Genomic DNA, 122,938 nt, shown 5'->3' with positions numbered 1-122,938 from the left:
ATAAATGTTATTTGTTTATTTTTATTTTAATTATTTTGTTATCATTATTATAAGTTGTTTAATTGTATTTACTTTTCTGTTTCTGCGTGCCATTATTTCCTTCTGGATGTTTTTGTAGCTGTTTATCAGACGGACTGATCTGCTCACTGGAATATTTATTTTATTTTATCTAACCTTTATTTAACCAGGATTTATTCCCATTGAGATGCAAAAATCTCTTTTACAAAAAGTAGAACATTACACGACATGTTGACAAATATGAGGCTGTTTAAAACTATTTCTTTATTTATGTTGGTTTTTTTTTTTTTTTGCATTTGTATTTGTTAACAGTGTGCATGTCTAAAATCACACAGAAAATCACAAATGTGTCAATTAACTTCCTCTTAACAATTTTTAAAATGTGCTTTTATTTGTTTTTACTCATGTTTTAGTTTTTTGTTACTTCAAGATGTCTTTTAAAATTTATGTTGTTTCATTTTTATAGTTTTTTATATATGTATTTTGTTTTGTAGCACTTTGTAACTGAAGTTTTGAACAGTGCTACATAAATAAAAAACAATTATTATTATCATTATTATTTTAGTTATTAATATCGTTTTTATTATTGTTAATGTTATCATTGTTAGATAATAATAATATACTAGATAAATAAATTAAGACATAGATAGATGAATAAATAAATAAATAATGACATCGTCAGGTGATGATGATGATGATGATGATGATGATGTCATGCTTGCTCAGAGAGACAGTCTTGTCGTCTGTACTCCTTCTATATGTGTGTGTGTGTGTGTCTGTTGTTTGCCTGATGTGTTTCCATTAGTTACAGTGGACTGATCAACCCCACTCACCTTTGTTGACACAGGATGGAGGCGTGAGGTTTACCCAAAAGCACCTTGGTGGTTTTTGTCACACCACACACACCCAGCCGCCCCGTGTGTGTATGTTTGTAGGAAAGCTATTTATAGAAACCTGATAGAGATGTGCTTTTCCAGTAAACACAGTGAGTAACGCTAAATGCCATTTAAGAATCATCATCTAATCGTGGTTACACACACACACACCCACACACCCACACACACACACACCTACACACACACATTTATGCATGATACAGAAAGCTCACACTCTTACCTCCTAAGCCTTCAGGAGTACTGCTACCGTCGTGACATGCACACAGCAATACTACCCAAATACAGAGAAGACAACACTGAAATCATTAATGACTTACTTTAAGAATACCTTTACTCTCATTAAGACATATTTTACTGTCCTCTAACATGAGGAGGAGGAGGAAAAAGAAACCATTCATGAAACATGCCGTTTATAAAGGCAAGCGCTTAAATCCATCAGCAGACCAGTGCTGTGTGAAACCACTACACCAGCAGACCTTCTGCATGGTAAAGGAAGTGTGCTCAGAGTCATGTGACAGCTGAGATTTATTGATTTTTATTATGTTTTAGCAGGAAGTCCTGCTGAGATCAAAACTGTCTTTTATAAAAGAGCTCCAGCCGTACAAAGCCACAGAACACTTGAAATAATCATCTAAGCACCAGTGTGTAACTACTCCACCTCCTCTGAGCTCCTGGTCACTGAGTTTGACTGCAGTTCTCCTGTTTGAAGGCTGGCTCACACACCGGCCTGTCTGTGTTCTGTTTGGTTCAGTGGTTGAGTCTGGAGATGGACGACACTGAGAACGAAGCTCTGAGAAGAGAGAGAGTCAGTGAGGAAGAAGACATGAGTAAAACCGCACAGGTACCATACATGTTAGTGTTTACATGAGCATCATGAATTTAGGCTGCTGGTCTGACACTGTGCTGCTACATTTCTGTAGATCAGGGGTGTCAAACTCAAGGCCTGGGGGCCAAATCTGGCCCGTGGAATGATTATATCTGGCCCACAAGATCATATGAGATTTGTATTCTAACTGACCACCAGTCTGAGGTCTGCAGATTTCCTCCAGAATAAAAATTTAAACTTAACCTTGATGATTTAAAATATTCTTGTTTAGCCATAAAAATCTGAAAAGTAAAGAGTAAGAAAGATTTCATAAAAAGTCAAGAATGTGGGGAAAGAAATGACTTCGTGTTTTTATTTCATATTTTCAATTTTGCATCTCAAGATTACAACTCAAACGTACGATTTTGACTTTTCATTTCATGCTTTGACCTTTTCAACTCATAATTTGGACAAATTTTAAAATCAAGATATTTAGATGGGGCCAGACATGTTCGGGTCCCAGTAAGCCGCTGGTAATGTCAGATTTCAAACCAATACAGATCAAGATGATGAAAAATATACACTTTTTATTGATAGTCTCCCTTTTAAATTCAGCAACATGACAAAAGCACATAAAAAGTGCATGAAAACACAACAGAGCTGTTTTTTTTAACATACCCTGAGGTCAAATAAATGTTTTCACTTAATAAACGATAAAATAAATAGAATTAGAAAATAAAAATGAAAGTGCATCAAATCTGGATTAGCACAGTTGTAGCTTCAGTTTAAAGGACTGGTTTTACACTCTTTATTTTGGGGCTGCTTCTGTCAGCATCGCTAGCCACGCTTCAGAACAATCAGTGCATTGTAGGTAGACCGTTGCTAGGCTACGAAGAGTGTTGCATTCATGGTCTGAAATACTGTAGGAATTTATGAAAACTTGCCAAACAGGTTGCCCTTGCCCTTGGCCACATGTGGCCCCCCAGGCCTGCTGTAGGGTTTAAATGCTGTTTACATGAAGTCCAGTAAAAGTACTATGTTGTATCAGTCTGCATGGTTCTTTGGCTTTTTATGATTTCATTGCTGACTTTAACGCACTCTGGTGTTTTAAGGCAGAGGTTCCCAAACTTTTCAGCCCGTGACCCCCAAAATAAAGGTGACGAAGACCAGGAACCCCCACTATTCCTAAGAACACAGCCATGCAGGACTTTTTAAGCATTGCTTTGATTTCAGCTTAAATCTTAAGAAACTACCATGTTTTTATTTTTAATTGAACCCTATATTTCACATATTTCTACAGAAATGTGCAAAACATACAATTTAAAGCCATTTAAAAATGCTCTCTGTTTCTCAGAAGGCATCTCACAACCCCTACTCAGTGTCTCGTGACGCCCAAGGGGATCCCAACCCACTTTGGGAACCACTGTTTTAAGGGGCTAACAGCACTTATAATAAACAATAATTAAATTTCACTCAGACCTTTTGATGAATGTATCTAACAATGGGAATGCTTTAATATCATTTCTATAATATTTAACTACTTTTATTTTTGGTACTTTTTGTTTTGATACAATAATTTAAGCCACACCCATTTCCTGAGAGGGGCAGAGTCAGGGGCGGAGTCAGACAGCTCATTAACATTTAAAGCCACAGACACAGAAACAGGTGGTTCTGAGCAGGGCTGAAACAGAGGGGTTTTAGACATGCAGAACTCCAGTACTGGAGTCAGCAAACTTCATAGGCATGTTTGAGGACCTCTGAGAACAATATAAAGTTAGCTTAAAGGGGTCAAATATGTGACCTTTAACTGACAAACTACTGAGTTCATTTATTGCATCTAAACCAGCAAACACATCCTCCTACTCCTTACAAGTTAATAATTCACAAACATTTTTTATTTAGTTATTAATTTGTGAAAACTGTTTTCACTCTGACAGTAAACAGGGTTTTGTTGTCTTTGTCAGAAGGACCTACTTTTATTAACCATGATTGGTTTATAACTCAAGAGGAAGGTCAAACATCCACAGGAGTCACTACTTCTCATAGCTACTGCACTAAATATACCCTTATATACCCTCACATATTTTACCCTTTTCAGACAAGCTGATACGTCTGAAACTCCTCTGTTTCAGCCCTGATCAGAACCAGCTGTTTCTGTGTCTGTAGCTTTAAATGTTAATGGACTGTCTGACTCCGCCCCTGACTCCGCCCCTCTCAGGAAATGGATGTGGCTCTCCTGATCCCTGCTCAGCTGCCAGCAGAGAGGAGGGCAGAACTTTATTCCAAGAGGGGAGGGCTAACCAAACCTGGGGGCGGGGCTAACTCCCCACATGACATCATGAGGGGAAAATCTGAGAATGGCTTGTTTCCGCACACATTTTCTAAAAGGTGGAGGAAGAGAGGGGGTGAAGGAATACATTTTTCAGCTTGTTGGGGGGATTGTGGACAGGCCAAGGTACATGTTTTTGTTAGAATAGCCTAAAAATGTGTATTTTGCATGATATGTGACCTTTAAACCAGCTTTAGCTCCAGAAACAACCCTCTTAGGTCTCTGTGGGCTTGCTTATCATCTGGGGTCCAGCCAAAATCTCATCTTTGCCCGCCCTCATAATTTCCCCCAGCCTCGGAAGCTGTAGTGTGAGCTGATTCAGTGTGAGCCCACTCTGAACTGAACGGAGTAAATCTGGACTGGTAGCAGACATGGATGTGGACTCTCAGACTCTGGGACAGATCTGTTCTGCTCCTGGTTCCTCTGATCACACTCCCGTGCAAACAGATCGATAAGACCAGTTTAGAAATGAGTGGAGCAGAAGTCAGCTGATCTGAGAGGAGGGAAGGAGAGAGGCTGAAGACTGGAGCTGTTGAGTGTGTCAGAGGAGGGGAGAGTGACATCACTCCCCTCTCTCTCGCTCTCTCTCTCTCTCTCTGTCCTCCCTCTCTCTCGCTCTCTCTCTCTCTCTCTCTCCTCTCTCTCCTCGCTCTCTCTTCTCCCCCCCCTCCTCTCTCTCTCTCTCTCTCTCTCTCTCCTCGGCACCTTTGCTCCACTTCTCTCCGCGGAGGCGTTCACACAGCTCCTCTCTGACAGAAGGAGGCTGGACCTCAGGAACACGGGGAAAACACTCCGTAAACAGGATGAACAACACTTTTCTGAACATGGCGACGATAGGAGACTTCGACCCGCTCAACGCGTCCATTCCTGCCACTAAAGTTGAAATCACGGTGTCCTGCAGGTAAGGAGGCTTCTCTTCGGTTTGTGTTGGACAGGAAAAGCAGCCAGCTGTGAATGAGGAGGGTTTTAGTCTGGTTTTAGTCTGGTTCAGCTCTCTGAAGTTTGAGTGTAGCAGGTTCTAGTAGACCAGAGAAATGTCCCTTAAACGCGGTGGACTGGGCTGGGTTACTTTCCCTTTCTCCTTCACAGACCAGACCAGGTTTTTGGATCATTACTCTTCAGGACTGTAAACTACATGAACTAATAACACGGCTGTAGGCTGTTTCCTGTCAACACTATCACGTCAAAACTGCTCAGAACCAGCGACCTAACTTTGACTACATGTCTATGACAGTAACCTACTTAGCATTACTGCTGACTTCTAGAGTTATAGAGTTATAGACCAAAGTTAGAGTCTCACCTGTCAACAGACAGTTAAACCATTTATTTTCTCTGATTATGTTAGCCCTTGATCATGATAACAAGTCCAACGACTGTGCTTTTTTGCAGACACCAGGGCCGTAGCTAGGGATTTAGGACCCTCAGAAAGAGTATTACACAGGGCCCCCCTTGACCAGCTAGCCAAGCTACATGTTGTCTCATTTTAACAGATATCTCTGCATTTTAATGCAACTTTTAACTGTCATTTCTCCATTTATGAGCAATATTTCACCATGGTTAAATGACATTTACTTGCATTATGTTGCAGCGCTGTACTTCAGCATTTGGACATTTTTAAGGGAGGAGCAGACCCTCCCCAGTATTTTTATTCTATCTGATACAAACTTTAGTCTGTCGACTGATTCATTTAGTTGCTTTTGATTCAGTTATCACTCTTATAACTAGGGCTGAATGATTTTGAGGAATAATCTAATAGTGATTTTTTCCCCATTATTGCAATTTTGATTTGATATTTGATTATTCCCTAACTTTCTCTTATTCTTTAACGAGGGTTGAACTATTCTTTAAAAGTGTTTTTGAGTCATATTGTAAATTGGTTATGAGTTGTTGCACTGAAGGGTTTTTGTCATTTTTCACATTTAACTCACTGAGTGCCAGCCCTTTTATAAAATGGAAAGTGCCTTGTGCCAGCGTTTTTGGCCATTTGAGTCATCTTTCAAGACCCACAGAATATTTTGTACAATGATTCTGAAAACACCAATTAGCTCAAATGAAAGAAGAAACTCTCTATTTCATCATGGAAAAACCCGTTTGTTTGTAGCTTGTTCCATTCTTGATTTATCTGAAGTTGAATAGAGGCTAGTTTTACCAAAAAGACCACTTTTTCTAGAAAGCTGAGAAAAACGCATTTTTGTGAAAGAGAGTCTGTTAAGCAGAACAGTGATTTGAATGTTATAATTTTGCCTTTAATGACATAAAAGACATCTGAAAATTGTATTACAAAGTTATTTTATTGTAAAATAAATGACAATGCTTCCAGTCACTGTCATTCACACTCTGGAGCTGGACGGGCTCCACGGGACCCCCCTATATGCCCACGTCCTCTCCTGCTTGTTGCTGTATGCATCCAGCTGATGAGGGGGTGCCTTATTTCTCCCACGCATGGGGGGAACCTTGCGGCATTCTTTAGCCTCTTTGCCGGCCGAGGCAGATCAATGAAAGCACCGATCCCTGGACTCGCTGTCGTTAAGTTCAGTGTCGGTTTCAGTGAGTAAGCGATTTCTCAGGCAAAAGTTTAAAGTTTCTTCCAGCGTCTAAGTAAGAACTTTTAGCTTAGATTACCTCCGTAACGATCACTCTGCTCTTTGACCCCAGGGTCTCCACCTCTGACGTTTGATCTACCGTCACTTCCAACTGAAGTGTTCAGACTACGTATCCCAGAAGCCCCAAAATTACTCACAGGGAGCGTGAGAGTGCCCCTTTGTGCCAGCCACCGAAAAAACACATTGACGTATATATACGTCTATTGCACTCAAGCGTTGGTTTTTAAATGACGTATATATACGTCAGTGGCACTCAAATGTTGGTTTTTAAATGATGTACATATACATCAATGGCACTCAAGCGTTGGTTTTTAAATGACGTATATATACGTCAATGGCACTCAAGCGTTGGTTTTTAAATGACGTATATATACGTCTATGGCACGCAAATGTTGGTTTTTAACTGAGGTATATATATGTCTATGGCACTCGAGCGTTGGTTTTTAACTGAGGTATATATATGTCTATGGCACTCGAGCGTTGGTTTTTAACTGAGGTATATATATGTCTATGGCACTCCAGCGTTGGTTTTTAAATGACGTATATATACGTCAATGGCACTCAAGCATTGGTTTTTAAATGACGTATATATACGTCAATGGCACTCAAGCATTGGCTTTTAAATGACGTATATATACGTCAATGGCACTCAAGCATTGGTTTTTAAATGACATATATATACGTCAATGGCACTCAAGCGTTGGCTTTTAAATAACGTATATATATATGTCAATGGCACTCAAGCATTGGTTTTTAAATGACATATATATACGCCAATGGCACTCAAGTGTTGGCTTTTAAATAACGTATATATATACATCAATGGCACTCAAGTGTTGGCTTTTAAATAACGTATATATATACGTCAATGGCACTCAAGTGTTGGTTTTTAAATGATGTATTTATACATCAATGGCACTCGAGCGTTGGTTTTTAAATGATGTATTTATACATCAATGGCACTCGAGCGTTGGTTTTTAAATGATGTATTTATACATCAATGGCACTCAAGCGTTGGTTTTTAAATGACGTATATATACGTCAATGGCACTCGAGCGTTGGTTTTTAAATGACGTATATATACGTCAATGGCACTCAAGCGTTGGTTTTTAAATGACGTATATATACGTCAATGGCACTCAAGCGTTGGTTTTTAAATGACGTATATATACGTCAATGGCACTCAAGCGTTGGTTTTTAAATGACGTATATACGTCAATGGCACTCGAGCGTTGGTTTTTAAATGACGTATATATACGTCAATGGCACTCGAGCGTTGGTTTTTAAATGACGTATATATACGTCAATGGCACTCGAGCGTTGGTTTTTAAATGACGTATATATACGTCAATGGCACTCAAGCGTTGGTTTTTAAATGACGTATATATACGTCAATGGCACTCAATGAGTTAATAAGAAAAAAGTACAAAAATGGGGAAGGTAGGATTTTTTGTAGACCATTCTAAAAAATGGCACCTGAATGATAACATCTGCTCCAAAAAACAAACAAAAAAAAACTGCTATTTTGACACAAATTTCAGGTTAAAGAAATATCGCACCTTTTGTTAAAACTGCAGCCAGCCATATTACGATTTAATCTAATTTTGGATTAATTGCCCAGCCCCACTTATTACTAAGAAAAATACACATATAAACACACTTTTCATTGCAGGCTTCTCAAGGCCTCCTCCCTACTGTGGGCTCTGGTAATCAGTACCCTTTCCCCCCTTCTGCTACGCCCGTGGCTACACCTTTAAGTAACACCACAGGAAATAGAAACAGTGAAATAAGACTGTAACATGGCGTTTTATCCTCCTGACACCCTGCGTGTTCATAAGAGGACATTCCTTATTGGCTTTTCTACAACATGGTCATCATTTCTGACAGTTATTCACAATTTCCCTTTAACTTGGAGTGATTTGTTTGAAATGTTGGGAGTATGAGCTATGAAATATTCATTTTTTACAAGAAATTTCTGTTCATATGTTTGTATCTTTTTGAGCATTTGCTTGGCAGTTTTCAAGTACTTTGATAGAAGTTTTGAGTCTCTGCTTATATATTTCAGAGTTTTTTAGTTTTGGGGGAATTTGCTTTAAATTTTTTTTTACATTGGTATGTAAATTTGGGGAATTTATCTGGAAATTTTGAGGTGAAATGTGATGTAATTTGGGAGAATTTACTGTGATTTTAAATTTTTTGTATGTTAATGGAAATTTTAAAAAATAATAATTTGTACAGTTTTGGGAATTTGACTGGGTGTTGGGGGGCTATTTTCATGGAAATTTTAGGGATTTTTTGGGGGTGCTTAGGGAAATTTTCATGGAATTTGGGAAAAATTTTAGGAAATTGTTAGGAATTTTCATATAATTAATAACATATCAAGTACTACTTATCCCAAATAAGTGGGAGGAACTGCAAACAACAGCTCAGGTCTTAGGAGGTTTAATCACCAGTGGTTCTCAACTGGTGGGTCAGGGCCCAAAAGTGGGTTGTTACCAGTGTCTGGGGGAAAAAATGTGGTTAAAGGCCTGACAGGTGGACATGCATCCATACTATTTACTGTGTTTCATCATAATAACAGGCTAAATGTAAATGTTTCTCAGTAGTTCAGCTAATTTGTCTCCTATTCTTGCTAAAACAACCTTGCTTTTCCCATGATAATGAGGACATTTCTCTGTTTTTTTAAATGTGTTTTTGCAGTCATTGATTTGGTTCTATCCAGTTTTCAAACTGCAAAATTATTCATTAGATAAACATACTTTTTTGGTCCTGATTTGTCAGTGAAGAAACTGGTGCTCCCGAGGCTGGACCAGTTGAGAACCAGTGAAATAGACCATGTCCCACTCATAGGTGACTTTGTCTAGAAAGGGGAACAAGGTTGACGTTTTAACTCGGCCTCGTGAATTTATTGGGCTCATTTCCAGTCATAGTTAAACTACCAGTCAGTTATTCCTGTGTTGCTGATGGAAACAGAGAGAGTGTGTAGGAAAGGCTCCGTCTTTGTTCAGGGAGATTTTCCTGGGTGAGGAATGCCTGTTGGTTTTGTTCTGCTTGACTGCTAACTCACTGTTGGCCCATGGGCTGTATGCTCAGCACCACATGTCCAGGAAAGCCCCCCGTTAAAGAGGCCGACTGGATTTGTCTCTTCATTTATGTTTTATATTCTGCTGCTATGCACAGAAAGACGCTGATCTGTTGATGATGTGCATTATAACAGGGGTTTCAATAAGATACTAATATATACATCACCTTTATGATGCTCCACTCGCACCTACGGCCAATTTAGAGCCGCCTATTAACCTAACGAGCTTGTTTTCAGTGGAGCGAACCCACGCATGCACAGGGAGAACATGCAAACTCTGCACAGAAAGGCCCTGACAGAGAAGCGAACCAGGAGCCTTCCTTCTGAGGCAACAGCGCTAACCCACCTTGACGACAGTCAGCCAGTCATTTCAAGGATTTTAAGAGGCCAGTCAGATTCCAGGACAGCCCTGGTCGACTGTGGCTATCGCTGGCTCTACCCTGGTCAGAATGAGAACTGCTCCATGTAGGGCTGGACAATTAATCGAAATTTGATTGTGATTTCAATTTTGGCTTCTCATGATTATAAAAACATTATAATCGAAGAAAAACGATTAATGTGCCGCACGGCGCGGCGTGTATGCAAGTTCCTATGCTGAAATAGCACCGTGAATGCACCTGTGCAGCAAGCGTGTGACATATGTGGATCAATAATACGAGGAGCGAGCGATTAAAAACATGACAAAACAGCAGCCTTTGGTTGAGAAGAAGGGTAGGACATGGTAGGACAATTTGCATGTTGCAAATTTTGCAAGTTTTACAGGCGTGCATGTAGATTGGGTATTTAATTTTATTTATTGTTTTTTATTGCTATTATTTAATATATTATTATTATTATTTTACTTGTTACTAATTTATTTTTTAATTGTTCTTTTAAGTTGTGGTTCAATAAATACTCAAGTTTTGAAATCAATGGATTATCATGTTTATTGATCGTGATTATTATTTTTGCCAGAATCGTCCAGCCCTAGCTCCATGTACCAGAGAATTTACAGTCCCAGTTTAAGTCACGAGAAAAGCACATCAATAAATTGTCCTGTCAAAATGTTTGTTTACAGAATTAGCACATTGGCACTGCCTAGTGCTGAAACTAGAATATACACTAATCTAAATATATTCACACCATCTTCATAAACTATATTTCTTTCTGTTTTCTTATTGACAGATGAGTGTAGATTTGTGTAACCTTCCCGGACGAGCCCCCATGGTAAAACAAAACTAAACTCATCCATCAGTAAGAAAACAGATAAAAACAGTCAAGCACATTAAAAAAAGGGCCAAGGGCCGCATTTGGCCTGTGTGCCATCGTTTGGACAGCCCTGTACTATGACCTCCTGAAACGCTCTGCTACTGCCAAATAGCTGCGGTGTATGTGTGGTGCTTGAATCAAACTGTAACAGATAACACACAGGCGACTGTCTGAAACTGTGTTCCTCCTCTCAGGGCTTGGGCTGGTTTTCATTCAAACTATTTACAAATCTATATTAATACTGGAAATGTCTGTTTTTTTACATTTCTGTCTTGTCAGATTCTTAGAGTTGCCAGTACTCAGGTTATTTCTACTCTAACAGTGTTTCTGACATTACTGCTGCTCAGGTTATGATTGTAGTGTGACATAATCAACGAGGCGTCCAGGACGTCCCACAACCAGCTTCAGGAACATTAGCGTGTCTGAATTTTTCATGCATCATTGTCTAGTTTGACTCTGACCTGACATCAACCATCCTGAAACCTTCCACATTTTCTCTCCATCCTTACATCCTCATTTACCAGCGGCACAGTACCACCCCCTCTTTATCTCCCTCTGGGATTTATGTGTGCTACACTGAAGCTGTCTGCTTTAGCTAGCCGAACTGACATGTTTTAACCATCAAACCTCAAGCTCTATCTGAAGGACAGCCAGCTCCTCCTTGTTGGTTTCTCCTTTTAGAGCAGAAGACTCCTCCTGTTGTAGCTATGATTGACACTCTTTGACCCGCCTCCCACATGACCTGTGAACCCGCTCACAGTGGTGGAGACCATGGTGATGACACGATGAGCGTTTGGGATTGTAGTGCGGCCATTCTGTCCACCAAGGCTGGACTAGTTTTTTTTGTGTTGTGTGGCATGGTGCCATCGTAAAAGACAAGAGTGTCGTCTGTGCTGGCCTTTAACCATTCAGTTCCTACAGGAGGCTCCAGTTTATAAAAGACTTTCTCAAACTCATTGACAAGCAGCTACACAGTGCCAGCTTTCAGTCACGTCATCTGTGCTCCTTTTTATGCAAACCTCAGACAAGACAAGTGTTTAGATGTTCTCCCCCTGCAGGCATGGGTTCTCTCCGGGTACTCCAGCTTCCTCCCACCACCAAAGACGGGCTCGTCATTGGCCGTGAGCCTGCCTGGTTGTCTTTCTCTACATGTCAGCCCTGAGATTGACTGGTGACCAGTCCAGGGTGTACCCCGCCTCTCACCCAGTGACAGCTGGGATAGGCTCCAGCCTCCCCATGACTCCGAACGGGATAAGCAGTATAGAAAATGGATGGATGGATATCTTGAAAACTTTTGGGAACATGTTTGTTTAACTTGGAGAGTCTGACTTAAACTTTATGTGCTTAAAATCGTGGGTGCTTTAATGGGAAGTTAAGGAATTTATTTGTAATTTGAAGGGATTTTACTTGCCTTTGATTTGGGAGAATTTTCACTGATTTTTTATGGAATTTGTTTCAATTTTGGGGGAATTTGTTTGGAAACTTTCCATATTTTTCCCAGGATTCTTTGGGAAATTTCTTTTTTTATTTTTTTGTGAATTTGGTTAGAAATTTTGGAGAAATTGCCAGAAGTTTTTCAGGAGTTTGCAATGAATTTTTGGTGAAACTTTTTTGTAAATCCTCTGGCTTTTTCAAAAAGGTTTACTCAAACATTTGAGGGATATTTGAGAATATTTTTAAGTGGATTATTTTCACTGAAATCTTTTGGTGATGTCTTCAAAATTTGAAGGACTTTCTGGGGATTCTTTATGTTTTGGAAATCTCTGATTATTTTAGGGGATTTTGCAGGATCTCCAGGACTTGTAGTAGAAATGCGGTTCATACCTGGCCTTAACATGGTTTTTTTTTGGTCCATCATCAGATACAGGACTACACTGTTCATCTCTGAATGACTGAGTCCATTTCGGCCCCTACCAACATACCAATACGCTTCAAATGTATAAATTTAAGGAAAAAAATCAATATTTGTTGTGTTGTTTGGTAAGATTGGCCTGTTGTCTTTATATGCAGACAACATTTTTGGTGAAAACTACTTCCTGTTCAAGGATAAGGTTTAGGTTTATCCTACTTCTTTAGGTCCTACTGATCCTAAAGAAGTCAATAAAAATGCACTCCAAACAACAGCTGGGTTCTCAGGAGGATAAAACCAGAGTGGAACCAGTTTTCTGACTTTATTTACCTGCCACCATGACAGGTAGACTCAGCAAGTTCACCTGACACTGAATGAAAACCTAAACCCTTGTTTACTTTGGCTCAAAAAAAGTGAATGGATAAGACTGAGGCCCCGTCCACACGGAGATGAATTCAGGAGTAAACGCAAACGTTTTTTTGTTGTATCGGCATTTCAGCCACACGGAAACGGCGTTTTGGGAGGCTGTAAAGGCGTCTTTTGTGGACACCCAGTCACATCTATCTTGAAACTATTACGTCACACAAAGCATGCAGCCAAAACAACAATGGCGGGTTACAGGCATGCTTGTAATCCCCGTGCTTACGAGGACAATTCCTGAAACGATCCCGTGTTCACAGAAAATGTTTTCAAAATGAAACAGAAGGTTTGTAGGCCTCACTAGCTTCCAGTGCTAGCTATCCCACCAGCTAACGGTCTCCTAAGAACTCCACAACAAGAAGATGACTTTCATGGCGTTAACTTCGTGCTATTTTCATTCTTGACTGTGAAACTGTAAAAATACAAACAGTTCCATTAACATTTTACACTCACTCAGCCACGCTGTTCTGTCCAGAGCTGTGTTTTTTACTGTGTGCCCGGCATGAAACGGTTCATGTGTATCTGGACCAGTGGAAGAAACAGTTAACATAGGAGAAGAGATCTCACTTTGTTTCGAGGAGAGAGTCAGGAATAGTTGCAGTCTCTATGATTCCAATAGAAATGGGGCACACCTGGCAGAGATTCACTTCTAAGAGTTTCTTTCAAGTTTTGCTCTGTTTAGAACGTCCTAATGAATCAAACTTTACTTTTGCACCGCTAAATGAGGAGGAGTGAGGATCCACGTTCGCCGCTCAGATATTGTTGTTTTATCCCTGGAGGGCTTCTTTGTTCCATCTCCTTAGTAACAGAGAGATCATGTCATGTTCCAGCAGACATATGAACCAGCAGCATTAGTTCAGGTCTGAGTCACCTCTCAACCCCCAGATGAGGATTAGTAGATGCCGTTCCACCTTCAGCCGTGGGCAAAGTGAGAATACCATGGTTACAGCCAGGTCAATGGGTGCAATTTAGGTATACCAACATCATATTTTTAATAAATCATGAGGTAATACAGCGTTGCCATGGTTACTACTTTTTAAAAGTTCATCTCTGTATGTGTAGGTGGTAGGGTGTCAAAGTGAGACATTTCACAAAGACAACAATGGCTGAAGAGACAGCAGTATGAGTGGATGGTTAACATATATAACAACTATAATGTGGCTGCGCTACAATGGCTGACTTTTATGTTTTAGCATGGTTGTAAACTGCACATGTTGACATTACACTTTTTTTCAGTATTTTCTGGTATGAAATGGTTTCAGAGAAGTGCATAGTTTCTATGAAGGTAAATTAAAATAACACAAGAAAGTTCCTTTTCCTAATTCTTATCAAAACTCCCTCCTTGCTTTTCTCAAAACCAGACCTCTGTCAGCAGCTGATGCTTAAATGAGCATCAAAGGAGTGAAAATACTGTAAAGCTCACTGTGGTAAAATGCCTCACCTCACATGCATATTTGCACTCGTGCACTGATGAGTGCTGTGCAACCCTGGATGGTCCAGATGGAGGAGTAGTGGATGGTTGGTGGATGGCCACCATGTCCCAACAAGGCTGTGACGTCAGCAAGGAGGGGGCGGAGTCATGTTCTGGGCTGGAATCATGGTGAGAGAGCTGGTAGACCCCTTTAGGGTCCCTGAAGGTGTGAACATGACCTCGGCAAAGTATATAGAGTTTCTGACTGACCACTTTCTTCCATGGTACAAAAAGAAGAACCGTGGCTTCTGTAGCAAAATGATCTTCATGCATGACAATGCACCAAGATGGAAAATGACGTGCACTTTTTTTTTTACCTTTATTTAACCAGAAAGTCCTTTTGAGATTAAAATCTCATTTACATGTGAGACCTGGCCTTTGAGTGTCATATCATACTGTCCACTATAATACCAGTCCATTTCATGATAAAACAGTGTCATAGTCTGTTATCAGTGATACAGCCTCATTTCTGCCAAGTGCAAAATGTGGGTTGGTTTCAAACTTTTGATAAAGTCATGTAATGAAAGCAAGAATCTGAGTTTGAATGCTCCTCCTCCTCCTCCTGCTCGTGTCTGCCTGCTCTTCAGTTTAACATCACTTTATTTCTGATAGATTGAAACTGAGGGACATGAGGGGGTTAGCGCTGTTGCCTCACAGCGAGGAGATTCCATTAGAGTTTTTATGTTCTCCTCGTACGTGTGGGTTCTCTCTGAGGCTTCCTCCCACAGGCCAAACACATGCTCGTTAGGGTAATTGGTGATGTGTAGATGTGAGCATGCTTGTCTCTATAGGTCATCCTGTGACTGAATGGCTGACCTGTCGCACAATGACTGCTGGGAATGGCTCTAGAACCCCATGACCCTGGATGGGAAAACAGTACAGATAATTGATGGATAGATAATGGAAGGATAGATAGTGGATGGATAGATAATGGATGGATAGATAATGGATGGATAGATAATGAATAAAAAGATAATGTAAGGATAGAAATGGAAGGGATTCAAGCTGAGTTTTTAATGAAACAGGGCTGAGCAAAAGCAACCAACTTCCAGCTCTCCTTCGTGCACATTCAGCACAATGTTCATTCTGTGTCATGCACAAACATTTACCTTCTCTCAGGCAATAAGGAGTTCATTTCTTTTTATTCTTACACAGAAATAGATATAGACTAAACTAACTTCACCTCCTCCACCCCAGCCTCCTCCTTTATAGACTAAAGCATCACCTCCTCCACCCCAGCCTCCTTCTTTATAGACCAAAGCTTCGCCTCCTCCACCCCAGCCTCCTCATTTATAGACTAAACTTCACCTCCTCCACCCCAGCCTCCTCCTTTATAGACTAAAGCTTCACCTCCTCCACCCCAGCCTCCTCCTTTATAGACTAAAGCTTCACCTCCTCCACCCCAGCCTCCTCCTTCATAGACTAAACTTCACCTCCTCCACCCCAGCCTCCTCCTTCATAGACTAAACTTCACCTCCTCCACCCCAGCCTCCTCCTTTATAGACTAAAGCTTCACCTCCTCCACCCCAGCCTCCTCCTTCATAGACTAAACTTCACCTCCTCCACCCCAGCCTCCTCCTTCATAGACTAAACTTCACCTCCTCCACCCCAGCCTCCTCCTTTATAGACTAAAGCTTCACCTCCTCCACCCCAGCCTCCTCCTTCATAGACTAAACTTCACCTCCTCCACCCCAGCCTCCTCCTTCATAGACTAAACTTCACCTCCTCCACCCCAGCCTCCTCCTTTATAGACTAAAGCTTGTTGCACCCTCATATTCATGCTGCTATGATTGATGAAGGTTGTAATATAGATTGATGTTTGTATTTGTTGAAAAATCTGTTAAAAGTTCTTTATTCACAGCTAAATTCTCAACAGTTATGCTGGTAGCTTAAGTTTTATCTGCTTGACTGAGAATGCTGAGAGAACTATTGAAATGTACACATGCTTCTTTCATCAAAAGGATGTTTTTCTTAATTTATCATGATCTATTCAGAATTTTTTAATATGTTGTTTTTGTGATTTAGATTGCAGTCCCAGCTTATATACCAGAGAGAAACAGATTTATGTGTGAACAAGTCTTTCCTTTGGGTCCAGTGCTTTATTTTTGAGGAACAGAAAAATCTGCCATGAAACAGAAGCCAGTTTGTTTCATTTCCTGTCCAACTGTGTTTACGCTTTCCAGACGTTGTCCCCCTTTGTTATAAAATCTGAATGGGCAATTTGCCAACAAGTGAGCTAATCAGTCCTCGTTTCCACTTTAATCTGACATTCATATTTATTAAGCCTTTTGTAAGACTAAATAGAGTGAGTGGCTTTTTTATCAGTTAAATTCAGCAAAGAGAAAAGAGAACGGGAGAAGAGAAGATTATTTTCTAACAGATTTTCTCATTTGAAGCAACTGTCTTCATGCAATTACAGACATAACCTCTGCAGAAATACTGACAGATCCTCTTAGCCTGCATCTCCAGTAATTCAGATAATGCTCTGATGCTGCAGGGCTGTGAAGACAGAGAGCTCAGTGGTGAGCTGCATACAGCTGATCAGTGGGAGAGCCCATGGATCAGTGTGCCTGCTGTCATCTACAGTAATATGTTTACACAGACGGCTAATGTCAGCTTAAAGAATCTTACAGACTCTAAATATTATCCTATGAGACAAAAACAGAAATGGGCTTTTTCTTGTGATTAAAATACTTTAACTGTTTTTTTAACCTGCTAGTGCACGGGTGTCAAACTCAAGGCCCAGGGGCCAAATCCGGCCCATGTTAGAGTTACACCCGGCCCACCAGATCTATGATATTTCTGTTCTAATTGGCCCACCAGTATGAGGTCTGCAGATTTCCTCCAGTATAAAAATGTGAATTTAACCTTGATGATTTATAAAATCCTTGTTGAGTCATAAAAATTAGAAAACGTAAACAGTAAAAATAATTTGATAAATGTCAGGAGCGTAGGAGACATTAGTGTTGTCTTTATATTTTCAATTTAGCATCTCACAGTCATGACTAAAAGTTATGGTTTTGACTTTTTATTTCATATTTTAACCTTTAAATCTCATAACTTTTACATTCTATCTCATATTTTTACCTTTTAGATTCATAAATTTACATTTTAAATCCTATTTTGATCTTTTAAAATCATGATTTTGACTTTTATCTCATGTTTTGACTTTTTTTAACTCCTAAATTTAACTTTTATCTTGTCTTTTTTACCTTTAAAACTCATGATTTTAATTTAATCCCAGTTTTTTGACCTTTTAAAATCATGATTTTGACTTTTATCTCATGTTTTGACCTTTTCAACTCCTAACTTTATCTTTCATCTCATTTTTTTCCCCAGAATCTTATGATTTTTAATTTTATGTCATATTTTGACATTTGAAACTCATGATTCCCATGTTTATCTCGGTTTATCTCATTTCAGTTTTTAACTTTTTAAATTCATGGTTTTAGTATTCTATCTCATATTTAAGCTTTTAAAAACATTGTGTTGACTTTAAATTTCATGTTTTTCCTTTAAACTTAAAAGTTTTTAACTTTTTATGTTCACCTTTTATTCCCATTATCATTTATCATCAGTGCCAAGTTTTTACCCCCATAATTCATTGCTGGTGAAAATAAGGTTGACCTTATATGGTTAAATATTGACCCTGTTAGGCCCTGAGGCTAGACCTAAATCCAGAATCCGGCCCCTGCTGTGGTTTAGTTTGACCCCCCTGTGTTAGGGGGGCCTGTCTCTGTCTCTGCTCTCTTCTCCTGTGTCTGCCAGCAGGAACTGTTGACAGTAATAACTTGTTTATTCTCCTCCTCAGCTACAGCAGCTCTTTTCTGTTATCACTGTCCTTATTTTATGCTACAGTTTCCAGGCCTACCTTAACATGACCCTTCATGTTCAGTGAATATTATTGTTTCCGTCTTTATGTGGACATACCCAGATGAGTGTAATCTTGTTTTAAAGTCAGAGTAAGAGTTTCCATTGTCATAAATTGTCGTATAATTTGTAGTAAAATGCGTTCGTTAGAGGAACAGATCTCTGTGAGGCGTTTCATTGTTGATCTTATCAAAGTAAAGGCTGAATCAAAGATAAGAATTGAGGCCAAATTTGAAATGGGGTCATATTTGTGCAGGCCTGAAGGCTGGCACACGTGACTGCTGGATCCTGATGAATGGACTGAAAAATGTGTCATTGCATCAGCTCTTGGACGGAGCATTCCTGTGACTTTCAGTGTTTTTTTTTTTTACTATTCCAGGACTTTAAATAACCCTTACATAGCGGTCGTTTAGGCTGATCTCTAGGGAGAACTTGATCTAGATGTCAATGCTCAGTTAAATACAAGAAACACGAGATAAAGTCCATGTTCTACTGTGCTCTCAATCCTCTAAAACCCTTTTAAAATCATGAATGTAGGCACTAAAGCACAGCGCCAGGAATGTACAGGTGAGAGCTAAGTCACCTGCAGAAAAATCTAAAATGTCACACACGAGCTGCAGGATCCATATTAACCTCTGCTCTCATCAGAGGTCAGCTGACAGCGGTGTGTCATGTGACTGAGAGACTACGAGGCTTCAGGTTATGTTTGCAGCACAGCTGGTAACTGGAGAACGACTTTATAGATTATCACTACTCCTACACTATCATCTGTTAGGAGAGGTTTTTTATTGATCGCTCTTTTATCAATCAAATATCAAACTAAAGATCCACAGACTGGGAACATGTGACCTTTACCAGTGTTAGTGGGGCGACTTACGTTGACAGATTCAGCTGTAATCAGCTGTGTTTCCATTACCTTAGAAATGTGCAAAATCTAAATAGCACAATAAAAATCTGGTGATGGAAACAGCAATTTTGAAAAACCTCTCAAATATGGTAGAAAAGTTTTTGGGCTCTCATGAGGAGGTTTTTCAGGCGTTCTGATATAGAAGTATACTGCAGAGTGTAATGGAAACACTTTTCTGCATTTACAAGTCACAGGATGTGATGTATGGTGCCACATGATTGACAAGATTTAGACTTTTAGTCTCAATTTTTAAAGTTTTTAAATTTTCTAAAGTTTTATTAGGGAAACTTCAGCCCAGAGGCTCTCCTGTCTCCTCCTCCATGGGCTGCTCAGCTGATGTGATGAACACAAACGATGATTTCTGTAAACCGTTCTATAAAAACTGGCAACTAAATGTTTGCATGGCTGCACCGCAGAGCAGGGGTTGGTGCTGTTCCTGTAAGGTCGCAGTAAGGTCCCTGGTTCACTTCCTGGTCAGGGCCTTTCTGTGCAGAGTTTGCCTGTTCTCGCTCATGCATGCGTGGGTTCTCTCTGGGTACTCCAGCCTCCTCCCACCACCAGAAACATGCTTGTCAGGTTAACTGGTGACTCCAAATTGACCGTGTGTGTGTGAGTGTGAGCGTGCCTGTTTGTCTGTCTCTACATGTCAGCTCTGTGATTGGCTGGTGACCAGTCCAGGGTGTACACCGCCTCTCACCCAATGACAGCTGGGATCGGCTCCAGCGCCCCTGTGACCCCCAACGGGATAAGCAGTATAGAAAATGGATGGATGGATGTTTGCATAATGTGCATAACTGCTGCAAAAATTAATCTACTAAACTGGCATTTAACACATTTTAAGTTAAAGAAATATCACAACATCTGCAAATTGTGAATTGCAGCATGTGATATTGCAGTTTCGTCTAATTTACCCAGCCCTAGCTCTTTTAGATACAGTTTCACTAAGACAACCTTTTTTCTTATTCAGAATACAGCACACATGATCTGGGTTTTAAAAACTACTAGAGATGTAAAAATATGTGAAGTTGAAAACTGTAATATTGTTTAATTTAATTTTATTTATTTATTTTATTTATTAGAGTCACAAAAAGAGAAGGCCCTTCAGGTGATGGCTCCACAGCTAAGGAGGCGTGAAAGTAGGTTAGATAAAGTAGGCTGCATCCTGCAGACTCTGACTCTGAACGGCTGAAACTAAACAACATTTTGTATTTTATGTGGACTTTTTTATTATCTGATGGCACTGACATCACACTTACAGACAAGGAGGAAAAGGAAAGCAGGAGGGATGAGCGACTCCTTTCTTCATGAACTCTCTGATGTGTTCCTTAAATGTCATCAGCCGTTCCTAATGATGTTCAGAGTTTAGCTGACATGACCAGGCCCTTCTACGGTTAAATAAAGCTCACAGGGTCGTCACACACTCCAGCGTGCATTAAAGCTGTTAAATAAACAATCAGCAGACCCTTTATTAATGAGCGCTGGGATGAGGTGCCATTTTTAGCAGGAATCCATTCACCTGCTGCCTGGGGGGTCATGCCGGTGTGGCTCGTCTTTGACAGCACCTGTAGCAGGAGCATATGTGCAGGAGCCTCTACCTGAGCAGCGCTCAGGTCTTTGGACTCTGATGGTAATCTTAGGCAGACTTTAGAGGTCACAGATTATACAAAAAACACTTTTTCAGGCTTTTCTAACAAAAATCTGTGCCCCTGGTCTGTCCACAACCGCCCAAGATTCAGAAAAATCCATTCCCTCCCCCCTCTCTTTCTCCACCTTTCAGAAAATGTGTGCTGAAACAAGCCGTTCTCAGATTTTCCTCTCGTGATGTCATGTGGGGAGTTAGCCCCGCCCCCAGGCTCGGTTGACCCTCCCCCTCTTGGAGGAAAGTTCCACCCTCGTGTCCTGATCCTCCCCTCAGCTGGATCAGGAGAGCCACATCCATTTCCTGAGGGGGCGGAGTCAGACAGCTCATTAACATTTAAAGCCACAGACGACACTGAGGTGACAGCCTGACCTGCTTCAGGTCACATGACTAGCTTTGCACATCCACTGATCTGCAGTTCAGAGAACGATAGCTGTTATGTATTTATTTTGATTTATTCAACCAGGAACGCCTACAAGATGGGCAGCAGCACAGAAACAGATCAACCAACCCAGAGTCATGGAGCACAGATAAAACCAGATGCATGGTCCTCCAAAGATTTAAAGAGACCAGCTGTGGAAGCATCACTAGATGTCATCACTACAGCCCTGCAGGGATGGACCAGGAAAAACTACACTTCTGTGTATCAGGGCCACTCTAGGAAAATACAAACGCTAATTTCAAGAAAAAACAACCAACATTTTTCAAGTTTTAAAAGTTAATTTATGAGAATAAAAAAACATTTGAATGACTTTATAAGCAGCAAATGTTCCTGAACCCTGTCGAAGTCTGAATCTGACCATGATTTCCAGTCTGGTTTCTTGATTTGATTTTTTACTTTGCACTGTAAAGTGGTTTTAAAAACCTGACACTTTTGAGTTCCTAATCTCAAAATTTAAGATTTTAGATAACCTCTAAATCTGTTTTTGTCATAATCTCAAAAATTCTGATTTTTTTTCTGAGATCAACAGATTCTCTTCATATTTTAATCTTTTAGGTTGGTCCTCATGCACCATTGTACATTATGTTTCTAATCATGATTTTTTTTAATATTAAAATCTAATTTTTTTTTTAATATTTATTTTTGGCCTTTTTGGGATAGGACAGTGGATAGAGTCAGAAACAGGGAAGAGAGCAGGGAGAGACGTGCAGGAAATAGTGCCACGGGCCGGATTCCAACCTGGGATGGCACGCACCTTCAAATTTTGACTATGTCAGAGCAGACAGGGTTCTGCGCCCCCCTTAGGGGTCCCTGGACCCCAGGTTGGGAACCACTGCTCTACAGGGTTCAGGTCAGACCAGTTTGTTTCCCTTTTTGAACTAAATTACTGAAATAACTTTTAATGATGCTCTAATTTATTGAGATGCAGCTGTGTAGGAGTACTGGGAGTATTACAGTATAGAACAAGGGGGTCAAAGTCAGTCACAGCAGGGGCCGGATTCTGAATTAAGGTCTAACCTGAGGGTCTAACAGGGTCCACATTTAACCAAACTGTTAGCCTCATTTTCACCGGTAATCATGGGGGAAAACTAGTACTGATGAAAAATGATTCTAAGATTTAAAAAGTCATAATGATTCGTTAAAAGGCTCATGATCTGAGATAAAAGGTCAAAGTTATTAGTTCAAAAGGTCAAACACAAAATTAGATGTTAAATTAATGCTTTAAAAAGGTAAATATATAAAAAAGAAAGTCACAATCATGTTTTGTAAGACAAAAATATGACATACAAGTTAAAATGGTGCTCCTAAAAAAACAAAATATGAGATGAAAGTTGAAATAATGATTTGAAAAGTTCAAAATATTAGATATAAAGTCAAATGAAAAAATAAAAAGGTCAAAATATTAGATAAAAATCAAAATAATGAATTTAAGAGGTTAAAATATGAGAAAAAATCAAAATAATAAATTGAAAAGGTTAAAATATGAGAAAAAATCAAAATAATAAATTTACAAAGTCAAAATATGAGATAAAAATAAAAAAATTGAAATCATAGTTGTGCAATGAAAAATTGAAAATATGAAATGAAAACACAAATTAATTTCTTTCCCCACTTTTTTTTTTGTCTAATTATTTTTACTCTTTATTTTATCACATATTTGATATCATCAGGTTAAGTTTACATTTTCATACTGGAGGAAATCTGCATATTTTAGGGTCAGATATAATAATAATAGGATGTGATCTTGAGGGCCGAGTGTAACTGTACCACGGGCCAGATTTGGCCCCCGGGCCTCGAGTTTGACACCCCTGGTATAGATTGTGTGTCAGCACTTGTAACAGGTGATGCTGAATGAGGCTAGTGGGAGCTTTAGGCTCATGCCATGGTCACAAGGCTCTTGACTGCTCGAGCGTCCATGTGGACCTGATTCAGAGGTTTCTTTTGTCAAGCGTCTAAACAAAATCTTCACCACATATTTTTTTATTTTACTCCAGATGTTTGCCTGAGCCCAACCATTACCATCAGCAGTCATGCCAAACCTGCACGTCTATTTCCAGGCCGCTCACACCTCCTCCGTCTATGGGGAGTGATTGCATTGACCTTTAGGGCCCCATAGAGCTCACATAATGGCTCTCTCATTGAAGACGCCTCTGACAACCATCACTTTGAAGGGAAGAAGGGTTTGCCTGCTGTGCGCTGGTTCAATGCCTGCAGAAAGCACAAAAGGATGTGCAAGAAATGAAACTTTTTCAGTCTGTTTACATGTGGTTCTGAGCAGCAGGGAGCAGGAATGATTTTGGATGAGAACACAGCAATCCTGTAATCAGCTAGACAAAGAACCTCTCCATGAATGATGCCTTTGTCTCTCCCTTACACTAACTCTGCCTGTAGGAGACAGCGTGTGTTTTTGGCTGCTATCAGATCCTGTTTGTGAGTTTTTGTGTGTTTCAGGCCAAAGTCCTCTTCTGTAATCAGGTTTGGGCTTTGTCTAGTCAGGCCAGTAAAGATTTATGCACTGGGAGGGAATTACTATCGACCTCCTTCCCTCTGTTATTCTCTGTCCGCGGGTGGTTTTCTACATAAGTCACCAGACGGTGTGTGCACCGTGTCACAACATGTGTGTGTCTCTGTGTGCTTAATCGTGCTTGGCAGCAGGCACAGTTTGAGAATCCACACACAAAAACCACCTGCTGACACAACACTTCCCCTCCATACATCAGGCTTCAGAGAGGCCGGGAAATATGAATGATGAAGATCTGATGGAGGGCAAAGGTCAAGGGCTGCACACACAAACACACACACACCAGCCCTGCACCACTCAGGTACACGCAGAGCTAATCAGTGGACAGGTGATAGGTGGGAGCTGTGACCGTGCTGTCAAGGTTGCCCAGCTGTGCTGTTATTTTAAAATGTAGGTGATGAAACGTGGACTCAAGGACACAGACACCCCTCGAACAACGGCGGCCTAAAGGCAAGCCAAGATATTTCATTCAGTGTTTATGTTTTTAAACAGCTGCTGTGGATTTTTACCAGAACACGCTCAGCCAAACTGTACAACCCTTTCCTTCATTAGAGCCTGATCTCAGCCACTGACTGTGTCCCTCTTTTTCCATCAGAAGAATCGCTCGTTTGGGGCCTTCAGTTGTTGTTTTTGGTGGAATTGTGTAAGACCGTCCATCAGGGGCCCGGGACATGACATAGGGGACTGGGTAAGGGCTACCCTGACACCTTCCATAGACTCAGAGGGTGATTGGATGAACGTTCTGTCTGTCACATCTTTACAGGCCAATCAGAGACACGTGACGTAGCCGCTACTGAGGAGTAACTCCATAAACCAGGGGTTCTCAACCTTTTCAGCCCGTGACCCCCAAAATAAAGGTTGGGTAAACAAGGCTGTTCATAAGGGGGGATAAAGGGGGATGGTTTCTGGGACCCAGCCAAACTAGGGGACCATGGAGGTCAGCAAAACCATGGTCCACTGTGAAGTTAAGCCATATTTATATTTGACCTGAATAATAAGCACTCTTATCAAAGAAACAAACATCTCTATTTATTCATTTGTGTAGTAAATAGTCTTCTTTAATGAAAATAATTTAGATTAAAAACATCTTTAAAATGGGTTAAAAATTGCTAAAATTGGTTGATAATGGCAAAAAAATGGTGGAAAAGGTGATGTAATTGGATTTTTAAAGCACATAAATGTGTTAAAAGACGCAAAAATTGGATAAACGTGGCAGAAATGGGCACAAAAAGTGGTAAAAGGGGATTGAAAAGTGGATGAAATGGCTTTTAAGTGCAAAAAATGGTGGAAATTAGGTGGACTGGCATGAAAAATTGATATAAAGTGGCATAAATGGGTCAGCTGTGGTCAAAGTGGGCAAAAAGGAGTGTAAAAAGTGGTTGATAGGGGAACAGTAGGCAGCAATTGGTTTAGAAGTGGCAAAAACAGGCAGAAAAAGTAATGGAAACGGTTTAAAATAGACAAAAATGGGTTTTAAGTGGCGAGAATGTGCTGAAAAATTGGTGTTAAAAAGTGACAGGTTTCACAGTTTGTTAAATTGGTGTAAAGAAGCAAAAGTGTAATTGAAAAAATATTCTTAATTTTTTTAAGGCATCTGTTGACCCCCTCTCATTGTCTCGCGACCTCCAAGGGGGTCCAGACTCCAAGGTTGAGAACCACTACCATATAGGGCTGCATAATGCAAACCATGGCGACTGTAGACATGTCAGTACACGACTTTTGTCATTTCTGAAGGAAAACAACTCAATAATGCTGCTCTTTGTTCTTTAAACAAAGAACAAAGACATTCATGCATCAGTATCATTACTTTATCACAGCGCCTCCTTCTGGCAGCTGTGCAATTCCTCCTCTGATTTTGACATTTTTCCTGAAATAATTAGCCCCTGCACACCATCCAGGCTAGGCTCATGATTTTTGGTCTGCATATGGGCCATCATGTGAACTACAAAAAAGCCTCTTGGAGTCATGCCAGAATCCCAACAGGAAGTCCACCAGCTTCATCTCAGTTTCAAAATAAGGCATTTTTGATGGTGCCAAATGACTTTTACCTATAACTTTAGTAAACAGTATTCTGGGATCTTCTGCTTTCTTGCAAGACTACAGAATCACACTGAACATGTGTCACCATAGCGTCCCCTACTGGCAACAGGAAGTGACATAAATGGGTCCCATCTTCATTCCTCTCAATGTGCGTAACTATTGAGCTTTTATTTTGAAAGGAAGGCCACGATAATTGTTGACAGCACAGACATGTTTCATTGAAGGATGTCTCCCTGGCGAAGGTGAGCGTTTCAATTTGCCGCCAGTTTGCAGGAAGTAAGTGCAGCTCTTATACCAAACATCTGATAGTCTTCAAGTTTCACATGTAGGATCAAGGTCTGTCCAAAAGTTAATTTGATCATTTTGATGTAGCACGCCTACTGGGAACAGGAAGTGACACAATTTGGTGAGCAATTTGTAACCGCCGCCATTTCACAGGAAGTCACTGTAACTCTTGGATCAAACTTCCGATTTCTTTCAGTCTGACATGATTAGGGTCTGCCTCTACATGTTAAAATGTGTTTAACCTATCTACTGCCAGAAAGTGGAAGCATCTCTAAGACATAACGTGGAGTTTTTTCTCTTTTTATCGATAAATAACAGACCAAGGAGGATCGAGATGCTTACACCCAATCATTCCTGCCGTTACAACAAACCCGGAATGATGGGGGATTTAGCTCTGTCAGGCTTTTTCCTTGTTAAACCTGCAGCTATCCTTCTCAGGTATTTCTATATTTTTCTAAGTGAAGGAGCTGAAGGAAGTACTCAGATCCACTGACAAACAGGTGTTGATGCTCTCCTATATAAGCCATTAAAATGACTTGTAGCAAAAACATTCATCAGAAAAGATGCACATCTGAAAGCCCCAGAGAGCAATTTAGCTCAAGTACTGTGTAATTACAGCAACCTACATACAAGAGTGTGTGCACACATGCATTAAAAACATGCAAACACTAATCCACGGACACTTCCTTTAAGGGATTGGTTCTGCTGAGCCTCTCATCGCTGATGACATGTTCAGCACACGTGACACACACACTACACTCCAAAAGTCCCGGCTTATTTGATGCTCGGACATTTTGGTTTTTGCTGTGATGTAGACCTGCTTTGACATTTATGGTGAGATATCAGTCTGAGTAGAAGGTTTACTCTGCTGCAAAGACAAACCCTCAGCTTTCAGACCGTCACTATGACACAGATTTAACTATGTGACCAGTAAGATTACTGGGCCTGCAGTAAATCAGCCTCACAACCCTCCCTCCTCACAGAGAGACAGACAGAGAGGACAGAGAGAATCTGGCTGGCGTGATGAAGTCATCTCCATCCTGGTCACATAGCGCTGAGGCTGTTTGGATTCCTCCAGGGATGCTGCCTCCCTCTCCCTCTGTCTCCGCTCATGTAGAAGCCCCTGACCTCAGCCTGCACACCCAATCATGTCTCTTCCTCTCTCAAAAGTACCAACACACCCTTTGTGTCCTGCTGTCAACATTGTGCAGAGCCACCATAAGGTGCTGTGAACGAGGTGTGGGAGAGAAAACACCTCGCTGTTCCTGAACCCCTCTCTGTCCTCTTTCTCCTTGGTTTGTTGGTAGCTCTGGCTCTTCATTTTAACTGAGGATTTTAAAATGACCCGTTTTCTACAGGGAAACATCTGACTGGACAAGTTTCAGCTGAATTCTTGTTTAGTTGATGGAAATGTCAGATTTAACAGCTGACCATCTGAGCATCGCAAATTTGGTTCATGCAGACATTAACATAAGAACCGGAAAATTAATCGCCTATAACACGGGTGTCAAACTCAAGGCCCGGGGGCCAGATCTGGCCTGTGGAACGATTACACCGGGCCCGCAAGATCATGTCATATTTGTGTTCTAACTGGCCCACCAGTCTGAGGTCTGCAGATTTCCTCCAGTGTAATCACGTAAACTTCAACTTGATGATTTATATCATTGTTAAACCATAAAAGTCTGAAAAAGTAAAGAGTGAGAAATATTTCATAAAAAGTCAAGAATGTGGGGAAAGGAATTACTTTGTGTTTTTATTTCAAATTTTCAATTTTGCATCTCAAGATTACAACTCAAACTCATGATTCTGACTTTTCATTTCATTCTTTGACCTTTTCAACTCATAATTTGGACTTTATGTCACATTTTTATGTTTAAGACTCACAATTTAAATTTTAAGTCATATTTTGACCTTTCCAACTCCTTACTCTTTTTTTTATCCCATATTTTGACTCATAAAAAAAAACAAACATTTTTTTTTCTCATATTTTGACATTTTTAATGACTAATTTTTACTTTTAAATTTTGGAATTTTTACACTCCCAATTTTGATTGTAAATCATATTTTTAACTTTATTAGTCATCATTTTGAATTCTAGCTCATATTTTGATGTTTTTAACTCCTAATTTCGGCTTTTTAATCCCAGATTTGGAACTATCAGACTCACAATTTAAAATTTAAGTCATATTTTGACTTTCATACTCATATTTTCACTTTTCAAACTTATAATGTCAACTTTCTCCTCGTATATTTGCTCTTTATAAACATCATTTTTCTATTTTTAATATCGTGTTCTGATATTTTGAACTGTTAAACTGGAATTTTTATTTCAGATTTGAGCCTTTAAACTTATCGTTTTTTTTTACTTTTTAAATTTCCAAATGATTTATCATCAGTGCTAAATTTGTTTTTTCATATTTTATCACTGGTGAAATGAGTTTGCCAGTTTTTGGTTCAATGTTGACCCTGTTAGGTCCTCAGGTTAGACCTGAATCCTGAATCCTGAATCCTGAATCCTGAATCTGGCCCTTGCTGTGACTGAGTTTGACCCCCTGGCCTATAAGATTAAATCTCAGTATGTTCCACTGAAATTTTCAAATCACAGACGGTGCAATACTTCCTTATCCTGAAAAGTGTCCAAATACCAGTTTGATAGAATTCCCTTGCAGCAGAGATTTTACGCTCTACTCATAATGCAAACATTCACGTGTCTTTTTTAGAATAGTTTACAAATAAATCCTACTCCTCTGTTCATCGATGTTTGTCTGCATCAAAACAAGAATAACAAGAAATTATCATCTCCTTGAGAATGAATATTGATCACAAATTTACTTTATTAAGCCAAAATTATGATTAATATTTTTCAAATCATTCATCCCTTGTCAGACTGGGTGGTCCCCGTTTTTAAAGAGGTAGTGACGCTTTAACGTTTTTTTCAGCTGTACACTGAAGTGTCTGAGTGAACTATGATAAAACACATCAATGCTGGTGTTATTACTATGCCTCAGCTCTGAGAGCTCCGGCTTTAACACCAGGTACAGGTGTGGAACAGGTAGTTCTCAGGACCACCACAGTCCACCACCACACTACAGCCTGCTCCAGGGACTCTGGAGGGGAGAAATCCTCCACCTCTAAAGATCGCTATGAGGCAGCAGTGCTGCAGGACTCTGGGTCACTCTCTGGCTAGGGGATGTCACTGTCAGTCCCGCTTCATCTGGAAAACCCTGTCCTTATAAAAAAAAGCCCCGTCCTTTTCCCCTCCCTCCTCTCAGTACCAAACTGACCACTTTCTGAGCATTTTTTGAATTACTGGAGTGGGCGGAGTTAGCGTCGAGCGGGGTTCACTTACACTTTAAATACCATCATACCCTCTCCATATTTTACACGGGTATACGGTATTACCGCCAGGTGTCCAAAAAAATGGAAAAACATTCATTATACAAGTAATTCCTGGAGTGCATGCATGAGCAGAGCGAGAGCGCCTGACTCTTTATCAAAACGCTTTAGCTAAAAAACATTTATAAGGAGCTGTTTACAGGAGCTCAGTGAGGAACAGGTGAGCGTGTTTATCATAGAGTAAACAGTTACTTCAGGACACAGGTGCAAATGGCATTTCTGTCTTTTCCTCTCTCTTCCCTCCTTCCAGAGATAAGACATATTCACCTACTGTCATAGGGGATCTGGGAGTGTTTAATCATGTTCAGAGTGATTGTAAACAGATAAAGACTGCCTTCAATATTATTTCTGCATAGAGCAACAATGCTGAGCTCCATCCTGCCTCACATTCACTTTATAGGAAGCTTAAAAAACGTTGAGGACTACTTCAGTGACTAAAATGACCAAGTAGCACTGATTAACTTCCTCTTTTTGACATAAAATGAGGTACAAATAAGTTTGAATGTATTTAAAACCCTTCATTGGCTTTAATTGTGCCTGGCGTTGCTGCTGCTGCAGGATGCAGCATGTGTGGTTATTCATAAACTTCATCACTGATCTCCACTCAGAAAGAAGGATCAAAGTACTTTAAAACTCATGGATCACAGAACTGCAGCGGTGCATGTTTAACAGTTTGTCTTTCAAGAATACCGCCGTGCCGTGCAGCGCCGTGCCATGCAGCGCCGTGCCGTGCTATGGTGCACGCTCGTTGTTTGCCAAATTGGCCCGACATTATTAACAGAAGTTCTCTCATCATCTTTAAAGCATCCTCACACACACACAGTGGTGCTGCTGGTGGGAATGGACACACACTCTCAAGGCATTTTTATAAAGGTGCACTTTTTACACAGTAGCCTACCGTCTTTATGACGGTAATTAAAGCAACAGTGGATATTTTTAATTCCCCAGTAATCCCTATTTTAATTGCTCTAATATTGTGCTGGTTATAATAGAGAATCATTTACGGCTTGTGCTTGTCGAACAATAAAAGAGATGAGGAACCTTAAAAAAATCACAGATTATTTTTGCAAATTGTTTCACCCTATAACTGGAATAGAGAAATCGGAGACATAGCTGTAACAGTGCATTTATGAAGGGGAACTAAACTTTCAGTCACTCTCTTATTTTGGTGTAAAGTTGCTCTGATGTCATTCTGCCTGCATGAAGTAGTCAGAAACATGGGTATTATTGTGAAAGGATGATTGAACCTCGCTGAAAGGGCTGACAAAGGTAGTTAAGGTGAAACCCCACAGAGATGTGGAGCTGCCTGACGTCTCTGACTGACGATGCTGCACGTTCATGTGGGTGCGCTCGCAGATGGCGCCGTGGCATTTCTCCCTGTGATTGTGTTTGTGCTGGAATGTTCTCGTGCTCTCTCAGGCCTTGTCAAGAAGAATTAGGGCAGCTCTTTTAGAGAGGCAGAAACAGAAAACAAGCTGCTGATACTTCCCTTCAGTGTGTGTGTGTGTGTGTGTGTGTGTGTGTGTGTGAGAGAAGAGAGCGAGGCAGAGAGGGAAAGATTGTGCAAGCATGTGCTTTTCTGTACCTCAGCAGTCCTGGATGGATCTGTGAATATGTGAGGGAATGAAGAGACCAGAGATGCAGGTACCTGTAGACATGTGCTCAGCGACCTGTTGAGAACGTCTGAGCATGCCCAGTAGTCTCCACTCGCTCCACATGTCACCAAGAATATTCTGGGTCTGTTGCTAAGCATGGCTACACACACACACACACACACACACACACAGCAAAGAATCCTGCAGTGCTGCTTGTGACATGAAAATGTGTTTTCAGCCAAGAGAATGTAAAAGCACACAGCACAGCAGAGGTCCTCTATTTGACACTGTTGAACACACAGACTGCAGTCAGAGTGAACGTATGAGAGGTTTTTAAAACGATGTTGTCAGTGTAAAGCAGCGTTGCTCCACCCTCCTCAACCAAAGAGCCAAACTGTTAAAAAATGTCTTTACAAGAGCCACAATCTAAGAGGTGAAAAAGTGGCAAAAATGGGTTAAAGAAGCATTAAAAACACGTTAATGGTGGCAAACATGGTCAAAAATCAGTGACAACGGCCAAAATGGGTGAAAATGGGACAGAGTAGACGTCAAATGGCAAAAATGTGTAAGAGTGAACAAATGAGGGTGGGGGTGACAAAAATGGGTGAGAAGTTACCAAAAACTGAATAACAGGTGGCAAAGATGGTCAAAAAACAACAACACAGGGCCAAAAATGTCTTTAAAAGTGACTAGAACGGGCACAGAGTAGGAGAAATGGGATAGAAAGGAGAAAAGAGTGGGAAAATGGGAGAAGAGTGGCATTTTATGGCAATTCAGCCTAAATGTGTGAAAAGTGGCAAAAAAAAACAGAAAAAAATGCAAAAAACAGGATAAAAGTGGCAACAAAACTGGTGAAAAAGTGGCAAATACGGAATGAAAGTGGCAAAGATGGACTAGAAGTTGCAAAAGCAGACTTAAGTAGTGAGAATGGATTAAAATGGGCAAAAATGAAAAAGATAGGCTAAAATTGCAAATAAGGGCAATGGAAATCTACAGACTAAGAAATTCAGGTTGGCCATTAAAACTGACTGTATGAGAGTAAGAAACAAACTGATTAATGTGACTAGAAATGGACAATTTCTGAGGTCAAAGTTTCCCTTTTTAAGGGGAATAATATTTCAAACTGAGACATGAAGGAGCCACAGACCATCACAGAAGAGCCACGTGTAGCTCCAGAGCCACAGGTTGAGTATCACTGGTGTAAAGATTTCATTGCACAGGTGTGTTGTGGAAGGGTCTGCATCATCTTTGGGTCTTTTGACGGGTCTTTCTGGATCCAGACCCATGGTTGGGTCACAGCAATGTGGTTTTTTTTTTGGGGGGGGGGGTGTCACCAAATGAGTTTTCAGAACTTCTTTGCTACATTTCTTTGCTACATTCCCTCCTCCCCTCAGTCCTATTCTCCTCTCTGTCGCTTGCATGGACATGTATGAGGATCAAGGAAAAAGGGAGATGACAAGGACTCTACAGCAGAGTTTGTCATCTTGTTCTAAAAGTAGAGAAACTGGTGCCTTTGGACCACAGGAAGTGCTAGACATCATATATTCTTTACAGGGGGAAACCTGAAGCAGGCCGGCTGTGGTGTGTTGTGAGATGCTCTCTTCCTGTCAGGATTTGGTCGTAGAAGGGGCTGGAATAACACTGAATGGCCACATGTCTGACTCTGGAGCTGTGCTGGCATCAGTTTGTGTTGAATGCAGTTTGCTACTCCCAGGGTCCAACGGTGATGTGAAAGAAGACTGATGGAGAAAGGATCACTTTCAGGCTCAGAGCAGAGATTTTAATCCTCTAGTACACTGATCTCCAGCCAGACTAGGTTGCATTTCTCAGTTCCTTTCTTCTTCTGTTTCTGCAGGCAGACATGGACTCTTATTCACATCAGTCATCCTGCAGGAATATTTGTTTTCCACTATTATCTTCAGAACAGCCCGTAAATGTGAGCACGGTGTATGAGATCTGTGCTTGCACCTATGGGTGGTACTGCTTGGACACTCTGGACCGCTGAGTAGCTGAACTGGAAAAGAAGTAGACCATAAACAGGCTGGTTTGCATGTATGTAGATGTGTGTTACTGTTTCTGGTTCAGTGAGATGGTGTGATCCCTGAAGAGTCTAATCAGGTCACGGTCAAACTCAGAGAGAGAGGAAGGGAGAGAGGGAGACGTTCTTTTGGTAAGAAAACCCTTATTTCTCCTGAGCAGATGACAAAACCAGAGACCTGATGCTGAACACATGGATTTCTTTTGTTATTTCCTCTTTTAGTTTAAGCCATATTTTTGTTCTAACTTTTCTTTTTTGTCCAGTCAAAGAGAGTTTCAGCCCTGCTCAGAACAAGCTGTTTCTGTATCTGTGGCTTTAAATGTTAATGAGCTGTCTGACTCCGCCCCTGACTCCACCCCTCTCAGGAAATGGATGTGGCTCTCCTGACTCCAGGAGAGGAGGGTGGAACTTTCTTCCAAGCGGGGAGGGCCAACTGAATGTGTGGGCAGGGGAAAAAATGGTGTGGGCGGGGACAAACCAGGGACAAATATTTCTGCTAGACAAGACTGAAAAGTGTATTTTGCATAATATTTGACCTTTAAGCAGTGCAGTCATCAACACTGAAGACAGGTTAAATCTGCATGTACTCCTGCTGCTCATAGATGCTCTAACTGTCCGTGGTTCAGCTCCAGAGAGTAAAAGTCCAGACTGACAGACAGTCTAAACACACGCAGCCTTGCTGCCGTCGCAGAGCTCGGCTTGGCTAATTGAATTTTTATTTCTTTTTAACTCTTGTAGTTTTTCTAACCTTACATTCGTTCTTTTTGCTGTGCGCTGTTGCTGCTTAATTTTACTTCCAGCACATCTCTCCCCTCCTCTGCCTCCTCCAGTGGGCTAACAACCCAAATTCTTCTGTAGTGGGCTGACAGGGTCCCGGGAGGGTGTTGCTGATGTCTCATTAAGGTTACACACTGTCAGGGACACGGCCCCCTGGAGCCAGTCCAAAAGGTACAGTGGATTTATTCATTAGTTCAAAAATAGAAAAGGAAAGGAGAGGTGAGAAGAAGGAAAGGCAGCACAGACCCAGGAGACGTGCACAAACACAGATACCTCAGCACTGAAGGCATCCCTGCCTCTCAAGATGGAAAAAACACACATCAGTAAGTCATCAGTCAGTCAAGTGGCCCCAGTTGGCTGTCAGCAGTTGCCATGGTAACTGCCCCCATACTGCTGCGCTGTGTGTCTCCCTGTTGAGCACAGAGGTGTGCTTTCAGTTCTTGTGTGGCAAGGAGTGGAGGAGAGATTCCCCCCTCCCTGACCCCACGCCGCCGCTCAGACAGGCATTTAACATAATTACAGAGATGTCATTTCAGCTGATGATGCTGCTCACGGTCGCTCTCATGCAGCCGCTCTTTTGTCCCCATCTTCTTCTTCCTTCATTCCCCTTCTAAAGGGATCCTCTCAGAGTGTGCATATTCTGCCCATCTAGTGTCAGATTTCACTTCCTGTTGCTGTGATTGACAGCTGTCAGCGGTGATGCGGCGGAGGCATTGCCAGGATGGCGGTGAGCTGCGCTGGTTGATTTCCCTCCGGGCAGAGAAAGCAGAGAGTGACAGCAGTAGGAGCCTCTGATCAGAGGTGGAACTGTCAGCACTGTCACGGCCAGGATAAAGATTTTCTCCACATTTCCATAGTTGGATTGATGTTTGAGATGGATGTGCATTTGAGTGTCAACCATGTCAGAAAAAGTGAAGAAGTCTATTTTGATGGGAGGTCTGAAAGACCTTAAACACAGTCTGCAGTCAGGTTTTCACCTGAGAAAGTATTTTTATAGTCAACAGCGTGCACTGCTTCTGTCATGTGTGGATCTTGGAGGCTAATGTGCAGCATTGTGCTAGCCCTAGCTAAAATAACATGAGAGTTATTGTCTATGGCATGAGAGAGTTTGCTAAGAGTCAAGTCTGATAACCTGCACGCTGAACCAACTGCTACAGGAAACACCATCTTTTCTAGGGTTGATCTGCTCTGATAACAGTATCAGAAATACGACCAATACTGCTTAAAATGCAGGTGTTGGTACCGACAGGCTGCATGGCGGTGTAGGGGTTAGCGCTGTTGCCTCACAGCAAGAAGGTCCCTGGTTCGCTTCCTGGTCAGGGTCTTTCTCTGCAGAGTTTGCATGTTCTCCATGTGCATGTGTGGGTTCTCTCCGGGTACTCCAGCTTCCTCCCACCACCAACAACGTGCTCAGTAGGTTAATTGGTAACTCTAAAATTGGCCGTAGGTGTGAGTGTGAGCGTGCCTGGTTGTCTGTTTCTACATGTCAGCCCTGTGATTGACTGGCAACCAGTCCAGGGTGTACCCCGCCTCTTGCCCAGTAACATCTGGGATAGGCTCCAGCTTCCCCGCGACCCCCAACGGGATAAGCAGTATAGAAAATGGATGGATGGTATCGGCGAGTACACAAGTTTATGCACCGATCCGATACTACTTCTTTTAGCCATGCCAAATATGAACGCCATAAACCAGAAATCAATTCTTCTTCACTGCTGGATGCATGCACGAGCTACTGTTTTTAGAGCAGCAAAGAAGAACCAAAGGACCCACTGCTGCAGCAGAGACTGGTGTCTGTGTGACAGTTTTTCTCTGAGTGTGATCGTTAAAATGTCTTCCAGACCGGCGCTGTCGTACAGGACAAGAAGAGACACAGTTTATCAAAAGTTAAATAACTTCTGAACCATAAATTGTTGCCTCTCACTTGTTTTTCCTCTTAAAACTAGCTGTTGTGCCTTCACATTGATGCCACTGATGCCTTTGAATCCTTGCAGCAGCATTTTCAGCGAGCTTGAACTCGTGTGACTTTTGAGGACTTCAACGATTAAATCCACACCAGTAAACCTGATACTGAACGTCATTTAATCCATTTAAATCAAGTTACGATCATTTGTTACCGCTAGCTTGAATGTAACCGCCATATTGTTTTCCCTTTGTGAGGATCTGGCAGCCAATGGCAGGCTGTTCCATAATCACGTGATGCTGCCTGAATAGAGCATAAAGGAGAGAGAGAGTCTGTGCTGCAGCTCCCTGTATTATTGTTATTTTAATATTTAGCAGTAAAACTCAATAATCAGCAGAAAAATTACTTTAGGCTCACAGAGGTGCTGGATATTCTGGTTTTATTGGTCGATCCATGTTCTGAGTCAAACATAGGTCTGGAATAATTAACTAGTCTGATCAGTCAGTCCAGAAAGTTCACACTGGTATCAGATCAGTACTTAGTATCGGCCGATACCCAACACCTTGGTATCAGTATCATATCAGGAAGGAAAAAATGGTATGGGAACATCCCTAATCTTTATTTTCTGGCATCTTTTTGGGCAGCAGCCACTTCCCCAGTTCTTGGGGGGGGGTTGGTACCATTGTGACCCAGTCATCCTAAGATGTGCACAACTAAGGGGGGCCACCAGACCCAGGTGAGGTAGCTCCCCCTAGTTGGGGGTTCCTGGGTCTGTTTGTCACTGCACCGCCCCTCCCCACAACATCCTTATAATTTCCCATATAGACTGAATCAGTTGTCGAGGTAAATAATCTGAGGGTGGCTTCCAGCGTGGTAGGTAGGTGGGTTTAACTGTTTTAGGGTGTTTCTGCAACAGTGAGTGTGTGCGTGGTGTGTGTGTTTGCATGTGTGTGCCTCCATGTTAGTTAAAAGAAAATAAAGTAGGAAGATGTCAGAGAGAAAGTGGAGAAATGTAAATATTCTAGGTGAAGAGCGAATGAGGACCGCCACTATTAAGGAAGGTTATAAACACAAAAAAAGGGGTCGGGGAGAACTGAGAAAATTTGAAATTATGTCATGGGAAAGAGCAGAGGTCAGAGAAACACTTCCACACCGAAGCTTTCACTGCACAGAGCAATGAGAATATCACATTAAACACCCTCCATCATAACCACTGCATGCATAAAGAGGTCTGTTTGTGTGTTGTGGGTGTCACTGTTAAAGGCAGAGGTATTTTTGAGTCACGTGTCAGTCTCAGTTTAGAGTTTGTACCTGCTAAAGGCCCTGAACAGAAATCTCCCTGAGGTGAAGCTAGCGAGGGTGGAAGTGGCGGGAATGTGGTCGTGTCTGTTAGTTCTCCATATCAGCTCCATTCCTCTGCATGTCTCTGTGTGTATTAAAGGGAGAGTACACCTCTTATACATGTTAAGACTTAAATATAGCAACGTCTATAAAGCAGCACAATAATCACGCTGCATTGACCAGTTTTATTTTTTCCCATTGACTTCCATCATCAACTAGGAAAGTCAGTGGTGCAAGCTGGGGCGGCTTAATGGCCAGGTGCATGATGGGTCCTTTTATTTTTCAGTCAGTGCGTTTACATGATGTTTATAGAAGCTGGTTTATGGTAGTACCAACTACTGAACTATAAATCTCAGCCACTCCAGCACACTCTATTGTGCCGTTCTAATGATGCTATCCTTCGTAGCTCTTACAGAACCTCTAGCAGTCTGGCTCTAGGGTGACTTCCTAGGTCTTTATAACCTGACACACCAGATGGTTTCACACATCCAAACCTTCAATACTAAACGTTTGGGAAAGGGCAGAGGATTTATAAAAAAAACTCAGTGTGATTGGATGAACGTTCTGTCTGTCACATCTCTACGGGCCAATCAGAGCAACAAAACACGTGCCGTAGCTGCTATCAAGCTGCACGCACACAGCTACTGACAAATAACACGAAACATGGCGACTGTAGACATGGCAGTACTCGACTTTTATGGTTTTTGAAAAGAAAACAACTCACTGCTGTTCTTTGTTCTTCTTTTAACAAAGAAATGTCGTCAAGTCCAGATCAAACTGGCGCTTTAGCAGCATCCACGCTAATCTCTTCCTCCATCACTGCAGCAGCTCTTGCTGCTGCTTGTTTACGTCACGACTCTGCTAAACCTGAAAGTAGGGCTGGGCGATATGGCAAAAAAAATTATCACGATTTATTTTTTCATATCGTCCAATCTCGATTATTATCACGATTTTTTAATTTGTTTTCAAACTGCCAGTTTTAAAGCATCTGTACTGAAAACTAAAGAAACTAGAGATTACTTCAACATTTTATTAACATACGAAGTAAATAACAAAGCAAATTAAATAAGATGAACAAAGAAAAATACTTTAAAAATTTACTCAACAGTAAAAAAAAAAGGTAGAAAAATATAAAATAACACAGGAACTAGTTTACAGTCCTGAGTGTTTTTGCATGTATGCAAAACCCAAAATAAACAAATTGCCCCCTCGGGGATAATGAAAAAATGTAAACATTATCACTTTCAAGTTATGATTCTACATATGCTGTTAGCATCATTGCTACCTGCAAATGTGCATAATCTTTAATAACAATACAGATAAGCTGGTTTCAAGTTAAAATATAACACAATACAAAACAAACATCTAACCATATAAAAATTAGCAGCATTGAATACTCCAATCAAATGCCTTTTGCAAACAACAACATTCCTCATGGTCAATATTTAAAACAGTAAACCCAACATTATATTAACATACAAAGCAAATAACAAAGCAAATTAAGTAAATATAGAAAATATAAGAAAAATTTTCACTCAATAGTGCAATGAATGTAGAAAAGTATAACACAACAGTGCACTACTTTACAGTCCTGAGTATTTTTGGAGGTATACAAGATACAAAATAAACAAAGTGCCCCCTCAGGGATAATGAAGACACCTTTAAATATAAACAGTGTCATTTTCAAGTTATGATGCTACATACCCTGTTAACATCATTGCTTATTTCAAATGTGCATTATCTTACATGTTACAAACCACCTGAATAAAATGTGCAAAACTTGTAAACATCACACATGTTGAATCTAGTGCACATTATTTAGGACTTAGGCCTAGGTTTTTTGCCAGAAAGACTAGCCTGTCTACAGCATCTGGCTTTAAAGCTGCCCTGTGGCAGGACACAATATTGCCCCCTGTGCTAAAAGCCCTCTCTGAGGGTGAGCTGGTGGCAGGAATACAGAGGTACCGCCTTGCCAATAGGCTAACTCTGGGATATGTTGTGGAGTGGGTCTTCCACCATGCCAACGGATTGGTTTCACTGTCTGCATTTGGCGCTTGCAGGTAACTGTTTAGTTCTGCCTCAGCAGCCTGCTGGTCAGTTAGACCAGAAGTAGAGAGTAGAGCTTTTTTGAAAAAGCTGCCAAGTGTCTTCTTCTGTATTTTCACTGGTGTAGCTGAAGTTGTAGCTTCTGCTGATGTAGTAGCCCTAGACTGTGAAGTCTTCCATTCGTCCAACATTTGAGAGACAGCATTGGCCCTCACAGCCTCTACTTTGTCAGCCTTGATGTAGTGGATTTTGAAGCGAGGATCAACAAGGGTTGCCATGCACAGGAGGTCATCAGTGGCAGCATCATCAAATTTTTCATTTAAGTAGCTGGTGACTGAACTCTTGATGGCCTTGGTAAGGTCTGTGTCAGTATCTTCTGGTTTTAAGACCTCTTGGTTGAAGAGCTGAAGGACAGGTTTCACACAAGAGACACTGACATATGCTTCTCCAGAAAGGGCGTCAGTAAAGTCAACAAGTGGATTTAGGGCCTTGTGGAAAGACTCCAAGACATCAATGTCCTGCCATGAGGGAATCAGGTGCCTGTTTTTTCGATCATCTGATAAAACCTTTGCAATGGCCTTCTCCTGCTCCAATACTCTTGCTATCATGGCATGACGGGACCCCCACCTGGTAGGGGATTCTGTGATCAACCTGTGCTTTGGCAGTTTGAGTTCGTCTTGGGCAGCTGCTAGTGCCCTTTTCTTTTTCCATGAGTAAGAAAAAGCACTGACCACTTTCTTGGACATACTGATGGCTCTCTCAATCCTCTTGTCCCTCATGCTTCCCTCTAAAGAAAAGTAAAAAATATAAAATTAATTACAAACCTTTAATATAAACACAATATCATTACAGTTCACATAAATTTAGAAAATACATTTAGACTTCAAAATTTAAAAAAAAAACTACAAAACTCCATGACAATAAAATCAAAATGTTATTTTGAAATATTTTCAAATGTTATTCATGAACTATTATCAAAAGTTATCAAGGGACAGCTAAAAACTTGATGTCAGATGTTAATGTCAGACAGATATAGCGTCAGAAAGAATAGTGAATTATTAAAATATGTAACCAATATCTGTTATTTTTAAAGCTAAAAATTAACATGGAACAACTTTCTTGTTATTTACTCACCTATAGCTGTGTGCAGCCGGTGACCGAAACACTGCAGCCGAGTCCAGCCTTTGAGAGCAACAGCTTTTACTATGTTGGCTCCGTTATCTGTTGTGATGCACACCTGTTGGTCTTCGCTAAGGCCCCACGATTCCAGTGCATCCTCCAGCCCCTGACTGATTATTTTGGCAGTGTGGTCCTCTGGAAAATACACTGTCTGCAAGCACGTGCTTTGAAGACCCCACTCTTTATCAGTGTAATGTATTGTGAGACTCAAATAAGGCTAAGATGTGCGACTCGACCAAAGGTCACTGGTAGTTGCAAAGTATTTCACATCTTTAAGCTCAGTCTCCAGCTTTCCTCGTCATATAGCTGTGGCATTGCAGTTTGAGAAAAATATTTTCTGCCAGGGATTTCGTACCTCGGGTCCAGCACTTTGATTAAATGCTTAAATCCATCTTTCTCCACTGAGTTTAAAGGCATCATGTCTTTTGCTAGACAAAAAGCAATCGCGTGTGTAATCGTTTTTCTCCTCTTGGAATGTTGCTCATACGGCGCAATGGCCGCAAAAGATGACACGATTGATTGCTGCTTTGGTTCGGTGGCTGCACCACTAGTAGTGGCTGAACTGCTAATGCTACGTGTGCTGGCAGCAGTGGCAGGCTGTGCAGACTCCGCTCGCATTTTAATGCTTTCCGTATAATCACTTGGGTGATACTTCTTCAAATGATTAAACAGATTTGTTGTGTTGCCGGTTTTAGATGGCACTGACCGCCGGCATACCTTGCACATCAGCTTAATTTGCTCCACGTCACTTTGGAGATACTCAAACCACCGCCACACAACCGAGTAACTTTTCTTCTCAACAATAGCCTCATCTTCGGAGGATAACTCCAAGTCATGGCTGACATCTGTTTCGCTGCCCTCAGCTCCGCGTTTAGCTCCACGTTCGCTCATTCTGTTTACATCTCCGGCAACTTACAAACAGAAGTGGAGCAGGAAAAGGTCGACTCTGATTGGCTGTTGTCATGCACATGGCCGCCTTCTACTTCTTAATGGAGTATTATGGCGGTTTGCATCCGAAGCGTTGCATTACCGCCAACTACTGGATTATATGTGTCTTGCAACCACGCACATTTCCGCCATGTGTGATCGAGTAAATATGCTCACAGCTGATCGCCGTAATCGACCTGAAATTTCTCGCGATCATTAATCGCGATCAAATAATTGCCCAGGCCTACCTGAAAGTACTGCCCCTCATCACTGATTGGTCCTGCCACTGTCTAACCGGGTCCAAACAGTTCAGATGGGAGATTTGCAAGATGGATTCACCAGTGAGAAACAAGGAAACGGGCGTATCCATCTGCTTTGCAAGGTTAGGCTGTGCCTGCACAAAGAAGGGCTATGAAGACATGGTTTGATGAGTTCTCCATCCAGCACCTTTGGGATGAACTGGAACAGAGACTCAACCCATGGCTCTAGAGCCACATGTGGCTCTTTGGTGATAATTTTGGCTCTTTTATATCTAAATTTGAAATATTATGCTCCCAGAAAACCTGAAAAAGGGAACTTTGACTTCAGAAATTAATCACATTAATCAGCTTATTTCCCAGACTCATACACAAGGCTTTAATTCTCAAACTTAATTGTCCCATTTATCCCATTTTTGCCCTATTTCTCCATTTTTGCCAATTTAAAACACCTTTTGCCGTTTAATACCACTTGTTTCCTATTGTTTTTCCCTATTTTGCCACTTTTGGAACATTTTTTCACCACTTTTCACTTATTTAAGCTATCTTTGCAATTAAACACCACTTGTTTCCTCTTTTATGCCCATTTTTGCAACTTCTTTTAGGCACTTTAATCCCTTTTTTTTTTCCTCTTTTCACATTTTTTGGACCATTTCAGCTACCTTTTGCCATTAAATACCACTTGTTTTCTATTGTTTTGTCATATTTTGCCACTCTTGACTTGTTTTTTCACATTTTACTCACTTTTCTCTCATTTTTCCACCAAGTTTTTGCCACTTTAGGACCATTTTTTCCCCTTTTCACCATTTTTTAACCATTTTTTTGCCCACTTTGCCCACGTTTGTCCTATTTTGCCACTCTTGACTGCCGTTTGTCCTTTATTCACTTTTCTCTTATTTTTTTTGCCACTTTTGGACCATTTTTGCCACCTTTAACTTATTTTTAAGTTGTTTTTCCCTTTCTCACCACTTAGATTGTGCCTCTTGCAAAGGTATTTTTCAACACTGGCTCTTTGGTTTAGCAGGGTTGAGTAACACTGCTCTAGAGAATGAATGGGCTCAAATTCCCACAGAAACACTCTAAAATCCTGGGGACAGCCTTCCAAGAAGAGCTGCAAAGACCAGCTCCATTTTAAAGAACAAGGATTTGAATACTGTCATTACAGTCCCTGTAGGTGGAATGGTCAGGTGGCTGAATACTTTTGTCCATATAGAGTTCAGTCATCTTTGAGAGCTACCAGGCTTTAAAACTGAACATACTTGTACAGTTTTAGTCCAGTACTGCCTTCATTCCTGCAGCTGCAGCTTTTTGCCACCTGCCTCTGGAGAGAGAGAGAGAGAGAGAGAGAGAGAGAGAGAGAGAGAGAGAAAGAGAGAAAGAGAGAGAGAGAGAGAGAGAGAGAGAAAGAGAGAGAGAGAGAGAGAGAGAGAGAGAGAGAGAGAGAGAGAGAGAGAGAGAGAGAGAGAGAGAGAGAAAGAGAGAGAGAGAGAGAGAGAAAGAGAGAGAGAGAGAAAGAGAGAGAAAGAGAAAGAGAGAGAGAGAGAGAAAGAGAAAGAAAGAGAAAGAGAGAGAGAGAGAGAGAGAGAGAGAAAGAGAGAGAGAGAGAGAGAGAAAGAGAGAGAGAGAGAGAGAGAGAGAGAGAGAGAGAGAGAGAGAGAGAGAGAGAGAGAGAGAGAGAGAGAGAGAGAGAGAGAGAGAGAGAAAGAGAGAGAGAGAGAGAGAGAGAGAGAGAGAGAGAGAGAGAGAGAGAGAGAGAGAGCGAGCTGTGACTCATTCACATTGTCCTCTGAAGTGGAAATCCTAAAACGTGTCTTACACACACACACACACACACACACACACACGCTCGCAGCACTATCACAGGGAGAGCCTAGGAGCCCGTTGGGAGAGCCACCATGTGTGGCGTAAGCAGCAGCCAGGCGTATGCCGTTGAGCTTCAGCTCCTCTATGTAGGGACAGAAGAGTTTATTATCACTGATATCAGAATAGCACTTTCACTCTCAGACGGCTTTTAGTGCACACGGATAAATGAGACAAGGAGCGAGTTTAATTCTGTCAAAGCTTGGACAGAGACGAATGTTTGCAGTTTACCTTCACTCCTGTTAAAGCACTGAAGAAGATGAGGTTATTTAATGTAAATGACACATTAGGGAAGGCTCTGCCCTCTCCTCTTCCTCATTAGACCATTAGATGCTGTCATCATCCTCACCATAAGTCACCTCATTATTCACAAATCAGCTTTAATGATAAGGTCTCCCACCACTGTCATTCCAGGCCATTAAATGCTCCTCAGTGATAGTCCTTCATCTATGGGGGGACATAAAGTCCTCTCAGTTTTATTAACGCCCATCTCAGCTGAACTTCACTGGTTTGTTGAGAAAGAGCACCTCACACTATATCACCAGTCACAGGGAATAAAATATTGAACCTGCAGTTTTTAGAGCGTGAAATTAGGAATTATGAAATCCCTGGACCCTAAATAAGGGGTCTGAATATAACTGAGACCTGTAAAGCTCTTCTTAGAGGCACAGAGGCTAGGAGCTCGGTTTCTGCTGCAGGTTTTCCTCCAGCACTCTTGTTGTGGTGAGAAAGGATAGCTGTTAGAATCTCCTGCTTCTTTTGTTAACCCTGATGTTTTTGGGGCTTTGGGATGCCACACCCAGAGCTAACCTAATTCATACCTGTTTCTCTATTGTTCAGGTTTTCCCAAGCAGATGACCCTCTGCCATGTAGACAACAAGTTTGTTGTTTCTGGAAAACAAAGCCAATGCACAAGTGCAAAAATTGTGAAACCCCGAGTGTCCATTTGAGGCTGCAGGAACGCCAGAAGTCCAGTACCCTCAACCTTGGGGTCGGGACTCCCTTGGGGGTCCTGAGACACTGAGAGGGGGTCTCCAGATGCCCTAAAAAAACAAGAATATTTTTTGAATTACACTGTTGCCACTTAACACCATTTTTGTCCAATTTTTGACCCCTTTTCATCATATTTTCCCACCAATTTTAACACATTTTTGCCATTTAACACCTGTTGTGGTCAGTTTTAAACTCTTCACCACTTTTTTCTGCCTGTTTTTGCCACTGCTAAACCACTTAAGCTTAATGTTGCCTCTGTTGACCCATTATTGCCACTATTAGCCCCTTTTTACACCCAAGTTTAACCACATTTCACCGTTTGATATGCACAGTTTTGGTGGTTTAACCAATTTCTGCCAATATCTGCCTATTTTTTCTTTCTCAGTTAACTCTTTTTGCCAGTTTGTATTAGTGTTTCATCCCATTTCACCAAATTTCCACCATTTTTGCCAATTTAAAGCCATTTCATCCACATTTTAACTCTCTTTTACCACTATTTATGCCCATTTTTGCCACTTTAACCCATTTCTACTACTTTTAAATGCAACTTCACTTCTTTTTTGACATTTTTAAGAAGACTATTTGTTTCTTTGATAAGAGTGGTTATTATTCAGGTTAAATATAAAATATGGATATCACAGCTTAACTTTACAGTGGACCATGGTTTTACTGACCTCCATGGACCCCCGGTTTTGCTGGGCCCCAGAAAGCTCTCCCATTTTCCCCCCTTATGGACGGCCTTGTCTCCACATGACTATTGTAGAATATACATGGCTGTGTTCATCCACCTTCAGGTCCAGTGGGGGTCTCCGGTCTCTGGCACCTTTATTTTGGGGTCACAGGCTGAAAAGGTTGAGAACCACTGCTGTACACAACACCTGTTAAACAGCTGTTTATTTATTTACCTAAGTATTTTTCAGCCCACTTTTTACTTCTACTCCTTATATTTTCACTTATCTGTACTTTCTACTCCTTATATTTTAAAAATAGCCTCGTTACTCCTATTTCATTTCAGCTTGTTTTCATTCCAGCTTGTCATCATTCAAAAAAACACACACAGACAATAAAAAAACCCAAAAACCTATCCAGATAGATCACGTCATCCAGATAGAGTGAATTTGATTTTGGTTAGATGAGACGTATAAAAATCCAACAATGTGAATAACTTTTACCAGAGCAGTAAAAATCCAACAATGTGAATAACTTTTACCAGAGCAGTAAAAATCCAACAATGTGAATAACTTTTACCAGAGCAGTAAAAATCTAACAATGTGAATAACTTTTACCAGAGCGGTAAAAATCCAACAATGTGAATAACTTTTACCAGAGCGGTAAAAATCCAACAATGTGAATAACTTTTACCAGAGCGGTAAAAATCCAACAATGTGAATAACTTTTACCAGAGCAGCAACCCCAGAGTTAGAGATATCTTATTTCTAATAACTATAAATGCAGACAAACTCCCAGACACTGTCTTTTTCGTCAGAAATATTACATTTGTGTGTTAGTGCTTTGCTCCTTTTTCTCTGACTTTCTGAAAACTTTTATCCTGTTAATCATTAAAACAGCAGAGATCATGTCCTTTTAAAAGATGTGACATTGAAGAGTCTGAAATGTTTGGTAACCTTACTGTAAAGTTAGATGTTTATAGCCTAGTAATGTTAAAACATTTGACCCTAAATGTTTGCATGATGAATCTGTGTTTTTAACATCTTAACCCTTTGTGTCCCACAGAAACCTGCTGGACAGAGACACCTTCTCCAAATCAGACCCAAGTAAGTCCTGCCATGACCTCCCATGGGGACCAGGGTTCTGGGTTTTGTTGGTGCATTGATTATTTGGATCATGCAATAGACCTGCTCCTCATGGCACATGGACTTCTATAGTACCTTTTCCACTTTGGGTCACGCTGACTCACACACACACTGATGGCTGAATCTGCTGAGGAGACTAGTGTTAGCTAAGTCACCCTTAAACAGCAGTGGGGGCAGATAAGTACATGGCCCAAAGACACATCGACATTTGACTGATTTGACTGATTGACTATCCACTGAGCCACAGTCTCCTCTAGCTTACTCCTGAGTGCATTGATCATTTCAATAGTAACTATAAGTAGCTTTATATGCTGTTCTGAGCCTGCAGGATGAAAACAACAGGGAGGGAGAAAGAAGGTGGAGTTTAGACTGTAGGATGAAAATGTTAGAACTGGCATTAAAAAAACAAATAATTCTGAGGATTCAAAGATGCAGGGTTTTTATCTGAATTTAAATGTCTGGAAGAGTTCTGGTGCTAAATAAGGACCCAAGAATACAGCATGTCAGCACATTTGTAGGAGCGAGGGATAAAGTGAGTCAAGGTGATGATGGTGACAGTGATGGGCAGGATGACAGGGTGACAGTGATTAACACGCTGCTCATAGAAAAGAGGGAGCACAGGCTTAACTCTGCAGTTGTCCCTGTGTGTGTGTGTGTGTGTGTGTGTGTGAGTGTGCTGAGCAGAGTCTCCTTATATGAACCAGCATGATGAGGGGAAACATAAAACTAGCAGTGATCTGAGGCTGAGTCTGTGAGGAAGACCAGTTTATTTCTACTCATGAGTGTTTGCACAGGAGCCCAGAGTTAAAGTGTGTGATGATTAGAACTGGGAGAAAAAGTCGATACTGCATAGTATTGCAATATATTATCGTCTCGTCCACCAGGTATTGTTTTTTTTTTTTATCAAATGAATTGCTTATATGAACTGAAGTCCATGATAAAATAAAAAAAAAAAAAATCAACTGTTTGTCCAGTGAGGTCGGCAGTACTGCAAACATGGCAGTGCCAGGGGAAGGACGGTAGGAATGCAAGCAGGGCATGAATGAGACGGACATGAAAACAAAATAAAATACTGCAGAAATTAGACAAACATGAGGGCAAGACTAATGCTGAATCAGCTAAACAGTTGAAAAATGGTATAGATCACAATATACAGTCATGGACCAAAGTATTGGCACCCCTGGAATTTTTCCAGAAAATACACCATTTCTCCCAAAAATTGCTGTAGTTACAAATGCTTTTGGTACATGCTTATTTACTTTATGTGCACTGGAACAACACAAAAAAGCAGAAGGAAAAAGCCAAAATTGACATAATTTTATACAAAACTCAGACAAAATGATCGTCACCCTTTTAAAACTGTGGGTAAATCATTTTATTTCCAGCATGTGATGCTCATTTAAACTCACCTGTGGCAGTAACAGGTGCTGGCAATCTAGAAATCACACCTGAAGCCAGTTAGAATGTATAAAAGTTGACTCAACCTTTGTGTTGTGTGCCTGTGTGTGTAAATTGTGTAAAAATATGAACAATCTCAAGGTTAAAGACCATCTCCAGAGATCCTGAAATTCCTTTGTCCACTGTGTGTAATATAATCAAGAAGTTTATAACCATGGAGCTGTGGCTAATCTCCCTGGACGTGGACAGAAGAGAAAAACTGACAACAGAATGAAACGCAGGATAGTTGGAATGGTGGATAAACATCCTCAGTCAACTTCCACACAAAACCGAGGAGAACCCCACTGCTGACAAAGAGACATAAAAAAGCCAGACTGGAGTTTGCAGAAATGTTTCTGAGTAAGCCTCAATCCTTCTGGGAGAACATTTTGTGGACAGATGAAACTAAGGTAGAGCTTTTTGGAAAAGCACGTCATTCTACTGTTTACAGAAAACAGAATGAGGCCTACAAAGAAAAGAACACAGTACCTACAGTCAAACATGGTGGAGCTTCAAGGATGTTTTGGGGTTGTTTTGCTGCCTCTGGCACTGGGTGCCTTGACTGTGTGCAAGGAATCATGAAATCTGGAGACTATCAAGAGATTTTGGGCCACAATGTAGGGCCTAGTGTCAGAAAGCTGGGTCTGGGTCAGAGGTCATGGACAATGACCCCAAACATACCTCAAAAAGCACCAAGAAATGGTTGGAGACAAAGCTGGAGAGTTCTGAAGTGGCAGCACTGAGTCCGGACCTAAATCCCACTGAACACCTATGGAGAGATCTCAAAACTGCTGTTGAAGAAGCACCCTTCAAATCTGAGAGACCTGGAGCAGTTTGCAAAAGAAGAGTGGTCCAAAATTCCAGCTGAGAGGTGTAAGAAGCTTGTTGATGGTTAGAGGAAGTGACGGGTTTCAGTTATTTTTCCCAAGAGTGTGAAACCAAATATTAAGTTGAGGGTGCCAACAATTTTTGTTGAGTTTTGTGTAAAATTATGTCAATTTTGTCTTTTTTCTTCTGCTGTTTTTGTGTTGTTCCAATGCACATAAAGGAAATAAACATGTGTATACCAAAAACATTTGTAATTGCAACAATTTCTGGGAGAAATGGTGTATTTTCTGGTCAAATTCTAGGGGTGCCAATACTTTTGTCCTTGACTGTATGGTATCACAATGCTCACTGTATTTGCAAAATGTTTAAGACCTCAGTGATGTTGAATCGTGATGATATGGTATCGTGGGGCCAGCAGTGATTCCCACTCCCAGTGATGAGTGTGTGTTCATATGCATTGAATGACCTTCTGCAATTTTCAACTCACATTTCAGGTTTGAGAAATAAAAACAAAATTGAAATGTGTATGTGGTGGACAAACCAACATTTTTTTACTTCAACCATTTATATTAATTTTTATCATTATTACTGAGAAAATCAATGTCAACAAAGGGACCACCTTTGGTTCCTTGCCCATTCATGGTTTAAAAAAATCAATGAAGTATAAATGTATAAATGATGATTCCCGTCAATACAACGATGGATCAGATTCACAGTATGAGTTGAAATAATCACAGTGAGTCAGCCCCAAGTTTAATCAAGCAGTGTTGTGGTGGTTATAATATAGATTGATTCATTGCTTGTTTTGGTTATTTATTTGTTTTTAAAACTACCAGAGATGATGAATTAAAATAAATAATAAATGTTCAATCACAATATTTGAGGAGGGCCAGTCAAATTATTTTTATATTGAGAAAACTTTTTCTACAAAAGTAGTGTAGATTTTCTGAAAACAGCTGTTATTGACTTTAAACCAGACTTGAGCTTGTAAACATAAATGCTGTCAGTGTGCTCTGTATTTATGCTCTGGTTTTCTGTTCTTCACAGTTTGTGTTCTCTACACGCAAGGCATGGGCAACAAGGAGTGGAGAGAGGTGAGAACTGATCTCTGCTGTGTCTTATTTCTATGGAGTCACATCCACATTCACCTTTACAGTACAGCCAGCTGACACAAATACCTGGACCAACAGTGGACTACAGCTCACCGTTTTACATAAAAAAGCCTCCAATGATACAATTAATAAGCATTTGTTAAGAGATGATTGACTTTGGACCAAATTTCTCATAAGATAAAAATATTCTAGGGTAGGAAATGCAACAATTCTTTTATTTTAACTATTTTTGATAAAGATTATCCTTGAATGATAAATCTGTGTATTTTAGAAACTGTAGACAGAGTCTATTACTCTGAATAAACACAGTGAGTAAATGTAATCTGTTCACTAGAGGTCTTAAAAATATTTAAAGCTGATAAAACCATTTAGCAAAAATTAAGCCTTTAAAAGTATTAAAACGTCTTGACTGCAAGGTTTGAGATGTGTTGCTCTAGGAACTACACAGTGCCAGATCGACCCGGCCCGTTAGATGGCCACGTCTGGCCCATGTATTTGAAACACAGGAACATCATAGTAGAAAATCAGACCTTCCATTTCCTGCTGCTTTTTGTCATTTTTCTCAGTCTGATCTCCAAATTCTCCAAAAGCAGCTGAGTTTGTTTAGAAGTAGAAATGATACTGACATTTTCTTTTCTTTGTTGTCACATTTTAATCTCAGCACATGTGTAACTTTGCAGTAAAGATTTGAAGACGCTGTAGTGTCTAAAAATGTATGAAAAGGTTTGAAAATGTTGAATTTGATGAGGTTTGCTGTCTAAACCCTGCTGCTGCTTCTTCATGGTGTGCTCTCATGTATGACTGTAGTTTCATCACCATTAAATTTCTCAGTGATGAATATTCATGAATGTAAATGAAGGGGTACATTTCAGCGCTCCAATCATGAGCAGTAATTCTGAGTAGCCCGTCGTCTGCATCATTATTTAAATGTCAAACTGGAACCTACTTGACCTCCATTGACTCGACACGTTAATGCTCTGCATTCATTATCCTATAGCTGTAAATAATCACTGAAACTGCACTGACTCTGACAGGTTGTGTATGTGTTGTTAAATGCTTAAATCTCTGGACTGCTTTAGGTTATATTTGAAAAGACTGAGTCAGAGTAAATGTTAACATCCCCATAAATCCTGCATGTAGAAATGTGTTAAAGATTATTTGTCCTGTGCTGATGTCTGCCTTTCACCCTCTTTTTTAAATCTAGTTTGGAAGAACAGAAGTGATCGACAACACGCTAAACCCGGACTTTGTGCGGAAATTCATTTTGGACTACTTCTTTGAGGAGCGGCAGAACCTTCGGTTTGATTTGTGAGTAATTTCTAAAAAGCATCTCTCTGACATTTCTAGTCCCACATGTAAATTAAAATATATGAGAGTCGGAGACGCTCAGGTGTCGGTGATAAAAGGAGGAATTATCTGATTTTGTAATTGAACTACTAATAAAGGAGATTTATGCCTATAATATAGAGGCAGGGTGTGATTCAGCACGGGTCCCTGCTCATTTTGTAGGCTGATAGAAGGTTAGGGAGATCACACAGAGGATTGTGTTAATCCATGCCGTCTAATATGGGCGAATTATCAATTTATTAAAGGAACAGTGGCTTAAGTTGATAGAAAATGCACTGAAATATAAGGCAGTGGATTATTGTACACATTAAGATGTTGTATTCAGACCATGTCAGTGTTAATTTAACCCCCATAGAGATAAATTGAACACTTTTTCTGAGCTGATAAAATTCTTACAGGTTCTGAGTTAAAATAACAATTTGGAAAGTATTAATACTCTAACACTCTTATGGTGTTGGTTTTTAAAACTCACTGTTATTTTTATTACACATCTAAGCTTTTAACACAATATTGTTATATCTTTCCACTTTCAGTGTTAATTTGAGGTATTTATTACTTGAATTTTTGACACAAATCTATGCACTTTTCATACTTACACACTGCCTGGCCAAAAAAAAGTCACCACCAAAAAAAGGTCACACACTCTAATATTTTGTTGGACCGCCTTTAGCTTTGATCACAGCACGCTGTGGCATTGTTTCAATAAGCTTCTGCAGTGTCACAAGATTTATTTCCATCCAGTGTCGCATTAATTTTTCACCAAGATCTTGTATTGATGATGGGAGAGTCTGACCACTGTGCAAAGCCTTCTCCAGCACGTCCCAAAGATTATCAATGGGGTTAAGGTCTGGACTCTGTGGTGGCCAATCCATGTGTCAAAATGATGTCTCATGCTCCCTGAACCACTCTTTCACAGTTTGAGCCTGATGAATCCTGGCGTTGTCATCTTGGAATATGCCCGTGCCATTAGTGAAGTAAAAATCCATTGATGGAATAACCTGGTCATTCAGTATATTCAGGTAGTCAGCTGACCTCATTCTCTGGGCACATAATGTTGCTGAACCTAGACCTGACCAACTGCAGCAACCCCAGATCATAGCCCCGCCCCCACAGGCTTGTACAGTAGGCACTAGGCATGATGGGAGCATCACCTCACCTGCCTCTCTTCTTACCCTGATGCGCCCATCACTCTGGAACAGGGTCAATCTGGACTCATCAGACCACATGACCTTCTTCCATTCCTCCAGAGTCCAATCTTTATGCTCCCTAGCAAACTGAAGCCTTTTTTGCATGCCAATGATTTGACCCTTCTTAAACAGACTAACATCTTTTCCACGACCACAGGATGGTCGACATGGTTGTTTACTCATTGTATCAGCTGGGGGTAAATAACTTGTTGCCAGCTGAAAGATAATCACCCATGCAGTAATTATCCAATAGGAGGCTCGGACCTATTTGCCTGGTTAAATCCAGGTGGCGACTTTTTTTTTGGCCAGGCAGTGTATATCCAATTCTTAAAATTAGGGCTGGGCGATATATCAAATATACTATAATATGCTTTTGCCACCCACGATGTATAAAATGACTATATCACGAATATCAGAGAATAAATTATGTGGAAGTTTTGAGCCGCCAGCATGCATTTCTTGCTGGAGTTTCATTTCTCCCACTGTCCCTGAATGCACCTCTCACAGCAGAGAGCTCACTGTCTCTCCTGCGCCCATCCAGAAACCTCCTCTGCACATGCACATCAGCAGCGAGAAGCAAGGGAGAGGAAGGTAAACAGAGCAGCGTGGCTAGTTAGCGGGGCGTTGCCTGGGTGCGAGCATTTTGCTGAAAACTCCCTGCCAGAGTCGTACATTTTAGCGAGAAGACGGCCCAACAGCGGAAAAATGCGATCCACTCCTCCTCAACTACCGAGACTTATCTCAGCCTAACAGTTCAACACACCGACAACGAGGATATTTCCTGAAATGATCCTGTCTTTATGGAAAACTTTTTCAAAACGAAACGGATATTTATCATTTACGTCTCCATGTGGGCGGGGCCTATGTCTCCCAGCTGGCCTGGGAGCGCTTTGGGATTCCCCAGGAAGAGCTGGATGAAATGGCCAGGGAGAGGGAAGTCTGGGCTTCCCTGCTAAGGCTGCTGAAGATGGATGGATAAATTTATGAGTTTGAAATGTATAAATAATGACTGTTGAAACTGAAGTATCCTGACTTTACTAATTTGTAAATATCTGACTTTGTGATCTAAAATATTTAGTTTTTTCTCAGAAATGATCAGATTCTCTTTATTTTTTTTTTATCTTTTAGGATGGACCTAATACACTACTGTATTATGTCTCTAATTGTGATTTGGGAGAAAAATACTTGTACACCCCCCGCCCATCCTCCCAGCACTCTTTGCACCCCCCCAGGCTGGAAACCAGTGATTTATCGATACATCTAGTTCTTTTTCTTTTGCTTGTTTCTTTTGTAAGATGTTATGAAGAGACAGCTGATCCTTAGATTTGTGAAGCCACCGGGCTGCATGTTGGTGAGGGGATTCTGTTTCTTCATTTCCTCTCAGATCACATCTCTCATTCGATTACAGAGGGTATTTTAGAGGCTTATTTTATTAGATGGAGACTAATTATATAATAATCTATGAACCAGGGAGCCATGCAGACAACCCAAATGGGATTTGAAAGTTGGACTCTGTGAAGATGAGTTAGTTTTGTCCCTGTGTTGTGTGTGTGTGTGTGTGTGTGTGTGTTGTGTGTGTGTGTGTGTGTGTGTGTATATCAGTGTCTGTGTTTGCCTTCAGAAAATGGAGGAGTGAAAAATAAGGAAACAGAGACGGTGTAGTCCGCTCTACAGTGGAGAGGTGTGTTAGATATCTGTATTATCTGTTTATATTAGATTGGTAGATTCCTTTTCCCCACCTGGTCCTGAGAGCTCATTCTAAACTTGTCCTGTCTGAAGAGAGCAGCTCTAAGGTAAAGCAACACTGAACATCTGTCATGTATGTGTTCCTGTATATAGAGATATTTTATGCTTGTGTGTGCATGTGTCTGTGGGTATGTGCAGGATTTAGAGATGGTAACCATGACAACTGGGGTTCCAGGGACTGCTGGGTGTGATATTAGAGTGGACAGATTCCCTTGAGGAAAAGAATTGCATTTAACCTTTCACATTCCCTCTGCCTGCACCGCTCGTGTGCCCCCCATGTGCTGAAGTATGAATAATCACGAGTTTATTGATAAGTAAAAATCTGGTACTTCATCCCTGCAGAGTGGTTGTGTATGGATGTGCATTCAGTGCATTAAAAAAGTATTTTCCCCCTTTCTGATTCCTGATTTTTTTGCATATTTATCACACTGAAATGTTTCGGACCATCAAACCAATTTTAATTTCTCACGAAGACAAAAAAAAAAAAAAAAAAAGAAATCCAAACCTATCGGTCCCTGTGTGAAAAAGTGATTTCCCCCCTTGTTAAATCATGAGTTAACTGTGATTAACCACAGTTCTTGGAAAGCTGAGTTCAGTTTCTCTGGCCACACCCAGGCCTGATTACCTCCAGATTAGCTGAATGTAGAAATCCCTTAAATAGAAGCTGTCAGACAAAGTGAAGTAGGCTACAAGATCTCAGAAAGAAACGCATCATACCACCATCCAAAGAAACTCAAGAACACATGAGAAACAAAGAGACTGAAATCTATCAGTCTGGAAAAGGTTACACAGACATTTCCAAGGCTTTGGGACTCCAGAGAACCATGGTCAGAGCCATTATCCACAAATGGAGAAAACTGGGAACAGTGGTGAACCTTCCCAGGAGTGGTCGGCCAACCAAAATGACTCCAAGAGTGCAACGACGACTCATCCAGGAGGTCACAGAAGAACCCAGAACCACATCCAAAGACCTGCAGGCCTCACTGGCCTCAGTTAAGGTCAGAGGTCATGACTCAACCATCAGAAAGACACTGGGCAACAACGGCATCATGGGAGAGTTCCAAGACCAAAACCACTGCTGACAAAAAAGAACACAAAGGCTCGTCTCACATTTGACTAAAAACATCCTGATGATCCCCAAGACTTCTGGGAAATATTCTGTGGACTGACCAGACAGAAGTAGAACTTTCTGGAAGGTGTGTGTCCCGTTACATCTGGAGTAAAAATAACAGCATTTGATAAAAGAACATCATGTCAACAGTCAGACATGGTGGTGGTAGTGTGATGGTCTGGGACTGCTTTGCTGCTTCAGGACCTGGACCACTTGCTGTGATTGATGGAACCATGAATTCTGCTGTCTACCAGAAAATCCTGAAGGTCATCGTCCGGACATCAGTTTATGACCTCAAGATCAAGAGCTCTTGGGTTACGCAGCAGGACAAGGACCTGAAACACACCAGCAAGTCCACCTCTGACTGGATCAGAACTAAATGAAGGTTCTGGAGTGGCTAAGTCAAAGTCTGGACTTAAATCCAACTGAGACACTGTGGTGTGACGTTAAACGGCAGTTCATGCTGGAAAACCCTCCAATATGGCTGAGTTAAAACAATTCTGTGAAGAAGAGTGGGACAACATTCCTCCACAGAGATGAGAAAGACTCATCAGCAGTTATCACAAACGCTTGATTTCAGTTATTGCTGCCAAGGGCGGAAAAACTAGATATTAGGGTCAGGGGGAAATTACTGTTTCACACAGGTACAGATAGGTTTGGATTTTTATTCCCTTGATAAATAAAATCATCATTTAGAAACTGTGTTTTCTATTTACCTGGGTTGTCTTTGTGAAATATTAAAATGCTCAGCTACACACATGGATGTGTATCTGAGAGTGGACCAATAAATGATACCTGTTTGCTGTTATCAACAAAATAATGTATGGTTTCTCTTTGGCTCTCTTTTATGTGCTCATAAAGATCTAGCATCTTCTAAATGAACAGTGAAGTTTGTCCAGGGTGGATGTCTGGATACTGCATACTCAGAGCCTCTGAATCAGGACTGAGTTCATCTGTAATCTCTGCTGTTTCCTGCTAAAACTAGCTTTCTTTCCTTTTTCCTACAGGTATGATGTTGATTCAAAGAGTGCCAACCTGTCCAAACATGTGAGTACCTACTCTTGTCTCAGTATCAGAGAGTTTGTTTCAGGCTGTTTGTATTTAGCAGGGCTGAATGTTTGTGTGAACATGATTAGACTAAATTAAGCCACTTAAAAGTCATCTGGCCATTACAGGGAGTGTGTTTGTCATCTTCGCTGAATGGACAGTTAGTGAATAAATGGTGTAATCACTGATTTCCTCTGCCCTGTGGCTTTCTTCATGGCCATTAAAGTAGATATAACAGTCTAGTTCATGTTGTGATGATTTGTGGCTATTTTAATGTCTTAATCTGAAATATTATTCCTCAAGAAACCCTTAGAAAAGGGAACTTTGACCTCAGAAATTAATCACATTAATCAATTTAATTTCCAGACCTAGAAGGCTTTAATTGTCAAACTTAATTGTCCCATTTTTGCCATATTTATCCCATTTTTGCCCTTTTCACCATTTTTTGCCACATTTCAATCGATTAAGCTACTGCTGGCGTTACATGCCACTTTTTTTCTACTTTTTGCCCATTTTTGCAACTTTTTCACCACTTTTTGCCTGATTAAGCTACTTTTTGCCTGAGTAAGCTACTTTTTGCCTGAGTAAGCTATCTTTTGCCATTAAACACCACTTGTTTCCTATTGTTTTGCCCTATTTTGCCAATCTTGACTTGTTTTTGCACATTTTTGTCACTTTTCTCTCATTTTTTTGCCACATTTTGCCACTTTTGGATAATTTTTGGCCACCTTTAGCTTATTTTTATTGCTGCTTAAAGACTGTGGCTCTTATAAAGGTCTTTGGTTGAGCAGGGTTGAGTAACTCTGGTCTAGTTATTGAACGTCCCTGAAAACCAGGGCCAGGATGGGACTCAGTTCAGCTCTGGAGTTTCATGGCTCAGACCAGCCCACATTAGCTCACAGCCTTTCACTGAGGTTATTCAATTATGCATCCATCATAGTAATGTTCAATTAGGCTACTCATGATTTTAAAAAGCATTAAAGGCTACTTTAAACGTGCTCCATCAGTCACATCAGAGCCTGGCCTGCTGCACTTTTCAAAGGTGCAATATTTCTTTAACCTGAAATTTGTGTCAAAATACCAGTTTTAATTCTTTTTGCAGCAGCAGAGATGTTTTCATGACATATTATTAAAGTATTCAAGTCCCTTTTTTGATAGTCTACGAAAATCTTACTTTCTTCATTTTTGTACTTTTTTCTTATTCAATAATAGGATGAGATAAAAATGATCTTAATACAATCTGTAATACAACAATTCATATCCAATTTGCAATATGAGTTAAAATCAAGACAGGTATTTGGCCTACACATGGCAATGTCTGTGTCTGACTGAGTCTGTCGGTAAGTAACTGACTGAGTGATCCTTCTGTGTAAGCCATAGAATACAGAGTTGTGTTTACTCGTGCTGAAAGCCCTCTAATGGCTGCCTCCACTGCTCTAAACACTCAGATATAGCTTTAGCCTCTGTTTCACCAGAACTGGGCCACATTTATGTATGACAAAGAATAAAACACCTCTATAAGCTTTTCATGTTGGGAGAGATGTTTTTACTCCTCTGCTGAGCTGCTTTGGCATGATTATGTGATAGTTGAGGGGTCAAAGGTGACTTGTGTGAATGCTTGTCTACATCAGCTGTAGGGCTTAGCTCTGAATTAATCACAGCAGCACTTTAGTCAAAACTGGACATTGCCACTACAAAGACAGCAACACTGAAAACTTTCTGTAACAGAAAGGGTGTTTTTGCTCTTATGCCAACCCACTTCAACATGAGTGTGATGGTTAAAGGGGGAAAGGGTTACCGAATGTTAGCTCGGCCTTAGCCAGACCAACACATTTCTTCTATACAGTTTGCTCTGAGAGCAACTCGGAAAGCTTTCTGCGACAGAAAACGATGTTGTTGCTCTGCTTTGGCATGTGATAGTTACGGGGAAAGGGTTAGTTGTTGTAAACAGCTAATGAGTTGTCCCAGCTAATGACTAGCAGGCCTGTCATTAGCTGGGACTGAGGCGCAGCGGCGCTTCTGTCTGAACCAGACAACATGTGATATCCAAACAAGCGCAGAGAGCAACGCTGAAAGCTTTCTGTGACAGAAAAAAATATTCTCTCTCCACTCCCGGTCTGTTTTGCCATGGCTTTCTGATCATAGCGGTGGGCTTGTCCCGTTTAGTCTGGCGTTGGCTGTTAGCCTGGAGGTCACAATAGGACCGTTGCAGTTTAGTTTACTCCGACCTGGACCGCTGTTCTTGTTAAAACCAGAGCACAGAACCACACCGACAGCTTGTCTTGTGCAGAGAAGAGGTTTTAGCTCTTTTCCTGTAGTGTTGTCTTCCATTCGCGCAGTAATAGCAAAGAATACGGAGAGCATCAGCTGAGTCGGTGTGTGTCTGTGTTTAACCAATCAGATGTGGGAGAAGAAAAGCAGGAGGGGAGGGGGATGACGCTGCTCAGAGTTCATCTCCAGACAGAGAGAGAGCAACATGTAGCTTTTTAACCACTTACCAAACCTTTGTCTACAAATAATAACTACTAACAATCATGGCGACATCACTCTGCCAGAACCACTTTTCAGTCAGACATTTCAACAGGCATAGCTGCGGTCAGCCCTATACTAGGTTTTTACCTAGTCTGGTTTTTCAAAGTTGTTCAGCCTTTGTTTAAGCTACTATTGTGTTGGTTATAATAGAGAATGTTTTTTTCTTGCATTTGTTGGAACATACATAAGATTAGGGACCACAGAAATGATTTCATCAAATCACAGTGTTGGTGGATATTTTCCCATGTCGTTCAGCCCTGCTGCAGAGCAGGAGAGTGAAAGGTTGGTGGAGCTCCATTCCTAATAACGTTATTGTCTCTAAAGCTGCCAGGCTGGGTCATGTTTGTGGTTTTAACACAGCTGAATCAAGGACATTATTCTGTAGTCTACTGCATTCTCTTTATCCTTTCCTCCGTCTTTTCCCTGCACTTTTGCCATCGGTCACCTCCTATTTTTCCCTGACCTGCTCCCTCTCTCCTCCTGCTCTTATTCTCTCTCTGTCTTGATCTTTCACTTTCTCATTTCCTCCCTCATTCTGTTTTCTCCCCTTTGCTTCGATCAATAATCTTGTACAGGCAGAGACAGGCATGTAGGCTGGGAGGAGCGTAGCAGCCTTGATGGGGGTCTCGGGGGGGGGGGGGTCTGAGAGCCAGTCCATTACGGTGTTTTAACATGAAGCTGTAGGCTACAGGCACACATGGGAACCAGGTGAGAATGAGTGTGGAACTCAGAAAGAAGCTGAAAGGTTGAGGGAGAGTGTTATATTCTAATATTAGTAATTATATTTATAGAGGCCAGGCTAACACATTACAGAAATACACGACCATAGGCATGGGAGCTTCTATCCTCATTTATCTCTGATGAAATATACATTTGATACACTAAAAAAATACCACTGCAGCTGCAGGATTAAGAATGTTGTTGCTTTAACTCAGAGCTTGTCGTTTCACTGTTTTTGCTGTTTTGTGCTGCTGGTGGTTGGTACATGACTAACATGAGAACAGTGTTTTTTCCCAAATGAATGTAGGACTGTAAAGACGACAGTTAGGAATGAGCCACACAAACATAAGGCTGGGTACAAAAGGAGGGAAATAGATTAAAGGCTGATTAATGGAGCAAAGATGATGAGAAGGTTCTGATTGGAGCTGCTCCAGGCAGGTAAAAACCACGGAGAGAGCGCAGCCATGTTTGAGTGATGGATGGGAATAAGTAACCAGTCTCTCTGGATTCATGGTTCCATCATGGATTTTAAATCATGGTAAAAAAAAAAAAAAAAGTGTTTTTTTTTTTTAAAGAAATCTGAAATTGAAGGTGTTTTATTTTTTCATGTGAATGGATGAGCTAAAGTTTGAGATTTCTTTTAAAAGAGGGGAAAAGGAAAACTGACATTAAAAAAGTCACAAGCAGCAGATTTTGGTCATATTTCTTCTGGTGTGATCTCTCTTCCTGTCGTTTTCTCTCCATCTCTCTTGTGTTTTTGTTTTATTTCCAAAAGAGAAAAGGAATTGTAAAATATTTTAAAACTTTTGTTCATCCATTTTTGACTGTGAAACCTTGTGTTATTATTTTTCAGTGAAAAATCTTTAAGTTACCAACCTGAGAGCTGAAAACCAGGAGACAAAAAGACAGAAGAAATAGAGCTGAAACTGTTTTTGAATGTAACGTCCTCTAAGTGGGGCTCCCTGCCCTCACATCAGTGATGGAGTTTCATGATGTGATTTAATTTACTGGGAAATGGAAAGGGAGCAGGTGTGGCAGGAAAGAGGATCTATTTACTCCTGACCTGTCCCTGCGGGGAACACTGATGTGTTTGAGACGGTTTTCAGAGAGGAAGGGTGCTCTCTAGTTAACTATTTAGGGTTTTGGGATTTTATGTACAGAATTACTTAAATATTTCAACATGTCTTGTGTTAATAACAGAGAAATGTTTAAAAACATTTGTGTTTCTGTACTTCTGCAGGATTTTCTAGGCCAGGCCTACTGTACTCTGGGAGAGGTGGTCGGATCCCTGGGCAGTCGCTCTGAAAAACCACTAGGGTGAGTAGAAAATCAGCTAGACTCTGAGTAATCAGCTGACTGAATGTCGATCAGTAGTCACAGCAAATAGAATGAAACTGACCTCTGCATGCAGGGTTAGATTACAGTTGTTGCATTACACCATGTTCCAAATTATATGTGAATATTTTTCTCTGATTTCCTACATAGAGATGCAGATGACAGTCAGTTTAATTCTCAGGTCATATAAAGCAGAGCTTCTCAACCTTTTCAGCCTGTGACCACCAAAATAAGGTGCCAGAGACCGGGGACCCCCCTGTAGCTGAAGGTGGTTGAACACAGCTTTCTGCCAAACTGGGGGCCTGTAGAGGTCAGCAAAATCATGATCCATTATAAAGTTAAGCTGTCCTTATTTTATATTTAACCTGATAAAATAACCACTCCCATCAAAGAAACAGACATCTTCTTAATCATCTGTGTAGTAGATAGCCTTTTTAAATGTAAATCCCTTTTTGTTGGGAAAAAAAGAATTAAATGGGTTAAAAATGGCTAAAAAAAAATGGTGAAATTGGATTGTAAACGCAGAAATTGGTTATAGTGGCAACAATTATATAAAAATGGCAACAAAAAAAAAGTAATTGGCAAAAATGGGTTAAAGTGGAAAAACTGGGCATAAATAGTGGTGCTAAAATGTGTGGAAATTTGGTGAAAAAATTGAATTGAATTGAAAAATTGATATAAACTGGCAAAAGAAGTGTTAACTTAGAAAGAGAAAATGAGCAGATACTGGCAGAAACTGGTTAAACTAGCAAAAATCAGTATATCAGATCGTGAAATGTGGGTAAAACGGGAAAAAAATGGTTGTAAAAAGTGTCAAAAAGGGGTTAATAGTGGCAATAATGGGTCAACATTAGGCTTAGGTGGAAAAAAGTTTTAGAAGTGGCAAAACAGGCAGAAAAAAAGTGGTGCAAATGGTTTTAAAAGGACAAAAAAATAAGTGTTAAATGGCAAAAATGTGTTAAAATTGGTGGTAAAATGGTTTAAATTGGTGTAAAGTGGCAACAGTGTAATTTAAAAATATTCTTAGTTTTCTAGGGAATCTGGGGACCCCCTCTCAGTGTCTATCGACCCCCAAGGGGGTCCCGATCCCACGGTTGAGAACCCCTGACTTAAAGCATTGATTTAACGGTGACAGAGGGATCCCCAGGCTAACGCCCCCGCTCCATTAACAAGGCTAACCAACTATTAAGCTAACGGTAGCTGAAGTGTTACCACATATCCTCATCTGCTCCACTCACCACTGTCTTCCTCTCTCTTCTCTTTTCCTCTCTTTTGTTTTTTGCTCCCAGACAAGTAACTCCTCTTCGTTTTGTGTTGTTGATGTCATGTGACTTTGATTGACACTTCAGTAAGGTTACTGGATGTAGTGGTGTGGGAGTGATGACATAGATGTCGTTGCTGTTTGATCATTGGTCGACTAATGCCAAAGGGGCAGGTCACTGCAGTCGCTATAAGACATTACTGATGAGTCTAGTTCTTCAGTCTTTGGGGGCCCTTGGGGGCCCTCCAGGGGCCTAGGGCCCTGAGTACTTGCCTGCCTGACCTGTTGATAAGCAGCAGCTCTGCACTTGGCTCCCAGGTTTCCTGTGAGAACATTTGGGGTAACCTCATGTTATGAGCAAAGACATCCTTCATTTGAGATCCTTTTTCAGGAACTGGCACTCAGTCCACCGCTCTAAACACTAGAAACAGACTGAACCTCAGACTTTGGACTGTAGACCAGGTTTTAGGTGGTTCAGGGCACAGCAGGATAGGAACCTGACGGCTTTGAGCCTGGCTGCTCCTTGTTTTAAGGCCGACAGACCTGTAGGTGCAAATGCATTAGTTTGAACAACGTGAGCCCACAGCATAAAAGGGACCACTGTGTCTGTAAAGTAGGAGACACTCATGAAGGACACACCAAACAGAACCATGAGGCCTATAATGTTGACTTATTTCATACTTTATTCTGATTGTGTTGCATGAGGAAAGTGTTTACATTATAAGACCTAGATAAACAGTTTCTTTCCCGGTGTAAACATCTTGCTATCTCTATGTATTGATCCAGTCTTTAGAGGCTCCACCAGTGAGGCGGTTGTTTCTTCTGTTTCTAAGTAAATGTTTATTTATAGTCTATAATGAACACAACACCCTCCCACATATCCAGGACATATCCACACAAACACAGAGCTTCTGACAGCGGTCATGTTCACAGCCTGTTAGGCAGCCTGTGTTTACAGAAACACATGTAGATTTAGATATGTGCATGTGTTTGAGGATGCTGATAACGCCTTCATAGTCCTGTTTCATAGTCCTTTCTTCTAAGCGGGAAGGGTCAACTGAACCTGGGGGCGGGGCTAACTCACCATATGACATCATTATTATCATCATTTTCTAAAAGGTGGAGAAAGAGAGGGGGAGAGGGGATTTTTCTAATTCTTGGGGGTATTGTTGACAGGCCAGGGGCACATAGTTTTATGAGCAAATGCTAAGAAAGTGAATTTGCATAACATGTGACCTTCAACATGCAGGTGAAAAGCAAAAAAACAAAGATGTACTCATGACTGCTTGTTATAAGTAATCTCAGATGCTGTTAAAGAAATTAATGGGAGGGGTTTTCATGTCCAAAAAGAGCAGCATCCATAAATATCAAATATTTTTCAAGGGAATTTAGCCATTTCAGTGAGTTTAGTGTAGGTTTTCTCCACCCTTAATGAGAAAAATAATCATTTTATAGTCAGCAATAGCAGTGGTGAGTAAGGTACACAGTTACACTACTCAAGTAAAAGTACTGTTACACAATAATAATTACTTAAATAGAAGTAAAAGTACTGTTACACAATAATAATTACTTAAATAGAAGTAAAAGTACTGTTACACAATAATAATTACTTAAATAGAAGTAAAAGTACTGTTACACAATAATAATTACTTAAATAGAAGTAAAAGTACTGTAACACAATAATAATTACTTAAGTAGAAGTAAAAGTACTGTTACACAATAATAATTATTTAAATAGAAGTAAAAGTACTGTTACACAATAATAATTATTTAAATAGAAGTAAAAGTACTGTTACACAATAATAATTATTTAAATAGAAGTAAAAGTACTGTTACACAATAATAATTATTTAAATAGAAGTAAAAGTACTGTTACACAATAATAATTATTTAAATAGAAATAAAAGTACTGTTACACAATAATAATTACTTAAATAGAAGTAAAAGTACTGTTACACAATAATAATTATTTAAATAGAAGTAAAAGTACTGTTACACAATAATAATTATTTAAATAGAAATAAAAGTACTGTTACACAATAATAATTACTTAAATAGAAGTAAAAGTACTGTTACACAATAATAATTACTTAAATAGAAGTAAAAGTACTGTAACACAATAATAATTACTTAAGTAGAAGTAAAAGTACTGTTACACAATAATAATTACTTAAGTAGAAATAAAAGTACTGTTACACAATAATAATTACTTAAATAGAAGTAAAAGTACTGTAACACAATAATAATTACTTAAGTAGAAGTAAAAGTACTGTTACACAATAATAATTATTTAAGTAGAAGTAAAAGTACTGTTACACAATAATAATTACTTAAATAGAAGTAAAAGTACTGTTACACAATAATAATTATTTAAATAGAAGTAAAAGTACTGTTACACAATAATAATTATTTAAATAGAAGTAAAAGTACTGTTACACAATAATAATTACTTAAATAGAAGTAAAAGTACTGTTACACAATAATAATTATTTAAATAGAAATAAAAGTACTGTTACACAATAATAATTACTTAAATAGAAATAAAAGTACTGTTACACAATAATAATTACTTAAGTAGAAGTAAAAGCACTGTTACACAATAATAATTACTTAAATAGAAGTAAAAGTACTGTTACACAATAATAATTACTTAAATAGAAGTAAAAGTACTGTTACACAATAATAATTACTTAAATAGAAGTAAAAGTACTGTTACACAATAATAATTACTTAAGTAGAAATAAAAGTACTGTTACACAATAATAATTACTTAAGTAGAAGTAAAAGTACTGTTACACAATAATAATTACTTAAGTAGAAATAAAAGTACTGTTACACAATAATAATTACTTAAGTAGAAGTAAAAGTACTGTTACACAATAATAATTACTTAAATAGAAATAAAAGTACTGTTACACAATAATAATTATTTAAATAGAAATAAAAGTACTGTTACACAATAATAATTACTTAAATAGAAGTAAAAGTACTGTAACACAATAATAATTACTTAAATAGAAGTAAAAATACTGTTACACAATAATAATTACTTAAGTAGAAATAAAAGTACTGTTACACAATAATAATTACTTAAGTAGAAGTAAAAGTACTGTTACACAATAATAATTACTTAAGTAGAAGTAAAAGTACTGTTACACAATAATAATTACTTAAGTAGAAATAAAAGTACTGTTACACAATAATAATTACTTAAGTAGAAGTAAAAGTACTGTTACACAATAATAATTACTTAAGTAAAAGTAAAAGTACTGTTACACAATAATAATTACTTAAGTAGAAATAAAAGTACTGTTACACAATAATAATTACTTAAGTAGAAGTAAAAGTACTGTTACACAATAATAATTACTTAAATAGAAGTAAAAGTACTGTTACACAATAATAATTACTTAAGTAGAAGTAAAAGTACTGTTACACAATAATAATTACTTAAGTAGAAATAAAAGTACTGTTACACAATAATAATTACTTAAGTAGAAATAAAAGTACTGTTACACAATAATAATTACTTAAGTAAAAGTAAAAGTACTGTTACACAATAATAATTACTTAAGTAAAAGTAAAAGTACTGTTACACAATAATAATTACTTAAGTAAAAGTAAAAGTACTGTTACACAATAATAATTACTTAAGTAAAAGTAAAAGTACTGTTACACAATAATAATTACTTAAGTAAAAGTAAAAGTACTGTTACACAATAATAATTATTTAAATAGAAGTAAAAGTACTGTTACACAATAATAATTACTTAAGTAAAAGTAAAAGTACTGTTACACAATAATAATTATTTAAATAGAAGTAAAAGTACTGTTACACAATAATAATTACTTAAGTAGAAGTAAAAGTACTGTTACACAATAATAATTACTTAAGTAGAAGTAAAAGTACTGTTACACAATAATAATTACTTAAGTAGAAGTAAAAGTACTGTTACACAATAATAATTACTTAAGTAGAAATAAAAGTACTGTTACACAATAATAATTACTTAAGTAGAAATAAAAGTACTGTTACACAATAATAATTACTTAAGTAAAAGTAAAAGTACTGTTACACAATAATAATTACTTAAGTAGAAATAAAAGTACTGTTACACAATAATAATTACTTAAGTAAAAGTAAAAGTACTGTTACACAATAATAATTACTTAAGTAAAAGTAAAAGTACTGTTACACAATAATAATTACTTAAGTAGAAATAAAAGTACTGTTACACAATAATAATTACTTAAGTAGAAGTAAAAGTACTGTTACACAATAATAATTATTTAAATAGAAGTAAAAGTACTGTTACACAATAATAATTATTTAAATAGAAGTAAAAGTACTGTTACACAATAATAATTACTTAAGTAGAAGTAAAAGTACTCAAATACTCAAATAAGTACTTGAGTAAGATTAAATTAGTACCTTATTAACTTCATTTTGTGTAATTTATTAAGACACATTGTATTATAACACTTTATTCAGGGATAGTAATGTAAACTGCACTCTGTCATAAATAAAGAAGCATAACTCGCCAAAGGAAAAGAAATAAAAAACGTAATACATTGAGCAGCAGTCATGTTCTGTTTGTTTATCACAATTATGGGATGGAAAATTCAATATAATGAGAAAAAACAGACTCTTTCTCTCATCACAGTTATCTTATTTCTACATGATGATTTTAATCCCACATGACTTTGTACCAGGCAGTTCTTAACTTTTAATCATTTATATTTGTTTTATCATGATTAATGATTTTTGGCTCATATTTATGAAATTAATCTTATGAACTGGCCTCATTTCTGACTTTTTTGCCCTTTTTTATTTAATTTTTACCCTTAGCTCCAATTTATGAATTTTTATCTTGATTATCACTAAACAAATTCAGCAAGCCAAACTGAAACGTGTTGAACCAAAGACAACTTTGTCCCACTAGCCCCACGCTATAACCCTGTTAGGTACAATCACTGATATCAGTGGTATGCTACACAGGATAACAGTGTCACCTACGACCTAACGTTAGATAATGGCGTGTAAAATCACATTTGTGGCAGAGTTCAGGGGTGGTTGGACACGTGACGTCATTTATCACTGACACAACTGTGTCTGCAGTCTGCAGGTTAAAACAGAGATTTGAACGTATACGTTTGTTAGTTAGCTTGTTTAGCTAACTAGCCGTGCAGTCGTTAGCATGTTTAGCTAACTATCCGTGTAGTCGTTAGCATGTTTAGCTAACTAGCCGTGCAGTCGTTAGCATGTTTAGCTAACTATCCGTGCAGTCGTTAGCATGTTTGGCTAACTATCTGTGCCGTCGTTAGCATGTTTAGCTAACTAGCCGTGCAGTCGTTAGCATGTTTAGCTAACTATCCGTGCAGTCGTTAGCAGGTTTGGCTAACTATCTGTGCCGTCGTTAGCATGTTTAGCTAACTATCTGTGCCGTCGTTTGCATGTTTAGCTAACTATCTGTGCCGTCGTTAGCATGTTTGGCTAACTAGCCGTGCCGTCATTAGCATGTTTAGCTAACTATCCGTGCAGTCGTTAGCATGTTTGGCTAACTATCCGTGCAGTCGTTAGCATGTTTAGCGAACTATCCGTGCAGTCGTTAGCATGTTTAGCTAACTATCCGTGCAGTCGTTATCATGTTTAGCTAACTATCTGTGCCGTCGTTTGCATGTTTAGCTAACTATCTGTGCCGTCGTTAGCATGTTTGGCTAACTAGCCGTGCCGTCATTAGCATGTTTAGCTAACTATCCGTGCAGTCGTTAGCATGTTTGGCTAACTATCCGTGCAGTCGTTAGCATGTTTAGCGAACTATCCGTGCAGTCGTTAGCATGTTTAGCTAACTATCCGTGCAGTCGTTAGCATGTTTAGCTAACTATCCGTGCAGTCGTTAGCATGTTTGGCTAACTAGCCGTGTAGTCGTTAGCATGTTTAGCTAACTATCCGTGCAGTCGTTAGCATGTTTAGCTAACTAGCCGTGCCGTCATTAGCATGTTTAGCTAACTATCCGTGCAGTCGTTAGCATGTTTAGCTAACTATCTGTGCCGTGGTTAGCATGTTTAGCTAACTATCCGTGCAGTCGTTAGCATGTTTAGCTAACTATCTGTGCCGTGGTTAGCATGTTTAGCTAACTATCCGTGCAGTCGTTAGCATGTTTAGCTAACTAGCCGTGCCGTCATTAGCATGTTTAGCTAACTATCCGTGCAGTCGTTAGCATGTTTAGCTAACTATCTGTGCCGTGGTTAGCATGTTTAGCTAACTATCCGTGCAGTCGTTAGCATGTTTAGCTAACTAGCCGTGCCGTCATTAGCATGTTTAGCTTACTATCCGTGCCGTCGTTAGCATCTTTAGCTAACTAGCCGTTACGTGCTTTCTTAGATGTGACGTGCTGTCTTTGAAGCTTGACATTTCCCCTGTTTTAGGTAGACTCAGTAGGCAGAGCATTATGTGGCTGTTGTTCCTTCCGGTAAAAGCTTGAATAAAGAGTTTCAAAATAAAACGTACTTAATTTGACTTGATGATGATTTTTGCATGGGTTCTTTTTAAAAATTCAATAAAGTTGCTATTGACTATTTTAATCCCCCTGCTGGTGTCATTCAGGGCTGAATTCAACATTATACAGCTATTTTCAACAATGTCAGAATATCATGTATCACAGCACCACTAGCCCTAGTTTTTACACTCGGGGTATTCATGGCCAAAAATAAAATATATTTTGATAAGCTGACTCAGCGGTGCCCCTGCAGGAAACCAGAGGAAAAGCAGTGGCTCCAGAATGAATCCTAACATCAGAACATGGATCAAAAATGGTGGTTTTAATGGGTTTCAATGGTGCATTTTTGGTCGTGAACACCATGAGTGTTTATGTTTGAGGGCAAATGTGTGTGTATGGAGGACTTGATTAGACACACACCTGCAGCTAGAAATGGCAGCGGGGATCTTTAACAATTTAAATGAGTGCTAATTACAGATAATTACATTGTTCATTCCAACCCCCTGGGCATTCAGGAGTGTGTCTTTGTGTAAAAGAAGGAGAAGAGCACGCAGTAACACAGGGGAAAATTATGACATGTGCTTTGGTCGGGCTAGTATAAGGGCTAGTGTAAGGTAAGGCTAGAACATGGAGCACCAGAGGGTGTTGACCTTACTGAATCTCTCTACAGTCCCAGAATGATTGGTGTCAGAGTGTCTCTAAAGGTCAGCTCAGACTACGTGATTGTTTTTGCTCGTTCACGACGGCACCATGTCAGAGTAAAATCTCGCCACACTACAAGAGTGATCCCGGCCACTTACTGTATACTGACGTCACCACGGTCTCTGCAACTCTGTGCGAGTTCAAAGGTCGTTTGGGGGGGGCAGGGTCAAAGAGAGTCGATCACTCTACAACAGAAATGTTCCGTGTGATTGCAGCGCTCTTTAGAAAACAACAAACAAATGGCTATGGTGCTGATTTTAGATCATGGCCCCATCCTCCCCTGACCTCAGCCCTATTCTATGAGGGCGGGGGTCAGTTCACATCAAGACAGCAGCTCTGGGAGGATCCTCCAGAGGCTTGCAGTCATGTATAAACCTACTATTCAGCCCCCCTAACCAGTGCTCACCAGCAGAAACGGTTGCAGTGGGCCCAGAAATACATGAAGACTCATTTTCAAACAGTCTTGTTGACTGATGAGTGCCGTGCAACCCTGGATGGTCCAGATGGAGGAGTAGTGGATGGTTGGTGGATGGCCACCATGTCCCAATAAGGCTGTGACGTCAGCAAGGAGGGGGCGGAGTCATGTTTTGGGCCAGAATCTTGGGGAGAGAGCTGGTTAGGACCCTTTAGGGTCCCCTGAAGGTGTGAAAATGACCTCGGCAAAGTATATAGAGTTTCTGACTGACCACTTTCTTCCATGGTACAAAAAGAAGAACCGTGCCTTCTGTAGCAAAATGACATTCATGCGTGACAATGAACCATCTCATGCTGCAAAGAATCCCTCTGTGTCATTGGCTGCTATGGGCATAAAAGGAGAGAAACTCATGGTGTGGCTCCCATCCTCCCCTGACCTTTAACCCTACTGAGAACCGTTGGAGCATCAGAGGCCAACAGTTTATGACTGAAAATTATACTGACTGTCATTTGCATTGATTATTTAGGAAAATCAGAGAAAAGTATAATTTGCATAGTATGGAACGTGATGTATGCTGAGCTCTACTGGTCCATATTCCCAGTGCAGCTCCATGTGAGAGAAATAATGATGTATTTTAGATAATCGTTAGCTTGATAGCCATGGTGGGACATACAGGGCTACCAGATAAGGGGCGGGGACTTCACAGATTCTGAAAGGACCGTCAGATTTGACGACAGATCCTAGGTTTTCTCTGTGCATGCATGCGTTTCAGTGCTGAAGCCCAGAAGTAGCCGAGACTTAATTACCCGTCTTGCCAGACACTGATTGCAAATCCTTGATTAGATGATTCCCAGCGTCTCCTCACACACACTGATGCACACACACAAAGACACATTCAGGGGAGACTAGAGCCATAGATTTGTCAGACACGTTGGTGTGCTCTCCTGTGCCATGAATAGTCTATCAGTAAAGAAATCCGTTACCCTAGGAGAGAGGATGGACAGGGTTTTTATTCATAAGAGCACATTAAATTTCATCTTGCATTGGTAATGCCACATATTAAAATGCTGCATTCAAAGACCTGTTGTTTTTGTGCTATGATGACTATCAACAGGCTATAAGTTGTGCAGTCAAGAAAATATAATGCTCCTTATGTCAGTCTAGAGCAGGGATCATCAAGCACTGTTGTATTGCGCCAAGGAGGCAGGTCTGCTCACAGACCTAAAAAAAACCCAGAGAATGGGCCCTTCCTAGTCATGATTTAGCACCAAGATTAACTGTTTTAACTTTAGAACTCCTTTTCTCTCTTTTTTCTGCAACATTTGTGTCACTTCTAATCCATTTTTGCCACTTTCCTGCCACTTTATGCCCCCTTGTGCCACTCCTAAACCACATTTCACTACTTTACACCAGTGTTTGCCCATTTTTGCCTCCTTAACACATTTTTGACATTCTTTAGCCACTTTTCTTTCCTGCACGTTGTATCCCCTTTGTGCCACTCTTTTATCCATTTGTGTCACTCTCTAACCCCTTTTCACCACTTTATCCAGCCATTTCTGCAACATTTCTGCCCGTCTTTACCTATTTTTTTATATTTTGACACTCTAACCCAGAGGTCCTCAGCTAGTCTGACCTCAGATCCCGTCAGTCTCTCTTACAACAAATCGCGACCCAAATTTACAAAATATTTTCAACCCTATATGTTTAGTTAGTTTTAACATGTTGTAGTTCTGAGCATGATTGGACCAAAATACATGATGTGAAAAATAAAGGGACAAAACTGACAAGTTTTACACCCTCTGTGCAAATTTTCACCAATTTTGCTGGGATCTTGAGAATTAACCTAATTATTATGAGAAAAGAAGCTTTAGTCATTGCAAAAAAAGAGATAAATTAGTTTAAATATCAGAAAAGGTTCAAAGAAAAGTTATCCCTGCATGTCCACTAAGGACTTTAAAACTTTTTCACAGACACCTTTTCACGATCCACTGACAACTGCTCCGTGATCCACTTTTGGGTCCTGACCCAAATCCCATTTCCCCACCTTTTCTACCAATGTTGTTTCCATTTTTAAGCTGTTTTATCTCTGATTTATAAAAAAATGGACCATCATTTTGCTGACTCTGTGGCTGGGTCCCCTCACATAGACTAAACCTGCCTTTGCAGTCCTCACTGTGGTGGGAGGGTGATGGTTGTAAACGTTGACATCAGGAAACATGAACGGCTGTAGTTAATCAGTAACCTAGAGCTAGACTGGATTCATCTCATGTCTTTAAAACACACATTATATATGAGCGCTGCACAATTTGGTTATTAATGCAATATTTTACTGGACAATATTACATTTTTGATGCATTGTCCTTGATAACCAAGCAAGTAGACTCATGATACTGATCATGTATTACAACATTACTGCAGAGATTTATGAGTTTACAGAATTTAGTAGCATTATTAAAACCTGAAGGTTAAAAGTCTGCTTTCAGAATAACTTCGTCTTCTACAAACCTGACTTTACTGAGGGTTATGTGCTATCTTAAGAACCTTGTCTCTCTTCAGGGCTGCTTTTGGGTTTTCCCACATATCTGAAAGAGTATTTCTTTTTTGCATTTTAAAGCAGGTCCCGTCATGTAAAGTTTCAGTTCTAGGGTCATTTTTTAAAGTTCCATCATTACAAAGCGGAGACTTACATTGCATTCACTGAGGTCCTCGACCCCAATCCTGATCCATTTAAATGAGCCGGGCTGAGTGGATTTCTGTCAGAGCGGAGCTCATCAGATGACGGGCCTCTTCGTCAGACAGCAAGGCCTCTCAAATGCGTGTCAAATTATTGAGCTCTGCCTGCTCGGCTCGTTCCATGTGAGAAAAACGCATGAAAAGACCTTTTTACCTCCTCTTCAGGGACTCTGAGGTTTGTGAGAAGCAGATATTTCCATCACTGTCTGCAGGTTAGAATTCAACACTTCTAATAAACTTAGCACACAAAGTAAGGAAATTAGTGTTTGGTAGATTATTTCTTTGTTGTAACAATGCTTCTTGGTAATAAATCTTATACCGTTGGAAAGCCTGTTTATTTCCCTTTCAAATGATGCCACATTTGTAAGGATCATGCATTTGTGGGATGAGCAGCAGAGTTGAGTATGTGGGTTGTACTCATGAAAAATGTGATTTGGCATTTTTAACAGATTTTACCAATATGCTGAATGAGCTCGACTTAGAGCTGCAGGGGAAAGAAAGACAGTAGTTGACATCAGCTCAGTTGATTCTTTCAACGAAAACTACAACTGCTGGCTTCAAAGCTGGAGCGCCACGATCTGGGAAACTTCCAAAACGTCATGTCTGAATTGGAGACGCAGGGGAAGGAGCGCGTACAGCTTGACAGCGCTCGCTACAGAGAGCAGATTGATGAAGTCCGCTCAGACTTTGCCTCATGTTTTCAAGACTTTGCTGTACTCGAGCCGATCGCTACATTCATGTGTTTTCCATTTAGAGAGGACACCGAAGTTGAATCCCTGGCTTCAAAAATCGCCACACTGTTTCATTTAAACTGATCCACACTGGAGGATGAGATCTTTTCTCTGCAGGCTGACATTTACTTGAAGTCGCAGGCCCTCGCTGGACAGTGGTGGGACTTATGGAGGAAAAGTATCCCAGCATGAGAGCATGTGCAGCCTCACTGACTGAATTTTTTGGCTTAATGCGAGTCAGCCTTTTCCCAATGAAGATTATAAAGTCCAAATACCATTCCACCATGACTGATAATCATCTGGAGGCCTGCTTGAGACTAGCTATCAGCAGTTACTGCCCAGATTATGCCACCCTGTCCTACTCCATGCAGTGCAAGTCCTCAGAATAGGGACCCAGCTTTAATCTAGTGAAATGTATTGTGGTGCAGCTCCTGCTGTGTGTGTAGCGTTCTGTTTATTTAACAGATGTTGTTTCAGCACCACGGACAGCATTAGTGGTTAAGTGTAGAGCATGTGAGTCGGTGATGTGACAGTTTGGTTTCTTTGTGGTTTTCACAGGAAAATGAGGGGCATTCGACAAGAGGGGGAGAGTGAGAAGAAGAGCGAGATCTGAAAGCAGAAGAAGTCATATGTGGTGTTATTTCTGATGCTATAAAGTTGTTACTAAGCCCCCTCACAATTTGGGAATTCTTCTTGACAGGTGGATCATGTTGATCTGGTCATTTCAAAAGTAGCTCACAAGCCAAAATAGTGTGGGCACCCCTGTCATAGAGTGATTTTAATTCACTGCTCTGATGTAGAGATGGTTCTTCATACTCCACAATGGAAAATGAAGCTCTGGTAGTCTGTGTAGGTCAGATGTACGGTGTCCACTGTTAGAAATCAACCTTCCATTGGGTCTCTGTCCCTTCACTGACATGTCTTTGTGTTTTTATGTTTACAGAGGCATTCCAGGGAAGAAATGTGGGACCATTATTGTGAAAGCTGAGGAGCTGAACAACTGCAGGGTGAGGATGGACCATGTTTTTACATTTCTGTTGCTCTCTCATTTCTATATCTATTATCTCTATCTCTATTCCTTTCTCTGTACATTGCACATGGTTCAGTGTCCACCAAGGGTTAACTTCTAATGATAATGAGGAGGATTTAAATTTAAAGTACAGATAACCAGTGGCTGTTTAAAGGTTTGAGATTGAAGGGGCCCTGTGAAACTCAGGACTTTAAATTCCCCTTAAATATTAATATGCTTTAAAGGTGATGCCAGGACTCTTTCACCTTATGTTCCTTATCTTTCAGCCTCCACTCTTAAAAGCCCGTTATTCCTCCCATCCTATATAGACCTATAGACCTATAGGGATGTTTGGGGTGTAGATCTGTTTTTTATTTTATTTACATTAAATTTCCTGAAATATAAACCTAATAGTATAAATATTTCTGTTGTTTATTTACATGGTCATCACATAATAAATTAGCATTTTCAACCATCTGTCCCCACAAATCAACACAATTCTGCATCTATTCCTGCTTTGGTCAGTTATTCATGGCAGTGCCGAAATAAGTCTCAGAATTACGATGGTACCTGAACCTATCAGTGAGTTGGTGTGGTATGTTCACTGACAGCATTAACACCCTGCTGCAGAAGTGGCAGAATGACCACTAACTCTGATGCCAACCGTGCTGCACCCTCAATTCACACATACAAAGTCTGCACCGCTCTGCAGTGGAACGGTTTTACTCTGACCAAAGACCAGAGACCTCGCACACTGGGAGCGCCGCAATCTGCAGGACAGCTCTGAAAGCTTGAGACGAGAGGGGACAAGATAGCGGGAGTTCTTATGAGACTAGTTTATCAGGAGTGGATTATTGTTCCTTCCTGGGGTTGATTTGACATTCATTTGGACATGATTCCATATTTTTCTGCTTCTACCATGGCTGAATACATTATACCCCATTCCAAATTACTAGGCAAATTGGATTTTAGTGTCATAAACCTTCCACATTATTAAGCAGGCCACAGGTTTCAGCAATATGGGAAAGAAAAAGGATCTCTGCTGCTGAAGAGCCTCAAACAGTGCAATGCCTTGGACAAGGAATGAAAACATGAGATATTTCAGGAAAACTTAAGCATGATCATCGTACTGAGAAGAAGTTTGTGGCTGATTCAGAGCACAGACGGGTTCCTGCAGATAAAGGCATAAATGAGGAAGGTTTCTGACAGACAAATTCATCAGATTAAGAGAGCAGATGCTAAAATGCCATTACAAAGCAGCAAAGAGGTATTTGAAGCTGCTGGTGTCTCTGGAGTCCCACCAACCTCAAGGTGTAGGATCCTCCAGAGCCTTGCAGTCATGCATAAACCTACTATTCAGCCCCCCTAACCAATGCTCACAAGCAGAAATGGTTGCAGTGGGCCCAGAAATACAAGAAGACTCATTTTCAAACAGTCTAGTTTACTGATGAGTGCCGTGCAACCCTGGATGGTCCAGATGGAGGAGTAGTGGATGGTTGGTGGATGGCCACCATGTCCCAACAAGACTGTGATGTCAGCAAGGAGGGGGCGGAGTCATGTTTTGGGCTGGAATCATGAGGAGAGAGCAGAACTGACTGACCACTTTCTTCCATGGTCCAAAAAGAAGAACCGTGCCTTCTGTAGCAAAATTATCTTCATGCATGACAATGCACCATCTCATGCTGCAAAGAATCCCTCTGTGTCATTGGCTGCTATGGGCATAAAAGGAGAGAAACTCATGGTGTGGCCCCCATCCTCCCCTGACCTTTAACCCTACTGAGAACCTTTGGAGCATCCTCAAGCTAAAGATCTATGAGGGTGGGAGGCAGTTCACATCAAAACAGCAGCTCTGGGAGGATTTTCTGACATCCTGCAAAGAAATTCAAGCAGAAACTCTCCAAAAACTCACAAGTTCAATGTATGCAAGAATAGTGAAGGTGATATCAGAGAAGGGCTCCTATGTTAACATGGAACTTGGCCTGCTGCAAATTCAACACATGGCCATTTTCACTTCTTTAAAATTTTTCTTTATGATTTGAACAGTGGTTGGAAGCCCAAATTAATCTTGTGCAACAGGCATGATGTGACGACCACAGTGTTTTTATCCTATTACAGTGGCCTGCATTCTCAAAGACACTGACTGTATGATTATGGCTGCAGGAGTAGAGACCAGTGGTAGCTTCAGCAGGCTGTAATGCTATCGCTATAATCTTTAATGTTTTGGAAGCCAAAATTAAGTCTAGAGATTAAAAAAAATTTCAAAAATGGCATTTTAAAATTCATCATATGGGCTAAAGTAACTCTTTACACAGTCCTCTAGGATAAGCCTGAGTGACCATGAAGCTGAGACTGTCCTGAAGGTTTTGATTTACAGTGATGACTAACTTTGGTACATAAAGATGTGGAAGCATCTTCCTTGGTTCTGTAACTGCGTTTTTTATCCAATGAGCTTCTTTCTTTCCTTTCTCTGCTCGTTAGGAATCGGTGATGATGCAGTTCTGTGGAAATAAATTGGACAAGAAAGATTTCTTTGGAAAGTCTGACCCTTTCATGGTCTTCTACAGAAGCAATGAGGATGGCACGTGAGTCTCTTCTGCCTTATCTCTCCTTCTCAGCTTCGTGTTGGGTTTTATCCTCCACTCCATCCACAGGAAATTGGTTTCATTGATTTGTCTCCAACCAAAAAGGAGTTGCTTGTTTAAGCATGTCTGTGAATTACAGGTGGAAACGTGTGTGTGTGGAAACAGGATGCTAGCATCCGTGTGTGTGTGTTCGATCCACTTCTTCTCCATGCTGTGGTGTGTGACGGGTCAGATAACACCTTGTGCTCTGAGGGTTGAAGATACCAAATCCACCTGCTTGCCAGCGACTAATAACACACTTTGCAGTGTGTGTGTATGTGTGTGTGTTGAGGCTCCAGATTTCTCCACTTCTCCTGCAGGTCTGCTCATATCATTACACAGAAATCATTTAATATTCTAATCTATTTGTCTGCCCTTATCTTTTTCTGCAGGTTTACCATTTGCCACAAGACAGAGGTGATTAAAAACACTCTGAACCCAGTTTGGCAGGCGTTTAAGATTCCTGTTCGAGCTCTGTGCAATGGAGATTATGACAGGTGAGCCAGATTTCTGTTACCAGATAAGGTGACAGTTGAATTTCCAGGGTTCATTTCAGGACAGGACACTAAAAATGTGAAGTTCATATGGTAATATGATGGATAGAGTTCACCAAAGAGGGTTACAGACTAGTATTTTTAAAACAACATACAGTACATGTAAAATGTTATAGAGCAGCGTTACTCAACCCTGCTCAAACAAAGAGACAAACTGTTAAAAAAAATACCTTTGCAAGAGCCACGCCACGTGGTTAAAGGTGGCAAAAATGGGTAAAAGTGGCAGTAAAATTAAGTTTAAAGGTGGCAACAATGGGTAGAAGGTGGCAAAAAGTGGGTAAAAGTGGCAATAAAAATAAGTTAAAGGTGGAAACAATGGATAAAAGTGGCAAAAATGGGTTTAAGTGGCAATAAAATTAAGTTGTAAGGTGGCAACAATGGGTTTAAGTGTCAATAAAAATAAGTTTAAAGGTTGCAACAATGGGTAAAAGTTGGCAAAAATGGGTTTAAGTGACAACAATGGGTAAAAGTGGCAATAAAAATAAGTTACTGGTGGCAAAAATGGTCAAAAAGCTGCAAATAAGAGAAAAATGGCGGAACCCATGTGCGAGATAGACGTGTAATTTGTTGCTCCGTCTCAATCGGCCTGAAATCATCCCCCAAATTGAGAATTTCAACTCGCTAACTTGTACAGCAGGCAGATGGGCGGGAACAAGCCACGTAGAGGTCAGAAGAGTTCGAAAAATCAACCAACTGGACAATTTACAACAACGAAGGACCAAATGGAGACCCCCGTTGATGAAAGTGGCGCTGCGCTAACTAGCAATGAAGCTAGGGAACCCGGAGACGAACTGTTTCGTGAAATCTGCTCCATCTCCAAAGACCTCCGTGATTTCAAAAGCGACATACACACAGCTATCTCCGAACTTAAGGGAGATTTAAGGAAGGACCTAAAAGATGAGATGACGATGCTAAAACAAGAGCTTAACCACAAGCTAGCAGAAATGGGGACGGCACTTCGAGATCAGGCTGGGGCTATTGCAGAGGCAGAGGAGCGCATTTCTGAGGTTGAGGCTAGTGGCTCTGTAACTAAAGAGACCCTGCTCTGTCTGCTAAAAGAACAACGCAAACTGCAGCAAAAGGTGACCGACCTGGAAAGCAGGTCCAGAAGAAACAATATCCGGATGTATGGTGTGTCTGAGGACGCTGAGGGTGACTCCATGATAAAGTTTGTGGAAAATTTACTGACCAAGGAGCTTCCCTTACCTGAAGGTATGTCTCTCAAAATTCAGCGTGCTCACAGAGCTTTGGCTCAGAAGCCGGGACCGATGCTACCCCACGGTCCATTGTCATAAACTTTCTCCAGTCTGATGTCAAAGAAACTGTCCTCAAACTAGCTTGGAAAAAGAAAGTCCTCACTAACAACAAGTAGTGTTTTTTTTTGACCATGACTACGCCTACGAGGTCATGGAGAAGCGTAGAGCTTACGGAGGAGTTAAAAAAGCACTCAAAACTCCGTTTACAAGGATCCGCATCCATTGGAACACCGGCGCACGGACCTACGAGGATGCACAGGCAGCTACGCTGGAGCTGAAGGCGCGGGGGACTCCCGTAAACACCGCTAGAGAGGAGCCGGGTCCCAACTTTGAGGAGCGTGTACTGGAGGCGTTCCCATGGCAACAGACAGACGCAGGAGGCAGAGTGAGACGAATGGAGACGCGAGTGAGAGATAAGCTGCAGGAGTTAAAGAGGGCTTCCAAACAGTAAATGATTGGTGTTCATACGGTAAAAATAACTGAATACAACGGACATAACAAGGTAACTGTAGATGTTATTCTGTCCTCTCATTTAAAAGTAATGTAAGGGGCCGATTGAGCAAGCAAACATTATGGCTTTATGCTGGACTCATCTAGAGATTGTGGAATGTACATGCTGATCAGTCATTCCACCACTAGGGAGGGCCCCAACCACTCGGGGGGTCATAACCCTCCACCTTCCAGCAGGGACTTCAGAGGGACAATGGTCCCTCTACTCTGGGAAGCCTACACTTCTGTTCTAATGTTCCTGAATTTATGTTATTGTTCTATATTACAAGCAGGGGAGATCTGTTTCTCTATTTTCACTGTGAGTGATCTGCATTTGAGGAGTTCATCAACACAGGCATACAATGTCACGTTCAAACCTGATCATTTGGTAACTGATAGGATATGGTAAAGTTAATTTCATTAAATGTTAACGGTCTTCTTAGTCCAACCAAACAATTCAAAATTCTTACAAAATTAAAGAGAGAACATATAGACATTGCATTCTTGCAAGAAACTCACATGACGGGAAAAGATCACGAAAAACTTAAAAGACGGGGATTTAAATATGTGTTTGCTTCATCAAATGGATCAAAACACACGAGAGGGGTTGCCATACTGATTTCTGGGGGAATAATATATGAACATATATGTACAACTAGTGATAAGGAAGGCAGATTCATAATGATAAAGGGAAGAGTTGACGGGAATTTATTTACCTTCTACAATGTGTATATACCCCCGGGGTCAGAATCTGATCTTTATATACAAATACTGGATAAGATTGCAACAGAAGCCCAAGGGACTCTCATATGTGGAGGAGATTTTAATACCACTCTGAACCCTCGTCTTGATTCTTCAGGAAAAAGAATATCCCAAACCCAGAAAATAACTAAGAAAATAAACTCGATGATGTTAGAAATAGGACTAATTGATGTATGGAGACAGCTGAATCCTTCAACCAGGGACTACACCTTCTTCTCATCTCCACACTCAATATATTCAAGAATTGATTACTTTCTACTGTTTGGTACAGATCTTAATAAAGTGCAACACTGCCATATTGGAACGAGGGATTGTTCTGATCACTGCCCATTATATCTATCCCTAACGACTGCATATAGACAGAAATTTAATCATTGGAGGTTTAACTCTAGCATATTGAACAGACACAGAATTGAACAGTTTGCAAAAGACATATCAGACTACTTAGAACATAATGACAATGGGGAGGTGTCTCCACCTGTCGTCTGGGATGCCTGTAAAGCGGTAATGAGAGGTAGAGTGATTGCTATAACATCTTTTCTTAAGAAACAAAGAATGGAAAAACTCAACCGCCTGCAATATGATTTGAAAAAATTAGAATCCAAACATAAAGACTCAAGGGATCCCAAAATTAATCTAGAAATGACAAGCAAAAGAAACCAGGTTGAGGAGATAAACAGACAAGAAATTCAAAAGAAATTAATTTATACTAAACAAAATTATTATGAAGGCGGTAGTAAGTATACAAAATTATTGTCATATAAATTACGAAAACAACAGGCAGATAATACAATATATAAGATAAGAGACCCCGAATCTAAGGAAATTTACCATCAAATGAATGACATTAAAGAATGCTTTAAGAACTATTATGAAAATTTATACTCACAACCTCACACTGATAATGACCAGAAAATGGAGATGCTATTCGAATCATTAAAACTACCAATTCTTACCGAAGATCAAAATAAAGGACTAGGTTCACAAATAACTATAGAGGAAATTTATTCAGCCATAGCCAGGTTAAAAAATAACAAGTCCCCAGGAGCTGACGGATTTACGGCTGAGTGGTACAAAAATCTAAAAGATGCTCTGATGCCTATTTTGCTAAAAACATTCAGTTGGGTTCTGACTAAGGGGGAAATTCCAGATTCATGGAATGAAGCAATTATATCAGTAATACCTAAGGGTGAGAAGGATAAACTAGATTGTGCAAATTATTGACCAATTAGTGTTTTGAATCTTGACTACAAATTATTTAGTTCAATTATTGCTAAAAGACTTGAAAAAATTATACCTGGATTAATTAATTTGGACCAAACAGGATTTGTTTCATCTCGTCAGACACATGATAACATTAGAAGGTCTGTTCATATTATTAGACATATAAATCAAAATAACATACAGGCTATGTTGATAAGCTCAAAAAGCCTTTGATTCAGTTCGATGGAAATTCTTATTTAAAGCTATGGAAAAATTTGGATTTGACAAAGTAATTATCAAGACAATAGAGGCTCTTTACAACAAGCCATCAGCAAAATTGAAAATCAATGGTGAGTTAACTGGCTCTTTTGGGCTTGGGAGATCTTCGAGACAAGGCTGCCCATTAAGTCCACTTTTATTTGCAATTTTTATTGAACCGTTGGCTCAATGGATTAGGCAGAACAACATGATTAAAGGTATAAAAATGGCAGCATGAGAGAAAAAGCTGGCCTTGTTTGCAGACGATGTCCTCGTGTACCTCTCAAGCCCAACAGATTCACTGCCTGAGCTGATGTCTGTGCTGGGGGAATATGGGTCATATTCAGGATATAAACTAAATGAACAAAAAACCCAGGTCATTAACATTCATTACAGCCCCCCTCAGTATCTTCGTTTAAAGTATCAACTAGATTGGGATAAGAAACATGTAAAATATTTGGGAATCCTCTTGCCAATTGATTTGTCTAAATTAGAAGAAATGAATTACGGCCCCCTGAAAAAGCAAATTATTTTTGACATTAACAGATGGAATTTAATCCCTTATCTTAATATAAGTTCATGCATCGACTCAGTTAGGACGAACATTTTACCAAGACTTCTTTACTTATTTCAATCAGTGCCTATTGAAAAACCAGAACAATACTTTTCAGAGTGGGATAAAATTATTTCACTATTTATTTGGGCTGGGAAAAAGCCAAGAGTAAGATATAAAATTTTGCAACTATCTAAGGAGAGAGGAGGATTGGCCCTTCCATGTCTAATGGATTATTACAGAGCCGCTCAATTGAGACCATTGATTGGATGGTGCAAGCCCAATTACAGATCTAGATGGAAAGAGATAGAGAGCTCAATGGGGAAAAGACTCCCAGTTAATACATTAATAGGAGTTAATTAGTCATTTGACAGACTCTGATAACTCATATATAATTAGTTCATTAAAAACATGGAGGGGACTAATTAAAAAATACCAACTGGCAAGTAAAGTTGAAATCTTAAAGTGGTTTGCCCATGACCCGGAGTTCTTACCCAGCAAACATGACACGAGGTTCAAAGATTGGACTGCAAAGGGTCTTACAACATACTCCATACTTCTAAAAAAAGGTACAATGTTAAGCTTCCAGGACCTTAAGGACAATAATAATCTACAAAATCAGGACCATTTTAGGTATTTACAAATCAGAGACTTTATTAGGAAAAATAAATGAATAAGGATGACACGACAATTGGAGACAAAATTCTGGATATTTTCCAAAAAGCCTACAATGATGGCACCTACCAAAGAATGATTTCTAGACTATATCGGGCTCTCCAGAATTTAAAGGGAGACCATACTCTGGACATTAAATCAAGATGGGAATCAGAGGGCAATATCATGATAACAGTGGAGGAATGGGACAGAATCTGCAGACAGCAACGGTTGATAACAAGCTCTCCTTCCTGGAGGGAATACAGCTGGAAGAACGTGACCCGTTTCTTTTGTACCCCAGCACAGAAAACTAAGTACTCTGATCAGACTACTTGCTGGAGGTCCTGTGGAAGTACTATAGCAAACCATTTTCACATCTTTTGGGATTGCCCTTCTGTGGCTCCATTTTGGAGATGTGTCCATGGCGTCCTGGAGGCAGTTTTTAGCTTTGAAATCTGCTTTAACTTTAAAACCATGTACCTCAATGACTTAGAAGAACTTAAATGTGCAAACAGAGACAAATGTTTATTGAGACTATTGTTAGTAGCAAGCAAGAAGGCTCTGACCAGAAAATGGCTGAAGAGAGACATACCTATTTTAAATGACTGGATTGATGTTGTTTACAATATATATGTTATGGAAAGAATCACATTTAAAATGAGATGTAAAATTGATATCTTTGCTGAAATCTGGTCAAAATGGATCGCCTACATTTTAACCGTAAGGCCTGATTTTGTATAGCAACAATATGCCCCCTATGGGGGGCATATCTTCAAATTTTATTGCAAACAACCTAATTTGGTTATATGTTCATGTTGTCATTTGTGTGATCTAAATGTTACTTGAGAGTTGGATCCTCCCCCTGCTGTTTTGTTTTATTATTGTTTGTATCAAAAACAACAATAAAAAGTAAATTAAAAAAAAAAAAAAAGCTGCAAATAAGTGACAAAAATGGGTGAAAATTGGCAAAAAAAAAATTGCTTAAAGGGGGAAAAATGGATGAGGCAGAAGTGACCAAAGTAGGCTTAAAGCAGGACAAATTTATTACAAGTGACAAAAAAATTGAAAAAAGGGCCAAAAATTGTTCATAAGGTAAATGAAAATAAGCTGACATTAAATGTTGTTTGACACTTTAAGCCACCTGTATAATTGTGGTAAACAAACTGATTAATGACTTGCAATGGACAATTTCTGAAGTTTCCCTTTTTCTGAGGGAGTAATATTTCAGATTAAGACACAAAAGAGCCACATGTGGCTCAACAGCCATGTTCAGAACCACTGTTAAAGAGGGTATTTAGTTTCAAACATTTAAACTTGTAAAGTGTGGGTCCCTATTGTGTCAGGTGTCTGTATAGTGTGTTGATAGAATCTAGTAGTGAAAACAGCACAAAGAAGCAGACAGTAGGGTTGGCATCCTTGGAAGAAGGATTAGGTGGTTTACATTTTTTCAAAGGTCACATATGATGCAAAATGCACTTTTTAAGGTTTTCTATCAAAAATATAGAATTATAAAATATGAGCACCTGCTCTGTCAACAATATCCCCAAGAATCAGACAAATCCATTCCCTCCCCCCTTCTCTTTCTCCACTGTTCAGAAAATGTGTGCTGAAATAAGCCGTTGTCAGATTTCCCCTCACGATGTCATGTGGGGAGATAGCCCCGCCCCCAGGTTTGGTTGGCCCTCCCCGCTTGGAAGAAAGTTCCACCCTCCTCTCCTGATTCTCAGTTGAGAGGAGGATCAGGAGAGCCACATCCATTAAGCCACATCCATTTCCTAAGAAGGGCGGAGTCGGGGGCGGAGTCAGACAGCCCATTAACATTTAAAGCCACAGACACAGAAACAGCTTGTTCTGAGCAGGAGTTTTTAGACATGCAGAAATCAAATACTGGAGTGTTTTTTAAAGCAGCAACGTCACAGGCGTGTTTTGGGGACCTCTGAGACCGATATAAACTTGTCTGCGCATATGGTTATTAATAACCCTCATCCTTTTTATCACTGACCTACACTCAGAAAGAAGAATTAAAGTTCTTTTAAACTCACGTTGTCATGGATCACAGCACAGTCACATGTGCACGATTAAGTTTGTCTTTAAAGAAGAATACCACGGTGCCATGCAGGGCCGTGCCATGCAGGGCCGTGCCATGCAGCGCTGTGCCATGCAGGGCCGTGCCATGCAGGGCCGTGCCATGCAGCGCCGTGCCATGCAGCGCCGTGCCATGCAGGGCCGTGCCATGCAGCGCCGTGCCATGCAGGGCCGTGCCATGCAGGGCCGTGCCATGCAGGGCCGTGCCATGCAGGGCCGTGCCATGCAGGGACGTGCCATGCAGGGCCGTGCCATGCAGCGCCGTGCCATGCAGGGCCGTGCCATGCAGGGCCGTGCCATGCAGCGCTGTGCCATGCAGCGCTGTGCCATGCAGGGCCGTGCCATGCAGCGCCGTGCCATGCAGGGACGTGCCATGCAGGGACGTGCCATGCAGGGCCGTGCCATGCAGCGCCGTGCCATGCTATGGTGCACGAGTTTCTATGTACCAGTATGTATGCACGTACTTGTGCCTGACATCATTAACAGAAATTCTGTCATCACCTTTAAAGCATCTTCACACACACAGTGGTGCTATTGGTAGGAATGGACACACACTCTCAAGGCTTTTTTCATAAACGTGTGCTTTTTACACCGTCGTCATGACGGTTATTGAAGCAACACGGTGGATATTTTTTAATACCCCGGTATACAGTGTTACCATATTACTGCCCATCCGTACCTGGAAGACAGCAGTGCTGGTCTGAAGTTTAGTCTTCAAGCTCATTAAAGGAGTGGAGGCTCTATGTCTTATCACTCAGGGAAACTCTTGGCAGACTACACATACAGCACAAACACACACTCACACACTCTGTCTGTCTCTCTACAGCCTGTGAGAGGAGATAAGAAGACTTGCAAACAATAGAGAACACTGATGTTCCAGTCCTAGGTGCTCCAGCTGGCAAAAAGCCAGCCGCTTCCCACTCCTCGCTCTTCTTGCATCTTTTCCTCTAATGTGCATCTGGCTCTCTAAGCAGCTTTAAAGCCCATTAATGCTGGTTTGCATTTCCTCTCCCTCTCTTATGGTGAGGCGAGGAGGAGGGAAAAGTGACATTTCAGCTCAAGTTTAGAATCAGATACCACTAGTTTGTCTACAACAAGAATCAATAAGAGAATAAAGGCATGCAAAATTAAAGATTTATGATGGTCTGGCCTCTAAGTCTTTTTGAAATCACTCTGTAACTCCTTCTCTTACTGACAGAGAGAGACAGGTGCATTTACACCACCGGCCAAAGTGACCTGTTTTAGAGTTTTTCTTTGCTCTTGTGGACTTGGATCTGGTTTTTACAGGACAGTTTGAATCTGATCTTTGGCTCACCTCAGTGATAAGAACCTCACAGATAACTAGGTCGTAGCTTATCGTCTGTCCAGTCTAATCAGTACTACAGGTTTGCATATCAGTATTTGACCATCTCCTTTAGAGATGCAGGGCCGGCCCAAGGCTTAGCCAGTATAGGTGAACGCTAACCCCTCCAGGGGGCGGAGGCATGAGCCCTGAATATTTAGAAAGAAGCCCCAGATATTAAACAACCAGTCTCTAAACGTCCCCGTTCAACACTCTCCTTTCTTTACTTCACACTCTTTTGGAGACTTCTGTCAAACTTCTATACTAACAGTAAATATTTAACCCTAAAAATGTTCTAGTTGTTAAAAAGTGCAGTGCTAACCAGTGAGATGGATTGCAGGAGAAAGAAAGCACCATCACATGTTAACCCTTAGAGCACCAGATATTTTTCACCATCATGTCTCGTCTGGACTTTGTGTCTTTTGTGGCTCTTGCAAAGGTATTTTTCAACAGTTTGGCTCTTTGGGGGAGCAGGTTGAGTAACACTGGTTGTGAGTTTTAACTCTAGAGTTGTTTTCACAGTCTTGTCCTGACCTCATTTCCATCTCATTCTCCCTAACAGATTGTCTTTGCATTCTCTGTTTTTCTTTGATTTTATTCCAATAATCATTGACTTCATCCCTCCCCTTCTTTATGTATTCCTCTCCTGCTTTTGCCAGAAGGAAATGAGCCCTCTGTCTGTGGCGAGCTTTAATGAGACGCCTCAGTAGATCTATGTGGAGATGAGACTGTATTACCTGAGGCAATACGCTGACAAGCAGACAGGGAATTAAGATAAGCTGCAGAATGCATCAGCTTCTCCTGATGGCATCATGATAATAATAAAAATAAAGTTTTATAATTTCACAAATAGAGAGGACAGCCTTTAAGCTCTTTGGTTTAAGACTTTATTGTGGTATATTAGAGGAAACAAACATAATTTTCTTCTGTCACAAATGTCGGGGCATCTACTTTAAGTGTTTAAGCATGCTGCGGTGGAAATAAAGAATAGAAGAGACCTCAGATCTTAAAATACTCTGTGTGTGAGACGTGCAGCGTCTCTGAGATGCAGCCCTGACACTAGCTGCCAGTCTGAAACAGCGCCATGTCAACCGTGCATCTGTGCACCAGTATATGTGCACATTCCTGCACGTGACATGGAGGCTTTTATTTTGAAAAATTTTATCTTTCCCTGTGGGTCACATGACTTCCTTTTCCTCAAGTATTTCATTTAATGAAGAAAACTAAATAATGGAATTGAATGAAAATGGAAAAATGGAAAAATGACCTGTTCGTCCTGTTTTTTCCATTTTTGGTCAAAAAACGAGAAAAATAAATAATGAGAGTTTCTCCCATTTTTTGAGTCTGGTTTCAACCAGGAAATGGATCTGCCAGAAAATACACTGACCCCATATCATTAAAATCTTTGTCAAATGTCATCCCAGGGCCCACTGACCTTGACCTTTGACCCTGTCCACCAAAGCTTAAACAGCTTGTCTTTGAGTTAGTGTGAACGTTTGAGCAGAGTCTGAAGAAAATCTGTCTGAAACCTGCCTGGTCTGCCCTCAGCTCAGAGGAGTGATGATGCTCAGAAACACCAGCAGAATGATAAAACAGCTCTTTTTCTAATCTGATGCTCCTCTCCTTCATCTCTTCACAGAACAATCAAGGTTGAAGTCTATGACTGGGACAGAGATGGCAGGTAATTCCTACCTTTGTTTGCCGACTGCTGCTGTTCTTCTTGGCGCTAAAATCTTTCCCAGAACAGCAGCTTTAAGAGCACACCCTATTATATTTTACCAGGTTTGTTTAATAAACAGCTGAACCATAAAAATAGTTTGGCAGATTTGTTAGAGCTGGTCTAGTTTGTAACTTTGCGGCAGGTTTAAACCCAACATTAAATTCTGTAAAATGAGAAGAGTAACTTTTGCATCACATAAAGGTCAAACGTGCCATTTATAAAGGTGTTAAATGATACAACTAAAGAAAGGGCAGGACAGAAAACTTTAGAGTGCTTAGCACCAGCCTATGAACCAGAACTCTCAAAAAGTTGGGAAGCTGCTTGAAATAAGGATAAAAACAATGCAGATATGCAAATCTTTTCAATCTGGACTCAGCTGAATTAATCACAAAGATGAGATATTTATGTTCAGACTGGTTTACTTTAATGTGCTTCTTTAAATACTAGATTCTGGTGCTGGGTCACTAAAATATTCTGGTTTTTAATGGTGTGTTTCAAAAGATTGACACCAGAAAATGTCTGCAGAAGATGCACAAATCATAAATGAGTGCTTGTTTTCGATGCAAAACCCACAGAGTTACACAATGCAGTGAAATGAAACTGAACCAGATGAGGACTAAATTATCAGCCCCCTTATGAAAATGTCATCGATTTAAACGTATCTGCAGACGTTTTCTTGGTCTGTAATCTCACAGTCCATTCCTGCAGGGCTCTAGTGATGGTCTTTTTGAGACTGCAGTTCCTGACTTCTCTAAGTCCTTCTCTGGAGTCTTGGCAGTTGATCTGGGCTCTTTAGACACATCTCTCTCTAGTTTTCTTTCCAGGGTCTCTGAAATCTTCCTCCTCCTCCCTCTGCCAGGCTTGTTCTGGACTCTGTGGCTCTCATTGAATTTCTTGATTTTACTTCTTGCTCCAGTTCTTGACTCTTGCAAACGCTGTGATAACTTTGTAGATCCTTCTCCTGCTTTGTGAGCATCAACAATTCTTTTTCTCAGTCTAAACTGATTTATTTTGGTTTTGGCATGATGCCTTCTCTAGTGACAGCCTAAACTCTTACTGAGGCTTTTATACTGGGTCTAAACTGGGAAATAACCGTAGGTTTTAACTTGATTTTACAAGCTTTGAGCATTACAGAGCTGAAGCATGTTACACAACAGAGGTTTGTGTTCTGGCTCAGTAAAAAGGTCTAAAGGGGGCTAATAATATTGACCCTGGTCCTTTTTGCCTTTTATTAAAGATTTCTCTCATTGTGTGTTACTAAAAATAATCTATGCCCTTGAAAGATAACTAATATGCTATGTTAAAAAAAACACTTTGGAGAATCTTAAAAAAGCTTAAAATTTCACAGGGGGCTAATAATTTTGTCCTCAGCTGTATGTTTGAATAAAAGTGGCCTTGGTTTTCACCAGGGATTATTGTATTTGTCCTGTTTGACATGTTCTTTGTCTTTTATGTTTTCTGTGTAGTCATGATTTTATCGGAGAGTTCAGCACCAGCTACAGAGAGCTGTCCAGAGGGCAGAGCCAGTTTAACGTGTATGAGGTAGGTTTTTATGTGCGCTCATGTGTAGGTGGGCTACAGCGTTAAAGCCAACACTTTCTACTAGCAGACAGGTCAGCAGGTCACTCAGACTTTGTAATTCTTCTGACACTTCATCAAAGTTTTTAAAAGAATTAAAATCATGGAGTTTTGCTCTCTTTTGTAAATCAACCAGATCTTTTCTCTATGAAAACTCAAAAACTCTCACAGCAGTTTGGGGTAAAGGTTGACATGTGGCTGCAGAAGCTGGGGATCGAATCCCTGACCTTATGAGAGGCCACTGACTCTCCTTACTGAGCCACAGTCGACTTTAAAGCAGGGGTTCTCAACCTTTTCAGCCTGCGACCCCCAAAATAAAGGTGCCAGAGACCGGGGACCCCCCATACCTGAAGGTGGTTGAACACAGCCATGTAGGCCAGGCCGTCCATTAGGGGGGAAATGGGAGAGCTTTCTGGAGCCCAGCCAAACTGGGGGCCAGCAAAATCCTGGTCCATTGTAAAGTTAAGCTGTGGTATTTTACATTTAACCTGAATAATAACCACCCTTATCAAAGAAACACATTTTAATTCATTTGTGTAGTAAGTAGCCCTCTTAAAAATGTAAATGCTTTTGTTAAAAACAGAATTAACACATGTTAAAAATAGCTAAAATAGATTAATGTAGCCAAAAATGGTGGAAAAGGTGGTGAAATTAGATTTTGAAAGTAGCAGAAATGGGTTAGAAATGCAAAAAATAACATAAATGTAGTGGTAGTGTGTAGTGGACCCAGAACGCAGACGAGACTTGCAAAGTTTTAACAGATGAATAGTGCAGTGTAGGAGGGGGGAATCCACAGGTCCAGGGGTGAGGAGATCCAGTCTCCTCCAGTGAGAGGCTTCTTGAGAGTGTGCTGGGTTTAAGGGCTGACATGAGGAAAAAAGAGAGACACAGGTGATCAAAAACGAGTTCACAAAGCACAAGAGAATTTGCAATCTTACGAAAAAGTTCACTAGAAAGTCACTGGAGAGCCGTAGTACCGCTGACTGGAGCAAACAATACTCTGGCACTGAGGCTTGACTGCAGAGCAGCCACATGTGCGGTCAATCAGCCTCAGCACCGTGGAGGAAGGGAGCAGCCTCGGGGAAGAGTAACACACACAACAGCAAAACCGGAAACAATGTCCTCCAAAATAAAATACGTGTAAACAGAATCACCACAATGAAAGTGGCAAAAAATAACCAAAAAATGGCAAAATGGGTTAAAGTGGGGCAAAATGGGTATAATAAGTGGTAAAAGGGATTCAAAAGTGGCTGAAATTGTGTTGAAGTGGCAAAAATAGGTGGAAGTTTGGTGAAATGATTGAAATTGATATAAACTGGCAAAAAAGGGTTAGCTAAGGCAAAAACATATTTACATCAGGTTCCTGCTGTTACAATTTCATTATTATATTTACAGAAAGTCCTCTATTCAGCTTCTCTTCTTTGGTGCTTTATTTTACTCTTTATACAACATTGTAATGAAGTGTAGCAGACTTGACTGTTGAGTGGAAGCTAGGGATAAGGGGTTGTAGGGTGGGGGGTAGCTGTAGGTTTGTTTTTTTTTGTGGTGATGTGCAAAATTAAATGAAATGGCATAAAAATAGGCAACAAAAAGGTGGCAACAGTGTAATTAAAAATTTTCTTAGTTATTTTAAGGCATCTGAAGACCCCAGATGGGGTCGATGGGGTCCCGACCCCAATGTTGAGAACCCCCGCTCTAAAGAACATGAATAAGTTTTTATTGGTAGAATGTCACACAGGGGGGAGTGTCATATTTAACAGCTGCTGTTGGCCCAGTGTGCTTGGATGTATAAACAGAGAAACATGATTAAACCTGTCTGTTAGAGGAGACAGTACTGTTGTTTTATGATGTGGCGGCCATGCTGGAGTCATCGCCCCTCACCTGTATCGCCTATTTCCTCCTCGAGAGTGTCTGTTGGAATGTGAACCAAGGAGAAATGAATAAATCTAGACATCTGTTTTCCGTTTCCCTGAGGTCCTCTCTCTATACAAACTCCAACCTTGTCTAGATGTAATTAGGCCAAGGGCAGTGTTTGTGATTCAAGCAGAGTTTTAGTTTCTGTCAGGTCCCAATATCATGGGGGACATGCTTTCCTCTGATTAGCTTTGGTCGCAACGTCACAGACAAAATAAATTATGACGAACTTGAATCTTCTATCCAAAGAAGATTTATCATTCTCTATGTGGACAAAAGTATTCAGCTGCCTGACCACAACACCATCAGGCTCATAAGGACAAAATATTTAAATCCACGTACTGTAATACAGCTCTGACAGCCTCACTCTTCTTGGAAGGTTTTCCCAACATTTTTGAGTGTTCCTCTGGGAATTTGTGCCCATTCCTTCTGTAGAGCATTTTTGAGGACAGGCACTGATTTAGGACCAGAAGGCCTGGCTCACAGTCTCCGTTCCAGATCCTCCCAAAGGTGCTGGATTGGGTTGAGGTCAGGGCTCTGTGCGGGCCAGTCCAGTTCTTCCACAGTTAACTCATCAAACCATGTCTGTATAGTCCTTCTCTGGTCTCTGGAGCACAGTCATGTTGGACTAGAAAAGGATCTTCTCTAAACTGTTGCCACACAGATGGAAGCATAGCATTGTCCAGAATGTCACTGGAGATAACGGGTCTAGCCAAGACCCTGAAAACAGCCCCATACCATTATCCCTCCTCCACCAAACTTCACAGTCAGACAGAGAAAATGCTTGTTCCCTCCACAGAACATGTTTACACTGCTCATATATATATATATATATATACTCACTCCGATGCTTGGACCTAGGATTGGTGAGGCTTACATGCTGCTGCTCGGCCATGGAAACCCATTCATGAAGCTGCTGCAGATTTAGTGTTTACATTAATACCAGAGGAAGTTCAGAACCCTTCAGTGATGGAATCAGCAGAGGGATATTTTCATCTAGGCACCTTAGCAGTCGTTGACCCCGCTCTGTGATTTTTACTTCATCTAGGTCCTTTCCACCGAGCGGTCGGTTCAGATCAATGTGGAATGGCACGCTTTTTTTGGTGTTTCCATAGAGCAAAAGTTGGAAAGGGTCCCAACAAACCAACCTGTACGGTCCCACTTTTCAGCACCCTTCTATAGGGGTACCAGTCTCACCTATCCCTACCAGAAGGAGGAGCTACACACACAACAATATTGGGTTGCACTGACGTCATGTCAGCGTGCAACTCAGCTGCTCGGCTCCGGGCTGCAAAACACGGAAGTCTCTGTGAGGAGCGAGGAAAAAAAAGAAATGGACTAATATCTGCAGTAATCTGGGATATTTGGACTCGACAGAGATCCAAACTGTTCTCTAGTCTGTGGATGTCGATGTCTGACCACAAATCGAGTTTCCAGATGTTTATCTGGACCTGATTTTAAGAACACAAAGCAGAGTCTGAAGGCTTACATCAGCCTGGTCTATCTGTGATGGATGTTTTGTGAATACAAAGCCTTAGATCAGTTGATTCTCTGTACTCTAACTAGTTATTCATCTGCTTCTTACATTAGGTAACCTGTGAAAACATCGCTCTGTGACTGTCGATTGTGTTTGTGAAACTTCGGGATGCAGACTATTTTAAAACAAGATCAGCGCACCCAGGATTTCTGACTTACTCTAGTTTGATTTTAACACCAGCTGAACTTTTACTTTTACTTTATTTTTAATGTGGAGAATTCTCACAGTACAGCTCTAAACTTTCATATTCTGCTGTATAAACTGTTCTAGAGTAGATATATTCACATATTAACATACAGTTAAGACTCTAAACGTCTCTGTACACATATTCCATCAGCTGAGGATCTGTACTGACAGCTGTTAACATCATTAAGATGTAGTTATTTTTAAAGAAGCACTTTCAGCTGAAATAAAGCTGTTTACTGGTTATTCTCTTCTGATTTCTGTCACTCATCCTTTCTATAACTCTGCTGCTGGAACAGCTGACTCGCGCTGTCTGTGACTTCACATTCATGCCTTTACAGCCCGCCCACCAAGTGAGAGCACGGGTGTCTGTGGAAACGCAAACTATTTTGGGGTGTAGCGTACCAAACATACCAAACTGGACTGAATCAAACTGGACCCCCCGATGGAAACACGGCCATCTTTTGTGGCTGAGTTGTTGTTGTTCTGCTTCCACTTTCTAATAATATCACTGACAGAACGTCCAGCAGGGATGAAATTTCCCCAACCATCTTATTGCAAAGGTGGCATCATCACAGTGCAACGCTTGAAGTAACTGAGCTCCTCAGGACGACCCATTTAGGATCCGAAATGACTGAGTCTGCATGTCAAGGTGATGATTTTGTACACCTGTGGATCTGACTGAAACACCTGGATTCAGTCATCGACAGGTGTGGCCAAATACTTTTATCCAGATTGTGTAGTTGAGTCAAAAAAAACTGTATTAGCGGCTCAGCTCACCTTTATGGCAGTGCTCAAGAATTTTTAAGGGGAAGCTATATATTATAAAGAACTTTAAATACAAGACATCACATTAACTCCAGGTTTAACTGTTCTGCTCTGTAAACTGTATAATTTCTATGTATTTACAGTCCAAATCCCACTTATAGAGAGAGAGATTTATGCTACAAAGGTGACTGAGTCTGCATGACCATTTTTCAAACCTCCAACATTTCAGTTTTACTGCAAACTCACTCGTCTGAGTTCATGGGCTTGATTTGATTTTTCATCTGTTCATTTCTCGTAACCATGGAAGCAGGGTCTTGTTTAAGCTTATTTATATGGTGGTAGGCCACGTAAAATGACTGCTGAGGTGCATAGTGCATAGAGGTGGCCAACTTTCTGCAGAGTCAATGGCTACAGACCTCCAAACTTCATGTGGCCTTCAGATTAGCTCAAGAACAGTGGTAGAGAGCTTCATGAATGGGTTTCCATGGTAACAGCTGCATCCAAGCCATACATCACCAAGTGCAATGCAGTGGTGTAAAGCACGCCGCCACTGGACTCTAGAGCAGTGGAGACGCCTTCTCCATCTGGCAGTCTGATGGACCAGTCTGGGTTTCGTGGTTGCCAGGAGAACGGTACTTGTCTGACTGCATTGTGCCAAGTGTAAAGTTTGGTGGAGGGGGGATTATGGTGTGGGCTTGTTTTTCAGGAGCTGGGCTTGGCCCCTTACTTCCAGTCAAAGGAACTCTGAATGCTTCAGCATACCAAGAGATTTTGGTCATTTCCATGCTCCCAACTTTGTGGGAACAGTTTGGGGATGGCCCCTTCCTGTTCCAACATGACTGTGCACCAGTGCACAAAGCAAGGTCCATAAAGACATGGATGAGAGAGTTTGGTGTGGATCAACTTGACTGGCCTGCACAGAGTCCTGATCTCAACCCCAAAGAACACCTTTGGGATGAATTAGAGCAGAGACTGAGAGCCAGGCCTTCTCGTCCAACATCAGTGTGTGACCTGACAAATGAGCTTCTGGAAGAATGGTCAAAAATTCCCATAAACACACTCCTAAAGCTTGTGGAAAGCCTTCCAAGAAGACTTGAAGCTGTTATAGCTGCAAAGGGTGGACCGACGTCATATTAAACCCTATGGATTAAGAATGGGATGTCACTTAAGGTCATATGTCAGCAAAGGCTGGTGAGTGAATACTTTTGGCTATATAGTGTACCTGGGAGGCGTATGCACAAACAAAACCCGTTTTTGCGCAGATTCTGAAGTAGTCAGCATAAATGAATGAATTAATGTTGAAATATTGATTACAGCCCTGTCTTTTTTAGGTGGTAAATCCAAAGAAGAAAGGGAAGAAGAAAAAATATCTCAACTCTGGAACGGTGAGGAAATGTGTTACAATCTTACATGTGATTAAAATGATGCATAGATTTGAAATGTAACTGAAGATTAAGTTAATCACAAATGGAAACTTTTTAGCTTTGTGTTTCTCGTCATGTCAGATACCAATAATGAATTGTCCTATGCAAGGTTATTATAGTTAACAAAAAATCACTAAAACTAAAATTTGAAAATCTGAAACAAAAAAAAAACAGGCTAAAACTGTATGGTGTGCTTATAAAACTCACTGAAATAAAACACAAATAGAGACAAAAAATCCTTAGTTTTAGTCTCTGAAATAACCAACCAGGCTGTCACCTACGTCAAAGTCTGGAGGGTGTAAAATGCGTATTATGAAAAAAATCACTTTTTCAGACTTTTCTAACAAAATATGTCCCCCTGGTCTGTCCACAGTCCCCCCAAGAACCATAAAAATCTGATTCTCCCCCCCCCTTCTTTCTCCACCTGTCAGAAAATATGCCCTGAAACAAGCTGTTCTCAGATTTTCCCTTCATGATGTCATGTGGAGAGATAGCCCCGCCCACAGGTTCAGTTGGCTCTCCCCGTTTGGAAGAAAGTTCTGCCCTCCTCTCTTGATCCTTCTCTCAGCTCTTAGCCCAGCTGAGGTGAAGATCAGGAGATCCACATCCATTTCCTGAGAGGGGCGTGGTCAGGGGCGGAGTTAGACAGCTCAGTAACATTTAAAGCCACAGACACAGAAACAGCTTGTTCTGAGCAGGGCTGAAACAGAGGGGGTTTGAGGGTTCTGAGACCGATATAAACTTGTATTAAAAGGGTAAAACCTTTAAATAAAGGTCTGACATGCATCCACAACAAGTCAAACCCACACTAAAATGAATAAAAACCAGACAAAACCAGCAAATCAACAGGAAAAAACTAAACTAGAACACAGAAAGGGAAAACAAAATGAAAAAGCCAACACTATTCTAAGCTTGGCCCAATCAGAGGCAGCATGTAAAGTCATTATCACTGAGCTGACTCCAGGTCTGTCACCTTTAGGTCACTCTGCTGTCATTCCTGGTGGACATTGAAGTCACCTTCCTGGACTACATCAAAGGAGGGTAAGTAAAGACCATGCATTCATTAAATGCACACTAATTTCTGAGAGGTCGTAGTCGTTTAATGACAAGCTCAGTGTAGCAGTCCCTGTCTTAGTTCTAACCAGCCCATCATGACTCAGTGTCTGCAGTGTGTCGCCATAATGATCCCTCAGTGTGAGACACAAAGAGAGACAGAAAAGTTTGCATTAGTGAGAGGAGGAGTGTGAGAGGTAGAGATTGACAGTCAGCTCCACCTGAAGACCATGCACTGTGTTTGATCTTTGTTGTATCTCTGCACTCGTCATGCCATGCACCATCATGTGTGTGTGTGTGTGTGTTTGTGGGTGTGTGTGTTACTGTGCATCTGCTCGTGTGCAATTGTTGCAAAGGAGGATTGAGCAACTGTGCAACGAGGCACGGTGCAATAGTTCGCCTACACTCTGCTTTCATTAGACTCACAGAGGGGGAGACTGTCAAGGTAGAGAAAGAGTGTGAACATAACGGTGTGACACACACACTCATACACACTCATACATAAAACCACATGATACTGGTGATGGAAGGAGCAGGATAAGATGGGTAAGAGACTTCTGAGGAGCAGATTTCAGAGAAGCTTGACTCAGACACTGAGGAGATGAGTGGGAGTAGGGCTGAAGGGATGCAGGATGCAGGTAGCTGGGGTGGAGGAGAGTTCCAGCGATCGCACTGAAACGACAGACTGACTGTGAGGGAAAGAGGACAGCTTTTAAAATATGACAGGTTGGATTGAGGGAGGTCAAGGCTGAAAGAGATTAGTTTAAAGCTGAAGTGAGAAGATGCCTATGGATTATTACTAGAGCAGGGACAGGTGCGGGAAAAGGGGGACAGGTGAGTGAGTGGTTTCTAATGAATGAAAGGGTGAACGGATATGAAACAGTCTTCCTGCTTGAACTTCATATGCTGAAGCCTTATGCATTGTGCAATGACTTGTGTAAATTATTTCTCTATGTGCAATAACCAATGCAAGAAATCTCAGGTACAATGACAGATGAAGAAAGCTTGAAAGTTTTTACAGCCGTGTTACTTTATCTGTCTTACCCTTCTTTTTCCTTTATTTTATTTCGTTTTATTTATTGATTGATTGATTGATTGATTTTTCGGACTTTTCATGCCTTTATTTGATAGAGGAAGGACAGCGGATAGACTCAGAAACAGGGAAGAGAGTGGGGACAGACATGCGGTAAAGGGCCACAGGCCCGATTTGAGCCCCGGACGCCCACGTACATGGGTAGCGCCTTAAACCACTTGACCATCTGTGCTCCCATTTTATTTCACTTATTTTATTTTATTTCATTTCATTTCATTTTATTTTATTTTATTTTATTCTATTCCATTTAATTTGACTTTATTTGACTTTATTTATTTCTTTTTGTTTTATTTTATTGTAATTTATTTTTTCACTCTTTCATTTTCCATATTTAAGGTTTACATTACCTTGTGTATTTTGATAGACAAATTTATTTATATCACAAGTCTTCTTGTTTATATTGTTATATTTTTATACTCCTTAGTCTTTTGTAGAGCTAACTCAAGAAGCAACGGACAAAAGTTCCAGTGAAGCTGTACTGTCCTGTACCTGTGAAAATGGCAATAACCATCTGTTCTCTCCTCCTGTACAGTTAGATTAGTAGTTTATACACCGGTTAAAGAAGTCTTTTGATCAACAGAGCATAAGGAATCCACTCTGTGCCAGCCACAAAATAACAAATATGAGCAAAAATAAAAATGAAGATCAAATTGACTGGAAATACAAGTTGACTTGTAAGAGCTGGCGTTTGAGTGCTTGTATAGATTTTCATGTAAATATATTTTCCAGAATGCCCCTTTAATTTTCTCTGCAGCACTGCCGGTCAGAAAGCTCTCTAAAAGTCCCACAAAGAGGACGGCTTTTTCTTTTTTTGGTTCTGCTGCTTTGGGAGGGTGAGCTGGGTGCTGTTCCATGCTTGTGTGACTAAATGAAGTGCCAAGTGCCGTCTAAATGGACTGTAATGGTTCCGTTCCACTCTCTCCAGTTGCGTAATGGGCAGGATATCTACTTGTGCACAGACAATAATGGACACACTCGCACGCACAAACGTTACCACAGCCATGCTCGTACATGCAAAAACACGGCCTTCATGTGCTTTCTCACTACTCCACTTCCCAGAAACCCTTCAGTAAATAAACTTGTTAGACCGTCGACCATCGCAGATGTTTTGTAAATTTCTTCTCATTCCGTTTCCATCTCAGCGTCTGTCCCTCCTCCCTCTCTTATCCTCTGATTGACAGCTCTTTTTACAGCTTCAGCCCAATCAGCTAATTGTTCATTGGAATCTAATTGGGAGCATGATCTACTGGCAGCATTTGCATAAAAGACTGATTTGAGAAGCCCCTATCTCAATCTAGGCACGGCTGCTCTTTCTCTGTCTGATAAAGCATTTTTACCGCCCGTGGATTTCAACAAAGAGCTCTCTATTCATGAGTGTGTGGGGAGAGAAATGAGGAGTTGGTGGCTATCTTTCATACTGAGACGAGTCGCTGACGGCAGCTTTGTCACTCATAGTGACAGATATTGTTTTTTCCTTCTTTGCTCTGTGAATTGGGGATTGAAACCAGAATAGAAGCAGGAGAAAGCTCTTCTTGTTCTGAAATCATTCTGAGAGGCTGTCATTGGATAACGAAGCAGGCTCTGAATTCAAGCAAAGTAAATAAAAAACCTTTGAAAGAATAGGAGAGGCTCTGCTCTGTGGTCATACTTACCAGACTAACAAGGATTACCAGTATGGTTCCTGCTGGTACAAGCTGTTTATCTTTCCTCTCCTCCCCACTTGGAGCCAGATGGACACCATCCAACCAGCAGCATCTGTTTGCATATCATCAGGAGGGGTCACATCACACAACCTCTGCTGCTGTTTTTAGGCCACTCAGTGCAATGATGCATATGTTTCCCTCTGGCACTCAGAGAGAAGAGGAGAGACTCCCTAAGAACATTCTCAAATGCTTTTTTTGTCTTGAATAGAACATTTTCTCCTTTAGGTGAAACAGTTAGTGATGGCCGGAGCACATCATGTCCTGTATGCTCCTAACTGGAGGGTGACAAAGCCCCCATCAGCCTTACATTAACAGGACCTAACATCTGATAGGGCTTTAGGAGACCAAGCAGTAATCCTCTAAAACACAGGTGTCAAACTTAAGACCTGGGCCAAATCCGCCCCGCTAGATGATCTCATATTTCTGTTCTAACTGGCCCGTCAGTCTGAGGTCTGCAGATTTAACCCCTTAAAGCCTGTTGTATCATTTTTCATACATACTTTTAGGATACCTCCATCTAATCAAAATGATCATAAATGACTAAAAAAACCTTCTGAATACAATCTGATAAATGATAAAAATGCCCTCAAGTGGATTATCAGTTACCAAAAACACCTGAGGTATCTAATGAGGTACAAAAATATGTTACATTTTAGATTTTTTTCAGATTTCATTAGAGAGCAATATAAACACTTCAGTTCCAAAAAATTAGAACTTTCTGGCTATAATTTGTGTTTTCAGTCTTTAAATGGTTAAAAATGTGAACTTATCTGATGATTTAAGAAATGCTTGTTTAGTCATAAACTCTGAAAAAGTAAGGAGTAAAATTGTTTAAATAAGAAGTCAGGAATGTGGGAAAATACATGAATCTGTGTTTTAATTTCACATTTTCAATTTAGCATCTCACAATGATGACTCAAACTCAGGATTTTGACTTTTAGCATTTAGCATTCATAGTTTTAATTTTTAAGTGATATTTTGACATTTTTAACCCATTATTCTGTATTTTATCTAGATTTTCAATCCAAACATTGACTTTATAATCTCATAGTTTGACCTTTTAGACTCACAATTTAAAATTCTGAATCATATTTTGACTTTTAATTTCATGATTACAAATTTAATTTCATATTTTGACCTTTTAAACTCATGATTTCTACTTTCTTTCTAATATATTTGCCTTTAAAAACATTATTTTTCAATTTCAATTTCATGTTTTGACCTTTTTAAACTAATAAATTGACTTTTCTCAGATTGCAAGCCTTTAAACTTTTCTTTTTATCTTTTTAAATGTCAAAATAATCAGTGCTAAATTTTTTTCAAATTTTATTACGGGTAAAATGAGGTTGACATTTCATGGTTAAATGTTGACCCTGTTAGGCCCTCAGGTTAGACCTGAATCCAGAATCCAGCCCCTGCTGTGACTGAGTTTGACACCCCTGATCTAAGGCCCCGTCCACACGGAGATGAATTCAGGAGTATACGCAAAAGTTTGTTGTTGTATTAGCGTGTTATCCACAAAGAAACAGCGTTTTGGGTGGCTGTAAACAGGTCCCAATGTGCACAAATCCATAAACGACTACTGTTTTGTCTCCGTGTGTACAGCCAGCCTGTCCTTTATTGAAACGATGATGTCACACGTAGCTTAGCTCTCTTAAGACGCCTGCGCGGGTCCGGCCAAAACAACAATGGTGGATTACAGGGTTGTGTTCCTGCTGCAGAAGCTACTGAGCTCATTATGGCTTTATCAGCTAAATCTGATGATCCTTTACCACCATCGCTAAACGCACACATCAGATGTTCTTAAATCCAACATGGAGAACAACCAGAAGGACAACTAGACAAAAGTTTGTGTCAGTTTTCTGTGATGTTCTTCTTCTCCTTTGGTGCATTTCCATGGCAGCGTTACAGCTCCACATACAGGCTTGGCATATGCACTACAGCGTTTTCAGTCGTTACATGCTTACGGGGATGTTTCCTGAAACGATCCTGTCTTTATGGAAACCTTTTTTTTAAAAACGAAACAGGAATATATCGTTTTCATCTGTGTGTGGACGGGGCCTAAAACTAGCTGTGAACTCACCTCATGCTGAAATCCAGTGGCTCAGACTGCAAACAGAGGAAGTCTGTTCTGACTTCATGTAGGAGGGTTTAGTAGTGTAGGTTTTAGGGACACTGGTTTATAAACTGAGCTGAATAACATTAACTGAGAACAAGTCTCTGTTTTAGTAAAATAAACTAAACCAGCATCTGGCAGAGCTGACAGTGGGGATAAAAAGAAAAGGCCCCGGTTCACTTCCTGGTCTTTCTGTGCAGAGTTTTCATGTTCTCCTCGTGCACACGTGGGTTCTCTGGGTACTCCAGCTTCCTCCCACCACCCAAAACATGCTCGTTAGGTTAACTGGTGACTCTAAACTGGTCTCTCAGCTGAGAGGAGGATCAGGAGAGAAGCAGGGAGGGCCAACCAAACCTGGGGGCGGGGCTAACTCCCCACATGACATCATGAGAGGAAAATCTGAGGACGGCTTGTTTCAGCACACATTTTCTGAAAGGTGGAGAGAGAGAGGGGGAGATAATAGATTTGTCTGATTCTTGGGGGGATTGTGGACAGACCAGGGGCACATATTTTCACTAGAAAAGCCTGAAAAAGTGTTTTTTTCATAATATGTGACCTTTAAAGGATTCTCTTATAAACTTGTTTACGCCTACTCTGACTCAGTGATGACCTGATTAGACCTGAAGGTCAAAGATGGAGGTCATTGAGCGTATGTTCATCCCTGTCCGTTCTTATAAGTGAGGAACTCTGATATCGTTTACCTGACTGGTGTTTCCAGTCCTGCTCTCCTCTCTTAGGTTTTGTACTGCTCTACCTCTCTGTCCCTCAGTTCACCTTGTTTTTTTATGCTGTACTTTCCTGCTGACAAAATTGGAGTTCCTCTCTCAAACTTTTTGTTTGTGCGTGACAGAGAGGGATTTGGTAGGAGAGACAGAGGGCATGCATAATTTAGGCTGCTTGGCTGAAGCATGTGGGGAACTGGACCAGAATTCACTCAAATCTTCTTTCTCTGCAGCCCTGTCCTTGCAACCGTCCCCCATAAAAGCATCTCTGCTGGCACTGACTTCATGGTTTCATCAGTTAGAGCAAACCACATTTGGACACGGGCCATTTGGAGGCCAAACTTTCAATTAAACTACATTTTTAAATGGTCTAATTATCATATTTTTGTCTGAATATTTTTAATTTCCTCCAGATGTATGTAACTGCCTGGCTCTAACAGTGAGATAAGTCGCTATACTGCAGCCAGCCACAAGGGGGCGAATGAGATATTTAAGCAGAATATTTCTATGTTGTCCATCACTTGGTTGGATATTTACACGCTGTGGTGATGTCTGAAAAACACAAGCAGGAAAATAAAACGCCTGAAACGGCAGTTTAATCACTAATAAACAGATACATCTGTGTTTACTATGCATCATATTTAAGAGCTGACAGATTTCTGAAGAAAGGATGAAACAAAGTCATTCCTGATGAAACTGTTTCAGCCTCAGTCGTTTTTGGTGCCAGTAGGAAGTTGTTTTTTGTAATTGTTCTGAATTTGATAGAGTTCTGGGGGCCAGATGGGCAGATGTGGGGGCCTGATGCGGCCCCTGGGCTGCCGTTGATGATCACTGAGTTAGAGGGAAAATTTACCAACTAAATATAATACTGATCTAGGACAGTCAAGTTTGACCCCTGGAACAGGCCAAAAAAACCTAGTTATGGGCTAATTTATTCAAAATTGCAGATTTCCTGTTGGAGCTAGAGATTTGGTCCAGGAGACTTTTGTAGAGCTCTATGGGCCAAATCTGTGTACTGAATTTCACAACTCTAGGTCAGTGATTCTGAAAGTGTGTCTATGCCACGTGAGGCTCTTTAGTGATGATGTGTGGCTCTTTTATGTCTTCATTTTGAATATTATTACCTCAGAAAACTTTAGAAAAGGGAGACTTTTTATGTCCTTTTTTACTATTCTTTGCCACTTCACCCTACCTTTTTCCATTAAATACCGCTTGTTTCCTCTTTTTCACCATTTTTGCCTCTTCTTTTCACTGCTTTTGGACCATTTTTGCCATTTTCTCAATTTTTCGCCCATTTAAGCTACCTTGTGACATTAAATACCATTTGTTTCCTATGTTTTTGCCCATTTTAGTCACTTTTCACTCTTTTTTTTCCACATTTTTTCAACTTTTGGATCATTTTTTTTGTCAGCTGTAACTCATTTTTGTGACTCTCACCCATTTTTGCTACTTTCTCCTCCTTTTTTCACTTTTTCTCCACAGTTTCTCCCCTTCTCACCCATTTTTGCTGTTTTTTGACCATTTTGCCACCTTTAACATATTTTTGTTGCTACTTCAGGCTGTTTTTGCCGCTTTTCACCTCTTAGATTGTGGCTCTTGCAAAGGTATTTTCAACAATTTGGCTCTTTGGTTGTGCTGCTCTAGGTCAAAGTCTCTGTTGGGGCTGTTCCGTAGAAGCACAAAAGGTGGCGCTATTGAGGCAATTCCTGAGGGCCAACCTATCAACTTTGCATTTTTCAGACGCCACATATGTGTGCTGATTGTCTTTTGTTTTTGAGCATGTGAAGGGGCCCTAAAGGCATGATAGAAAATAATAATAATAATGATGAACCCTTTCACAAACAGTAGGGCTCTCACACCCTCAGTGCTCCGACGATAATAATTCTGTGGGATGTGAAGATGTTTAATGGAGTTTTATCAACAGACAGCAGCTTTGTGTCTCCTATCTTTAAATTATCAGCGGTACCTGAAATGAGTAGATCTACCCCGGCTCAGAGGCGTAAAACTGGAACTTCCGGTGCATAGGTTAACAAAAACTGGAGAAGGTATTGCTGTGGAAATGTTCAGGATACTCTTTTCAAATAAAAACATGGCAGCTAGGTCAGGCTGGGATGTGCAACCTTTACATCTGCAGACATTCAGCTGTGGTCCCTGAAGTAACGATCTAACTCTGGCAGATTATTTTGTTTGGAAACTTTCATTCTGGTTCTAGCAGGCATGCAGAAGTAACTTTCACCTACAGAAACTGATCCCTTTTACTTGATTATGACAGATTCCTTCAGCTTCCTCATTGTTTCCAGGTGGAATATTGTTTTGATTGGGAGGAAATGGAGATTGTTTCTCTAGACTCATCAGTGGGTCTACTTTTGTCTTCTCAGGACTCAGATTAACTTCACCGTGGCCATCGATTTCACAGCTTCCAACGGTAAGTCTTCCAGTAAAAACACAAACACACTCAGAAGCCCACAGAGACAAAAGTCTTCATTGAGAATTCTCTCCATCAAGCCTGGCAGCTAATGTTGAGTGTGCTATCACAGGAAAGCACTACCTCTGATCCTGGTCTAAGCAGGGTAGATGAAGAAGTTGAGGCCAGCGATTTATTAGAAAGCTATAAACAAGAATAGTAGAAAATGAGGATGATGGAGACAAACTTGATAAATCACCAGCAGAGAATGAAGTTGTGGAGGTTCAGAGGGGTATAGTAGCTCAGTCTGTAGGGGCTTGGGTTGGGAACTGGTGGAGCTGCCACTTAACTTCACTGATCCCTCAACTTAGGCAGATCAATACTGTCATTATAATTTTGTCACCCAGACATTTCTTCTTAAAGATCACACATTTGACCCTTTAAGACAAGTTTATATCGGTCTCAGAAGTCCCAAAACATGCCTGTGAAGTTTGTAGCTGAATAAACACTCTAATATTGGGTTTTTGCCTGTCTAGAGACCCCTCTGTTTCAGTCCTGCTCAGACAGAGCTGTTTCTGTAGCTTTCTTCCAATCGGGGAGGGCCAGCTGAAACTGGGGGTGGGGCTAACTCCCCATATGACATCATGAGGGGAAAATCTGAGAACGGCTTGTTTCAGCATACATTTTCTGAAAGCGGGGGGGGGGGGGTTATTAATGATTTTTGGGGGATTGTGGACAGGCCAGGGGCACATATTTTTGCTAGGAAAGCCTGAAAAAGTGATTTTTGTATAATATGCCCCTAGGTCTTGTGTGTGCATGTGTGGCATTTGCCATGGGAGCAGACTCTACTGAATGAGGCACAGCCGTAATCTCCCCTCTGGAATAATGAAGCACGCCTTCTTCTTCTTCTTCCTCTGTGCTCCTCTTGTCGTACAGGTAACCCTGCCCAGCCCACCTCCCTCCACTACATGAGCCCCTACCAGCTGAATGCCTATGCTATGGCCCTGAAGGCAGTGGGAGAGATCATCCAGGACTATGACAGTGATAAGATGTTTCCTGCACTGGGGTTTGGAGCCAAGCTGCCTCCTGATGGGAGGATCTCTCATGAGTTCGCCTTGGTAAGATGAAGAGGGGTCAGGATTGGAGGGCAAGGAGGGAGGATTATGGAAATGTTCAGTGCAGTGTTCATTATCAGTGGTACTTTTATGCTTTGCTATGAGATGCTGAACTTATTCCCTGAAACAATTTAGTAAGAGTTGGTTGCCTTAGCTCAAGGGTGTCAAACTCAGTCACAGAAGGGGCTGGATTCTGAATTAAGGTCTAACCTGAGGGCCTAACAGGGTCCACATTTAACCGAACTGTTAACCTCATTTTCACCAGTAGTAAATTATAAGGAAAAAAACTAGCATGATGAAAAATGATTCTGAGATTTAAAAGTCATAATGATTAGTTAAAAGGCTCCTAATCTGAGATAAAAGGTCAAATTTATTAGTTCAAAAGGTCTAAACACAGCAAGAAGGTCGCTGGTTCGTGGAGTTTGCATGTTCTTCCTGTACATGCGTGGGTTCTCTCCGGGTACTCCGGCTTCCTCCCACCACCAAAAACATGCTCATTAGGTTAACTGGTGACTCTAAATTGCCCGTAGGTGTGAATGTGAGCCCTGCGATTGACTGGCGACCAGTCCAGGGTGTACCCCGCCTCTCACCCGATGACAGCTGGGATAGGCTTAAGCCCCCCGTGACCCTGAAGGGTTAAGATTACATTTTTATGCTGGAGGAAATCTGCAGACCTCATATTTTAAGGCCAGTTATAATAAGAATAGGATATGATCATTAACTGTACCACAGGCCGGATTTGGCCCCCAAGCCTCGAGTTTGACACCCCTCTCTTAGCTGATATCTGACCTGTATTTGATAACTGCGGCCTGACCCTGAGTGAAGCTGCTCACGCCTGAAGTATAAAGGAGAACAGAATATATATTTTTAAAACAAGCACTGACAGATCCCTACCTACTCTCTCCACACACTGTTGTCCTCTTGCTGCAAGATTCCAGACCAGAACTTTCTCCAAGTGTTCAGTGAAACCAGACGTCTCTTATTTGTAGAGAGAAGAGCCTCCCTCTGCAGAGAACATTTTAGTAATGTTATTAAGCATGCAGACTAACAATTAGAGCCTCCCACTGACCAGAACAAGCACTTTAACAGCGGGTCATTAATAGGAGAGGAACTTCAGCTCCTTCAGAGGCCATTGTAAGAATATCCTCAGTCACTTTTATACCTCTATGTAAGTTTTCTTTCTTTTTCTGTAGAACGGGAACCCTCAGAACCCTTACTGTGCAGGTATTGAAGGTGTGATGGAAGCTTATTACCAGAGTCTGAAGTCAGTCCAGCTCTATGGACCCACAAACTTCTCCCCGGTCATCAACCACGTGGCCAGGTTAAACACATTCTCCTTACTTCTTCAGAAATGCCAGATTCTGTTTTTTTTTTGTTTTTTTTTTTTTGTTTTTTTTTTTTTACTAAATCTTCATAATTTTTATATGTGTATCCACCAGGGTTATAAATCACACTAATGGCTCATTCCAGTAAACGGGGAACAGTAAAACAGAAATAATAGCCCGGATGCTTGTGTGTGTTTTTGTGCACAGGTATGCAGCGTCAGTGAAGGATGGCTCCCAGTATTTCGTGCTTCTTATCATCACTGATGGAGTCATCTCAGACATGGCCCAGGCCAAGGAGTCGATCGTCAACGTAAGGCGGCTCTGTCTCCTAAAGCATTAGAGATAGAAGTTCTAAGGGTGTAATTTTTACATGATTTTACAGTTTTAGATATGTAGCCTGTAAAATAGGATTACGCTAGGCTACGCTAAGGAAGAAACGCCTTACAGAAAGGTTTCAGTTGATTTATTTACATGCATTTGTTCACATGCTGGTTAAACTCAGTGAAAACTGCCAGGATATGAGTAACTCCTAACCTCGATCACTGCTGTAGAACAATCTTCACACAAACATGTTTCATGGTCCCTTATCTAAAGTCCCAATAAACAGGACTAATCTGGAGGTAATCAGGCCTGGGTGTGGCCAGTGAAACTGAACTCAGCTTTCCAAGAACTGTGGTTAATCACAGTTAACTCACTGGATTTTTTCCCCTTAATAAATAAAATCATCATTTAGAAACTGCATTTTGTATTTCCTTGGATTGTCTTTGTGAGATATTAAAATTGTTTGATGATCAGAAACATTTAAGTGTGATAAATATGTGTGTTCTCCCTCTCTGATAGGCCTCCTGTCTGCCCATGTCCATCATCATCGTAGGGGTGGGGCCTGCAGAGTTTGATGGTGAGACAATAAATGTGAATTTCAGTGTTATAAATGTGTGACAAACGTATGTGAGCTTTAACTTGTGCATGTTTGTTTGTGCAGTATCAAATATGGAGTGTGAAATAATGTTGGATTATGTTTTTGTTTGTTTTCCTAAGCTATGGTGGAGCTGGATGGTGATGAGGTCAGAATCTCCTCCAGAGGAAGATATGCAGAGAGGGATATTGTTCAGGTACTTTGAAAGCATTCCTGTTTGTCTCCTTTCTAGCCACAGTTAAAACACTTAAATGTTCCAGTATGAACCATGAGGCCAGTAAGGCCTGTCCTCATTACTTTGGCTTAAAGGTACAGTATGTTAATGTGGTCAGTGGACATATTCATATTAATGGACATTGAGGAATTCAATAATGATCCTGCTCTCATGAGGATAAACCCTGTGGTTCACAGTCTGAGTGTTTTATAGATTAATGCTGTGAGTTTCCAGTCAGTGACGTCTTTAGTTCACTGCTAGCTACTGATTGGTTCATGTTTTTGCTCAGGTCTCAGAACATGGCTTGCTTAGAAGTGGAGCAATGTTAGCTCAAAACTGAAGATTACTTTATCCTGACACTTTTGGTGAAATTAACCCTTATGGGCCCTTGTGGAAAAAATGGGGGAATAAAACTGACTTAATGGACTAGATACAACAGATGTTAACATTTTTGGGGGTTAGGGTAACCTTAATCCTCACCCAAACACCTTTGTCCAATGTCAAAAATATAAAATGTTACATGTATGTCACTTTGGGCTTTTATGGTAAATGTATTATTATCTATTATTAGAAAATACATTCACTTTCCTGTGAATACTGCCCTTATACACAATTTTATCTTTTCATATGTATTTAAACAGCGTGATCAAAATCAATTAAATTTAACAGCAAAAATCATTTTTCAGTTTTTTTCCAACACAAAAACCCAGGAAACGGGCTCTCCCCAGTCCTGATTTATTGATAACATCAACGCATGTGTGCTGGATCAGTGGAACTGGTGCTTTTTAACCTATTTTCACCACTGTTTCCACTAATTTATTCCACTTTTTTCTTCTTTTAGTCCATTTTTTTCACCACGTTGAAACCACTTTTTTGTAAATTTATCTGGTTATTATGGCAACTTTTTTGCTACTATAATCCAAATTTTGCCACTTTTTAACCGCTTTTCACCATTTCCTGCCTTTTTTTGCCCTTTTTGCATTTCTGTACCCCATTTTTGCCTCTAAAAATGGATTTTAAAATCTTAAGACGGTTCTGTGACTGTCTGCTACTTTAAGCCCATTTTTCTACTTTTAAGGTCACATATTTATCTTTTTGAGACAAGTTTATATCGGTCTCAGAGGTCACAAAAACATGCCTGTGATGTTTGTTGCTGAAAAAAACACTCCAGTATTGGATTTTTGCATTACTATAAACCTCTCTGTTTCAGCCCTGCTTAGAATGAGCTGTTTCTGTGTCATTAAATGTTACTGAGCTGTCTGACTCCGCCCCTGACCACACCCCTCGCAGGTGGGTGTGGCTTCATGGATGTAGCTCTCCTGGTCCTCCTCTTAGCTGCCAGCTGGGAGGTGGACCTGGGGGGGAAAATCTGAGAACGGCCTGTTTCAGCACACATTTTCTGAAAGGTGTGTGTGGTGGTTCTCATTCTTTTTTTGCTGAATATTTGACCTTAAAAAAACTTTTTTTTTTTTCCAATTTTCAGCCTGGACCTCAACCTCCACACTTGTCACTGTTTTCCACCCAGTTTTTCCTGTTGTTGCATTTATTTTTAACAACTTTTTGCTGCTTTAATTCAATTTTTGCCTCTTTTAAATCCTTTTCAACACTGTTTTCACTAATTTTTTGGCCACATTTTTTCTACATCTATTCCATCCTTTTCACTTTTAACTCATTTTTGTCATTCTTTACTATATCTGGCCATTTTTGCAACTTTTTTGCCACTATTTAAGAATTTACATAGTTCAATATATATAAATATATATAGTTTTTTTCTTTTATATATAAAATATGGTAACCGTAGATTAACTTTACAATGGACTATGAATGTACTGACCTCCATTGGCCCCCAGTTTAACTGGGCCCCAGATAGCACTCCCCTGTATGCCCCCTTATGGGCGGCCTTGCCAGTCTGAATTGATCCAGATTAACACTGATGCATGTTTTAAATGTACTGAGTATATTTTAGCTGCAGACCCCCTGTGTGCTGTCTGAGTCTCTGATGCTGCAGCAGCTGTTCAGCTTTGTCTAACTGGGATTGTCCTGTTAGTCTGCTCTGTTTTCTGCAGTCTTTAACCCTTTGTCTCTTTACTTCATGAACTGTCTCTCTTCAACGGTTTATTTTTCTCCCCTCCTACTTCATCAGTGACAAAAACAAGCTTGTTACAGTGGCTTAGACAGTCAGATTAAGCGTTGGAGATACCATAGGAACAGCTGATTCCTGTTTGCTTTTCCCAAACTTCACCTTAATCCCCTTAATTTAGACTAAACTGAGTTTCTTCTTCCTTGTCAGTTTGTCCCATTCAGGGACTACATCGACCGGACAGGGAACCACATCCTAAGCATGGCACGGCTCGCCAAAGACGTCCTGGCAGAGATTCCCGACCAGTTCCTTTCCTACATGAAGACGCGCGGGATCAAGCCAGCACCAGCGCCGCCTCCCTACACGCCACCGGGACAACCCCTCCAAACCCAGATATGAGGAGCCGCAGCTTTAAGGGGTTAAATGAACTCGAACTGCAAAATACTTCCATCTCCTAAGAGCTGCTCTACATGCCTTGTGATGGTGGAGAAGGGTGGTGTTTGTGTGTGGAGAGGGCTGAATGTCAGACCATGAGAGCATCAGACAGGACAGAAAAAGCCAATGAGAGTCTGTTTACTTCCACTGTCCAGCATTCCTGTCTCTGTCTGGATTTTTCCTTTCTAGCCTTGGAAACATATTCAGGCTATGAAGAATGGTGAAGGTCTGATTTTGAGTACGGAGGAAAGAAATGGCTGCTGGGAAAAACTGTAAGAGAATGTCTGCAGATGGAAAAAGGAATATCTTGACCTTAAATAATGGCTTAATTTTTTCTGTATATAAGTGAAACCTTTTAATCTCTCTCAAACTCACCAATGTTTACAGTAATGATAAGAAGGATTTTTGCTGTTTCTACTTTTATATCCACATAATCAAAGGCTTGTCCTGACAGTAGCAGTGCAGGTCCTGGTAGCCCTTCTGTACTGTACTGTGCCGTACCGTACCGTACTGTACCGTACTATATTCCAGTGTTTGTAATTACCTTTTGCATGAGTGTAGCCTCAGTCATGTGCATGCAAATAGCGGCCCTGCACTACCTCTTCTACTCATCAGTGTGTGTGTGTGTGTGTGAGTGTCACTTCCTGTCTGAAGTTCCCTCAGGTCTGAGGAGTCCGTCTCTGTCTCCCTGCCATGGCTTTCCTGCCTCTCTCTCTCTCTTTGCCTTCTTTAACGCCGTTGTTGCTTTAACTCTTTGTGTTCTCCATCAACAGTCGGAGGAAAGACTCTTATATAGAATGTGGAGCGGATGATTTTTCCTGAGTTCAAATTTCCTCTATAAAAAGTTTGAAATAAGTATTTATCATTATCATCTTCACTCCAAGAGCAGTGAAATATCCAAACACTTGTCTAGAGCTCTGATCTTATCCGCCTCAGCTATTATTTCAGTCTGCTGATAATCATGCATTTGCTTAGCATTAGCATGTTGGAATACTAGCCATAGCGTGTGGCTAATGCAGTAGCATTGCTGTCCCGACAGCTTCCTGGTGCTCTTAGTTCGGCTTTGTTGTGATCCAAAGAAACTATGATGTGTAGCCTTCAACATTTAATTTCTGATATCCATTATTTCATGTATGAACGGGTGTTTATTTTATTGTGAAAGGCAGCATAGCTTGTTTCCTGTTCTCTTCCTCACTTTTCCTTCAACCTGCCATGGCAAAGTTAAACCTCGTCTCATTCTGCTCTCAGCCCTGTATAAAAATGTTAGCAGCTGTTCAAACTAAAAACGGTTTGAGCCGAAGAGCCCAGTGGTCAAAAATGCAGAAAAAAAAAACATTTTTGCTACGTTGTTTTGTTGTTTCCATTTCCTTTACTTTTGTAGAGTTTTGTTGCACCTTTAGCTTTGATAAAGCCTGTTTTTTTTATTTTTAATGGATATTTTTATGTGCCAGTCATTATTTGTGTGTTTGCCGTCTTAATGAGATCAGTTTTAACACTGAATGAGTGATTTTTGAAATATATAGAATGAGCGCTGTTATTTAGATTGGAAGTGATGAGTGGAAGTATTGATTTTAAATGATCATAGTTCAAAGTCTGGATGCAGAAACATTTAAAGGTTACATATTTTTCCCCTTTAAGACACGTTTATACTGGTCTCAGAAGTCCCAAAAACACACCTGTGAAGTCTGCTGCTGAAAAAACACTCCAGTATTGGATTTCTGCATGTCTAAAAACCCCTCTGTTTCAGCCCTGCTCAGAACCAGCTGTTTCTGTGTCTGTGGCTTTAAATGTTGATGAGATGTCTGACTCCGCCCCTCTCAGGGGAAGGACAGTGGATAGACTTGGAAACAGGGTAGAAAGTGGGGAGAGACATGCTGTAAAGGGCCACAGGCTGGATTCAAGCCCGGGCCGCCCGTGAACATGGGTAGCGCCTTAAACCACCGGACCATCTGTGCCCCAGAGGCATGTTTTTGCTAGAAAAGCCAGAAAAAGTATTTTTCATCATATGTGACCTTTAATGAACACACAGCTGCACCAGAAGAGTAGAAGAGTGTTTAAGCAGCACAGTGATTTTAAGCTCACAGTATTTTTTTTTTTCTTTTTTTTTTTTTGCAATAAAATCCTGAAGTCTTAATCTAGAATAAAAAAAAGTTTGGTGACAAGCAGCAGAACCTAAATTCATCCATAGTTCACATTTAATTTCTAACCAGAGAGAATGGACGTTTCAGAGTAGTGTGCTACGTCATGAATGTAATTAGGATTTTGTAGACTATAACACGAAGATTATTTTTATTTCTAAACATCCATCACAGTCCTAATGATGTTTTAGGAGGGCATTAGGACTACAGGATTTTTTTTTCTTCTTTTTAGGGTTAAAAGTGTGAACTTGTCCTGAAAATTCTGAGCTGCTCTGTCACTTGAATGATGATAATTATATTTTTCTATTACTTACTGTTAGGGCCGTCATTCTAGGACTGACTTTAACGTCTCAATTAATGATGACTATAAAAATAACTTCTATGTTATGAAAGTTAAAGATAAATATATTTTCTGAATGACACTTTAATGATGATTGACTAACAGAGATATATGAACACTCTTTATAGAGTTTAAACACTCTACAAACAGCTAAAAGGACGTCTATGTTGGCTCCTTAATGACTTTCTACCTTTAGGTTCAAATCCTCGGACAGAAATGCATTTCCCATGAATGCTTTTTTTATGAATTTAATGCTACAGGTCATAGAGTGGTGCAGTTGTGACGTAATTTTGTAGGCAAACCTCGGAAGTTTGAGTCACATGGGTTCCGTCTGCGGCGAGCCTGTGGGATTTTTCAATGGATTTCTGGATCTGAAAATAAGATCTGTGTCCAATAAATGTTTATGAAACTTACATGTTTGTTCATAAAGATAATGTTGATAGATTAACAACAAAGGCATCATATTTAGCTCATTAATATAACTGACAAAAGTAAAAAGCTAATTGATGACGTATATGGTCCTGACAAACGCTGTCGTCCTAGTTAGCTGTTCTTAAACAACCGTCTTTATTCAGATTCAAAGGTGGGGCCGTTTCAGATGTATTTAATGTCGTGGGATAAAGGTTGAAATCTCTTGAGCTTGTGTTCAGACCTTATGTATTTAACCAAAACTCAGTCCAAATCCCCGAGACTTTCAGACGAGGGAACTGGAAGTGCTACATGCTAACTCACTTCTGCATTTCAGGACTCATTCCTGCACCACTCTATTGACAGGAACTGAAGAGAATCAAGTTTTTAATAGGGGTGGGCGATAGCATTTTCTCTTTATTTAATATGAATCCAGTACTTTTGAAGAAAGAATAAAATATTGGACTGTTAATCTTTTGAAAGGTCCACATTTCAGGTAAATAGTGATGTATCCAGGTCATTCAGAAATCTATTTACTCCCATTAAATTTAATTTAATAACTCAAATTTACATTGAAATGTTTGAGCAAGCAAGTAAAAAAATAAAATAGAAGAGAATAAATAATTAGAGCACAAAGTTGAAAATAAAATTAAAATATCTACAGCGTAAAAAATGCCCCATTTTTTTCTTTCTTTTAATTCAGGTAAAGTAAAAACATTTTGTGGTATTTACATGAGGCCTCAGAGTTCTTTTTGTTATTTTTTCTCACAATTTTGAAAATGGAGCTGCTGAGATTTGTCACTTGTGTTTGATTGGTCCCCAAAGTCACATGGTACAGAAGGGTAGACATGTCTGATTGGTGGAGACGTATTTGAAAGTACTTATTTGATATCGATACTTAGAGTAATCGATACCACGTGAGTACTCTGTGGGTATGGATATATCGACATGGCTCGTGTTTACCACCTAGATTCCTATCCCTGAATTTGTAATGATTGCAGATTTTTAATGTTAGAGTTGAAATACCACAGAATGTAAAACATTGAAATCCTACAAATCTTTTTTTCCTTTTTGTCAATCCAAGACTTTCCCGCACCCAAAATGAAGTAAAATTATTTTAAATGACATTTTAATTCAGGAGAATTTATAAAACTTAAAGAAAACTTTTTAAAATGTATTATTGTATTATTTCAGAGAATTATGTTTGTGCTAATCATTTATAAATGTGTGACATCTTTTTTTTGCATACCCTCAAACTCTAAACTGGTATATTATCACATTATTTTATTTTTGTGTATTATCTTTTCAACACCTTATTATCCTTTTATTTTTCCATCTTTACTCAAGCATAGGGCCAAGGCCAACAACTATTTTAGTATTACACACGGTGCAAAAAGAGTGAGAATGTTCTGTGTGTGGATGTCTTTGATACAGTACTAATATATGTGTGTGTGTGTGTGTGAGTTTCTACTTTTAGAGTATTTTGATAGACCATGTGAGGACAGACACATTAAACTTTGTTTACTAAAGCTATCCAAATAATAAACTGTATGCTTGTCATATCTTCTAAACTATGTGCACTATGTTTGCATGTACAGTTTTACAAAGGATGCACCAGTTCCTTTTATTAAAAACTGAGTGTTTTTAAATAAATATAAAGAATTAAATGTACAAAGGCCTTAAACTTTCACTGATATTCTTGGAACTGTGCAATGCCTTCTAGGAACTGTTGAAGATTAAATGGTAATCTATTTTGTGTCAGTGTTTCTATTGCTTTCTTGTGTATTTTCTTTGCACAAGTTCATTTATGGAAGAAAAAACTTTGTTGTACTTTTTCAGATAGTGTTTATTAGCATGGCTGAAGTACTGACTGTCTGATTATACACATGATAGATGACTATTTCTGTATCAACATATGGATTTTTCAATAAAGATTCATACTAAACACTCAGAGTGTGTGTCTTTAGACAAACAAGTTTAACAATAATTTATTAAATGGAAGAAATGTGCAAATTCTTTGTGGATTAGACTCCATGGTGATGACTTCATGTAGGTTAGTGAGACAAACAGCAGGTACAGGATGCCCCCATATGGGGTCTAGACTCCAGATGAGTAGACTTCTGAGAAGCTGGACCAGGAGGAGGAGGAGACTGAAGAATGTGGGATGGGATGAGCCGAAGACCTGTGAGGGTCTGGACTAGATGCTGATGAACTGAATGGAGGTGGCTGGGGTGGAGGAGGCCTGACTGCAGTGTGTAGTTCTGGCGGCGCTCAACATTTGGCGTTTGACTCCACCCATCTCAACATTCCATAAACCAATCACGTTCAGTCTCATTACATACAACTTCACTTCATTTTGCAACTGCTTTTTTACCCTGCCTCCCGCTCTACTCCCGACTTGTAATTTCTCCTGATTATCCTCCTATTTTTAAGTCTGGTCCTGTCATCTCTAATATTTTTCATCAAAGCAAGTCCTCTACTTGTGCCTTATATCCAAACCTCAAAAACATCCACCCCTCCCCCTGTAGTTGGTTTGATCCAAAGACGCTGCATGAGATCCTCTCTGACTGCAGGTTACACAGACACGTAGGTAGCTGTGTAGAGTTTATTAGAGCACCAGCTCTCTTTAAAATGTGTTAACATGATATGTGATGAGTTATACTGGTTGGTTAAAGAGTTTATTCATCCTGTGGTTTGGCTCTGCTTTATCTAACATAAGTTCTGACATGCTTTAATGTAGCATCCTCTAATATTCAGAAGGAGAGTTTAGAGCTGCATGGATCTTAAATGTAAGGAGGCTGACTTGTTACTATCACCACAGACTTTCATAAAAAAGCGTCTTGTCTACAATCATCTACTCTGGACCGTCTTCCTCCTCCCTCCCCTCATCCACAAACAGCTGAAACCTTGTTTCTGTCTCTCTCCCTGTCTCTCCCCAACTCTTACAAAAAATAACTCCTAATCAGCTAAAAAATCCCTAAATTTCTCTCCCACTCATCTACATAAACTCCAAATCAGTAAATACCTTTTTAAATACCGCTAACAGCATTGAGCTCCTCCTCAGCCAATGGAATGCCAACGTTGCGCGGCGCTGAGCTCTGCCTTGAACTGCACACTGCAGTCAGGGTCTCTTGAGGGTGGCAGTGGATTAAAAGACCACATATTTGACCCCTTTAAGACACGTCTATATCGGTCTCAGAGGTCCTCAAAGCATGCCTGAGAAGTTTGTTGCAGAAAAAACACTCCACCATTGATCGGTGCATGTCTAAAAACCCTTCTGTTTCAGCCCTGCTCAGAAGGAGCTGTTTCTGTGTCTGTGGCTTTAAATGTTAATGAGCTGTCTGACTCCGCCCCTCTCATGAAATTGATGTGGCTTGATGGGTGTGGCTCTCCTGATCTGCAGCTGAGAGGGGATCAGGAGAGGAGGGTGGAACTTTCTTCCAAGAGGGGTGGGCCAGCCAGACATGGGGGCGGGGCTAACTCCCCACGCGACATCATGAGGGGAAAATCTGAGAACAGCTCGTTTCAGCACACATTTTCTGAAAGGTGGAGAAAGAGAGGGAGGAGATGACACGGATGTCTTTAAACTACAATCACGTGAGACACGCTTTGGTCCCATTTGACAAACTGGGACTTCTCACACCAGTCGGCTGGACGTCTGCTGGTCAGTCACTATAAAGGGAGGGAAAATTGACATTACTTTGTAGAAATCTGTTTTAACTTTGACATTAAAGAGTTTTTTTCTGTCAGAAAAGCCAGATCATATTGACCAAGACTGATTTACTAAATCACTACAAAGGTAAAACATCCAATAGTTCTTATAAGTACTGTACAAAAGCACACTGACAGCCCATAAATGAGGAAGTGAAGAATCAAGACGTAAGTTCTTTGCCTTTTAGATGTTAAAATATGTAATCAGTGAGTAATTTAGTGGTAACTGATTAGGGTAATATTTCTGTCCGTCAGAGGGAACTGATGTCTAAATGCCTGAGTTCTAATGAACGCTGGTCTGTGTCTGTCAATCAGGCTGTAATTATGCTCCCCTGTTTCCTCCTGGCTCAGTCTGTAGCTTAGCAACCTGCCACTGAGACTGAGCTAAAGTTAGATATCATTTCAATATGGCCGCTGAAATTTAAAAGAAAGAAAGAAAGACAGAAAGAAAGGTCATAGGTAATACTCAGTGATGGAAAGTAACTAATTATATTTACTCAAATTAATGTGATTGAGTAGCTTTTTTATGTACTTGTGCTTTCTGAGTAGTTTTTAAAATCACTAACTTACTTTTACGTGAGTATATTTCAGGTGAAGTCCATCCATCTTCTTCCGCTGATCCGGTTTGGGTGGCGGTGGAAGCAGGCGAAGCAAGTAAACCAAGACGTCCCTCTTCCCCACAAAACCTTCTAGTTCCTCCTGAGGGATTCTAAGGCGTTCCCGGGCCAAATGGGATAGGGAGTCTGCCTCCAGGTCTCCTCCAAGTAGGACGTGCACAGAAGACCTCCACAGGAAGGCGCCCAGGAGTCGTCCTGATCAGATGCCTGAACCAACTCAACGGGCTCCTTTAGACATGGGGGAGCAGCGGTTCTACTCGGAGATCTGAATCATTAATTACCTATTTAAATGACTTGGACAGATGTAAAAATGTGCATACAACCAAACCTGTTCTGCAAAAATTCATTATTACAAAAAACTGTCTCAGTGTGCAAAGGCCTGTTCTCTATCAAACACACACACCCCACACACACACACACACACACCCACACACACCCCAGCATGCACGCACCTACACACACAGCCATACTCACACACATGAGAACTCTCCATAATTTCACTGGCAAAAATACGAGAATTTGGTGCATGGTCCTACAATGGGAAAATGGTTGAATCTGGCGGAATACGGTAAAAATGTCAAATTTCACTATATTTCTTCACATTGGAATGCTGACATTAGAGAATGCATGATTTTATGCTGCAATGACAGTGAGATTAAAAAAGCTGGTTTTAATGGAAGTCAATGGAGGCATTGTTGCCTCGAAGGTGTAAAGAGGGTATTTCTGGCACTACATAAAAAATACAAATGCAATCAAATTTTGTTGCTAATCGTTGACCCCTCCAAGACTCTCATCAACACCAAAGCCCCATCTTTCTACTATTTATTTTAAGGAGAATAATTCACTTTTTGTGTTGCAGAAAATATGGAAAAATGTCAAATATTCAAACTGGCATTTAAAGGGTTAAAATCTTGAAAATAATTGAATGTTTGGTAGTTTTAAGCAGGTCTGAAGTTGTTCAAGAGATTTATGAAAAAAAAAAGTTGAAAAAAATATTGATGTATGGTGATTTAATGGCAATTTTTCTGTATGTGTACATTTTTGCCTCGAAGGTGTAAAGTGGGTAGTAAATTTGAGGAGGGCACAAGGGTTAAGACAAGCTTAAATTGGTCTCAGAGGTCCCCAAAACATGTCTGTGAAGTTTGTTGTTGAAAAAACACTCCAGTATAGAATTTTTGTACGTCTAAAACCCCCTCTATTTCAGCCCTTCTCAGAACGAGCCGTTTCTGTGTCTGTGGCTTTAAATGGTAATTAGCTGTCTGAATCTGCCTCTGACCACACCCCTCTCAGGAAATGGATGCAGTACTCCTGGTACTACAGACACTTTTATCAAAGGTTAGAACTTGCCTGGGATTCGAACTATCAACCTCCCAGACCATAGTCAGCTAGATAACCCGTTAGCTATCCAGCATCTCATCTAGCAGTCGACAGGATCAGTAGAGGAGGGCGGAACTTTCCTCCAAGTGGGGGAGGGGCAACCAAACCTGGGGGCGGGTGCTTATGCTCCTGGTGACCTCACCAGGAGCAAAATCTGAGAACAGCTTGTTTCAGCACGCATCTTCTGAGAGCTGGAGAAAGACGGCGGGGAGGGAATGGATTTTTTTGGCACATGGGGGGACTGTGGACAGGCCAGGGGCACATATTTTTGTTAGAAAAGCCTGAAAGTAATTTTTGCATAATATGTCTCCATTAACACACATCTCTCCAGCTGATGGTGAGACAAAGAAGAAGTCTAGTCTGCTGTTCTTGTCTCATGTGAAAAGCTGACACCATGCTGCACTGTTTAAAGCTAAGAGCTACATATAAATCTCCTCTCTGTTTAAAAAGAAGACTCCATTAGTTACCACGCAAGCAAATCAGACTGCACACTCACAAGAGTGTAGCAACTGTGGTACGACCCGAGCCAGGGGCCATTTTATTTAAGAAAAGCAGTGTAGAGAAAAAGAAACCAACTGCTAGGACCATGGGTGAACCCTCTTGTAGTCACCCCAAAAGCAGCAGAGGACCACATCACAATGTGCCTCGACATGAGGAGAGCAAATGCAGCCATCATCAGGGGGAGATATCCGCTCTCCAGAGTGAATGAGCTCTTACAAAGAATGAATGGATCAGTCATTCTCAGCAAACTGGACTGAAAGTGGGGCTATCACCAGTTAGAAATTACACCGGAGTCCAGAGACATCACAACTTTTGCAGAGACTTATCTTTGGTGTTTCCTCTGCAAGTGAACATTCCAACACGAAACTGCAACGGCACCGTCAGAGGGGGTAGAGAATATTTCCGTTGACAACATCGTTCATGAACCTGACCAAGAAACCCACAATCAGCGACCATGCAGTTTTGAGAAGACTGGAGAGTTGTGGGTTGAACCTGAACACAGACAAGTGTCAGGTTAACACGACACTTAACGTAACACTGCAGAGTTCCTGACACACTTACTGAGAAAGAGCACGACAAAAGAGACTCATGAACATGGAGCAGAGGAATATGTGAGGTTCATAGCTACAAACACAACCCCAAGAGCACTGACCACTGGAGACATGGAGGAAGCGGTTACTGTTGATGACAAACTCAGACAACTAAGGAATGCAATATAAAGCGGCTGCTATGACAAGTGCTGTGGCAAGATGTTGCCACTGATCTACTAGGCCTAAAGTCAACTACCACAGACAGGGTCACTGATAATATGGAGATATTTTTCAGTCATCATAGCCTCCCAGTCACCAGCAGATCAGACTGTGTCAAAACAACACCCAAAGTGGGCACAAGTGAACAGAGAGGTGGAGAGACAAAATGCTTCTCTGATGAAGCAATCACTGGATCACAATCTGAAGGAATGGACTGGAAGAAGGAGCTTCACAAGCATATGTCACAGTCTACAGGTCTTTTGACCATGTCACCACAGGAAGAGTCCAGCTCTTTCAAAGGAAAGTCAGAGGAAAACTTCCAGATATAGCTACACCACAGAGAGATCTGGAGATCAGAGACTCTGCTGCAGAACGAAAAGGCAAATCAAAATCATACACAGACAGCAAGGACAAAGCAAAACAATCACGTGATTGTTGGAGACCAGGTTCTACTGAATCAGGACAAGACAGACGAATTCAACAACTCTCCTCAGAGTGATCAGCAAGGGCGATAACAATGTGATTGTGGAATCACCAAGTGAGACAGATACTCCAGGAATACCACGTCCATCAAGAAATACTACACTGAGGATGCTGGCCCACAGTCAACCAGCTACACGGTGGCACAGGGGTTAGCGCTGTTTCCACACAAGGAAGTTCTGGTTCAAGGAAGCAAATGAAGATTTTTACTCACAGCTGTTCATAGATACTGTCACAGCGGCAGAAGAAGAGGATGAGGACAGTGCATATACAGATGTGCGACTGGGACCAAGTAATGTAACGGTGACATTCAAGTTGGATACCCGAGCACAAACAAGCGTTTTATCTACTTCAAAAATCTCAACCACACCACTGATAAAGGACAAACACAAGCACTGTGGTTCTGAGGGACACCCACTGAAACTGGAGGGTTTCTGCAACATGGAGAGCAAATACACAGACAGATCAACCATGCAGAAATTTTACATTGTGGACTGCAATGGCCTACCCATCCTCGGCAACAAGGCATAAAAAGCCCTGGGACTTATGAAAGTGGTGTATGCAGTCACAGCCTCCAGGAAGGAAGTTCGTACACCTCACCCAGCCAACGGACATACTGGGTGAATACTCTGATGTTTTCAAAGGCACTGATGAATTCCAGGGGCCGTGCAGCTTCAGACTAGACCCCAGCATTGCACCATTACTCAGCCTACCAAGGACAGTGCCGTTTGCTCTCAGGGATCATCTGAAGGCAGAATTAGACAACATGGAAAAGGACAGTATGATGTGCAGAGTCACAGTGCACACCCCGTGTACTCGTAATATGTGAAAAGTCAAAGACAAACAACCTCTGTGTATGCTTGGACCTGTAGCCACTGAAGAAAGCAATAATGATGCCATATTACCCCTCTCCCACACTTGATGATGGAACACACAAACTGGCAGGAGCCAAATACTTCAGCATATTGGATGCAAGACCTGGTTATTGGGCCATCCTCTAAAAGGGCGACACACAAGTTCAGAAAAGATATGCTACAGCGTATACACGCAGGACACTTTGGGGTGGAGAAGAGCAAACACAGGGCAAGAGACATAATGTTTTGGCCAGGTATGAGCCAACAGATAGAAAACACAGTTGCAAAGTGTGACATATGCCAAACACACCCGAGCTCTAACCAAAGGGAGCCCATGCTCTTGCAGGCAGTTCCAGGGAACCCATGGGAAACTGTAGCAACATACTTAATCTCCTGGAACTCAGAGAACTACATTGTTATCTGCAACTAACTCAGCAGTTACTTTGAAACTGAACATCTGGACAACATCACTGCAGCTACTGTTGTCCATAAAATGAAAGCAGTGTTCGTCCGGCATGGTATTCTAAAGAAGGTCATAAGTGCCAACGAGCCATGCTACATCACTTCAAGGCCACCCCTGTCAACAGACTAAATTCACCAGCCCAGATCTTTAGGAGCCGCAGGCTACGTTCAATCTTGCCCACTACAACAACGCAAGCTGGGACTTGATCACCCCAGCTGGGTCACCTGGGTGAGGGGGTATGATGTTGAAAGACCCAAAACCCCCCAATGACCCCAGGAACATCACTGAAGATGCATCCCAGCGCATCATAGCCATGTATCTTGAAACCAACGAGCAATAGAGTCAGAACCAGACAGAACAGATAAAGCATGACCCTCAAATGAAGGCCAGCCCTGCAGAAGCAAAGGAAACGTGTCAGAAGTGCTCTTGTTGCAGCTGCTGAGGTAACTGGGGCCGGAAGGGACTGTGCATCAGCTACCGTGGCAGTCTACATAAAAGTCAACAAAGGACACTGTAAGGATGGCCTAGTGGGTTGGGCTCAAAAAGGAGTCAAAAGTTCCAAAAAATGCAGTCCAAGTTAATTTATTTACAGTGAAAAATGTGCAGTGGTATTTACAGTGCAGGCCTGGAGAAAAATAACGCTAAAAACTTGCAAAAGAGGAAAAAATGTGAAAACAAAAGAAGACTGAGCTCTATACAATGCTCTGTTGCAGCTCTGCACACACTTTGTTCACTTTAAAGGGCTCTCACAACCTAACAGCTCTGACACCAACCACCAACAACCTCACAAGGCCTCAGCCTCCTCTTATATAGGAATGAGGGGAAGGTACCAATGTCAAAGGACTAAGTTGAAATCAATTAACTCTACTAAACACAATAAATGACTGCAAAATGAATAAACATTTTCCAAACAAATTCATAT

At 40.6% G+C, this 122,938-nt stretch overlaps 1 protein-coding gene across 1 annotated transcript; it reads left to right on the top strand.

The window, feature by feature from the left end:
• The first annotated feature begins 4,805 nt into the window (after positions 1 to 4,805).
• On the top strand, positions 4,806 to 112,185 carry LOC121505457 (copine-8). Its single transcript, XM_041780817.1, has 20 exons — positions 4,806 to 4,949; positions 46,469 to 46,509; positions 49,861 to 49,907; positions 51,130 to 51,233; positions 56,324 to 56,363; positions 60,856 to 60,932; positions 74,236 to 74,299; positions 76,780 to 76,883; positions 77,315 to 77,419; positions 87,718 to 87,759; positions 89,265 to 89,340; positions 95,110 to 95,163; positions 96,182 to 96,243; positions 104,268 to 104,314; positions 105,230 to 105,411; positions 106,602 to 106,729; positions 106,941 to 107,043; positions 107,574 to 107,631; positions 107,772 to 107,845; positions 110,154 to 112,185. Exons 1-20 carry the CDS (start codon positions 4,852 to 4,854, stop codon positions 110,340 to 110,342), a joined length of 1,695 nt encoding a protein of 564 aa, XP_041636751.1. The 5' UTR covers positions 4,806 to 4,851; the 3' UTR covers positions 110,343 to 112,185.
• The last annotated feature ends 10,753 nt before the right edge of the window (positions 112,186 to 122,938 follow it).

The sequence above is a fragment of the Cheilinus undulatus genome, linkage group 23 (genome assembly GCF_018320785.1).
Source record: "Cheilinus undulatus linkage group 23, ASM1832078v1, whole genome shotgun sequence".
Lineage (NCBI taxonomy): Eukaryota > Metazoa > Chordata > Actinopteri > Labriformes > Labridae > Cheilinus > Cheilinus undulatus.
The sequence above is the reverse complement of the archived record's forward strand: the minus strand, read 5'-3'. Positions and strand labels throughout refer to the sequence as shown.

What these genes read in the sequence shown, in the direction of transcription:
- LOC121505457 (XM_041780817.1), top strand. Translation starts at nt 4,852, where the DNA reads ATGAACAACACTTTTCTGAACATGGCGACGATAGGAGACTTCGACCCG. An exon ending in CAGAACCTTCGGTTTGATTT is followed by an intron (nt 51,234 to 56,323) that starts GTGAGTAATTTC and finishes TTTTTCCTACAG; the next exon opens with GTATGATGTTGATTCAAAGA. An exon ending in GGGGCCTGCAGAGTTTGATG is followed by an intron (nt 107,632 to 107,771) that starts GTGAGACAATAA and finishes TGTTTTCCTAAG; the next exon opens with CTATGGTGGAGCTGGATGGT.